This window comes from Podarcis raffonei, chromosome 7 (assembly GCF_027172205.1).
Source record: "Podarcis raffonei isolate rPodRaf1 chromosome 7, rPodRaf1.pri, whole genome shotgun sequence".
NCBI classification, from domain to species: Eukaryota; Metazoa; Chordata; class Lepidosauria; order Squamata; family Lacertidae; genus Podarcis; species Podarcis raffonei.
This window is the reverse complement of record NC_070608.1, coordinates 62703533-62833443: the sequence shown is the minus strand read 5'-3', so window position 1 is coordinate 62833443 and position 129911 is coordinate 62703533. Positions and strand designations below refer to the sequence as shown.

Sequence of the window (129911 nt, the reverse complement as noted above, 5' to 3'; positions counted from 1 at the left end):
TTTAATATTTTAAGTGTTCGGGGTCTTTTCAAACGCTCACTTTTCCATAGTGAACAAGGGGGCTTCCACTATTGTTCCGGAAGGAGCTGGGTCTGCTTATATGTATGAAAGGATATTTTTCACCTAATTACGGCGAGCGAGCAGCAGAGCCAGAGCAGATCACCGCAAGCTGTAGCTTTCGTTTTACCAACTTTCAGAGACTTTCCACAAAATGTTAAACTTCCTCCCACAAAATAATTAAATAACAAATCTTAAGACAAGGTCTAGGAGTTTTCAAAGCCTTCTTTTCCCGAGAGTTAAAAAAAAAAGGGGGGGGAGCCGCATTTCCTGTGGCGCCATTGTGTGCAAGTATCGGACGAGAGATCTGCGCGGAACTGTGCTTGTATCAAGATGAAACTTTGTAGGTGGAAAGGGAAATACGGTAATAAAAAGAGAGTCACGCTCCTTTCTCCTTTTCAGCTCTGGTCTTGATGCGCTGAGCCGGATCTCCGACCAGATGGGCGCCCGCTTTGGCTAGGAAATAAGTTTTACTCTAGAGTAGCTCCGTAAAAAGTTTAGGGTCAGTGGCGTCTGTAGATTCTGCCCTCTCCCTAAATACCTGGAAAGAAGGACGGGAAAGAACCTGCATAGCCGCGAGGTGATTCTCTCTGGGTAGACAGAGAGACTTTGGTCAATTTCAGAATTAGGGGGAACAGTCGCATGGTCCCGTTTTCTGAGTTTCAGCAAGAGTGAGACATCAGGGAGGGAGGGAGGGAGGGAGAGAGAAAGAAAGAAAGAAAGAAAGAAAGAAAGAAAGAAAGAAAGAAAGGCATTAGAGAGAGAGCTAGCCATGTATGTAGGATTTGACTGAAGGCGCGCTTTGATCCTGAACACTCTTCTCGAAAGCAATGCAACCTAGCAGGCGTAAACCTTGCTGCTTCTGTTTAACAGATTTATGGATCTGCCTCCTCCGAGTCAGGGAGACTAAAGTGCCCTCTAGCTTGATCGGGGTCGTAGACCCTCTTTGGATCCTGTTCACCAGTGATGCCTTCAGGTCGCAGGACCTTGGGGCGGAAATCCAGGCCCCACCAAAACCAGCAGAAGGAGCAGGGGAGCTTCCCAAGGGCAACAGGTCCGGCTTCTCACATTGTGAAGCAAAACACCTTACCTGTCTAAAAAGGGAACTCGCGCCCTCCCCTCCTCACGGGACCACGAATCAGAGTCCACAGCGCCCTAACTGTACCATTGCTGCTCAAAACAACCCCAGTTCAAGCAGGGAATAAGAGACCCTTTAAGTCACCAGAACTACATCAGCTGCGTTGGGTTGCGGATCGGGGCCCTAGTTTTTACACAAGTTTTTCTCATGGGGATTCTTTCTTCCCCGAAAGGAGGGAAGTTTTGCACGTGCCCTAAAGTGCGGTTCAGGTAGCTAAACGATTTTTAAATTTTATTTTAAGGGAGCGTCCTTTATTTTTCCGAAGGGCAAAGAGTTCATCCGATTAGCAATTACGAGATTTCTATCCCTGCGGAGGTTGCAGGGCGGGCTGGGAAGTAGAAATCCGGGCCCAGCCAGAGATTTTAAACGAAACAGCCACCTATGACCACCAAACACTACCGTCATCTTCACCACGGTGCTTTGAACGCCAGGAGGGCTCAGAACCAAGCTATGCTCTGAATGAATCCAGCTCACCGATTTCTCCCCTGACCAATTCTCCATTAGGATTGCTGGTTTCAAAAGTCTCCGACCCAAATCCCTTGTGAGTCTCAGTCCTACCAACGCCCACTGGCAAGCCTTTAAAATCAGCCAGCAGGAAAGGAAACGGATTAGATCTCCGATTAGATCCAGTCCCATGTGCGAATCCCTGTGGCATCACATTTTCCCTCTGCACCTGGTCCGTCCTATAAAAAAAGTTATATTAGGTGGCTCTAAACCCTTGGAGGAGAGCGAGAGGACGCCGTTTAATCGGAAAAGAAGCGTCCGGGTCTGCCCGATTTCTCCCCTTGGACAGCAAAAGCGCGAACAGGTTTACCCCGCTGAAGGGTAGGCTGTTCAGGGGGCGCTGCAACAGGTGAGAGTCGTTAGGAACTTCAACGGAGGAAGGCTGACAAGAGTGGCTGGGGAAACCCAGCCAGATGGGCGGGGAATAATGATGATGATGATGATGATGATGATGGTTGTGGGTGCAAGTCGGCTCGGACCCCTGTAGTGTTCTATTTTGGGTATCTGCTAAAAATAATAATAATAATAGCGGGGACTTCAAACCCTTTACTGGGATGCAGTAGGGTCCTCAGTGGGATGTACCTCGTGAATCACCAACCAATTGCTTGGATTACAAATTCCTATTGCACACAATGGAACTTTGATTCCAGAATGTATGAAACTCACCCGATATTCCACTTTTCGAGTTTCTGCTTGTTAGAACATGAAACTGGCAACCTTTCCTTGCTGATTTCCAGCAAAATATACTGCTACTGTTAGTGGAGGTTCCACTGAGATATCATTCCGTTTGGGAAAACCTCGCGATAGACACTCCCCCCCCCCATACACGTTTCTTTTTTTAGCCGTCTAAACCAACGGCTATCGACACATCTAGCGACCCTTTGAGCTCAGCGAGGCTTACTGCCAAATCAGTGGGCATAGGATCGCAGCCTACACACGGACGAGTTTCTGGTGTGCTGCAATCTCATTAGTCTGCAACTGACGGCCAACCAGTTGCATTTGAGTACATGGGACAAGTAGGGAAAAGTTTTCTCTGCATTCTTAGAACGTTATGACCCTCTTATCTTGCTTCTCGTCAGGATGAGCAAAAGGTAGTTTGGGATCTACTGGTAATCTCTGGATGATTTAGATTAGCAAGGGCTTCCAAATCCCAAGAGCAGCAAAATTAGTTTGCTAGGGGAAGGGCGTTTATGGGGGGAGCAGGAGTGGACACTGACATATTTAGTGTCATATGACTTAGGAGCTTGATTCTGGTACTGATCACACACTCTTTAGCTCCTCGTGTTCTTTAGAGGCACATCTTTACTTACTTGTTAACTGAGTCACTATTTTGCACCCTGTTCTGATTGGTGGACCTCACGGTTGCATTTACAAAAATACAACAAAACCCCACAGCCCTGAAGTATGTGGGCTAAGCTAAGGGCAAATCTGCCCCAAGCAAATAAATGTGACTGAGGCGCTAGTCCGTGTGAATCGCGCAGCTACTGTTTAACATACATTTAGAGCCAATAATAGTGCTAGGCGCTGCGGCTTCCCCCAGTTACGTGGGGGACCCCGAGTCTGGGCTAATATTGGACTTTGGGACATACTGGTCCTAGTCTTGCTCCCTATTCTTGCTGAAGCCAGATTCAGTCCTATGCCTATGTATCCCGAAGGAAGTCCCACTGAACCCAAGGGGATTTACTCGGAGGTAAATGCGTATTGCAGCCCTGGATGCAGTGTGCTCCATGGAAAGCGAGCCGTCAATAACTTCACCTAGATCGGCGCCAAGATCAATTCTATAGGATATCATTTCCAAGCTAGTCTTAGGATGGGGTCCGAGGCAGAAAATACCCTTGGGCTGTGTAGATTGAATCCCCAATCTCCCGGGGATTCGCGCGGACCATCGTAGACGGAGGGTCCCGGGAATTTCTCAGCCTAGCCACGCCCATGCAGAAACTATTCGACTTCATCCCGGCCCCAGCGCCTCGGGGAGACCTGCTGCAGTTTGTGGATGCAGTTAGAGTGAACCGGGAAACACGCCATCCGTATTATACGAGGTTAGATACGTTTAGGTCGTCGGACTGTAACAGCCGGCAAGGTAGAGGCGATGCATTAATTTCTCTCCCGCTCTCAAGGGTGGGATTCTACCCTGGGCCAAAAAAAAAAAAAGAGTAGGGCGGGGAAAAGTTAGCAAGGATCTGGGAAAGAACCATAAACGCGCCTCTTTGGCACTGGAAAGGAGGTTGAAGGTGACACCTCAAAGGAACCTACACTTTTGCACCTTGGAGATTGTAAGCCTCGAGGGGAGGGCTTGCCTCGTAGCAAAATTAATTGACCAAAATTAAAGTGCTGCGTTCAGTAGGTTTCTTCCATAGTACTCAGTGCAGACTAGCCAAAATCTACTCTTGATACTTATACAGATATAACTGAAAGGAGAAAGGACACGATCCAGCTAACACTGAACTGTTTTAGATCTCTTTGGTTTCAGCTGGGGGATTCGCTGCCTCTCTTCGAAATCAAGAAGACATAAAAATAGTTGGCTGGCTGGGTCGTCGTGCCTGCCTAAATCTCCTCGGATTTCATTGATGTTTTCCCAGATTGCAGCTCTGAAACCGCTGGTTCCCTCTCATGTAACCTACACGTAAACACAAGGGTGTCAGGGGGTTTTCTGGCCCCAGTACACTGTATGAAGTCTGAGTCCTCCACTTCACCCGCAATATACAGTGGTACCTCGGGTTACATACGCTTCAGGTTACAGACTCCGCTAACCCAGAAATATTGCTTCAGGTTAAGAACTTTGCTTCAGGATGAGAACAGAAATCGTGCTCCAGCGGCGCAGCGGCAGCAGGAGGCCCCATTAGCTAAAGTGCTGCTTCAGGTTAAGAACAGTTTCAGGTTAAGAACAGACCTCCGAAACGAATTAAGTACTTAACTCGAGGTACCACTGTATTGGCAAAAACTACTATATCGCCTACCATACCCTCACTAGCTTCTCCTTTGGTTTATGGTTCTGTTGTTGTTGTTGTTGCGGCTGCTACTTGGGAGTAAGTACCTTTGACTCTACTGGGACTTATTCCAGAGGAAACCTGCATAATAGGAAACCTGCGTAAAAGGCCACAACCTTTTCGGAAAAGCGGTCCAAGCGGCGGCCTATGATCAGGCCCCATATCCTTGGCCCATGTATTGTGCGTTTAATCCAAAAACCCGGTGAGATTATAACGTATAATTTTATTTCTCTCGCACCCTCTCATTTGCTACCTAGAAACTGGCTAAGAACTGCCATCTCCGCAGAAGAGAACGTTGCGCCCGATCCCAAACAGATAACCAGTTGTCCGGAAGTGGAGTCGCTGCAGCCAACAGGCGTGGACTTCGACCTTCCAGGCAGCCTCATCAAACTCCGTTAAACTAAAGCCCAATGGGGGCAAGGGATTAAAACTGGTTTAATCCCCAGTATTTTGGTTTACATCCGCCAACAAACACAACTAACCCAGCACTGGGTCCTCACCCCCTGTCCAGAGATTATTTCTTCCGTGGATCCTTTCAAAGTGCGCGCGCGGAGGGGGGGCGTTTCTTCCCCCTCCCCTGCGGCGCAATTGGAGCCGGAGGATTGTTCTGTAAGCTTTCGCAAGTTGCTGCGGAGGCATGGCCATTATCAGCCTGAGATTTTCCTTCTGTTTACACAGCAATCCCGGCATCAAAGGAGGCGAAATCACCACTTATCCGTCCTGTCAAAAGTTTAATCCGCCCTGGAGGAAAAACCGTATAAATACCGTACTTGTGCAGGGAGAGGGACGGAGGCGAGGAAACCAGAGGACACACTTCAAAACGCAGCTTCATCTGTGACTTAAAACGTATTTGAATATTGGCAAAGGCTGCCCGTGGAGCAAAATGCCCTCCCTCAATAAATCCATTGTCTGCTGAGTAATTTTCTTCTCTCCCCCCAAAATAAGAAAAGACATTAGAAGGAAAGACATTATCTACAATCCTATATCCATTTATCTGGAAGCCGCTTGAACTCCCATTGAGTTTCTTCGGGGTAGAGTTGTATAAGATTGCGCTGACAGGGAAGTGTTTGAGGCAGTTTATAAAAGCGTCCACTACTTAGCCTTTTGTTGCGGAATGATCACCCTCAAAAATCAGAGGGAAGGCAATAATACTTTCCATAAAAAAACTTCCCTGTTCAACAAGGATCCTTATAAATAGACTAGCAGTTCAGCTGGGAATTCCCACTGTTTTCCGTCGTGAAACGTCCACGGGTTGCAGGGGGGAGGCTCAAATACGTCTTCCGTAGAAAGCGAAGGGAATTGAGGTTCTAGGCGAACTCCATTGGACTCAGCGCTGCTTCTGCGCAAAGATTCTCAGAGCAGGGTTTACCTCCGGAGTTGCCTTTTGGCTAGAGATCGTGGCCCTGTCCGTTCACTTCACGTGATGAATTTGGGGGTGGAGGAAAGCGGTTGTTAAAAAAAAATAAGTTCTGGGTCACGAGCAATCCCGACAAGCAACCGGATCTGGATCCCGGAACATGTTAAGGTCTAAACTGAATGAGGTTTGATGTGTAATTTGAGCGATAGATAGAGAGGACGGGTTGTTGCTCACATTACTGCCCTCGTTATAGTGACAAATCCACTTTCCTGGAGGCAATGCGGAGCTGAAGACCAGTGGGTGACGGCTCGATCCTAAACATATTTACTCGGAAGTAAACAAGCCTCGGTTTTTTGCTTATAAGGGAGACTGATACGCCTTCAGGCAGGGCTAATTGTCCCTATATATACGTACGTGTGTGTGTGTATTTATTTATATATGTGTGTATACACACCCCGCCCCTGCCCTCCAGGTTTTCACATTACAGTGGGGAAAACCAACAGGCTTCTATGTATTGTATATGAACCCTCTCTTACCCAGTTTTGTGTTTACTTATCTTTAACATATAATCTGAGCATTAGTTATAAATAATATGTACATTTAGAGTAACCCTCGTGAATTATGCTGTCATCCTCAAGACAACCCCGAGCGGTAGGTCAGTGTTAGTAAACAGACCGAGATTATATACCATGTTAAAATGCAATCCATGTTGTACTTGGGTCTTCCTCTCTTTTACACACTTTCCCAAGCGTTTTGTATGAGTGTTGCTTTTTTCCTCTAAGGAAAATTTTAAAAAACGTTTTAAATACACAATCATAAAAAAAAAAAAAATCCGAAAAGACTTGAGCTATGCAATCAAAGCAAACCCCCTTGAAGTCCCTTTGATTTTAACTGGAATGTGAAGCGTCCATTGAAGTCAATGGGATTTAACGAGAGCTTCGCTTTGTGTCCCGCGCAACCTTCCAGCCCGTGACGTTTATCGGGCACGAATGTTGCCCTGCAAGCCTTTTACTTTCCCTGAAACCCGGCTGTAAGTGCTCTACTAGAGTTACTTCAAAACCATGCTTTGGGGTGGATTACAACCCTAGAAAAAGCCAAACGCTGCACCCACTGACGTGGGAGTCAGGCTCTACTTGTTTGAGGTGCTAACATAAATTATGCAATCTAGGATTCCGATATTTACGCAGGTTTTCTTAGACGTAACTGCCATTGGAAATAACGCAATTATTCCTGGGTAAATAAGAGGGGAGGGACCCTAGAACACGTTCAGTCCTCGGCACCTCCAGTTGCACTGACTAGTAGTTATTCTTAGTCTGTGTTATTCTTATTCTGTGCTATCTCTCTCCCCCCCCCCCAGATTACTGGGCTCCGCAGTCTGCTCCTCACAGAGTAACAAATCCTAGCAACCCTTAACGAATTCTTTGAGGGAAAGAACGTGCTTAGAACAATGCTTTAAATGTACCGTATGAACACAGACTTCGTAAATGTGAAGTGGGTTTGCAACGTTTGCGCGTTCCAGGGCGGAACCTTTATGCAGGCCAGAGTTTTTGGGGTCGGGTTAAGCCTTAGTGCTGAATAATCTGTAGGGTAAGGCACTCACAGAAGAACGAGCCTGATGCCCGCCCCCCACCTGTTATGGGAGGTTCACTGCTTGCTTGAAGCAGAAGAAGTTGACCGACGTTCACCTTATCCACCAGGGGTCGCCAAAGCGGAGAGATTTCCTGACAAGTTAGCGCGCAATCTTATAAAGGTAAAGGGACCCCTGACCATTAGGTCCAGTCGTGGCCGACTCTGGGGTTGCGGCACTCATCTCGCTTTATTGGCCGAGGGAGCTATACGTCTCCCCAAAAGTAAGTCTCACTGAGTTCGGTAGGAAGACTTGCTTGAAGTCAATGGGTAGGATTGCAAATTTAGTCACCCCCTTGGATAATCTGAGGCTCGCAGTCTTGTGGACTCTTACCAGGCGGATGAAACCTCTTAGGACTTACTATTTGTGAGTAAACATGCATAGGGTTGAGGGAGGAGTCAGCCTCAACTAAGACGTTGGCATTTATATGTGAATACACATGCAACTCCCATTCTTCTCAATGGAACTTAAGGACGACTCCTTTCTCTGGGTCGGGCCCAAGGGTGTGTTAAAAAAACAACTCAGTGGGGATTTTGTTTTTGTCTTAGGTGGTCGGGTGACGCCGCTTCTCCTGCACAGCCCTTAAAGGTGCAAGGAACCCTCTTTTGTTGTTCACCTGGACTCTTTAGTCTAGTTGTAGGAAGAGCTTTGCATCCACTCCACAGAAGAACATCCCACTCGGATTTCACCTGCAGACCAAAAGAGCAGAGAGTTTTGAAAGTTTCGCTTTCTGACAACTTCGAAAAACAGCTTTTCCCCATGACTGGGAAAGTAAAGTTTGGGGAAACCTGGATCTTTTTTCTACCGCGTTCAAGCTGATCATCTGCAACCACGAATGAAGAACTTAAAGCCCGCCCCTCTTGTGTGTAGGAGTGGCATTGTAATTCCAGATGAATTACAAACTCGATCCTCAACTCAGTGGCTCTAGAACTGGATTTAGAAGAAATCCCCATTAGGGTAAATGGAACTGGTATTGTAACCAGCCGCGGATTTCGAGCAATTTATCTTGAGAAAAGCGATTGTTTAAATCTGATTGCAACAGACTGAGCATTTTCAAGGACTGCAGTGTAACTTTATTCAGCTCTTCAGGCCGGATGCGCATGCTAAACGCACCTATTGGCCAAAGTAGATTCAATTGATTTGAAATCGGAACTGTTTCCAAGCTTCTACGCATGTTTATTCGCCACTGTTTGATAGGGTTACCCAGGGAAGTTTTCAGATGCTTGCAGCCATGCTTTCCAATCCTATACAACTGTAAGGTAAAAAAGGTAAAGGATCCCTGGACGGTTAAGTCCAGTCAAAGGCGACTATGGGGTGCAGCGCTCGTCTGGCTTTTCAGGCCGAGGGAGCCGGCGTTTGTTCACAGACAGCTTTCGGGGCCATGTGGCCATCATGGCTAAACCGCTACTGGCGCACGGAGGACTGTGACAGAAGCCAGAGAGCGGGGAAACGCCGTTTACCTTCCCACCGCAGCGGTACCTATTTATCTCCTTGCACCGGTGTGCTTCTGAACTGCTAGAAGCTGGAATAGAGCAACGGGAGCTCACCCCGTTGAGGGGATTCGTACCTCCGACGTTCCGATCAGCAAGCCCACGAGGCTCAGTGGTAGACCACAGCACCACCCACTCCCTTTTTCCTATACAAAGATCAACACCTGGCAGCCCGATCCCTATTTAGGTTTACTTGGAAGTAATTCCTACTGTGTTCAATGGGACTCACTCCCTTGAAAGAGCTGCAGTTTACCTCTGTGTGAGCTCCGGCTGTGCAGTTGCACTCCTCCGCACGTTTACCCGAGAGTGCATCTTTGGACTTAGTGTGACTTACTTCAAGTAAGGGCATATTATTGGGGTGCTCTTATCTTACTTTCAAAGATCAGCAAAGATATTGAAATGAGTATTTGGCAGCACAGGCGGCATTCGGCAAGTAGGTTATCAGGGGATCAATTTCTCTCGAGTGAAACGCAACCCTCCCCCGCATCATTTAGAAAGCTACCTCCAACGTTTTTTGGATGTGGAAATATACTCTTGGCAAAAAGACTATCAGCACATAACGTGCTTTCAGTCAGCAGAAGCCTCAATTAAAACCAGTCACAAAATTAATCTACATTTGAATTTCTAAAAAGTAAGACTTCCTCGATGAAGCACGACCAGTGCACTAAGTCTTACTTAAGGCACGCCAGGTGTGTTCAAAGTCAGGTTTCCCTAACCTGGTGCTCTACAGATTTTGGATCCCAGTTCGTATTTTGGCTCTACAGATTTTGGATCCCAGTTCGTATTTGCCCCAGCCAGCGGGATCCAAGTATGATGGTGAGCGGAGTCCAAACTACCCGGAGGGCACCAGATGGGGAAGCGTGGTCGAGACAAAAGCGCATCGCCCAGTAAAAAGTGTTATTGGAGCATAGACCATTTCAGACTGCAGGTGAAAGACTGGCGAATGATATTCTCAGAACACGCAATGCAGGAATATGCAGTTGCAAATCCCCTTGTGCACAGAAAAGTCAGGCAGAAGGATTCCAGGCACGGAGTTTTTAACACCTATACAAAGCGATCCTCGCCTGCATGCAACAATATTGAGATGGATTGCCACATTACAAAACAAAAAAACAAAAAACCCTAAACGTGTGCTTCCGCTCGGTGTCTAAGACAGCGGCTTTAGTTTAAAAGAACGTTTTCTAGGCAAACAAGCGAATCCTCCCCGCGGGTTCCTTCCTGGTATCTGTGTCAGCCAATAGCCGTCAAGCGACTTGACAAACGTTCGCCTTCCAAGCATTTGTTTGCTTTTCACACTTCTTCGCTTCCGATCTCTGGAATCCACCTGCAAAGCAACTCAGGAGGAGTCTCCTGCGGCAGGACTTGTTGGGCGGTTGCCAGCCGGGATTGGACAATCTATCCTTAGGTCAGGTGCCGAATTGCAGCTGAATTAGCCTCCCAAAACCTGGTGCCCTCCAGATATTTTGGATTACAGCACAGTGTATACAATCTCCACGGTGCTGGGTGGGGCTGGTGTGTGTAGTAGTCCAAAATCTCTAGAGGCTGCGAAAGCATCGGCTCCTTTCTTCCTCCAAGAAAGGCAAGATACGCAGGCAACCTCTGGATCCGGGATTCTGGGAAACCCAGGCCTGAGTTTCCCTTCCCCCTTCCAGCAAGGCATCCTTGGAACGCGACAGCGCCACCTTCCGAAGGAGATGGAGACTCGCGCATCCGGTTGTGGCTGGCGACACTTCCGGCAATGTTGGCAGCCACTGTCCCCATCGGTTAAATGGGCATAAGCGTGCCTCCTCCCCACACAGTGTTGCCCTGAGGGTGACCACTGTAAAGATGAGAAAGAACTTTAAGGGGGCGGGGGGAATTGAGGAGAGGCATAAATTGTGGGTTTAGCTTTGCTTCTGGTGCCAGATCTTGTGCGCGCGTTTATAACTGTTATAAAAGGACTCAACCTTTAAAGCTGCGATTCTTCGCGCCCATTGATAGGCATTTTTTAAAAAAACCAAATGGAGCGATTAGACTGCAGTGGGTTCAGTCTCAGTGCTGTTAACAGGAACGAAATCGCTTCCTAGGATTGACTGGGGCGCCAGCTTTGGTGTCTGCTTCACCTCCTGAGCCATCCAGTCCATCTGCCCTTAAAAACGCTGCATTCCTCTAGGTTCCAGCTCTATTTGACGAAATGTAGCTGCTGGCAAGCGCCGAGGCACCTTTGCCTTCCTCTTCTCCTTTGATCAGGACCTGATTTTCCGGGTGGGGCTGTTTGAATTCCTTTGCCCTGAGAACTTTTGTCAGCTTCCTCCCTTAGCGCCTCCGGAACGTGAAGGCGCCGCCCTAAAGACTTTCTCTGCTTGGAGCAGCAGAATTTCAGAAGCCTCCTTTCCATTCGAATGGCTCCCCTCCCCTGCCCCCCAAAGCACAGGGTTAAGAACCTGTAACCCTGCAGGTGTTTCTGGACTACAGAGCCCATCACCTGTGACCACTGGCTATGCTGGCTGGGGTTGATGGGAGTTGGAGTCCAACATTTAGAGACCCATTTGTTCCCTATCCAGAGGCAGATTTAGGGGAGCACAATTAGTTTGGGTGCACTGGGCGCAGAGCCTCTGGGAAGCTGCAGAGGACGCCACAACTGTTATTTAGAATGGAGTGTGCGAGAGGCAGCAGGACACTGAATTTTGGAGTTGCACAGGGTGCCACTGAAATTTGAGTCCTCAAGGTCCACCACTGCCCCATCCTTTTTAAAGAACTTCAGGGAGGAATATTGTGAAAGCAGAGAACATCTCCAATGTATTGTTGGTGGCTGGGGGAAAACACCCTTCTGTCCACCACCCCAAGTTGAGTCAAAATGGGGCCTGGAAGGTCTTTTAAAGCTGCAGGCCTGCCCTCTTTGTCACCCACCAAGTGGAAAGCAGCCGAGCAACCATGATGATCCTTTCGTTTTGCAGTCCCCCCGACAGGTATGAAGATCGGGGTCCATCCAACATAGTTGATGGGTTTGGTTTGGTTTTCAAGCCTGGAATGGATAATTCAGCCCTGTATGTACAGGAAAGCATATCTCCAGAGTGACTGGGGAAACCCAGCCAGATGGGTGGGGTAGAAATAAATTATTATTATTATTATTATTATTATTATTATTATTATTCCAAATCCTTGCTCACCTATGAAGTTCAGTGGGTGACCTTGGGCACCCATAGTGCACAGTATTTATTAGGAAGGCTTACTGTGAAGTTTAAATGAATTCAACAAACACCACGATGAGCTCATCAGAGGATGGGCAGGAGATAAATGTCCTCACTGCCACTTAAGCACATTTGCAAGAGTGTGATATGATTGCTCCATCTGCACCCTGGTCCAGTCTGTTTTTTAGCTGGGAATGAAATAAGTGAATTTAATATCCTTATGCCCAGCATTTCTCTCTTCCTATCTAAATTGCTGGAGTGCTGTTCCTGCAACTGCAATACATTCGGCACATTTTTTGTCTGACATTGTGCTAGCATGCTGGTGGATACATCCTTTAAAAAACTTTTAAAGCTGTCTTAAACATGTTAAACTCTCTGAAGTGGTGCTTCTATTGCAAGCGTAAACCAAGCCTCAATCTGCCTCCAGGATTTTCCATGAGAACCACAGCATAGTTTCCAATCCCAAAGACACCCCCCAACACTTTATTTTGCAAGCTGATTTTTGTTTTGCACCCCGGCAAAGGTTTCTTTAACCACTTTCTTCCAGTGTGAACAGCGGGCTGAACTCTAACAAAGTCTCTCTTGTTGTTCCCATTTGGCAGAAGGGGCTTTTGGTGTGACAGGGCTTGTGCAGGAGCATATCAGTGCTCAGAGCCAAACTGTCTGGTCCTTCCACCCATATTCAATTCAGAAGATGGCCTTAGATTCCCAAGTCATAAAATCATAGAATTGTAGAATTGGAAAGGACCCAGAGGATCATCTACTTCAGGGTTCCCCAAACTTTGGCCCCCATCTGTTTTTGGCCTACAACTCCCATCATCCTTAGCTAGCAGGACCAGTGGTCAGGGATGATGGGGTTGTAGTCCAAAACAGCTGGAGGCCCAAGTTTGGGAAACTCTGATCTAGTCCATCCCCCTGCAATGGAGGAATAAACAGCTGTTCCATATGGGGATCAAGCCTGCAACCTTGGTGTTATCAGCATCATGCTCTAACCAGTTTCCCAGCATGGTCAATATGTGGTCCAAAGTTTCATCACAGGGAGCAGCATTGGTTTCTCTCTATAAGGCTCCAGTTTTCCAGTGCCAACTAAGGCTAACCCCAACTTACATGGGAGTGAGTGCCCATTGACTTCAGCAGGACTTTGGTTAGGCTTGCGCAATGCATGAAACCTCTTGTGACTGAAGCCATGCATATGTCACTGCTGGGATGCCATGGTAGCGCAGACCTACAGGAGAGGAAGAGCTGGCAAAAGGTTTGTATTCAGGGGAAGGAGCTGAGGATGACACACTGCCCAGGCATGTCAGAGCGGCCTCCCTGAAACCCCGCCGTTCAGCAGTTTCAGAGGGCAGGAGTATAGTGGCATGGAGGAGCAAGGTTACTGAGTCCAAGGAGGAGCACCAATTAGCCTGTGATGCAGTGGGTGGAAATGTACAGCTCCATGATTGGAGAAGAGCCTGCCCAGCTGGATTCACTCGGCTTATTTGTGCATCAAATAATAACCTTTGTTTGACTTCTGAGTGGGCAGCAGACACTGCAAGATTCAAATCACTCACTGCTCCCAAGAGATCTTATCTTACTGCCGTGACAGTAAAAAGATTGCCATCACCACAGCCACGAAGCACAAAACATTTCCCCATTTCATCGTTCGGATAAAGTTACCACTATGTGTCCCTTAAATTGCATTGACGAGAGATTGCCATGTCTATACAGGGTGCAAATATACGATGCATTACAGCAATAGTAGGAATTGAGTTTGCTAAGGCTGGAAGAATACCAGCCCCTCCCCCAACAAACGAGACACAATTAGGAAAATTTGGGAACAGCGCCATGTAATCCAACTATCAGCGATGTTATGGAAGAAATATTATTGTGCTGATGTGCTAGACAAAGGCGTTTGATAGCTGAAGGGATGGACTTCAGTCATAAGAGTTACCTATAACTTCAATATTTAATATTCATATTTTGTTAGATTTGTTACACTAGCACAGTGATGACTTAGGATGTATTTACTCTTTTGGGGTAGCTTCCACCCTGCGTAATTTTGTTATTAGAAAGCTGTGTAGCATGAAAATACTGTAGCTGAATAAAACAGTAAAGTTAAGTCACCAGCAAGTATAATGAACTACAGATATATCAAATGGTGTTGATAGAGGTGTGAATTCTAGGAAGCAGCTATGAGTAGAAACAGGAAGTGGAGTGACACTCTCTCTATCCCAAGCCAGGTGAGAAAGTTCAAGTTCAATATTTAGACAAAGAGATATGTTTTTAGGAAGGTTGAGTATTGTTTCAGCAACATTATCAATCCAGGTATCAGCAGAGCTAGAATTTGCCCTGATACCATGAGATCAAAGCTATATGTGTTTACCTGGATGTGAGTCCCATTGATCACAGTGGTACTTACTTCTGAGTAGACAATGCACAGCACTGAACTATATCGGTTCCTAAGTCCATAAACTGAGTAGGGTCCTGTAATTTTACCAGCTGCAGAAATGTAAGAATTCTACCATCAGTAACAGGAAAAACTGCCTCTGGTGGAACTCTGTCCTGTTCCATTCTTAAAGGTAGAAGAAGATTCACCTTGACCTGTCAGCCCTAATCAACTTTCTTCTTACTAAGATTAAAATAAGAGAAGAGGCTAAACAAAAGTGAGAGTCCAGGTCTAAACTTAAGTTCTTACTTTTCCTTGAAGAAAGAGGTGATTTTATAAAGTTATGCAAAATTTCAAACATTGGGTTATCTGCTGGCATGTTTCACAATCATGGCGTACATCAACCCACCAAGAATATATGAATCCTTAAAAGTGGGGTTTATGTGAGTTCATTACACAACAATGGCATCATGAAGCATTGATCACCATGTATATATGAGTCATCACAGATCAAACATTCAGGCAGAGCTTCCTATTACTGCCGCAACCATACCTCAATGGAAGCAAGTTCACATGGAGTCATTGAGCAATTTTATTTGCATGGATTTGTGTCACAGTGATTTATCAGGTTACTGATGAGTGGCATACACGTGACTGCAGTCCAGTCTTTAAGAACATAAGGAAAGCTCTCCTGGATCAGCCCCAAGTCCTATCTAGTTCAGCATCCACAGATGTCCATGGAAAGCCTGGAAGCAAAACCTGAGAACAAAAGTCTTCCATCCACATAGTGTGATTTGTTGATTCCTCACCACCACACACACATTCTTTAGCAGGTAAAATGTTTACCTAACAAGTCTTTATTCCAGTCAGAAGAATGAAACGCACCACAAAGGGGCAAATCTTCATATAATCTTTAGATTATCTCTTGCATTATTGTTGGACGATACTACTGAATGTAAAGTCCTTTTACTTCTCTGAATAAATTGAATAAGGCCAGGAAGAGGGACACTTGCTTCTTCTCACTGACTCTGTGTCTGCGTCAAGCACCATCAGAAATCGCTTTCAGCTAAGCAGTTTTTCTACTCCTTCATAATGTAAAGTAAATACATCTAGCTATCACCAGAAAGCTGCCAAGGGAGAGGCTCTTTTTTTCTTTTTTAAGAGAATGGGAGTCATTTTGTTGTTGCCATCATTAAACAACTGGCAGACAGAAACCCTTGTTGTATAAACACCAGCATAAGATCTATGTGTACATCCAGATTTACTTACTTGCCCTAGAAATAATTTCCAAAGTGGAATGTACTCCACATTCAAGGTAGATTCAGGAGGCAGCATTGAAAATGTCCCATGAAAACTTGTTATAGGCTGCACATCAAAACAGAAAGACATGCCTTCATTTCTAAAACAGAAGGTTCTTTTTACCTGGACTTCTCCATGATTTTTATAATGGAATATTAAAATGAGAAGTTTGGCTGTGGTAAGGCATAAAAAGAACATTGAGGGAATCCCATTGATTCCCTGCATAACAACTGGTCACAAACCAACACAGTCTCAAATGCAATTAAACCCTTTGATGTCAACAGCTTAAGTGTGCTTAACTTTGTGTTGGACCAAGGCCACTCTGGAGACCTTCAAAATGTATTTGTGCCCTAGAATAGGGTTGCCAATTTGGAGCCTTTGCAGTTAACGTACATACACATATTTAACTTATTTTCCTAAGCACGTCTTTATTTTGTCCTGCATCGACAGTTGATGGTAGGTTTCAGGACATACAAAGTGATTATTATCTTAAAGCCGACTGCAAAAATGTGATTCTGGTTTTTTTTGGGGGGGAAGAGATAGACAAATCCCCCATTTAAAGTGTGGAGCCCTTTAGGCATTTCTCTTTGGCTGCTTGTCCTCTCAAATGCTGCGCATTAATGGCTGGATCCTGAAGACATTATTCAGACAAAACCTCCATTGTAGAGTTAGACAATAAGACTCAATCCTGCTAAAATTTACATGTGTGCTTAATTTTACCCAGTGAGTCATTCAGCAGATTTCAGCAAGCCTTTAGATCAGGGTCTGGGATGTAGTAATAAAGTTTTTGTAGATGTTTTGCCTTGGGACAAGGGATCTGAAACTTGGCTGATGTTTCGTACCACAAAGGTCCATATTATGACAGTGATTGTATTGTTCCTTAGGGCTGTTGGGTCACTCCTGAGATTCTCACCTAACACACAGTACTGTAACTCGTCATTTCTTACACCCAAGGTAAGCCGTTCCTTCGCTTGACGCCACTTTGAGGTTTTGGAATCACACAAATTCAGACAGACCATCCTACCTCCTGAGACAGACAAAGAAGTTAAAAGCATTAAACGGGAATTTCCACAGAAATCCATCCCGAGAGTGCCATTCCAAGTGGTTGGATGAATATAAAGTTTTCAGTAGGAGCCTTGGGGCAAAATTTATGGCATGATTCAAAGCTCATTCTGGATTGAATTCCATACAAAATGGGAGAAGAAGACTATGGGTGGATCTACACACAGGAAAAACCAGCTATAAATAAGTCAGAAATTAAATCATTATAAGAAAAGGGGGAGAAAACACTATGGAAAATTGCAGATAACTTTTTTTTTGCTCTCCAGCGCTATCTGGTGTTGCATGTTTATAATGCATTGAAAACACTGGGTGTTGTTGTTTTTTACTAATGTAGCTGACTCCTATATTAAACCATTTGTTGATGATATTTTCTTCTGCATTAAGTTGTATAGCTGTCATCAATGCAGATCAAACAGTCACTGTTTTGCACACTTGGGGGGGGGGGCTTGTGCCCTTGGTATGACTAGGCAAAGGGAGGACTGTTGACTTCCTGCACAAATTGTGGTCTTCTTGGAGGTATCTGGTTGGTTACTGTAGGAAAGAGGATGCCAAAACTTGATGAACCTTTGGCCTGAATCAGCAAGATTCTTGTGTTTCTAAATTGTTCATAACAATAGACTTAATGTCTATAAAATCAGTGGAAGGTTCCACAGAGGTGTCCCCCCCATTCTCTTCAGTCAGGGATGGGGAACCTGTGGCCTTCCAGATATTGTTTGGCTACAGTTCTCATCATCTCTGACAGCTGGTATCTAACAACATCTGGAGGCAATCTTTTCCATAACTGAAACCCTTGATTGACCCCTCTGGACAGTGATTGGCAAGATATGAGGTAGTAGTGAACAACAATTGTGTACCCTTTATGGATCCTAGCTGCTCAGACTGGTGTAATGTTGACAAGGACTTAGCTCAGATGCTGTGATACAACCCACCCCAACCTTCTGTTGTCTTGTCAACAGCAATAGCTGGCCAGAATGACACATCTCCACTCCCTTCTTTCCCAGCTAGTAGGATTCAGCAGTGGAAACATAGAGACAGAAAATGACTAAAGTCACATAGAGACTGGTATTGTATTGAGAGTTGCCATTGACCATGCTTCCCTCTGGATGGATCACTCTGTACTGCCAAAATGAAAAGAAAGCTGAGAGCAGAGGAAGGGAAGGAAACAGGACTGGGTTTCTGTAAGGAAGGACAATGTGCTATTCAGTTCTGGCACTCAAAAACAAATTCCTGGGCTCAGAATTCTGCAGTTTGAGTAAGTGAACCTGTCCGTGCCTGGGAGATTTGGGGGTTCTAGTTAAAAAAAAAAAGGAAAGAAAGTACTATTTATTTTTATTCATTGGATTTGTTTATTGACCATCCAATTATGATGGTTCACAACAAAATAACTGGACAGTTCACAATATATTAATAAAACAATAAAAATACCACCCATAAAACCATCACATGTAGGTAAAACCAGGAATTTACAGCTCCTCATGTCAGTACAGCAAACAATAAGAGCAATTTAGATGACCCAGCCATCTACTCATACCGCCCAAAGGTCTGGATGAATAGGTGTGCCTTGAGGTGTTCCTCAAGGATCAATCGCTGGCATCTCCATGTAGGGCTGGCAAATATTCCTTGCCTGAAACACCAGAAAGCCACTGCTAGATGGCATGGCAGTACTGAGTTAGAGGGTCCACCAGTCTGACTCTGTATAATAAGGCTGAGTTCCTGTGTTCCTTTGTCCCCATACAGATCTGCTGGTCTGCACTGTTGCATGAAACGAGGATGAACCCGCAACATACCTAGGGCTTCCTGGGGGCTGAACGTTGCTTGGGGAAGATTGACAGCTATAAGCAAACCATCTGCCACTGAGGACATCTTGTTTGACTCATTACCGATCATCACATCACAAGAAGCTTCAATAAGCTTCCCAAGAATTCCTTAGAACAAAGCCTGGAATCCATTCTTCTTAGGGGCTGCTGCAGGTTTACAATGCTTTTGATATCATTTACTTTGGGAACATGCAAACTTTGGACATCATTTCAATCTTGTAACCTTGCTTTATATAACTTCTTGGCTCCTCCCCTCATTCCACATACACCAACATCCTCTCCCTCAGCTTTCATTTATTTTCAGACAGGTATACTTCCCAAGGCTTTCTCATCATTCAAGGCAGAAGATACAACTGTTGTCCTCCATGCCCCAGCTTTGTTGCTAAAAATAATTCCTTTTGTTACAGTTGCCAGAAGGAGCATCTCTATCCCAGTTACTCAGTCTGGATACTGAAGCCCAGCTCTGAGGGCCTTCTGGTGGTTCCCTCTCTGTGAGAAGTGAAATTACAGGGAACCAGGCAGAGGGCCTTTTCAGTGGCCACATCCTTTCTGTGGAACACCCTCTTGGTAGATGTCAAAGAGTTGAACAACTGTATACGATTTCGTAGACATCTGAAGGCAGCCCTGTTTTGGGAAGTTTTTAATGTTTGATGGTGTGCTTTTGTTGGAAGCCACCCAGGGTGGCTGAGGCAACCCAGTCAGATAGGTGGGGTATAAGAAATAAATTATTATTATTGCTTTTTAATGGATATTCTAATTAGTATTATTTTGTGCGTGCACACATCGGCTTAGCACCCTGTACAGGTGAACCACCTGCATTGCCCTAAATCCAACACTTCTGTAGAGAAGTTGTACAGCTCCCATAATCCCTGACCATTGGTGATGCTGGCTGGGGCTGATGGGAGTTGGAGTCCAGCAACATCTGGAAAGTGCCAGGATCCTTGTCTCTCTACTCTACTGGCTTATTTTTAGTATGCCAGGGTCTGCTGGAAGATGCAGACTTGCACTAGGACAATGGTTAAGAACTTAATCCTAGAGGTAAAATTAATTGCAGCTGCAGCAATCTGGTGTAGATTAAAGAACACCGCTTTGTAAGTTTCCTGTTAAAATTATCTTTTAAGGCTTTGGGGAAGGAGGGGTAGGGGGAGATTAATATTGTTCAGGACATTGCAATCTTCAATCGTCAGTTTCCAGTCATGTTTTCAAAAGGCTCTGATTTTTTGTAGTTATGAAACCCTTAGCATTGAACATAATCTTTCTGATCATTGCCCAGATATCCAACAAGACAATGGTGGGTAGGTGTATGTTTAAATCACAGACTAATGCCACATATTTCATATAAGCTGCTTACAAGCAATAACATAAAGGTAAAGGTAAAGGTACCCCTGCCCATACGGGCCAGTCGTGTCCGACTCTAGGGTTGTGCGTCCATCTCACTTAAGAGGCTGGGGGCCAGCGCTGTCCAGAGACACTTCCGGGTCACGTGGCCAGCGTGACAAAGCTGCTCTGGCGAGCCGGCACCAGCGCAGCACTCGGAAATGCCGTTTACCTTCCCGCTATAAAGTGGTACCTATTTATCTACTTGCACTTAAGGGTGCTTTCGAACTGCTAGGTGGGCATGTTATTTCGAACAATAACATGCATCAGGAAAAAAACTCCACTTTGGTTTCATTGCTCAAATCTTTAAAGAACTCAGATCAAAACACTTCAACGTTGAGTCCTGAAGCTTAGCAGTCTCTGGGCATGATCTACCAGAGTGCTCATCTGTGCAGACATCGGTGAAATTAAGAGAAACTACACAAGAGGGATGCGGGTGGCGCTGTGGGTTAAACCACAGAGCCTAGAACTTGCCGATCAGAAGGTCGGCGGTTCGAATCCCTGCGATGGGGTGAGCTCCCGTTGCTCAGTCCCTGCTCCTGCCAACCTAGCAGTTCGAAAGCACGTCAAAGTGCAAGTAGATAAATAAGTACCGCTCCGGCGGGAAGGTAAACGGCATTTCCGTGTGCTGCTCTGGTTCACCAGAAGCGGCTTAGTCATGCTGGCCACATGACCCGGAATCTGTACGCCGGCTCCCTCAGCCAATAAAGCTAGATGAACGCCGCAACCCCAGAGTCGGCCACGACTGGACCTAATGGTCAGGGGTCCCTTTACCTTTACACAAGAGCACAACCTGCCAGGAAGTTTTCCTGGGCAAGCTTGATTGACACGAAAGAGCCTCACTATCCTCTCAGGCAGCTCCCATTTAGTTCAATGAGATTCTGAATCAATGCATAGAGCTCAGCTTCTGAAAAATCTGTTTTTATCAGAGCAGAAAGGAGTTGCCTACTGCCATATCCTGAAGGGTCCCTGACTTCAGCTGGTGTTGGACATGAATGCCTTATTTACATTAGAACACAGTGAAGCTAACCCCCATCCCACCTGCATTACAGCTTGGGAGAAAGGTGGGAAATAAATTTATTTACTAATAATAATGGCAAATTTCTTCCTCATTCTCAGGTCTTATTAGAATTTCTTCAGAACTTTTGGAGGGCACAGGGTTTAGTGTACTTTATCATTGCCAAGTGTCCATGGATGGTGTATGTGTTTTTCTTTCCACTAAATATTTCTACAGCATCTTATACGCCTTCTTCCAACAACTCCTGCAGCCAAGCTGGTGCCCACTATATTGCTTTGCCACTTCAGTGAAGCCGAGAGAGGGGTCTTGTTGCCTCAGCAGCCCAAGACCTCCATACACACAGCCCATGCTTGCACCCTGGAAAGGTCACCTTGGTGCTGCTAAAGCAGCAAAAGCAACGCGGGAGGCAGTAGTTATGAGTTACTGGTCTTTGCAGCCACAGCAGGCGCTGTGATTCTCCAGCAGTTTGGCTTCACCCCCAGAGGTGCACTCCATTGTCTCCTGAGACAGACAGATGCCAACAATAACTCTGCAGCCTCCTTGGCTTGCTGCACTTCCTGATACGAAAAGGGCCCACAGGATGACCTGCTTTATAATGTTTCTGGCTTAACTGAAGCATGGGAGCCATGGCTACTGAATACCTAGGATTGGTGTGTCTGCTGATTTTGTTTTAAGGGAAGTACCGTATTTTTTGCACCATAACACTCACTTTTTTCCTCCTAGAAAGTAAGGGGAAATGTCTGTGCGTGTTATGGAGTGAATGCCTGCGGGTGGCGGGGGGGATCTGCTGCAGTCGTGAGCAGAGGATCTATGGTTCCCCTTCCTTCCCTCCTCCGTGGTTACAAAGCATGGATCCACATGGATCCTCAGGATTTTTGCATTGGGCTACTCCAAACTCACTGTCAGATCACATGTCTGTGGCCACAGCATGAACCACAAAAATCATATATCCACTATTTCGTTTAGAATATTTTTTTCTTGTTTTCCTCCTCTAAAAACTACGTGCGTGTTATGGTCTGGTGCGTGTTATAGAGCGAAAAATACGGTATTTCCTTTGACCTTTTAAAAAAAGAAAACCACACTGATGCCTTTAAAGGTTATGTTTAACAAAGTAAGAACAAGCAGCTATCAGTGAAGAGTAGGCAACCTCCCAGTGCTAACAGGAAAGCCCACTGGAGGATGTCATGGGGTTTGCAGGAAAGATGAGCACCCAGGAAGGCTGCAGAGTGCAGACCACCAGAGAAAAGATATGTAAAATGAAAGAGAAGACCCTCACAAATGTTCTTTGGCTCACCTTGAAAGTAAGATAAGCAAAGCAAAACCCTGCACTCCACCCATGAGAATGTTGCTAAAATTTTCACTCATCTTCAATAACTTTCAAATGCAATTTCTATATGATTAATTGATGGGAAATGGTTAAAAATAATGCAGATTTTTGTGTGTGTGCTTGGGCGTGAAACCCTGCACTATTTTGAAAATATACTTTTCAAACAGTGTAATCCATAGCCCAGAACAATATATTTATGGGATCAATAGGAACTAACCAGTTAAAGCACGAATATTTCAACTTAACTGGCCACACAATCCTATGCAATTTTTTAAGGAAGTTAGCTCCATTGAGCTCAGTGGCACCTACTTCTGAATAGAAAGCAGGACTGCACAACTCACTATGGATCAAAATTAAGACTTCATTAAGATTTAGAGTACAATCCTGTTTTCATGAAACATTTTCAACGCTGCCCGTTTTCAGAGCAGACAGTTTTAAAAAGAAAGTCAAGTACAAAAAAGGGAATAGTTTATTTCCATTTTATTGTTTAATTGTTTTATTTCATGTATCATGATAATCATTTTGCATTATGTTTGGTTCCACTGTGAAATGTTTTTCTGTAAACATAAAAATACAAAAAGGAGGACACAAATCACATAATAAAAGAAAAACAAACCAATAACCTGTCCCGCCCCCAAACACATTTAAAAGACCATATAATGATCATCAGCCCAAGGCCTGGTTGTAGAGAGATGTTTTCACCTGGCACTTAAAGATATGTTATGAAGGTGCCAGGTGAGCCTCTCTGGGGAGAGCACTCCACAAACAGGGAGCCACTGCAGAAAAGGCTCGTTCTTGTGTTGCCACCCTCTGAACCTCTTGTGGAAGAGGCTCAAGTGATGATTGCAGGGTCACTACCAAGCAAGTAACAACTATATGAAAAATAATTTATTGTTAATCCCTCCCCGCAAAGTATGGAGACACGTTAAAGTGTCTCATGCAACATGTTTGTCAACATGACTAAGAATCATTTCCACTAATCACAGTTCTTATAAAATTTGGTAAACCATTAAAAGGAAATGCATTGAAATTCAACCAAGGGGAAGTGAGGAAGTCACTTAACAATGTTAAGTGTCATTTTTAATAAGGTTATGATTTATGTTTGTTTGTTATATGAATTTGTTTATAATTTTGTGAAAATCAATAAAAAAAGGGGGGGAGAATCATTTCCACTAATACTGCCTTTTCTTCATTTCTGATACATTCTGTGTGCGCCGTGAATTGATTTTGAGGAGACGCTGCCATAAAAGGAGCATGGAGAAACTCTAAATCTTTTCCTAAGCTTTTGGCGCCCTCATGTGTCTAGTCCTGTTTAAGGCTAGAGAAATTTTTTTTGTCAATCACATCCTTGCAAAACCGGAAGAGCAACTGGCACTGTGTGTGTCAGTTTGTACTTGACGGGCAGGTATCAACTGGCATTCTTTTCACAAGTATGCTGAAATAACAACACAAAGAACATGATTAAAAATAATTGCTTGGTTGCCAGGAAGTAGCATGGCTTAGCTTTTCCTTTACAGCAGTGGCAGGAGGCAGGTAGAGTTAGGCTTACCAGATGTCCCTGGTTCCCAGCTACAGTCCCAGACAGGCCCTTCCCTCACACACTGGGCCACCGCTCTTGCCCTCCAAGCAGCCGCCCCACCCACCTGTCACTCTCCTTGGGCATCCCCAAGTACCAGCAGCAGCCGCAGCCCCAGCAGCAGCCAGAGGCACAGCACGCTCGATGATTGGCACCTCCACTGCTGCACCATTGGGCGGTCTCACTGCTCTTCTGCACAGAGCCCGACCTCTCTGGCTGTGTGGCACACGGGGGGGGGAGAGGGAGAGGGAGAGGGAGAGGGAGAGGGAGACGGAGAGGGAGAGGGAGAGGGAGAGAGAGAGAGAGAGAGAGAGAGAGAGAGAAGAGAGGGAGGGAGGGAGGGAGCCAGAGCAGTACCTATTTATCTACTTGCACTTTGACGTGCTTTCGAACTGCTAGGTTGGCAGGAACTAGGACCGAGCAACGGGAGCTCACCCAGTCACAGGGATTTGAACCGCCAACCTTCTGATCAGCAAGTCCTAGGCTCTGTGGCATGAGTAGTGCCCCCCTAGACACACCCAGGGCGATTGCCCCAGCAGTGCTCCTCATGCTTGGCCCCTGCATACAAGGAATGTAGATCTTAGCACCTCTGCTGGTTGTCGTTATACATTTGCCTATTTCTGCCTAACTTGCCAAAGCAAAGTGAGGAGCATGTTCTGAACTGACTTCCAAGACATGTAAAAAAGAAAGCAAGATAGTAACTGATGGTCAGTTTGCACAATGAATGGAATGAAACGGCACTCACCCAGGGTCTGTGTTCCTTTGGAAAACTGAGACATGGTGGAAGCTGTCGTAGCTTTAAAAAATGGTTTATTCACCTATTTACACCTCCAGTCTGCATGGAGGGGGTCCAGATCTTATAGCATGGTCATTTCAAGAGGGGCTTGTCCCCCCACAGCAGTGCAGCATCAGAACTCCCAACCTGCCTTCAGTCAGCCTGCCCAAGATGGATCCCAGTCATTGCTCTCCTTCATCCCATAACACCTTGCTCAAAAACCCTCTTGGCCTAGCTGCAGGCGGGGTCGTCCTCTTATATACCTGCTGGGATTGACAAGGCATCTGACCCTCACCTGAATCTCATAGCTCTCTTGATTAGTTATCATTTAACTCTTGGGGGAAATTATTAGCATCACACGTCATGTGCATGGAAGTTGCCAAATCAATTAACCAACTAGAAGGGTTACTGTTAATAGCACCAGTTTTCCTATAACTTGATATTGCTGGATAGTTCTGATGAACTGCAAAAGCATTTTAAGTTTGCTTTCTGTTGCTACCCTGGAACTTTTCTTTATTAGTGCTACTTTGTTTTGTACAATTCCTTGCAAATGAAGGAAAACAACTTTTCTGCTTGTATATGTTGATAATATAATTTTGGTTACTAAGGACAAACAAGATTGTACAAAAACAAGATTGGGTGCAGGCCTGGCCAGGACATAGGCATCCTGACTGTGACAAAGGTGACCTGTGTGCTTGCTTGGTTGATTAACAGCTGTTGGGAACTTCAAGGTCCCTGCTCTTCCTTCTTATGCTCTTTGTATTGGACCTGGAGACTCCAATCGAGAGCATTCCATGTCAAGAAGGAGGGCAAGTGGGCACTCTATCAAATGACAGGGCAGGAGTTATACGGAGCAGGGCCATTTCACTGGTGGTGCCCATTGTATGCCTCGCTCTTCCCAGACCTACTCTCTTTTGGCCTGTATTTTGGAACTTTATAATTTAGGAAGACTATGGAAGAACTGGTTGACAAGTTTTATCAGTCGCTGATATATGAGCAGATTTTATTTGCTGCTATTCTGGGCTCACCTAATAGCAACAGTTCTGCTACTCCTCCTTGCCAAAGTTGCGCTTTGTGCGTGGAGGGAAAGCGGCGGGTTTAACCCCTTGCGTGGAAGCCTGCTCTCATTTCTTTTCTTTTTTTAAAAAAATAAATGTTTATTAGGATTTTACAAAACATAAAAATCATAGAATCACATAAATCAAACAATCACATAAATCCAAACAGAAAACAGAAAACAGAAAATACACACTAAGTAAAGAAAAGAAAAAAGAAAAAAGAAAAATCCACTTTTTAGTTTCAAGGTTCTATATCCCTCTTTCCTGACCTCCTCACATCTCCCTTTTTTGTGTTCCTCTTTATTCCGTCAAATTCAGCAAATTCTAACCCTCTTTCAAACCTCATTTATAATTATATGTTCCCACTTATTATGTCTCTGATTTCCCTTATCTTGGTCCTTTACTCCACCTTATATACTTTAACATAATATTATTCAAGTCATACCCCCCTTCTCTTTTTTTAAGATTCTTTTTTCATAGCTCTTTTAACCATATCCCAAATGCCATGTTATCTTCACATCCCACATCATTTTAACATTCAAACATTTTACAATATTTCTGTAGATAGTCCTTGAACTTTTTCCAATCCTCTTCCATCAACTCTTCTCCCAGGTCTCGGATTCTGCCGGTCATTTCTGCCATCTCCATATAGTCAATCACTTGCATCTGCCATTCTTCCATGGTGGGCAAATCTTGTGTCTTCCAGTATTTAGCGAGAAGTATTCTTGCTGCTGTTGTTGCGTACATAAAAAATGTTCTGTCTTTCTTTGGCACCAATTGGCCGACTATGCCCAAAAGGAAGGCCTCTGGTTTCTTAGGAAAGGTAAATTTAAATACCTTCTTCAGTTCATTATAGATCATTTCCCAGTAAGCCTTAACCCTTGGGCACGTCCACCAAAGATGAAAGAATGTTCCCTCAGCTTCTTTACATTTCCAACATTTGTTGTCCGGCAGGTGATAAAAGCACATAAATATATATCAGTCATCCCCACCTCCACACAGTCTCCGCTTTTCTTTTTCCCCCTACCGCGATGGATGACGAGAAGGGCAGATGCCAGGAGCACAAAAAGTGTAGCACAACAAGCAAGCCGGGCGGGAGATGTGATTGGGGGCAGGGGGGGAAGTGTTTCCAAGCCTCAACCCCCACCCCAAAAGCAATCGCGGAGAGCGACGGCCGTGAATGAACTGTCACCGCACCCAAAAAACACAGACACCGAGCAAGCCCTACGGCGTGCCTAGAAGAAAAGAGGAAGAAGAGCCGAGCGGAGGAAGAGAAGGAAGAAGAGGAGACAACAGCTTGCTACCTACCTCCCACCCTTTGCACCCTGCTGCCCGCTCCGGCCCCGCTTGCGCTGCTTGTCTTTTTTTCTTTTTCTTTTTTTAAAATCTATGCAATATTGCACTTGACCTTCCCAGCTCGCCAGAGCCGCCGGTGCAAGACGGGAAGCCGAGGGGAGAGCAGCAGAGCCGGCGTGAGGCCCCAGCCAAGTTGGCGGGGCTCGAGTTGCCCGCAGCCCAGAAACTGGACGGGGGTGGGAGCAGAGAAGAGAGAGACCCTGTCTGGGCAGAGGCGAGGTCATGTGGTGGGGAGCCGCGCTCACCTCTTGCGAAAGAGAGGGGGCGGCGGAGGGTCTCTGTCCGACACATCACACCACCGCCAAGCTCCCGGAGTGCGCATGGGTGCGCCCCCCAACACAGTAGGAGCCTCCCTCCTCCCTGGCCGGCAAGGAGGGAGGGAGAGGAGCTGCTTCTTTTGAAACCCGGGAAATTTAAGGGACTTTATCAATCTGGGACAGCAGCGGGACATGGCGCTGGGATAAGGGACTGTCCCGCCAAATAAGGGACGGTTGACAGCTATGCCTAGAAGAAGGCTGGAGAAGGAAGAGGGTGTGTGTGTGTGTGTGTGTGTGTGTGTGTGTGTGTGTAAACCTCTGGCCTTTTGTACAGCTGGAAATGTCACCTACTGTACATTTTCTCACCTGGCCCCACTTGGCACCGGCATGCTGTCCCCATAACGTTGCCCCAGTGCAGCCCTTGCATTGAAAAGGTTTCCCCACCATTGGGGTAAATGAAAGTCAACGAGCCCGGTATGTATTTGTTTCCCTACAGTTCCTTTTTCTCAAGCGGAAACGCACTTGGGAAGTTACTACATGTTTCTTTGAAGGTTGAGATGCCTCCTTCCTTCCACAGTTAGTGTGTTTTACAGTGCAGCATGACAGCATGATTTTTATTGAAAATTAATTGTACAATTTCTCATTCTTTCTCTAGTAACACTGGCTTACCCTTTCTGAACCAGGCGTGGGGAAAATGAGCCAACACTACCATCTGCTGGTAGTAAATCATATATATTCCTCCTGGATTCACCATGATCTGTTCTCTCACTGTTACAATTGCTTGGTTTATTTTTTTTCATACAGAGAGAGCTTTGAATTATATCCTTGCATTGAAAAGTTCACAAGGTGGTATTCCCTTATTTAAAAAAGAAAAAGTTCAGAAGAAGAGGTGCATCTGAGAAAGTGGACTCCGGTCCATGAAAGCTTATGCCATAAAAATTTTGTTCGTATTCAGGGTCCTACAAGAATTAATTGCTGCTCATTTTGTTGCTTTTAATGAACTGCTCATTTGTATGATATATATTTGATGATGACTGTTCCTTGATTTATGTTTTCTGATGCTCCGAGTACGTTAGAAGGAGAACAGGATATAGAAATAAATAAACTTAGGTTTTCTGAGGTTTTGCTGCAATAGACGAACGTCGCTGGAAATTTTGCCACTGATATCGAGCCCTACAAATCATAGAATCACAGAATTCCCAGTTTCACCCAGACTTGGGAATTGGATTGCAGCTTGTCTGCCTATTTGTCCAATGGCAGGCAGGCTGCAGCCCCAGTCCCAACACTGGGGCAGATCCGACTGAAGCAGCAGGCTTCACTCTGGTTCGCCCCATGGATTTTAAGAAATAATTTTACAATTTCAAGCTTCAAGGTGTCATATTTACAACAACATATTTCTTTACAATGTTGTAGGATGTAGGTAGAAATAAAGATACATAAAAGAATGCAAATTTGTCACGGCATCCTTCTGTTTGTTTGCTTAAAGAAGGTAGATTTCCATGGGGGGGGGGCTGAGTTATTTATTTATTTGTTTTCTGAAAAGGGAGTGGTAGGCCAAATAAGTTTGGAAACCTCTGATGTAAATGTTTCACATTTTATCAAAACTCAAAGCATAGGCTTGGTGTCCAAATGTAACCACTTCTTCCTTAAAGGAAAGCTTTCTCTAGTCCTTCCATAGAAAACAAGACATTCCAAACTGACAACTGATGTAGCTATAGATATAGATGCAGAAAGATAGATATCCAACTTCTGCTAATGTGGGCACATGCAAATGTTTGTAGTACAGTACAGTGGAACCTCGGTTCCCGAACACCCACATTGTCAAACGTTTCAGTTCTCGAACGCCAAAAACCCAGAAGTAAATGCTGTTGGGATACTGCCAGGGAGATAAAATCCATCTGAGCCCCCAAGCTCGGCGCCGGACGATCCATTGACCTCCCGTAGTCACGCAGTATCAGCAATTTAGCGACACGAAGCCTCAGGCTTGTGCACACTCTATCAGCAGAATTCACACAGCAAAAGTTGCACAGCAGGACAGCATATTTACAGTTTATTCAGCGTAGGTCAGAACAAAAGAAGACATGACCGTCTGCTCCGACTGCTCAGGCAAACAGCAGAAAACGAAAGGAACAGACAACATAAACATCCTGTGAGACAGGAAAATACGCAGGCTGTGACACAAACATCCTGCTCCCTTTTAAGGTGGAACGGAAATATCCTAACATCCTCCCCCTTTCCGTGTAACCTGTAGTACCTGTGGTTCAACCCAATTGCAACCTTTGTACGTAAACCTTAAGTTGTTCTCTGTTAACAACCTTAGACAACAGATCAGCAGGAATTTCATTTCCTGGCATGTAGGACACCTGAATGAGTCCTTTCTGAATACACTCTCTTGCACGATGTAGCTTAATCTGCAAGTACTTGGTCCTTTGCTTGCAACTCTCCGAGTTCAGCAAAGCCAAACAAGATCTATTGTCTTGATACACTTGTATAGGACATATCACAGAAACCCCAATGTCCTTAAACAGTTGCATCAACCATTCACAATCCATGAGTGAAAATGACAGAGCATTGAGTTCTGCTTCACAGGAACTTAGGCTAACTGTCGTCTGCTTTTTGCACAACCAGTCAAACAGGCAGTGGTTGTACATGTAGCATACTCCAGAAGTGCTCGTACCATCCGTGGTGTCACTTCCAAAACTTGCATCTGCAAAGATTTCAAGACCTCCAGTCTTCTGACTGGTGAACCTCAGCCTGTAGTGCAAAGTCCCTTTCAAATACCAGGCTATGCGCTTCAGAGCTTTCCAATCCTGAACAGTAGGATTGTTAGCATGTCTGCTAAGCAGGTTAGTGCTTACAGCAATGTCAGGTCTTGAACATCTAGCAATGAAATTCAACTTGCCTAGAATGCATCTGTACAGCGTTGTGTCAGAAAACGCTTCAGCAGTACTATCTACCTGGTAACCTGTCACCATCGGTGTGTCTGCTGGGTTTGCATCAACCAAATTCAACCTCGTTAATACATCAGCAATTTTCTGTGTTTGGTGTACCAGAAAATTACCTGCTTGGTCCCTCTCCACCTGCAGAGAAAGATAGTTGGATACCTCACCAAGATCCTTCATGTCAAAGTGCTCCTTCAGCTGAGCTAGGGTGCTTTGATAGAAAGCCTGATTCTTCCAAAACATCAGAAGATCATCAACAAAACATAAACAATACAGTTTGTTTTGCCCCTCCTCCTTGACAAACACACACGGATCAGCTTTGCCCTGGTGAAAACCTAGAGAAAGCAACGTCTCAGTGAGTTTTGTGTTCCAACACCTGGCACTCTGCTTGAGACCATATAAGGATTTCCGCAGTTTACAGACCATTCCCTTCTGTATCTGCATTCTATCAGGTGGAAGCATGAACAGCTCCTCGTTCAAAATCCCGTACAAAAAAGCTGTATTAATATCATGATGGGAAACATGCAGTTTCTCCTCCGCAGCGATCTTGAGCATCAGCCGAATGCTCTCATATTTGACCGTGGGCGAGTAGGTCTCGTGGTAATCCTGTCCTGGTACCTGTGAAAAACCTCTGGCAACCAATCTGGCTTTGTGTCTGACAACCTTGCCATTCTGGTCTGTCTTGGCCTTGAAGACCCATTTGCTGCCAACCAGTCTCATCCCTGGGACTACCGGTACCAGCTCCCAAGTTTGGTTCCTGTTCAAGGAATCAACTTCAGCCTTCATGGCATTTAGCCAAGGCTCAGCATCTTTAGAGGTTAACTCCTGAACCTCTTTGAAGCTTGAAGGTTCCCACACCTTCTGTGAGCTACTAAGAACAGCAGTTGCCGTCTTAGCAAACTCATCAGCAAATCTCTTCGGAGGTTTGCCTTTGGTCGCCCTTTCAGACCTGCGAACCAGACGCAAGTCTTCTGGACTCATCTCCTCCTTCTTAGGAGAAAAATGACCAATGGTGAACAGTGGTTCTTCCAGTTCATTGTCAGACGCATCAGATGGTCTGAATGAGGCCTTTGCGCTCTTGTAGTCTGCTGTGTCATCACTGTCACTGACAGCAGCAGCAGCAGCGCCGCCCACTGAACTGGAATCCGAACTCTGATCATCATCATCATCATCATCCTCAGTTTCTTCAGCTTTCTCAGCATGATCTGCTTTCTTCACATCACCTTCATCCTCCTCTGGGTAACTCTGGAAAATTCCCACATTTTCCCCCCACTTAGGATTGTACTCAACACTCCTTGTGAACTTTATGGATTTAGAGTTAGTCATCCATACCCTGTATGCACCTTTTTCGTACCCCATGAACAAACCATGTGCCCCACGCTTCCCAAGCTTGTTGCTCTGTGGGGTGTGTACCCACATGTCAGAACCAAAGATTCTCATGTGCTTGACATTAGGTTTGTTACCAAACATCTTCTCGTAGGGAGTGCAACCAATAGGTGATGACAGTCTCCTGTTAAAAGAATAAACAAAATTCGCCAAAGCATCCCCCCAGAACTTCTCAGGGAGGTTGGCATCATGCAACAAGGTTTTTATTCCTTGCAGCAACATCTGATTTGCTCTCTCCGCAAGCCCATTCATCCATGGCGATCTAGGCGTTGACAAGTCATGCTGGATTCCCTTCTCAGTCAGGAAAGCGTCAAACTGCTGAGAAGTGAACTCCCCGCCTCGATCAGTAAACAGACAACCGATACGTTTACCGTGAGCATTCTCCAACCAAGCACAGAATGCCTTGAACCTAGGAAATGCTTGCGATTTCTGCTCGAGCATAAACACATGAATGTACCTGGAAAAAGAATCAATTAGAACCATGAAGTACCTTGCTCCTCCCAAAGAGGGCGCAAGAGGCCCAACCAGGTCTGCATGCACTAGCTGGTAGGGTTTGGATGCCTGCCTGCTAGACTCCTTGCCTTTTGGAGCAACCTTCACCTTGTTCTCTGCACAAGATACACATTTCATGTGAAATTTACAGGGTTTGATGTTCAAACCTTCAACCAACCAAGGCATCTTGGCTAGCGCTTGCCAAGACAAGTGAGCAAATCTTCTATGTGCATCATGAATACATCCTGCATGAAGAACCTTGTTAGTTTGTGCAACACAACAAGAATCAACATCAGATATAACAGCATTGTCATCATAAGTTAGACAGAACAAACCATCCATCAACTTTGCATGCCACATGTCCTCTTTGCCTTTTCTGATGACACAGACAGTCCTCTTGAAGGAAACCTCAAAACCACGCCCAGTCAGCTGTGGGACACTAATCAAATTGTCTGCAGCTCCTGGAACAAAAAGTACATCTCTGATGGTAGTATGCAGACTTGCAAGTTTCACAGTCCCAACTCCTGCAATTTGCAAAGTCCTTCCATCAGCCAGGTGGATCTCTCCATCTTGAGGTGTGAAGGAGATAAACAGATGGCGGTCCTTTGAAAGATGGCGGGTGCACCCTGAATCCACAACAAACCTGGCCTTAGCTTTTAGAGCAGGTGTGCTGGCAAACATAACCTTGTTTTCCACCAGCGTGGGCTTTTGCAGCTTGCCCCCCTGCTCCTGGCCATCAGACGTGCCTTTAGCCTTTGGTGGAGCTGTGCCAGCAAACATAGCCTTGTTTTTCCCTGGCTTTCCACTCCCCTTCTGCTTCGGGCCATCTGCAGGCTTTTTCCTTTGTTTACATCTGGCCTTCCGGCCTCTGCAAAGGCTCTGACCTTGGTTCTCACGAGAAACAGAGCTCTCAGCTGCCGACTCCTTGGCTCCCCCTGGAGGCTGGAATGCTGCCTGGGATGACGTGGCAGTCTGCTCCCCCTGCAACTTGCAATCGGTGCCCTCAGCATCCCTGCATTCACTCGCATTCTGGGAAACAGCCAGGACCTCCGATGCATTCAAACACTGGGCTGGGATTATTGGCAGGTGGGCCTTTTTCAAAGCATCCCACATGTCACGTGCCGTGAGATTTCCAGCAAGCGTCTTTATTTCCTCCAGAGAGACGGATAAGACTATTATATCAATGGCCCTCGAATGCTGGGCCTCCCATTTCTCTGTCCAAGGAACTGGAGTGGCTTCAGACACAGTATGCCAGACTCCAAACTGACGCAGCAAACTCTCACACCATTTTGCCCAGGTCTGATAATTGTGCCGATTTAACTTTGGGCACTCAGTGGCCTCCGAAGCATGGAAATCCTCCATTCCAGCTTTTTGCTTGAGCCGTGCGTCTTTATGCCTTCAAAGACGGCTTATCTCGGCAGCTCATAAATCATGATGCCTCTGGCACGGCTCCCAGGCCAATTAGTCTTGCCAGACTTCAAAGACTCCTGCCGGCATTCAGAAAAGCCTCTGCTTCCGCTTTTCCTACACATACCTCAGCAGTCTGTTGCTGTCTTACTCTCCTGTAAGTGCCGTGAATCTGGGCCCGAAACCTGTTGTTGGGATACTGCCAGGGAGATAAAATCCATCTGAGCCCCCAAGCTCGGCGCCGGACGATCCATCGACCTCCCGTAGTCACGCAGTATCAGCAATTTAGCGACACGAAGCCTCAGGCTTGTGCACACTCTATCAGCAGAATTCACACAGCAAAAGTTGCACAGCAGGACAGCATATTTACAGTTTATTCAGCGTAGGTCAGAACAAAAGAAGACATGACCGTCTGCTCCGACTGCTCAGGCAAACAGCAGAAAACGAAAGGAACAGACAACATAAACATCCTGTGAGACAGGAAAATACGCAGGCTGTGACACAAACATCCTGCTCCCTTTTAAGGTGGAACGGAAATATCCTAACAAATGCTTCCATTTTTGAACATTCCTTGGAACTTGAACGTCTAACACAGCTTCCGCTGAGTGCAAGAAGCTCTTGCAACCAAACAGAAGCCACACCTCGGTTGTTAAATGTTTCAGAAGTTGAACGGTCTTCCAGAATGGATTACATTTGACTACTGAGCTATCCCTGTACATGAAATTCTTTTCTGTATGTATGTATGTATGACAAAGAACTCCGTGCAACGCAAAACTTGGCATGTTCTGAATTTATCCCACACAATTTCTCCCTTTTCTTATTCAAGATCTTCTATGCCCTGGGGACTAAACAGTCTACTTCAAGCCTCCTATGGTCACCTGATACACTGGGTGCCTTTGACTCCCATGGTTCTGCTCACATTGCTGACCGTCAGTGGAAGGAAACAGCCAGAGAACAAGCTTAGAGAGTGCTAGGCAACGTAATAGCAGGTGCTACAGCAGATCTCAACCTATAATTTGGAAAGCTCCAAAAGCAACTGCTGCAGTTCTTTAACACAAATGCAAGCCATAACTAGCAGAGTTCTTAAGATATTGTGTTCCCCCAATTTATACCTTGCCCATGAGAAGATTTGTTACTTGATGCTAACAAGTTCGGGAGAGTTATTTTCCTTTGTTTGCTTTTAATAAGATGATCCCAGTTTAGTTGACTTCAATGGAATTACAGGAAGGTCTGCCCATCAAATGATTAATCCATTTCTTGAACAGATTTAGCCCCCCAAAAGCCTGCAAGGATCAAGAGATTGAAAACACCCTTCTTTTGATCACAGGGTTTGATGGTTCAATGGGGAAGAGATTTTTGCTATGTTTGCAATAGACTAGCTTTCTTTCTCATGTTAACTGCTACTCATTCTTTCTTGCAGGAGAGTGTTTTCTTCACACCCCTCCGAAATGAGGACAAGCTAGAGCCTAGCATATGCTGCAGAGTCTTCTATGACTCCTGTCTGCCAAGCAGGGAGGCATTATTCAAAAGTAGAAAAATCAAAGAAGACGAAGAAACCACCTAGAGTAGGGAACTAAAGTGCAATTCTTTGATTTCCATGTGATATTATGTTGTTTTGCAAAGAATAATTTAGCACCTTCACTACCCCTTTGTGTGGTCTGGCTGTACTGAAGCTCTAACACAGCTGGAGCTTTCTGACACGGAAAATTTATTTGCCCTAGCAAGCAGTTCCCATAACGTACCATGCTTGGACTCACAGCATTTCTGACAAGAGACAAGTCCAAAATGGAAGCTGAGCAGAAAAACCTGTGAGGTGCAGGAGGAAACAGCAACATGGGCACCTGATGGCCTAATTGCAGTATAATTGTTTTAATTATACTGCATTTCCCCTGTTGCCTTGAAAACTGCAATTGATGTGTATGTATATATGATGGATGATTCAGTCTGCTTAGCACAGTTGCATCAGATGGCGCTTGTTTATACAAATGCTTTTTTACTTTTTATTTCGTTTTTTGCTTAGCTCACATCTCTGTTGCAACAAAGCCAGCTGCATTCAAACAGAGGGAGAGGGAGAGGGAGAGGGAGAGAATGCAGTTCAGCAAACTGGCAGGGCAGGAGAAGAGTGGAATTATGGAGCTTGTTCGAAACCTGAATTGGCTTTAAGAATCTCCAAGCAAAAATGCTGGATGGCTGATGTAAGTTTATGGGAGATTTGATATTCTGCCACTTGCTAGATAATGAACTGGCTGGGCCATCTGCCTTTGGAGAGGTGTAAGATGGCAGTGAACCCATCATTTGCTTCTGATCGGCAAGTCCTAGGCTCTGTGGTTTAACCCACAGCACCACCTGCATCCCTCCCATCAATGGCGTTAGGGATAAATAAATAATTCTTTGTAACGTTTTCTGTTGCTTTGAACTTCCATGCAAATAAGGAACTATCTCATGCTGCATCAGCTATGTTCCTTTTCCTCTCCCCGTGTGCCCCCAAAATCTGCTCTGGAGGGTCCCACCAACCCTGCAGAAGTGATCTGAGAGGATGCAAGGGGGGGCTGGAGAGGGAGCTCCTTTGAGCACACAGAAGTCTGTTGCGCCAGCAAAGCTGTAGCATTGGATATGGCCCAAGGAACAACTTCATCGTCATAGCATCTACAAGCGTAGCTTGGTCACCAAAAGAGCTCAGATGCAAATAATAATGTTCAGGCAGAACCTGCACAACCAAAGAAACCATTTTTTAAAAACTCCTTTTCAAATGGATATAGCCAGGAGGGAGGGTAAATAGGGAGAGTATTTCTGAGTTTTGTCAGAGGAAGAGAATGTGGGGCACTGTTTTAGAAGGGGAGGGGAGGAAACAAGCAACCAATAAAGCTGAAGAGAACTGCCCTTCTTTTGGGAAATATGATTTCTCTATTCTCCATGGGAGTGTGGGAAAAACTGGTTTCACAATATGTAATCAGATATTAGATAGGCAGTCAAAAACCTGGGAATCTTACACAGCTCATGTACACAACCTAAGAATATACCAGTAAGTGGTATACTAACACTCTGTAGTTGCTGCAGTGTAGTATTTTTATCAACATGCTACAGTAACACTAATGGGATGATAACAAAATGAAAAAATAATGATAGTACATTAATTGTCATTGATGCGACTTAAGGGAATGAAATGTTGTCAGCATGGTGGGAAAAAGGAGACAGGGCAGGTGCACACTTACCGTAATTCCAGGAGCTGTAAGTTTTTATACGTGTATTTGCATGTCTGAAGCTCCCGTAATGGCATAATGCTGTGTGTGCTTACTCACTGTGTTCAGTTGGCTTTACTTCCAAGTCAGCCTGCACAGGACTGCAGCATGGCAGGGCAATCCCACACTTCCTTTCCTGTGAACATCTTGTATATAAATATTTTTTTACAAATAAAGATGAAGTGAAGCAAGTTGCAAACAAGTGGCTTTGGAAATAGCAACTTCTGCTCAAGGCATTTGGGCTCTGCAATGCATTTTGCCACCTCAAAAAGGTAAAGGGACCCCTGACCATTCACCTCATACTTGCCAGATAAAATCTCCATTCTAAGGCACTTCTTCGTTTTGGTGTCCCACCCAGGCTTCCTGGCCACCTCTTCTACTGCTGAGTAATTTGTACTCTGATAAGATTGCTCCTATCCGTTGCTAGCATTCTCCTGGGTTTGGGAGATTCCACTTAGGTAAGAATGCCTCTGCTCTGCTTCCAGACATTCAAGTTCTATCCATTTGCATATCTCCTTTCTCACATAAATTCATTTTAATTTACAACCTGTGCATACTGGAGCCTTTGGTTTAAGGGCATGTGAAAGAAACAGAGATCTTGAATGGGTGTGGGTGAGTGGGCAGGTTGGAGGCCATCTCTTCAGGTTGGTTAGAACCATACTAACCACCAAGAGGGTGCCTGAGGGGAAGAGAGCAGGCAAAGATTCCAGTTCTGTCCCATTAGCTGGTTCTTCCAGCTCCTCTAGCTTGATCTCCTGTTTTTCTGTCCACCGTGCTCTTCTGCGCTCCCTCCCTCCCTCTTGCTTTCTGTTCCACTTTGGGATGCAGCATTCCTACCACCACTACTCTGTTGACAAATAACTGACTCTCCCCTCACCAAATTCCTGAAAGGGGCTAGGCCTGCTCAAGGGTCCTTTTCTGCTGGTCACTCTGCTCCATGACTGGCTCTCTGGATGGTAAGTGCTTACTTCTGACCATCTTTTCCAATTCCACAGGCTCACTTTCATACAAACAAACAAACAAACAAACAACAAGTGCTGACAGGCTGGTCCTAGACCAGGAGTCAGCAAACTTTTTCAGCAGGGGGCCAGTCCACTGTCCCTCAGACCTTGTAGGGGGCTGGACTATTTTGGGGGGTGGGATGAACGAATTCCTATGCCCCACAAATAACGCAGAGATGCATTTTAAATAAAAGGACACATTCTACTCATGTAAAAACATGCTGATTCCCTGGACTGTCTGTGGGCCGGATTTAGAAGGCGATTTCAACTTTTGTAGAGCTTCTTTTTTACAAATGTATTTGCTTTCCAGTTCATGACTGGGATGCATGATTTGCAGACATGATTTATTATTATTTTTTAAAAATTCAGGCCAGGATCAGATTAACTGTTTGTATTATTTGTTTCAACTGTTGACTAGATATTTAAGTAGATAGCCTACACAGCATGTGTGTGTGTGCGCGCGCCCACGCAAGCCTGGCACCCCAGGGAAATTTAGGGTCAATTGGTCCTAAAACCAGCCCTGCATGCATGCCACCCATTCACTCAAATACAACAGCATGGACCCATGAGAATCTCCCCCCACCCCCGCCTTCATGTGCCCTTGTCCTGTGCTGCAGCTTTGGATTCTTGGTGTAAGAAGTGACTTACTCAGCTATGTATGGCTCTTTTGGTGACTCAGTGGGGAATCAGTGACAAGTCTCAGTGGAATGTTTGTAAAAAGCAGGTTGAAATATACGCTCTGTGCTCAGGTTTGCAGCTAAACAAGCAAGTGTGCAAACTGCTGGATCAGCTACTCTGTTTGTTGATGGTGGGGGTCAGTACAAAGAACTGAGGGCAAATAGAGAGGACTGTATCAGGGCTTGATTTCCCAGAACAAACTGTATATCTTGTTACGTATATCTGTATATCTCCCCTTTGGGAGAGGGGCAGACTCGCCATAATCTCTAGAGTCGGTAAAGAGCTAGAATTTGAGCAAACTCATAAATTCACGAAGTAAGGAAAGTCTGGTTTGTTAAAACTAAGCCAAGTGCTGTTGCATTCAGTTTAGGAGCAGGTAGCTAGCCAGGGATAAGCCAAGCCGATGACAAAAGGCGTTGATAGCCCATCTAAGTAACCACCCAGGTGGCATTTGTGGTTTCTTTAGCTGTTGAGGCTGTCTCACCTTGCCTGGGAGAAGCCCCACTGAATTCAGTGGGACTTACATCTGAGAACACAGGTTAGGATTGCACTGTAAGTCCATACATTTCAAGCACATGACTCCCCCCCAAAAAAATAAATAAATAATGGGAACTGTAGTTTATTGAGGGTGATGGGAATTATAGCTATGTGAGGGGTAAACTACAATTCCCATTATTGTTTTCTCTCTGTGTGTGATTTACATCCTTTAACTATGCGTTAAATGTATGGTATCAGTAATATTTAATCTTTTACTGCACCTTTAGACCAAACATTAATTTGGGGACCCATTTCTCCTTTTTTCCTATTTTTAAAACCACCAACTTTAATGCTATGTATCTTCTTTGTTTTACCCAGCATTTTCAGCAGCGGCCATGAATTCACAAATGCGCCCCATTCTGACTCTTTTCATCTTTGCGGTTTTCCTCTCCATCCTATTCTACACCTCAAGACTATCGAATGAAAACATTCCAAGGAGATTCAACCAGTCGGCCACCTCGTTCTTAGCAGAAACTTGCAAAGCTATTACTGAAGGAAAAAAGCACTTCTCACCCCGAAAGATGCTGAAGACATCCTTTGGGGAACCCAACTGCAGTGATTACGTGACCCAAAGCCACTACATTACCAGACCCCTCTCTGCAGAAGAAGCTGCCTTTCCTTTAGCCTACGTGATAACCCTGCACAAAGAGTTTGATACTTTTGAGAGGCTCTTTAGGGCCATATATATGCCCCAAAATGTCTACTGTGTCCACGTGGACAAGAAGGCCACCCGTGCATTTCAGAGAAAGGTGGAGCAATTGCTAGGCTGTTTCCCCAATGCTTTCCTTGCATCAAAATTGGAGCTGGTGGTTTATGCTGGGGTATCGAGGCTCCAGGCTGATCTGAACTGCATGAAGGATCTTGTAAAATCCAAAGTGCCCTGGAAATACCTTCTCAACGCTTGTGGGCAAGATTTCCCCTTGAGAACCAACAAGGAGATAGTTCGGTACCTGAAAAGGTTCAAAGGGCAGAACATCACTCCTGGGGTGTTGCCTCCACATCATATTCTTACGAGGACAAAATACATCTACCGAGAACAGGTTTACAGCATCTTTTCCTTCATGCTGGGGACTTTTCTGAGGAAATCACCAGCTCCGCACAACCTGACCATCTATTTTGGCTCTGCTTACATTGCACTTTCAAGGGAATTTGCAGACTTCATCCTCAACGACCGGAGGTCTCTTGATCTCCTTGAATGGTCTAAAGATACCTACAGTCCAGATGAACATTTCTGGGTGACACTAAACAGGCTGACAGGTATGCTCCTTTTCCTTCAAAAAGTTGTTCTGTTGTTGATAATAATGGTGGTAATAATAATAGTGTTACAAAAGTCAGGTGCCCATCCCCTCTGCCAAGCGGTGGCAAGAGTTCATGGGGTTCCAGGCACTCACCCAGGGTCTGTGGTCCTTTGGAGAACTGAGACATGACGGAGACTGTCATAGCTTTAAGATTTACACCTTCAGTCTGCATGGAGGGAGTCCCAGTCTTACTGCATGGTCATTTCAAGAGGGATTTGTTCCCTACAGCAGGGCAACCAGCCTTCAGCCAGCCTGCCCAAAATGGATGCAAGTCCATTTTTCTCCAGCAACCCTTGCTCAAAACTCTCTTTTCCTATCATGCCCAGTTACCCTGGCAACTTTCCAAACCCCTGTCTCTGTTCACACCTCAGGGCATGGGGCGGGGGAGGACAGTTCTCTTGCGTTGCCAATGGCCCTCAGTGGCTCTGTATTGTTTCTTAATAGCCCTAGCTTGGCCAGGTCGTTTGCATAGGCTAGCCTAGGAATTCCTCTGCAGTTTGCATTTCTCCCTTCACATCTGAAATCATCAAAATCCTACAATTCATAAATTCCTATGGTCCCACACCCAATCTATAACAATATTAACCAACTTTTTCAAGCCAATCTTCCAGTGATGGAAAGGAGGGATGGGGAACCTATGGCCATCCACACTACAGCTCCCATCAGTGGGTTGAGGGGCTTGGCTCTTCAGAGAGGTGGGCTGCCTTTGCCATCCTGGCTCCTTCCATAGGCTTTGAACTTCAGTTCCCATCAGCCCCAGTCAACCCGCCTTAGATCGGAAATGTTGTGTAGAGCCTTCCAGATGTCACTGGGATACAGCTCCCATAATCCTTGACCTTAGGCCATACTGGCTGAGGCTGATGGGAGTTGGAGTTGGGGTTCAACAGCATCTAGGAGGTTTCTCAACTCAAGCTTAGATGTAAAAAGATGACTGGTGGCTCTTTTTCTCTTTTAAACTTTTCAACTTTTAAAAGGAAAGGCTCACAGTGGCACTAGCGCTCCTATGCCCAATCTTTCCATTGGCATTTCCTAAAAGGGCTTCAGCACAATGCAACACAACATGCCATTGTTTTTGTTCTGGTTGCACTCCAGATGAGTATGGCAAGAGGGGGAGCCACAAGCTAGACTTCCAGGACTGGGTCTGGAGTGCCTTTATGCAAAGACTCAGATCCCTTCTGTGGACCCCTGTTGGCCCAGAGAGCGGGCAGTTTCTGATCTACCTTGCTGCCCTCTGGAACACTTCAAGGTGGGCATGGAGAGGCATGAATCCTCAATTAAGAGCTTGGACAGAGATATGGACTGTGAACACACCATACATTTAAAGCAGATTTAAAGCCCTTGACTTCCCCTCCCCCATTAATCCTGGGAACTGTAGTTGACTCCTCACAGAGCTACAATTCCCAGATCCCTTTCCAAACTACAGTTCCCAAGATTCCTGGGAGCAGTCATGAGCTTTAAATGTACGGTGTGTACACTGCCAAAGATCCACAGCAGTTAACACTCCAGTAGTCGATGTTTGATGTGATGGTGTTACGAAAAAGGAGCAATGCAGAAGCGAGCTCCAGGTGGCTGGAATGGTAAACAGGAAGCTGATGTTATGGGACTGTACCGTGGGAACCAGGGACGGTCTATTCAGTGCACTGAGCACCGGATGTTAGCTCAGAGTGGCACATGACCCTGTACTGGAAGTACATGGGTGGAGTTATTCTCTCTCTGCAGTTGGGATGAGAGAGTACAGACATGATTTCTCTGTCCTGCTGGAAAGACAGGAATAAAAGTATGTAAATATATTTCTGTCTGTCTCTCCCCCCCCCCCGGCGATGGGAGGGGGAGGAATGGTGTGTTCTTCTTCACGTTGGGAAGAATCGCCGATAAAGACCTCGCCTTGATCTTGCCGGGAGTCGCAGGCAGGGAGGTCAACAAGGATTCAAGCCGGGCACCTGGAGGGTGGCCAATTTCCTCTGGACTTCGCTGGCTCTGCTGGCTTGAATCAACAGATGGTCCTGGGGCAGGGTGGGAATTGAAACTGCCATTATTTTTAGTGGGTCTGATATTGTATCCAGTCACTCCATCCTCCAATATGGAAGAGCCTAAGTGGCTTACAGAGCACATAGTTCTACATAAATACCTAATGCCTCCCCCCCAATTTTTTTTTGTAAGATCTGTGCATTTTATTTCTCAAGCAAAGTTTCAAAAAGGGATGTGTCCTTGACACACATACTGTGAAACTATTCTATAATCAAACCTCGCTGGAAAACTATGTAGATTTCAACTTTAGTTTGTTCTACTTCATTTAACCATGCGATATGAAGTCCTTTCTCCACTGCATGGTCCTCCAGAACCAAATGCAAATCAAATACAAGCACCTGGAAAGATGACTGCAGTACTTCTGCTATCTGAGAGAGGGCGGTCTAGAATAACATTTGAAAACTGGTTTGCCTTCAAAGGGAAGAATGTGAGATGAATTTGATTAGGCAGAGCTGGCAGAAAAAGAGCAACCGTTCCACGCATCTGCGCAAAGTATCCTTCTCTCTCCCCATAGTGGAAACACATTACGTAACATTGTGTTGTGTGTTCCCACCCCTGTGCCACGTTATTACCTGCTGCAGAGTTCTGTGATTCTATGAAAGGAGGACCTGAATGTGGAGCTAAACATCTGGCAGCAGTGGAGATACCATAGGACCCACTGTGCTTGCAGAAGCTCCTAGCTAGAGCCCTTAGCATCACCAATTAAAGGTACCATGTATCCGATGATAGTAAAGGTGTCTGTCTGAGACCTTGGTGAGCCAATGTTAGTCAAGAATTAATGCAAGTTAGTCATGGAGGATAGGGTGCTCAATGGCCACTTGCCATGGTGGCATTGCTCTACCTTCAGGAATGGAGGCAGTATGCCTTTGAGCATCAGTTGCAAGGAATCACAAGTGGAGGAAGCGGGACACAGGTGGTGATGTGGGTTAAACCACAGAGCCAAGGGCTTGCCGATAAGAAGGTTTGGCGGTTCGAATCCCCGCGACGGGGTGAGCTCCCATTGCTCAGTCCCAGCTCCTGCCAACCTAGCAGTTCAAAAGCACATCAAAGTGCAACTAGATAAATAGGTACCGGCAGGAAGGTAAACGGCGTTTCCGTGCACTGCTCTGGTTCGCCAGAAGCGGCTTAGTCATGCCGGCCACATGACCCAGAAGCGGTACGCCAGCTCCCTCGGCCAGTAAAGCGAGATGAGCGCCGCAACCCCAGAGTCATCCGCGACTGGACCTAATGGTCAGTGGCCCCTTTACCCTTTACCTTTTTACACACTGAGGTAGGGAAGGTTGCGGAGGAATCACTGAAGTCCTTGGGAAATGTGTGTGTGATGTTTGCCTGAAACTTCAGGAAATCTGGCTGCGTCTGCACCTTCTATTAATAGAGAGAGAACTAGAAATGCCCAAAGGAGGAACAAGGAAGAAGAACCAGGAGCCAACAACTTCACTCTCTTTGCTGGTAAGAGAGGAGGTGGTTTTCATTCAGGGGACAGGAATGAGGATGAAACTTATCAAAAGAGACTGGAACCATAGTATTACAATGCATTACAGTCATCGTCATCACAGCAGTTTTCCCTGCAGCCTGTATTGTGCTTAACTTCTTCAGTCTAGGGAAATGCAATAGATGGGGACGAGATCAGGATAGTAATAGGGAAGGGCTTGTGTTGTTGTTTATGGAGCATTCAGTCTGATTTGTTTGTGCAAAGTTTGCAGGGAGGTCACATAACATCAGCTGTTTATTGAGGATTCAGTCTGATTTGTTTGCAAGGAGGTTAATGGATGCCACTTCAAGAAATTGTTATCCCACACCAGGGTTCAGCAACCTTTTTCAGCCATGGGCCAGTCCACCGTCTCTCAGACCATGTGGTGGGCTAGACTATATTTTTGGGGGGGGGGATGAACGAATTCCTATGCCCCACAAATAACCCAGAGATGCATTTTAAATAAAAGGACACATTCTACTCATGTAAAAACATGCTGATTCCCAGACTGTCCGCGGGCCGGATTTAGAAGGCGATTGGGCCACATCCGGCCCCCGGGCCTTAGTTTGCCTACCCCTGTCCCACACTTTCCACCAGGGCATTTTCCTGTCACTTTCTTAACCACAAACAGTCCACGGAGCAGGAGGAGAGAGAAAGAGGGTTTGCTGTTCAGGAGCACCTAATCTACTTTAACTGGGCAACCTGAATTCACAGGTATGCATTTTCATCCCACCCACAAAACAGTGACAGTCTGGAAGTGACCATAGAGAAGAAATTGTGGGCTCAGGCTGTTAAGCGGTGTGGAATAGAAGAAAAGGAGGCATGTGAATTAAAAGATTGTGTAAAGTTGTGAGGAAACAGGGATGGGGCTGTGAGAATGTGCAGCAACTCACTCACTCCAATGTAGCTATTAGAGATACAGCCTGGAGCTGTACTAAATTGAAAACCGAAGCAACAATTTTGAAACAACAATTGATTAGATAGGAATGAAAAGCAAACGGGAAATTGGGAAATGTTTATTGATTATGCATCCTGATGTGTTTGCAGAGAGATTAGATGAAGCTGGCTATTTAATAAGCATTCACCCTTATTTGTGTTGCATCAAAGCACACTTTCCAGTGCATTCTCCTGTGTGTGTGTGTGTGTGTGTGTGTGTGTGTGTGTGTGTGTGTAGTCCAATCTTTTCAGGAACTGGGTTGTTACACAACTGTAATGGTGCAACCTGGATTTCTAACTATGTGATTGATTCCCACCTGAAAGCAGTGATATCTGGAAGCGCCCTTGGTAAAGTAAGAGGGATAGCCATGAAAGGTGTTGTCTGGTTGAACACCTGGCATAGACAAGTAGAAGTTTCATGGAATAGACAAGTAGAAGTATAAAGGTCACATATGCCTTTTGGGGAAATTTTTAGCTGGAGTAAACCTAGTGGTTGAATTCAATGTCATTTCTGCTTGCCTGATGGAACCATCTCCCCTCTCTTCCTCCCTGTTCTATGGGCTCTCCCAGCCCCCCTAGAGCCAATCTGTGGAGCTCAGGGGTACTGGGGAGAAGAGGGGAAACCCTGTTGCACTAGCAGGACTTGTTGCATTGGCTCCCAGTACCTCAACTATTTAGTTGGATCCAACTCAACAACTTGATCTGGAGCTGTGTTGGTGGTAACAGCCCATTCCTGATTTGATAACATATTGCAACATGGTGGCATCCTCAGCTGAAGGTACAGCACCACCACTCTTATCGTTGTTATGTGACTCTTTGTACAACCTTTGGACATTACAGATACCATCTTCGTCATGCTTCCTTACATTTGCAAAATCCAAAATGCCACCCATAGCTTCTTCCCTATTGCACTCGGTAATCGACATTTCCTCTTTGATTTGGAGAGGGTGTTTTCATGTCTTTCATAATCTACCTCCAGATAACGTATAGGGGTGTACCATTAAAACAGGACTCGCTGCATTTTTCTCCTCATATGGAGCAAGCACAGCTTCTGTCCCCCAGGGCCCCGGCCTCCAAATGCATTGGACAGAAGAAGCATGTCAGTAGAAGTGTCTGTCTTGCCATGTGGAGTCACTAATGTCTTTGGACCTGTTTGGAAATTTGAGAAAGTATTGTGGGCACCACCCCTCCCCACCTTGTCATTCTGCACATGCAGAGAAAGCACACACACACTTTTTGCTTTTCCATGGCCCTGGGTAAAAGTCGAACCTAGCAGAATAAAAAATGGATCCTCTTGGTTTTACATACGGTACCTCCTCCAAACTACCATCAGATTAAAATTTACATTGGTAGGTAAAGGTAAAGGTACCCCTGCCCGTACGGGCCAGTTGTGTCCAACTCTGGGGTTGCGCGCCCATCTCGCTTAAGAGGCTGGGGGCCAGCGCTGTCCGAAGACACTTCTGGGTCACGTGGCCAGCGTGACAAGCTGCATCTGACGAGCCAGCGCAGCACACGGAAAAGCTGTTTACCGTCCCGCTAGTAAGCGGTCCCTATTTATCTACTTGTACCCGGGGGTGCTTTCGAACTGCTAGGTTGGCAGGCGCTGGGACCGAGCAACGGGAGCGCACCCCGCCGTGGGGATTCGAACCGCCAACCTGATGATCGGCAAGTCCTAGGCGCTGAGGTTTTACCCACAGCGCCACCCACTTCCATTTACATTTTACCAATACAATACAATACAATACAAATTACCAATTTACATTGGTAGACTGCAGAGTAAAAAGAGAAACAGATCCCGTGCCTGCCAGCACCACAACACCACTGAGCCAAGGCACAGATCCTCATGGATCTCCTTGATTCTCACCTAGCATAACAATAATGTCACCGACAAATAACAGAATACAACTGGGAGGGGTGGCTAACACCCCAGAGGACAGGATCACACTTCAAAACGACCTTGACAGATTAGAGAACTGGGCCAAAACAAACAAGATGAATTTTAACAGGGAGAAATGTAAAGTATTGCACTTGGGCAAAAAAAATGAGAGGCACAAATACAAGATGGGTGACACCTGGCTTGAGAGCAGTACATGTGAAAAGGATCTAGGAGTCTTGGTTGACCACAAACTTGACATGAGCCAACAGTGTGACGCGGCAGCTAAAAAAGCCAATGCAATTCTGGGCTGCATCAATAGGAGTATAGCATCTAGATCAAGGGAAATAATAGTGCCACTGTATTCTGCTCTGGTCAGACCTCACCTGGAGTACTGTGTCCAGTTCTGGGCACCACAGTTCAAGAAGGACACTGACAAACTGGAACGTGTCCAGAGGAGGGCAACCAAAATGGTCAAAGGCCTGGAAACGATGCCTTATGAGGAACGGCTAAGGGAGCTGGGCATGTTTAGCCTGGAGAAGAGGAGGTTAAGGGGTGATATGATAGCCATGTTCAAATATATAAAAGGATGTCACATAGAGGAGGGAGAAAGGTTGTTTTCTGCTGCTCCAGAGAAGCAGACACGGAGCAATGGATCCAAACTACAAGAAAGAAGATTCCACCTAAACATTAGGAAGAACTTCCTGACAGTAAGAGCTGTTCGACAGTGGAATTTGCTGCCAAGGACTTCCTCTCGCCTCCCTTTTTGTATTCCACTTCTATTAATTGTTTCAGCAAATCCTTTCCATCTTTCTCTATTTTCTATCATATTATAAATATCTTAACATATTTTTTAACCTTATTTTTCATTAAAATACTTATATATGCTTAACTCCTTATAACATTTCTGCTAAGGCCATAAAATTTCTTTCCACCATTTTTCTATCACTCATTAATTTTACAGTATTTCTATATATAAACTTTAAATTCTCCAATCTTCTTCCACCATCTCCTCTCCCTGGTTTCGGATTCTGCCAGTCCTTTCCATCAATTCCATATAGTCCATCAACCTGGAGATCTTATGTCCGAGGCTCTTAACTCTTTTCCAGGTCCCTTCTGCAGGTCTTCTTCATATTCTTTAATGCTAAAGAACAGATCTCGGGAAGACTCCGACCTAACAATGCTTTTATTCCTTCTGGACAGGTCAGCCAAATTTCCATAGTTGAAACTAAGGTCTATAAGGTGTTTCATGACATGTTTCAAAATTCCTCCAAATCCAAAGGCCCCCAGAACTCCAATCTCCTCCAGACCCAAGTCCATGTCCCAGAAGTCAGTTAATCCCTGCATAGAGGGATCTTTCCAACTTTCCTTCTTCCGTCCAAGCCGGGATCCAAACCTCAAAATCTGGCTTTTTCTAGATTCAATCATAGAAGGCCTCAACTTGTAATCCTCAATTTGCTTCTGTAAGACTAAGGATCCCGCTTGTATTACTTTAGGCTCAACAACCACAGCTTTCTCTTTCTCCTCCACAATTTGTCCTGCCAAAGTAGATTCTTGTACCAAGTCCTGAATTATTTCTGTATTGGTGCTCACTTTTTGTCTCCAATTAGTCACTTTTTGTTCCAAGTTGTCAATTTTAAAAGACATGTCATCCGTCTTCTTATGAAGCTGTTCCAGCGAATAGCTTATCTTACATAATACCGTCACAATGGCTTCTGTCAACATTTTAAATGGTCCAAGGTCAATCTCTGGTTCTCACAATTTCTTATCTTGCAGCTGGTGATTCCCCAGTTACACTCCTGTAACAGTTTCAAAGGCTCCCTCTAAAGGGAAACAGTCTCCACTTGTATCAATCCTTTCAAACACAACTCAAGCCATAAAGATAGTTTCAATTTTCAGTTACTTTTCCTCCTTTTTAAATGCAGAAGAGGACAATGGAAACAGTATCTTTCTCTTATTTAACTAGCTGTCAAAAATACTCTGTTCGCAGTCAATGAACTCTCCCAAAACTTCACTCTTTCTGGCAGCCCTTTTCCAGGTTCAGAGCAGTGGTAATTTGGTTTTTCACTCTCTCCTGCAGGCTCGCTAAGTCCAAAATTTCCCCCCTCTTCTCCTGCTTCCAAGGGGGGTTTTGTAGTTTTAACCAATGGAAATTTAATCCTTTGCCAAAAGCTTTCAAAGACTTTAGCTTATAACGTCTTTGCTTCAATCTATTTACAAAAAAGGAAGGCGGACTTCCTGTTTAAGACCTTCCCCGTTTCGGTGCCAAATTAAGGTATTTAAAGATCCAATTTTCCGTTCTACTCACGGGTAGTTGTTTAAAACCCAATTGTCCACAGGAAAAAGTCAGCGCTCTCCGGCAACAGCAATGCGACTTCACTCCGTGAAAGAAGCAGTCAATTTGAAGCACCGTGCCACTCACCCCAAGTCGCTCCGGATCCCCAAAACAGGGTTTCCCCGCGAGTAGGGGAGGCGCAGAAGGTGCTAGCCGAATCCCAAGTTCACAAGCTTCTCCCGCTTGTGATTTCAGAGGGTCTCCGCCTTCACCATGGCAGTCAGACCCTGCTTTCCACGGAGCAAGTTCCTCCCGATCAGAGGAGCTCCGCGAAAAGAGCTCCTGAAGCCAGCCAGAGTAAAAGGCTGCCTGTCCGATTCCCGGGCTCCCAAGACTGCTGCCGCCAACACCGCCAGCAGAGAGGAATCGGGGGTGCCCGGGAGTCTATCAAAGGAGCCAAAACACCTCCCCCAGGACTGAGATTGAGCCGGAAAGGCACCCGACCCCCCCCAACAGCCCAGAGGAGCTCCAAAACCAGGAGAACAGTGGAGCTAAAGCAAAGAGGGAGAAAGAAAGGGGGAGAGAGGAAGAAAAAGACAGAAAAAGGAGCCCCAACTTTACCGCTGCTGCCCCCATCTCTGCCGACGGGAAAAAAGAGGAGAGTCTACTCATCTTCTTACCTGCCCCCCCCCCCCCGCTTTGGCGGCACCGCTGAGGCAACTACAGAAGCCCTACAGAAGTTCTTAAAACACAGGCTAGAAGTGACACAAATGACCACCTAATCCAAACGCTCTGCACAAGCCATCAGCCAACAAAGCCTGATCAGCTCAGCAACCCAACAATACTCAGGAATCACCACTGCCACAACTCCTAACCACCACACGCCCTACCCCAAGTGGACGCCAAGCCAACCTCAAACCAAAACTATCAGGGAGACTGAGATGACACCAACCAGGGAGATGGCAAACAATGCTAAGATGGTAACTCCCCTTCAAGATGATGACCGCCCAGTAACGAAACGAGACCTGAGGGAAATGGAAGCAAGATTAAAAGCACGATTAGAAGAAACACTGAAGGCCACAATGGCTCCCATGCAGGTACTAATCAACAATCTAACCTCCAAAGTGGAAGCTCTAGAGAACAAGAACCAAATGCAAGAAAGAATAATAGAGCAATACCGGGAGGAGAATGCACGTGTGAACAAGAAACTGGACGAACTGGTAAACCAAATGGAAGCAGAACACAGAGAGATGAAAATTAAGCAAGCCGACCTTGAAGACCGCAATAGACGTTGTAACATCCGCTTCCGCAACTTTCCTGAAAAAACAGAGGAGAAAAGCCCAGCAGACCTAATTATACACTGGCTGAAAAACATAATCCCAAGCCTGAAACTTGAGGCAGATGACTTGGAGAGGGCTCACAGAGCCCTAAAACCTATGCCAAAACCCAGCGCCCCCCCAAGAGACATCATTGTATGCTTCACACGCTACAAAAAGAAGGAAGAGGTATGGAACAGCATCAGAAACTTAACCAACCTTCGATATGGAGAAACCCCCATCCTGGCCTTACAGGACTTATCCCAGGATACCCTAAACCGGAGGAAAAGCCTGCGCCCATTCACCCAGCGTCTCCAACAAGCAGGGATCAAATACCGATGGGGCTTCCCTTTCCGCCTCATTGTAACAACTAATACAACACAACACACGGCCACCAACATATCTGAGGCCCTGCAACTACTAAAGAACCTTGAACTCGACCTCCCACCGGAATGGCAACCGACAAACCCACCAAGGGACAGCCCCAACCACGAGGAAACAACAGCAAACAACTGGACGACGGTACAGAAGAAAAAGAAACAACAGAAGCGGCACAACAACGCAAACCAATACAGGCAAGCATCATGCTCAGAACCGTCCCGCCGGCCATACGACACAAGAAACCAGACCAAGATTAACCAAACCAATTCATCGCAGATGGACAACCCTACAACAACAACCCCAGCTGAATGAAGCAACCAGGAAAAAACCACAAACTGAAGGACTGGTGATTCCCCCCCCCTTTCCCCCTCTTCCCCCCCCAAAACATAGATTTAGTTAACACCATCAACATCCCCCCCAGCCCCGCACCCCCACAGAAATCCTCACCCCAACACCAGTCCAGACGACCTCAACCACACTCCCCATCACCCACACCTTCAACATCCCCATACTCCATACTAAGAAAAACAACTCCAACCTCAATAACACAACCCACAATCAGGCTAAAATCTGATACCCAACCAGCACCATGGTGGCACCAGAGCGTACCAGCACCCACATCCCCACCCCAACACACCAACAATGTTGCTCAAAACATTGGCAACATTGCTTATGAACCTTATACTTGACAGCGACGTTACAAAGTCAATTCACACTGTCTCGCTGATCACCCCCTATCGCAGACAACAGGGGGGATGGCCTGTCCTTGAACACGGCCCTCCACACCAGCTGAGACCTAGGACCAACCGGCTAAATGCCAGATGGCCCAAAATACCCCAAACAAACACCTATATGACTACATATAGGAAACTCTCCACAACTTACCCCCTACTCTTTAACCCAAATCTTACTCTAATCCCACTAGCCCCCCACCCACCACACCCTAGGTCAGCGCAACCCCACTGGTTCTTTAAACAACACGAAGAGAGAGACACAAGACAACCCGAACGGGTTGGCAGGGAATCACCCCACATAATAGATAAGCAAGATGGCTAACCTTAAAGCAATTACATTAAATGTGAGGGGGCTGGGAAACCCCATCAAAAGAAAGCGCATCACCTCATACATAAACACCATGAAACCACACATCACCTTCCTACAAGAAATACACAACCCACCCAAAGGCAGCAAACTCCTGAGCGACCCCCGCTTCAGTCAACAGTGGGTCGCACGAGGCTCAGGGAAAGCACGTGGTGTAGCCATAATACTTAGTAGAGACCTGAACTTCACTGCCACAACAGTCCTCAAGGACAAAAAAGGCAGATTCATTTTCGCTAAAGGGACACTAGACGGCAAAATCAAACTGACAATCGGCTCCATATATGCCCCAAACGCGAAACAATTAGAATTCTTCCAGAAGACACTAAACAAATTCCTCTCCTTCTCTGAAGGGGAAGCAATCCTAGGAGGGGACCTCAATCTAAATATGAAAGGCATATCCCTGAAAGATATCCACCCTACAACCCCATGGGCAACCTTCCTCCGAAGGAAACCTCCAACAACTAGGAACTCTTACAAATTACTAAAATTGCTAAAAAACAGGGGTCTCTATGACATCTGGGGTGAGCAAAACCCGGGAGACATCAGCCATACATTCCAATCGGGACGCCATGATACAGTGTCCAGACTGGACAGCATTCTACTCACACAGGGTCTGATCCCCTCAGTGGAATCAACAAACATAGGTAACATTAAAATCACAGATCACGCCCCAGTAGAAGTCATCGTTAAAATAGGAGAAGGAACACAAACCACCCCATCATGGTCCTTCAGCCCCATCCTAACTACAAACAAACAAATTAGAGAGAATCTCACAAAAACCCTCCAAAACTACTTCGAGGAAAACTATGTAGACAATATAACAACCCCCCTCCTATGGGACGCAATGAAAGCGGTCACCAGAGGAGCTTGCATAAAAGAGAAAACATTCCTTAAAAAACAAACCACCTCAAAAATTAGCAAAATAGAACAAGACATCACAGTCCTCTCATCACGCTACAAACAAACAGGATCTAAAAAACTCCTCAAACTTATAGAACAAAAAAGGAGAGAACTAGACTCCTTAGAAATCAACAAAACAATGATCAACATTCTATACTCTAAACAACGTTTCTATGAATATGGAGGGAAAACCTCCAGATTACTAGCAAATAGATGTAGGAAAAAAGCACTCAAAACAAGAATACACTGCATCACCAAAAAAGACGGCAACATAACATTCTCCCCCAAAGAAATAATGTCAGAATTTGCAGAATTCTACTCCAACCTATACACCTCCCATAACCCACCAGAGAGGGAAATCAAAAAATTTCTAGCAGGACTGACCATGCCTACCCTAACTGATGAGGAACAGGAATTCATGGACAGCCCTATCACCCCAGAGGAAATAGATGCAGTCCTCAAAAATCTGAAACCACACAAAGCCCCAGGCCTAGACGGCTTCACAGCAGAATTCTATAGGAAATTCAAAGAACCCTTGATGCCTTACATGACCCGCCTATTCAACGACATCATAAAAGGGGGTCCCATCCCCAAAACCTGGACCCACTCCAAAATAGTCTCCATCCCAAAACCACTAAAAGATAGCCTCAAAGTAGAATCATACCGCCCAATCTCATTAATAAACCAAGACTACAAGATATTCACATCAATCTTGGCCAACCGCCTAAAAATCTTCCTACACAAGTTAATAGCCCCAGACCAGACTGGCTTTGTCCCTGGCCGCAATATAACAGACCCCATCAGGAAACTACTGAACCTGATCGAACACAGCAAGGCAACCAAACTCCCATTGACAATTATGTCCTTAGACATCCTCAAAGCCTTTGATTGCTTAGAGTGGAAATACATATTAGCAGTACTAACTAACATGAAATTTGGCCCCAACTTCCTACAAATCCTCAAACAAATATACTCCCAAGCCTCAGCAAGATGCAGAACTAATAATATGGATTCTAATACTATAGCTATCCAAAGAGGCATGAAACAAGGATGCCCACTGTCTCCCTTCTTATTTATCCTGGCTCTGGAACCCTTAGCAATCCGCATCCGAGCAGCCACAGACATCAAGGGAGTGGAAATAAAAGGCAGAACCTATAAATTAGGGCTCTTTGCAGATGACCTAATGGTCACAACACCAGACCCCATAAGCACAGCAACCTCCCTAATCAGAGAACTCAACACATTTGCAATGGTGTCGGGCCTACAGGTAAATTTCACAAAGTCAGAAGCTATGTGCTTCAACACCCCTCCTCACACCCAAAAAGAACTCACGAAGGTCACCAAAATAAAACTCTGCCACACCAAGTTCAGATACCTAGGGGTACAAATAACCAGAAACCTCAATAAACTGCACCTCCACAACTACAAGGCCCTGTGGCTACAAATTAACAAGGACCTAAAGAGATGGAATAACATGAATTTCACTCTCTCAGACAAAATAGCCATGATCAAAATGATCACACTCCCAAAACTAACCTACCTATTCCAAACCCTCCCAATCTGGATCCCCCCAACCCAACTCCACAGTTGGCAGAGGAAACTACACTCTTTTATCTTCTCACATAAAAAACCAAGAATAAGCCCCAAATGCCTGCACCTCCCCACCTCAGAAGGAGGATGGGGAATCCCCAACATAGAAGCATATTACATTGCCAACCAAATACGACATATAATCCCATATATACTCAAAGATGAGACAAAACAATGGGTACACCTAGAGAGGGACACAATTGAAAATACCTGCACCACAGCATACCCATTCCTCCCAAACAAACTAAAGAAAATTCCCACAACACTCAACAGGTACACACAGACCATGCTCAAAGCATGGAAAACACAAATAGGCAAACTATCCCCAACCCCATCCCCACTAATCCCCCTGGCGTACCACCCATTATTCCACCATGCAGCACAAAACCTCCAGATAAAATCCTGGCGAACCAAAGGCTTATATCGCCTAATAGACTTTTATAAAAATAACAAACCTTTGTCAACACAAGAAATACAAGACAAACTAGAAGACACCCAAATGCCCTGGTTAACACAACACCAACTACATGCCCTCTTAAACAACCCAACAGTAAAATTAGCAGCAACTAGGCCCCTGACAACCTTCGAAAACCTCCTCCTAACAACAAAGGGAAACAGTAAAGGGACGGTATCCGCAATATACAAAATACTACTCCAAAACCCCACAAACCCCCTAGACGCAATCAAAAAACAATGGGAGAATGACATAGGCTATGAGATTAACCCCACGCAATGGACCAGAATGTGGTCTAAACCTCCCTTTAAATCCATATCAACGAAAAGAAAAGAACTCACACTGAAACTCACCTACAGGTGGTACCTAACACCAAGGAAACTAGCGCTAATACGCCCAGGAACCTCACCAAAATGCTGGAGAGGGTGCACCTCCACAGGCACATACCTCCACATGTGGTGGGAATGTCCCAAAATCCAACTATTCTGGGCAACAGCCATACGAGAAATATGTAAAATAACTAAACAAGTATTAGATATCACCCCAGAATTGGCCCTACTAAACATCTTCCAAGACAACAATGCCCATTTACACCACAAAGAACTCATAACCCACCTACTTTCAGCAGCCAGAAACACCATAACCAGACACTGGAGAGACCTGTCAGGAGTAAGCATGGACCAATGGTACCAAATAGTATGGGAAACAGCCCTACTGGAAAAATTAACTAATAAACTGAAACTGACACGGGGACAAACAGAAGAAGACACCTTCACCCCGGTATGGCTCCCCTTTATCACATACACAGCCCAACAAGACAATGACAATAATCCACCAACAGCATACAAATCAATATGGCTAACCTGATCCAAAACACCCACCCACCTCACTCACACACGAAAACAAAGATCACCACAGCCAATCACAAACAAACAATCACACCCTACGCCAACCCCAAACTCTCTCACTACCAAGGGAACACAAGTGAACAACACAAACAACGCTGACACCAAACTCTACATACACTAAGCATAATAGAAACACTGCCACCCGACCCCACCCCCATCCATCTTCCCTCTCTCCACCCCCCCCCTTTCTCTTTTCTTTCTTTTCTCTTCTCCCCCTAATGCCTCAACAAATGAAACGGATTTGTAAAAATGTTACATGGGAAAAAAATACGAGGCATTACACTTCTGTAAGACAAGAAAATCCTAAATAAAATATTTAAAAAAAAATCAGAGGAGCTCCGCCATTGCCAGAGGCGCCAACCCGGAAGTCCTTTCCTGCCCATGGGGGCAAAATAGCAGGGTTCTGGAGATGAATTGTTGCTGCCGGTATGAACATTTCAATGAGTACTTTCATGCCAAAACTCTCAAATCTTGTTTCACTTTTTTTTTTAAGTGACTTCCTGACTATTGATGATAACATTGCAGATGGATATGTTACTTCCTTTTTAAAACAATTTAAATCTTGAATTCGTCCAAGCATGGGCATCTGAACAACTTTGCTATAAATCTTATTTGCGTTTGAACCACTTCCACATCTGGTCTCGCACTGAATGTTGCATTGTCAACCCAAGATCAGTTGATGAAAGGCCTACAGTAATATAAATGCTTTGCAATGTATAAAACTTGAGTCTTTTGTGTGGTTTACGGTTGCCTGGTAGAATCCATCAGAGGCGGGTAGCTACCTTGGTCAGTAGATAGAAAAGAGTGCATGGGCATAGCCAGGATTTTTGTTGCGGGGGGGCAGGTCTTGCGGGGGGCAGAACCTCAGTCAGCCATGTATTTTTATTGATTTTTGTTGATTACGAGGGAGCAGCTGCCCCTTCCTGCCCCTCCCCCCAGCTATGCCCACGGTAGAGTGTTTGGTATTCACCAGCAAAGATCCCTGTGTTCTCCAAAGTCCTGCTTGGTGCATGGCTGGGCTGATCTGCACTTAGGGATTGGTCAATGTGGGATTCTTTTTCGGCAACAGAATGTTCAGGATTATTATTATTATTATTAATCTAAGTGGACCAATAATCTAATTATGCATGTATTATAATTATAGTTTTCCTATGCATCAGTGTTAGTTTTCAGTGCTCCTCCTGACTCAAGTGTGTTCAGAATAAGATTGAAAGCTTCTTTTATTGTATCACATGCCTGCATGTGATGTATGGTGAGCTTCTGCTTACCAATTTGCAAGGTGCTACCTATGGCTAGGGGACATGGGTGGCACTGTGGTCTAAACCACAGAGCCTAGGGCTTGCTGATTGGAAGGTCGGTGGTTCGAATCCCTGCAACAGGGTGAGCTCCTGTTGCTTCGTCCCAGCTCTTGCCAACCTAGCAGTTCAAAAGTACGTCAAGTGCAAGTAGATAAATAGGTAGCACTCTGGCGGGAAGGTAAACAGCGTTTCTGTGCGCTGCTCTGGTTCGCCAGAAGCGGCTTAGTCATGCTGGCCACATGACCCGGAAACGGTATGCTGGCTCCTTCGGCCAGTAAAGCGAGATGAGTGCCGCAACCCCAGAGTCGTCTGTGACTGGATTTAATGGTCAGGGGTCCCTTTACCTATGTCCAAGCCAGTAAAGGGTGAGAAAGTTCAACCAAATTAATGTGTGGGCTCGGGCAACCAGTTTATTCAGTGGTGTACAGACACGCACACAGTCAGAAGTCACATCAGCTTATTTATAGCAACCTCCTCCTTCCTGAACTCAATTAATATTATATGTCATAAAAAAAAATTAAAGTGGCTGCTGTATAAGATAAACTAGGAAGGCTATATTTCTATACCTGTGAATAAGAAATAAATAAATGGTCAAAAAGGTCAAAATAACACTGTGTTCTCTCTGTGCCAACATTTTCTCGTATTTGACAGCACAGTATTTTAAATGGCTAGCAGCCATGAGGCATAACATGACCTCAAACTGAGCATTAAGGAAGGTAGTACGGTAGTTAGTTATGCCTTCCTTATCCTTAGCATTAGGATTAAATATTATTTATTCAGCTTTTGGGGTAGATTTAAGAAGTTTAATATTTAAGTTAAACATAATGCAGAGCAATACAATCAACCCTCCTTTAAGTTACTGTCACCTCCTTTATAAATCATATGTTTTATAGATTGCTTTTTCTTTCTTTCTTATTTATGATTTTATTGTCTAAATTATGCCAATGAAGGCTGAATGAATGAATTGATGAATCATATGGGTGTGAATGTTAAGAATGTTTGGACAAATCAAATCAATCTTGGTTATATATTTGGCTTTGAAAGAAAACGATGACTGAAAGGTTGACTTGTCACAGACTTATGGGCTTGCCAGACAAGCAATATTGCTGCCAGAGTCCTTTTATTTTACACAAAGGTCAACTTCCAGATTCAGTACAAGGGTTGGGTAGCCAAAAGGGTAATTTCGGATAGGAGATGCAAGATACCATAATTCTCTGCCTTAAAAATTGCGCTGTAACAGCATTAGGCTGTGCCCATGCCACAGATTTACAATAACTTCAGTTCTCTACAGTAATCGTGATTCTAGGCTTGAAACTGTGAATTGCAATTGTATGAAAATGATGGGGGGTTTGGGGGGTGGGACACAGAATCAACAACTTTGATATTTCATCCCCTCCTGGAAATGCTTCTGTTTCACTAGATGTTTTTTGAGAGTGAATTTGCTTCAGTGTTAGTAATTTGTTCCGCATTTTATTTTATAATTTTGTGACATTTTAATGATTTTAGTGCATACCACCGTTATAGCTCTTTGAACGAGTTCATGGTTTATAAACACACTTATCAAGCAATATAAGTCATTATCAGAACCCACTAATTCACTTTCAGACCAGTTTAAATTTGCAATGTAGATATGCCAAATATTAACACAAATTTTAATGGCATTTAAAACAATAAACTTTCAGATGAAGTAGTGCCATATCAGCAAATATTTCTATCACCTTAAGGCTTTCTCCAAAAGAAGTGTCATTGGTCCCCATTCTACTACATTAAGTTCTGAAGTTGTTGAGGGGATGCCAAGGATGCTTTCTTAGGGAGGAAAGTGAGCCCCATTGTATTCAATGGGACATACGTATACTCCCTGGAGCGTGCAGGACTGCAGTTGTGTTTATGTTGAAATATTGTGCATTTTGTTTTCACCAGTGGCATCCCTGCTGAGCAATAATCTCCCCAGAGAGGCTTGTATGGAGCATCATTATTTGGTTCAGGTTTTTAAAATTCTCAGGTTTTTTAAATCTCAGTTTTTATTATACTGGTCAAATGGATATTGGTATATTGTGATTGCTGTTATAATAATTTAATATTGCATCTTATGAATTTTTCTTCTCTTTCTGAGCTGCCAATAAGGATATTGTGAGCTGCCTTGAATACTGCTTTGATTTGTGTGTGTGCTTTTTCAAGAGTGGAAAACCAGGATATATACATATAAATAAATTCTTGCATTGTGGGAGACCTCTGCCATCTGCTACCTGGTTTCCCCCTTCCCAAATATAAGGCTTTGCTTCTTCAGCTCTAGGGTCACATTCTCTCACAGGGAACATGGGGTGGGCTTGGAGGGAATGCCAGGGGTGAGCAGAGCCAGAGAGAAAACTGCATGGAGCCAGAAGCAAAAAGTGGGCAGAGCAATAGGTGTGACTCTTACCTTTGTACAATAGATTAAATTCCAGCCACATAAAAGTCAGAGGTTCCCACACATGTACACACCTATAAAAGCTAGCAAGAGGCACTATCACAATTCAAACTAGGCAAAGAGGACTGGGGAGCAGTGCGGCTTGGGGAGCAGACATGTGTGCCCCAGGGAGAGCATTTCAAGGCTGGATAGAAAGGGCATGGAGTGCATCATACCCTTGTTTCAAACATGGCGGCAGTGACAGAGCTTTATGCTCCAGCACCGGGTGGGGGGGGTGGAGATCAGGCAGGGATGGGACGTGTCCCAGGGGCGTGCTACGCCACCACAGGGGTGTGAAGTGCGTCCTGGAGGCATGGAGCGCCGCCCACAGGGCCGTGGCATGTGCCCTCAGGGAGTGGCGCCAAGCGCAGGTGGGGGACGCAAATGTGATGGCACCCCACCGGGATCGCGCTGCCAGGGATGGTGCGCTCCCCCCCGTACTCCTCTTCTTCTGCCAGTGCATGGCAGTTTTTTCTTTGCATGAATCTACTCAACTACAGTGGTACCTTGGGTTACATACGCTTCAGGTTACATACGCTTCAGATTACAGACTCCGCTAACCCAGCAATATTACCTCAGGTTAAGAACTTTGCTTCAGGATGAGAACAGAAATCGTGCTCCGGCGGCGTGGCAGCAGCGAGAGGCCCCATTAGCTAAAGTGGTGCTTCAGGTTAAGAACAGTTTCAGGTTAAGAACGGACCTCCAGAACGAATTAAGTACTTAACCCGAGGTACCACTGTACTCTGCATGCATGGTTCCATTCTGTGGTGCCAAACCAGCGTTTTTGTGTGTGAGAGAGACAAAGAGTCCACAGCAGCATACTAGCACTTCTTACTTTGCTGCCCATGGCAGCCAGTTTGTGCTGGCACCTGTGGCACTTTTATCAATATTGTGGTACCTCAGGTTACAGATACTTCAGGTTACAGACTCCGCTAACGCAGAAATAGTACCTCGGGTTATGAACTTTGCTTCAGGATGAGAACAGAAATCGTGCTCCGGCGGCACAGCAGCAGCGGGAGGCCCCATTAGCTAAAGTGGTGCTTCAGGTTAAGAACACTTTCAGGTTAAGAACGGACCTCCGGAACGAATTAAGTATGTAACCAGAGGTACCACTGTATATGCATACCAGAACAATTTTTATTTCATTTTTTAGTGCAGAACCAATGGAAACTCCCTCCGGATGGTGTGTGAGAATGCTGTTGTGATTTGAGATAGCAGGGATTTTATAAACCCTCACCATAGATTGGACTAAAGGGGGCAGGCGGGGCAATTGTCCCGTACCCCTCCACCCACCGCTGCCAAAGGAGCTCATCTCCTCACTTGCCTCTCCATTTCTGAACTCCTGTCATTAACATCTACTGTTATTTTTCTTTCGTACCCACCGAGAAATATAACCTGCTCCTCCTGCAAAAAAATTTTTTCTGGTGCTGCTACTTTCACACCACTGTGTGTGTGTGTGTGTGTGTGTGTGTGTGTGTGTGTGTGTCTTCTCTCTCCCTCCACCTCCTTCCCCTCTCCTCCTATTTACACAATTTTTCAATTGTTGCAAAATTTTGAAATTGCCACTAGCTTCTAGTGCTTGGCCAGCTCATTCCTTCACCATTCAAAAGCCTGTGCAAACATGTAAATAAGTAAGCAAAAACCTCTCCTCAGAGCACAGCCAAATTCTGCCTTTTAACACAAAGGTGTACAATCAATAAGAATTAAGACTGCAGCACACCCAGAAACTGGTTTGCTTCCCCAAAAGATGTTGAAAAAAAACACCAAGGCTGACCTGTCAGGTTCATGAAAAGCAGGAAGAGGAAACCTGAACCAAGCTAATAGTTACACAATCCAGTACTTGGAGCCATCTGTTACTGTCCACTGCTGGGTTAAAGGCTACAGGAGTCTAGGGCCACACACACCGACTTTGGGCCTCGTATCAGATCCTTACAGTCTCCTGCTTCACAAGGAGAATGAGAATGCAGGTTCACAGTCTTGAGCACTCTATCATATTGTAAAACACCACCCCAATCTCTGGAGCTGGATCTAGACGCAGCAAAGAAGCATTTCAGTTTAAAGAGTTGTAAACTTAAACAGGGAAAACAGGTAGAGGAAAAGTGGGATTCCACGTTGCCATCTGTGGGCACAATGTTATACTGCACATACAAAGCATAAAGGTAAAGGTAAAGGTACCCCTGCCCGTACGGGCCAGTCTTGCCAGACTCTAGGGTTGTGCGCCCATCTCACTCAAGAGCCGGGGGCCAGCGCTGTCCGGGTCACGTGGCCAGCGTGACATCGCTGCTCTGGCGATCCAGAGCCGCACACGGAAACGCCGTTTACCTTCCAGCTTGTAAGCGGTCCCTATTTATCTACTTGCACCCGGGGGTGCTTTCTAACTGCTAGGTTGGCAGGCGCTGGGACCGAACGACGGGAGCACACCCCGCCGCAGGGATTCGAACCACCGACCTTTCGATTGGCAAGCCCTAGGCGCTGAGGCTTTTACCCACAGCGCCACCTGCGTCCCGGCATACAAAGCATATGAATCGCTTTTCTTTACCAGTCTAGCTGAGTCCTGGGCAAATGAGATATTCCAGCGTTTCCAGGTGCTCACCCGGGGTTCAGTTTCCTTGGCAGGGCAGCAGATGCCATGGCGTCTTAATTATATAAGGATTATTTACACATATATACAACCTGGGGCTAATTTGGGGGGACCCACAGCGTTAACACCTCAGGAGGTCTTGCTTCTCCCATAGTCACAGCCTTGGATTCAAGCAGAAATCAAGCATGGCTCTAATTCTCTCACTTCTGCCTGTTTATAACCCATCTCTCTCTCTCTCTCTCTCTCACACACACACACACACACACACACCCCTACCTCTGACTTTTGTCTTTCTCACTACCAGCCAGGTGATGGAGGGACCCACCTGCCCTCTGGCACAGAGCCACTTCCTCTGTTATGCTAAAAACACTATTTAAGCCATTATCTTACTAAGAAGCTTACCTGGCTAGTTCAACAATGGAATCCTCTATTAGATTTAACCCTCGCTGGATTTTACCCCAGGAACTAGAAAGGCCTCAGGCATCATGCAGACTAGACTAACCACACACCCCACCCCCAGCTCACAACATTATTTTTGAGGTCTGGCAACCAGAACTGAACACATCATTCCAGGTGTAGCCACACCCCAGATTTGTACCAACAGTTTTATTGTCAAATCATTTCCTCTTCATTCCTAACACACAGAATACAACTCCCCCCCCCCCAAAAAAGTTACCCCATACTTTAATTCAGCTGTCCATCTCTTTCTTAGCTGGTCAATGCCTGTTGAAGCCCCATAGGCATAAATGTGAAGTTTGGATTTCTTTTGCTATAAAGTTCCATCAACCCCAGTCAATACGGTCAATGATCAGGGAAGATGCAAGTTGTATTGCCGCAACATCTAATGGACACCACATTAGATACCTCTGACCTAGAAGGAGTCATTGTTAACGCTGGAAATTTTCCTCTGTTCACGTTTCCCTACATTTTATTATATACATTATATACTAACGTTCAAATAGTAACATAAATAAAAACACACCTGTATTTAAGAAAAATCATTTTGCAAGCTGAGTACAACATGTCACACACTGGTTTTATTAGTTTTCTTCCCCACCTTAGGTAAACTTGGACTTTGGATAACTAGGTTCTGTCCTAACCAGGAAGTATGTATAGCTCATGTTAACAGTAAATCCATTAAAAAATAGTTCTAGTCTTTCACAATCCTCAAAGACTGTACATGGGGTGTTAATTTCCTATGCTGGCTATTCATATCTGTAAGATTTCAGCCTTAAGACCTGTGTTTTATACTAGTGTGTACTGGAAGGACAACACTAAAAAAATCACTTTAGAATTCTGATTATGCATTTGAGGCACAAGTCAAAGTGAAGATATGTCCTTCTTATTACTAAGCTATCTTATTTAACCTATCTTTTCAATAGGTTATTGATAGATATTGACATTTCTTACAAAATACAGTGGGATATGATGGGAAACCCATTATTATCAAAAACTGGGAAAGTGCCTTGATCATCCTCTAGTCCAGGGTTTCCCAAACTTGGGTCTCCAGCTGTTTTGGACTGCAATTCCCACCAAACCTGACCACTGGTCTTGCTAGCTAGGGATGATGGGAGTTGTAGTCCAAAAACAGTTGGAGACCCCAGTTTGGAAAACCCTGTTCCAATATCCTGTTGATACAAGAAATGCATAATAGGGGACCATCTAGGCTCTGCTTTAAAAACTCCAATGAAGGAGAGTCCATCAGGCCTGACCTGGGAGCAGGATAGGAGGAGAGGTGGTGGCAGCACCACTGGGCTGCCCAGTCTACCAGGGGAGCACCACACTTGCCCCGCCCCGGGGCGCCAGCAGCCACTGCTACGCCACTGGTCCCTCATGTCCCTAAACTCTTGATTCATGCTGCTTGTGTCTGTGTGTCCATGTGAGCTGAGTTTGATGGGGGGACGGGACGGGACACAAGCTGTCTTAGTCTCTGGGGAGATCTTCACTCCCCTCCCATTCTGTTATACCAGAACCACCCTTGTTGCTCAGGGTGACAAAGCCCTCAACAGTTCATATACCCATTCAACCCATTGCAGAGAAGTAGCCAGTCTCAGTGCATTTCTGCAGAAGACTGAGGGATGTCCAATGCCGTATGGCAATATTTGGTGTCTTCCATGGTACATAGGCCTACCAACTGAAGATAAAACACCTGATGCATCTCACGACTGGTCCATGACTGTCATCTGTTAGTCTTCAAGGTGCCACAAGCCTCTTTTGAGGTATTCGTTTATATTCGTGTAAACGTGGATATGAAGAACAGAGGTTATGGTGACTGAAGTATAAAAGACGTGCGGCGTAAACGGTGGAAGTCTTTTAAAACATTTTAATTAAGGCTGATATCTTGTAAGATGGAAATATATAGCCGTATGCAGGTATAGATCTGAAACTGCTGTTTATGGTGAACACTTTTCTATTTTCTAAATTTTCATCTTTAATTTTTTTTTCTTCTTTTATTCCTTTTTTCTTTCTTCGTTTATTCTTTTTTCCCCTCCCCCTTTCTTTCTGAATATTGCTTTATAGATGTATAAATAACTATGTTTATGTGTATATGTATGAAACTTGTTTCGTATTTCTTTTCTTATTTGAAATTCTTTTTTTGTATTCAATAAAATTTACAATAATTTAAAAAAATTAAAAAATTTTAAAAAATGTATTCGTGTAAACTAGGCTTGCTCAATGGAATGAAGACCCTGGGTTGCTGTTCAGCTCTTTGTTTCCCAATATGTTCGCCTTGGCTTGCAGGCCTTCTTCTCCCTCCTTCACCCTGAGGGTTTCCCTTTCACATGCTAAGCGGGTCGGGCGCCCCAAACCTGCTCCACGCGCGCCCGGAGGATTCGGGCCCAAAACCGACAGGTGGGCGGGGAAGCCGCGGCGCCAGCAGCCAATCACACGGCCGGGAGCAAAGAAGAAGCCCGTTCCCCGAAGGCGGGGCCGAGCCGCTGAACCAAAGGGCTACCAAAGAAGAGCCGGCCAGGAGTCCGGCGAGGAGCGCGCGCAAAGGAGAGGCGGCACAGGCGAGGCTCTCGCGCCTCTGCGCTCTTGAGGGAACGCTCAGCCTGCTTCCATTGCGGCCGCTAGGAAGAGGCAGCCCGGCGTCTTGCTTAGCAACAGGCTGAGCTAACACAAAAGCCCTGCCTTGGCGACCTCGCTAGCCGTGGGCATGTGGGAAGAAGCCCCATGCAGCGCGGCGGCGCCCAGCTGAGGAGCCGCATGCCTCGCGCGCAGCAGGGCTGCAGCCGGCGGGAGCTCCTTCCTGAGGCGGTCGGCGGGGGGAAAGGCGCGCTGCGCCTGGCGGCTTTGGCGTCGCGCGCCACAATGCTGCCTCGCAGGCTCTCCTACCTTCTGGTAGCCCTCGCCCTCAGCAGCCTGACGGCGTTGCTGGTTTTCCTCCGCGGCCGGCCCGACCCTCCGGGTCCCAAGGAGGAGGCCCGGCGCCCGCGGGGTCAACAGCCCCGGCAGCAGCCCCAGCCTGGGAGAGAAGGCGACTTCCTCCGCGGGGCTTGCGGCGCCCTGGCCGCTGAGGAGAAGGCGTTCGTGTGGGGCAACCACCTGCGCACGCCCTTCGGGCAGTCGCCCGGCTGCGCCGAGTACGTGGAGGGCAGCCACTACGTCACGCGAGCTCTCTCGGAGGAAGAGGTTGCCTTCCCGCTCGCCTACGTCATCACCCTCCACAAAGAGTTCGCCACGTTCGAAAGAGTCTTCCGCGCACTTTACGCGCCCCAGAACGTGTACTGCGTCCACGTGGACGAGAAGGTGTCGGGCGACTACAAGCAGAGCGTAGAGAGGCTGGTGGGCTGCTTCCCCAACGCCTTCCTCGTGTCCAAAGCCGAGCCGGTCATTTACGCGGGGATCTCGCGTCTCCAGGCCGACCTGAACTGCATGAAGGACTTGCTGCGCTCCGAGGTCCGCTGGAAGTATGTGCTCAACATGTGCGGCCAAGACTTCCCGTTGAAAACCAATAGGGAAGTCGTCCGCCACCTGAAAAACTTCAAAGGGAAGAACATCACCCCCGGCATCCTCCCTCCTGAGCCGATCACCGTAAGGACCAAGTACGTTTACAAGGAGCACATAGACAGAGAGTCCTCTTACATGAAAAGGACTGGTACCCTCAAATCACCTGCGCCCCACAATCTGACAATTTACTTTGGCTCTGCCTACATTGCCCTCACCAGACCGTTTGTGGAGTTCCTTTTCCAGGACAAACGGGCCCTCGATTTGCTGGAATGGTCCAAGGACACCTATAGTCCGGATGAACATTACTGGGTGACGCTCAATAGGATACCAGGTACGTTAATGGCATCTGGCAGTTTCTGATTTGGGTGGTTTCTGGTCTTCCAAGGCGTGTTTCCAGATGGAGCCTCTTTAGCGTGGGAAATAATTCACTGCATCTCTCAAAACTCCAACTGTGAGCTGTCCAAACCACAGAGCAAAACCCTGGACAGCTTTCCACCTTGCTTTTATTTTTCAAGGACACATTTCCCACCTTTTCCAGTTCAACAATAAATCACATTGTTCCCAGTGGTGCAGGGAATAATTGCCTGGATACAGGCTCCGCTGTTAAGGGTTGATCACACAGGGCACAAGTTATTGAGCTCTGTAATAATAACAGCGTATACCCAGCAGACTTTAGTGGAACTTAGTTCAAAGTCCTGCCCAGCTTGGCAGAAGCAGGATGAGAGGACAATGCCTCTTTCTTATAGATGGACAGATATATCAGAAAGAAGGAAGTAGTGAAGTTTCCCAATAATCTTGTACTGGGACTATTTAATGTAATTTATTTGTGCGTGATCTGAAATTGAGGGTAAGCAGTGAGGTAGCCAGGATGAAAATTCAAGGAGGTAAAGCGCTCCAAAAGAATCTCACCAAATCTATGGCTGCAGGTGAGAAAAGGGAAAATGAAAGTGAATGTAAGTAGGTGTAAAATGATGCATATCTGGGGCAACCACACACACAGCTTTCCATATGCACTTATGGGATCTGAGCTGGCTGTGATTAACAGCACCACAGGTATGTCTGGAATGCCTGCCAGTGGCTGTTAACATGAAAACTAACAGTGCAGCGATATGCCTATCTATTTAGAAGTAAGCTTCATTGAGTTAGGTATTGCCACCTAAATGTTAGAGCCTCCATGCCTCTCAAAACCAGTTGCTGGGTAACTTACAATGGCAATGAGCTGATGCCTCCACATTTTACATTTTTGGGCTTCCCTGATGTATCTCCTTCAGAGGAAAGGTTAAACTTAGCAAGAGAAAACCATGAGTAAGGAGAGGGTGGCATGATAGAGATGTGTAAAATTATGCGGAATGTGGAGAAAGCAGATAAACTTATTTTCTCCATCTTTCATAATGCAATAACTTGGGTTGCATCAAATGAAGCTAAGAGTTGGAAGATTCAGGGTAGACAAAAAGAAACACTTTTCCCACACCAAACCAAGTTAAAATATGTGATTTTACAATTGAAAAAGTGAATCTGTTCCTTTTGGCAATTGAAAACCTTAATTCCATGACAAGTTTGTAGCAAATGAATTGGCTGTGATGTTCCTAGCAACTGACAAAGCTCTATGAAACATTGCGTTAAGAGATGAAACCGAGAAATGATATAATGGTATATGTGCTTGATGGCAGGACCTCGGGCTCAGAACAGGCATGCAAACTTGGGACTCCAAGCATGTTGATTATGGAAAAGATAAACAAATAAACCCAATATTGTGTTAGGCTTAACGTATTTTAACAACGTCAGAATATTTTCAATGTTGTCTCCCTTGGTTACCTCATGTGGTCAGAAGAATGTGTGCAGTATACATTCATTATGGTCTTATGGTTTGTGATGCATTTCATTGCAGCAGCTGCAGTGATTTGGGGTGTCACACAGAATGTGAGGCACTCTCCCAAATCTTGCTTCAAAGGGAAACTCCACTCAGAGGCTTCCTAGCTTCATTTGCAGTGCCTGCCATGCCTCTATGCTGGCTTCATGCTACATTCTCAGTAGAGTGTTATCTTTGGGTACTGAACCAGATAGTAAATTGCACTTTCATTTGACTTATAGAATTGTAGAGTTGGAAGGGATCACGAGGGTCCTCTAGTCCAAACCCCAGTAATATATACACTCCCCCCTCCCCACTTGTAGGTTATATAGTGAGTAAGCTTTAGACATAAAATGTGTCGTGAGATGCAACATGAAGATGCAAATGTGGCTTGGTCATTCCACCATTTTCTACAGACCCTCATTCGCCCCCCCCCATTCCCCCCCCCTTTTCTTATTTATTGAGTCAGTCTTATTGTAGCCCACTCCCCCCCCCCCAGTTTTCGCTTTTCCTCTAAGAAAGATGTTTTCTTCCTCTGACAGCCTGCCACCTTTGCTCTTTTGGTTGGGCGCTACACAGTGGCCATACCAGCTCCCTGAAGGTATGGTAATAGCTAGTTAGTTGCCTCCTCTAACAAGCCCAGGCAGGTGAATTGGGCCTGTGGAGCAGGGTGGTTGCTATTATTGTCCATGCATCCTAGACACAGGAACATTTGGCACAGAGGTAATTCTCAGTGCCCTTGCCTTTTCTTCCTTTCAGATCTCTGGTTTCTCTTATTAATGTTGCTTCCCAAAAGAAAGCAGAAGCTTTGTTCACCTGTGTGTGTGTGTGTGTGTGTGTGTGTGTGTGTGTGTGTGTGTGTGCAATTTGAATTCGCAAACTATTTTCCAAAGAAATATAATAGAATTTGAAAGAGGGGGACCCACCTCCAGTACATAAAGAACGTTATTAGACGGCAGTGTCTTAATGCATTTCTGATAACTCAAAGGGATATATCTGACTCGCCCACACTCATAGCTGACCTAATGAAATCTTAAGTAAATTGCATGTGATTTAAATCCATTCATTTTAGTGGGTCTACTCTGTGTATGTCTTGGATATAACTTAGTACAGGAGATTCCTGCAAAAGAAATACTGTATTTTGCCAAGAAACTTCTGTAGGTGCTCTGGCCAGCTGATGATCTTGGAACATAAGAACATAAGAACCTCTACTGGATCAGGACAATGGCCGAACTGGTTCTGTTCTTGTAGTGGTCAACTAAATGCTTGTGGGAAGCACATAAGCAGAGCCTGAGCACAAGACTTACCCTCCTTGCCCTCAGCCCCCAGCAACTGATATTCAGTGGTATAGTGCTTCTGATAGTGGAGGTGCAACGTGATCATCATAGCTAGTAGCCACTGATAGTCTTATCCTCCATGAATTTGTCTGATTTTCTAAGTCAACCAAGTTGGTGGCCTTCACTGCCCGCTGTGGGAGTGAGTTCCACCATTTAACAGTGTGCATTGCTGAAGAATATCAACAATGGCCTTCATGGTGGAACTGGATGATTACTGTACTGGGTGCTGAAGCTTTAGAAAGGCGTAGATTGCAGAATTATCCCATAAATCTGTTGGTTGGACTAGAAGGTCTGCTATAAACGTTCTGTAAACCTTGGGACCTCACAAATCAGGTTGTTCCGTGGTTTCGTGGCATGGAACATGTTGCTTTTCTGATGTTATTAAATTCCTTCTCCCATGAGACCCAGCTAGCATGGCCAATGGCCAAGGGCTATAGGAGCTTTAGTCCAGCAACACTTGACAAACTGGACTCTGGCACACAAAGGCTTGTGCCATTACAAATTTGTCATTTTTTGCTGCAGTGGAGCAACACCACTATCCCTTTGGAAACACGACTGTGGAGAGGCAGAGAAGCTGAGCATCAGCACAAAGCAGAGATGGGGAAGCTGTAGCCCTTCAGTGCAGCCAGTGCTCAAAGATGATGGGAGTAGGGGGCCCAGGAGGCATCCGGGGGACCATCAGTCCCCATCCCTGGCAGTCTGCAGAACATGAGACTCCTAATCTCCTAATCTCAGGGTCATGGGTTTGAGCCCTATCTTGGGCAAAAAAAAATCCTGCATTGCAGGGGGTTGGACAAGATGACCCACGTGGTCCCTTCCAACTCCGCAGCTCTATGATTCTATGATCAGCCAACCAATCCTTCTAGGAATGCCCATGATGAGCAGCCTGGTAAAGTAGCACAACCACCCTGGCTAAAGCACACAAGAGCTTTGATGTATCGCAACAGTACTTGCTACTTGTTGTGTAATTCATTTTCTAAGAGCCCAGCCCTTTTCTTCCAGAGCTACTTTTCCTGACCTTTAAACCTCCCCTGAGGGCACTCCTTTGTTAGGAGCGTTGCAAAGTGCTCATGCTTGTCACCTGGGGTAAAGTAATGTTTCAACTATCTTTCAAATTATACCCTTTGGCAAAAAAAGAAAAGAAAACCCACCTCCTTGGATCTTGTGAAAGCTACACTGGCTGGAAAGACAGGTCAGCCCTCTTGAGAGCTTCTGTTTCGCCCTTTCCATTGCTCCCAGCTATTTCACAATCTTCAGGAGTGAAACCTGAACAACAACGAAATGTCCAGATATTTACATGCCCTTTCATCCATTTCCTGGGGGGCAAATGAGCCAAAGAAAAGGAAGAAAGGATCTTAGGCATAACCTTGGGGTGGGGGGATCAAAGTGTTTGGATGCCAGAAGTGCATAAAAGATAGCATAAAATTGGTTTCACCATCATGAGATTTCCAAAGAAGCTGGCCTAAGGATTATAGAGGGGGGGGCGTGTCCCAAGTAGTACTCACCTGAAACCCCCCCCAAAGAAAAATTCAATTGGACTGCTGCTATTATTAGTTTATCTGCAGTGACTTTGATCCAAGATAAGGTTCCCATATTTTTCTTGGCCTCCAGCAGTTTCCTATACACAAACTCCAGAAAAAGCCTCATGAACAATAAATATACATACATACGCACATCATTTTTTGGGATGCATTTCCATAGTTAAAACCATGCTCAAGGCAGCTTACAACATGAAAAAGAAACCAGAATTACAAAAGTTGAGAGAAACAATAAATAAAACACATCAAAAAGCACACAACCAAATTGAACAGTTCCAAGATAAATCATAGTAAGATAGCCAAGAAGATGGTCTCTGGCCTCTTCAGCAGCCTTAGCGTTTGTAGCTGGAGTCAGTCAGGGCCCCTCCCTCCCAGACCAGGTGGGAAAAGGCCTGCAAGGCAGGGAGGCAAGGTCTTCCAGGACTCACAGCCAATGTGGAATCATCCAAAACAAGGCTTTGATCCTAAGCTAAGTTGACTGAAGGAAGTACGCAGAAGGAACATTTCTGTCCTTTCCTTCTGCCACTCTTTGCACCCACATTTGCCAAGGCTGTGCCAAAGTGACTGCTGCTTCCAGGCGACCTTCCATCAGCAAAGCAGACTTGAGGAATCTGTGGCCTTCCAGATCTTGGTTGCTGGACTCCAAACTTCCATCAGCTGCAGCACCCTGCAGGGCCAGTGATTGGGGATGATGAGAGTTGCAACCCAGCGACATCTGGGAGGCCACAGGCTCCCCAGCCTAGCATTAAACCCAGTGCGGTGGGGTGACTTGCTGGAGACACTCTGCTCAGGGGCCCTTCATGCAGCTTTGCATGCAACTATCAACCTAGCAGGTTGATAGACCAGCTAATAACCTGGGATTCTTCTTTTTTATCCCTCTTGCTTGAAAACTGGCCCCACAATGCCAGTCTTCCAAACTCAGTAGGCTATTCCTCTTCCATTGACTGTGGCGATTAATGCTACAAACACCATAATGCCACCAGTTAAGGTTTGCTCTAGGGATTTGTTGCCCCCAAGAACCTTGGAGTTACTTACCATTTTTAATGAGATTCAGTTTCATTGGGTGATTCAGAATATCATCTAAGAATCAGTTCAATATATATATATATATATATATATATATATATATATATATATATATATATATATATATATGGGGGGGGGTATTTGGAAGCTTAGCTGCTAAGCAGTGTCCTTGCAATACGCTGGGAATTGTTATTGTGATCAGCCGACACTGAGAATCAGGAAAGAAGCCCATCTGCTTCTACCATAGGAAGGAAGTGGAAATACGGAGTTGAGAGTAAGTGACATTTATTGAACATAGTTTGCTGTTGCAGAATGTTGTGCGTTGATGCTACTGTTGCGTTGTAAATAATCTTATGCATGCCGAGTCTACTGTTACATTAGTGCTTTCCCTCTACCCCAGAGATGGACAAACAAGCAGATCAGAATCTGCTGGTAGATGTTTGTGTGATCTGTAGTAGATAGCTATGGCTTTCTGACTCCCAGTTGCTTAACAACAGGAAGTAAAATGTGCAAGTTAAAAAGCAAAACTCTCTGGGAGGAATTCAACATCATTATATGGCTAGCAGTGCATTTAGGGCAGAGTGACTGGTTCCCCTGCACTCAGTGGCGTAGCGTGGGGGGTGCAGGGGGTGCCGGCCGCACCGGGCGCAACATCTGGGGGTTAGGGTTAGGGGGCGCAAATCCACGGGTTAGGGGGCGCAATTTACTTGCCTTGCCCCGGGTGCTGACAACCCACGCTACGCCACTGCCTGCACTGGGCGCCAAGCCTAGGGGGTGCTGCAGGACATTGCAACTATAACATAGCGAATTGAGCAGAACAGAAGATGAGAAGTGGGGGGTGCTGGATTTTGGGCCCACACAGAGCACTGCTGAAATTTGAAAGATCAAAATCTGCCCCTGCTATGGCCATTGTTCCACCAGTGCAAACATTTCAGTTTGCCAGGTGGAAGGGTCCCCCATCTCTTGTCTCCCCCTTGCACTGTTTTTTTTAGGGTGGTTCTCCCACCAACCTACTGAACCAATTTTGGGGGCACAAGGACAGGGGTAAGCAGCTCTGCGTTACTAGGAGTCCTTGTGTGGGTTTCTGTTAGCAAGACTCATTTGCTGAATCTTTCCCTCTGTGTTGTTCACCTATAACAGGCTTCCTCAACCTCCAGGCCCTCCAGATGTTTTGAGACTACAATTCCCATCATCCCTGACCACTGGTCCTGCTAGCTAGGGATCATGGGAGTTGTAGGCCAAAACCATCTGGAGGGCCAAAGTTGAGGAAGCCTGACCTATAACATATTCATATTCATTGGTTCCCTTTTACCATATCTTAGTGCAACCCTGTGGGGTAGTTTTAGAGGTTTGTGCTTAGAATCCTTAATCTGCAGTAACTCAATACATATATACACCTGGAGAATTTGGGCTACAGTAGGTAAGGCTCCCATGCTCTAAAAGCACTGTTTTGCATTGTTCTGCAGCTGCTATTTTGCACCGGCTCTGATTGGTGGACCTTTGGGCCATAGTAAAAATGAAGTAGATGCCAGAAATTTCACCTTTGCTGTACTCCATTCATGCCTGTGTGCAGTGCAGCCAGTTCTGTTGACTCTCAGCATTTCTTCCAAAAGTTGGTATTGGGTCCAGAAACACAAACATTCCTCATGGCATTTGCAGGACGTATCATAAGCAGCACATGCAGACTGACCGGAGATAGTATTTCCTCCAGGCTCGTTCTTGTGCATGGACATTTGACTTTGTTTTACTGCAGGGTCCCCAGGTCGACAGGAAAACCACACCTCCCTTTGTGATGCAGAAACTATTTGTACAGCTGGAGATTTTGGAAATAACTTTTAGAGATCAGGATATGTGTGTTGTTTTTAACACAAGCTGGCTGGGGCAAAAGCCAGAGGCTTCCAAATAGAAACCTTTTCCTTTGAGGAAACTGAGATGAATGAGGATCTCCAACAGGGTGGCACAACAGTGTTCACTTCTTCAAGAGCGAATCACCTCATTTTAAGAATAAGACTTATCTTTCTCTTGTGTCCTCTCTTCAACAAACAGGTGTCCCCGGCTCCATGCCAGATGGTAGATGGGAAGGTGACCTGAGAGCTGTCAAGTGGAGCAATGATGAAACTAAACATGGAGGATGTCACGGTAAAGAGCACGTGGTTTTGGCGTTTTGTTTCAGTCAACCGCGGGAAGCTTGATTCTCCCCACTGATTTTTTCCAAAACCATTGTTAACACCCATAAAGTTGGAAAGATAAAGATCCAGTTAGTAAGGTGATAGGGTAAAATGGGACTTTGTTTTTAGTAGACCTACATAAGACCGCTCGGCTGTCTCACGTACACAAGCACACCCTTGCTCAGTTGACTATATCTGGGAACAAATCCGTGGGAGTTGGGACTGCGAAGAAAAAGAAAAGGAGAAGCAAAATCAGATGCACAGAGGTGGAGGAAAGGGAAGAGTAGGAGGCAGAAAGAGTGGCATATTGAGAGGAAGGAAGGAGTAAAGAACAGGAGCAAGAAACAGGAGGAAAACAAAGATGTAATGAGCAGAAAACTATTGACAAAATAGAAAAGAAAAGAGGAGGAGCTAGGAAAAAATAGAAGGGAAGGCACACAAAACAATGGTTTTGAACTGCAGCCATAGTGAACAAGCTTAGAGGAAATGACAAGGTGGGTGCAGCAGCCAGAATTTTCCTGGAAAGGGAACTGCCTGCTACTCCCTTCCCTCAGTAGTAGTGCATTGTCATTTTGCGCAGCCGCTAGAGATGGAGCCACCAGCCAGCGTGGAGGGAAGGGGGCTGCTTGGGGACAGGGATCCAGGGTGTGGTCCTTCCACCCCTCCTGAAGGTCACACCTGAAGCAAACTGCCTTCCTTTGATTCCAGACAGGGCAGTCTCCTATTTCTGCTTCCTTTCTTTATTGCTCTTTTGTTTATTTCTCTGTAGCTTTGTGTACTTTGCTTATCCAGCCATGTAGCACACATCTCCTTGAATCTGAAAGGAAAACAAAGACGGGAATGTGGTTTTGCTACACAGCAGAGATTTCCCTCTTGCAACACAGCTCTCGTTACTATGTGGTCACATTAAATGTTTCCATTGGTGATACACTGAGAATGCTCCACTAGCGCCCCCCCTTTTTTAGTAATATGTTAAAATGCCTGGAAATTACATAAAATATATACACACATAGAATCATACAATAACAGAATTACAATTACACACACAGAATCATAGAACTGTAGAGTTGGAAAGGACCCCGAGGGTCATCTATCTCAACCCCCTACAATGCAGGAATCTCAACTAAATCATACATGGCTGATGACCACCCAGCCTCTGCTTAAAAACATTAAAGGAAGGAGAGTCCACCACCTGGGATTCTGTTTCACTGTCAAACAACTCTTACTGTCAGAAAGTTCTTCCTGATACAGTGGTACCTCAGGTTAAGAACTTAATTCATTCCAGAGGTCTGTTCTTAACCTGAAACTGTTCTTAACCTGAAGCACCACTTTAGCTAATGGGGCTTCCCGCTGCTGCCGCATCGCCGGAGCACGATTTTTGTTCTCATCCTGAAGCAAAGTTCATAACCCAAGGTACTATTTCTGGGTTAGCGGAGTCTGTAACCTGAAGCGTATGTAACCCGAGGTACCACTGTATTTAGTTGGAATTTCCTTCCTTGTAACTTGAAGTCATTGGTTCGGGTCCTAGCCTCCAGACAATGAGAAAGCAAGCTTGCTCCATCTTTCATGTGACAGCCCTTTAGATACTGAAGATGGCTATCATATCTCCTTTCAGTCTCCTCTTTTCCAGGCTAAACAAATCCAACTCCCTCAACCTTTCCTCATAAGGCTTGGTTTCCACACCCTTAATCATCTTGGTTGCCCTCCTCTGCACACATTCCAGCCTCCTTAAATTGTGGCAGCCAGAACTGGACACAGGAGTGGTCTGACCAACTTAAGGTCTTGGGCACAGGCATGCATTCTAGGCCCTTCCTGTCTTGTCCACAAAAAAAAAGAAGAAAAGTTTTTGTGTGTGATTATTTTTTCCTCCCCCTATTCCTTGGCAGGTCGTTATGTCAGAGCCATTTGTATCTATGGAACTGGTGATCTGAAGTGGTTGCTGAAATCCAAAAGCCTTTTTGCTAACAAGTTTGAACTGGAAACATACCCACCAACCGTGGAATGCCTGGAGTTGAGTGTTCGGGAGAGAACACTCAATCAGAGTGAGATACCGGTGGAACCAAGTTGGTACCTATAGGAAAAGATACCTTTTAAGTTGATGAACAGAAACAATCATGTAAAGCCAGCATTTTGGATGGACCATTCATCGCACCTTGAAGCTGTGCTTCTTCAGGATGCTCAATATGAGCCGTTTTTATAACACTTTAAATACCTTTGCACTAAGGCTGAAACAAGATTTCAGGGCAATCAATATATTAGCTGAACTTCCTTGATATTTTAAAGATTTTGGAACAGGGTTATTCGCCCTGTCCAGAAAAAAACACTCAGGTATTATTTATTAATACTTTGGGAACGGTTTATATTAACCAAGAGAAAGACAGTGACTTCAGATTTCAAGCTGGTCATGTTAGAGCTTGCCCTTTGTTACAGTCAGGTCTCGCTAAGTGATGGTTCAGGTCAGTGGATTAAAATTGACTACATCTCTTCAGCTTCAGCTTTCAACTCGTTAGCTGGGCAACTTGTGCCAGCTTCTGCTGTCCTACATACAAGCATTGTACTTGATACTGAATTGACCTCTGCCAGCAATTTAGAAACCTGGTTCCTGGACCTCCAGGGTTCTCTCAGTAGAAGGAGAACCCCACACCCAACCCCACAAATGTTAACTGAGTTTTATCTCCCCTCTTTAGCCCAGGAAGTATTGCATGTATGGCAGGGATAGTGTGGGAAGTCTGAATCACAGCCCCAGAGGGTTAAGTAGGAGAGTGAAATAGAAACTGGGAGATGGGAGGGGAAATGTTTCTATTGGACCAGTTGCCTGTTTACACTTGCTACGTTTGGCTTGACAGAAATAAAAAAGAAAGGGGCTATCAGTGGTGTCCAGGACCTAGTTCATTAGGCCCAACTCTCTTTGTGGCAAGGAACTATTGCTTGGGAGAAACGAGACTGCTTTATTCAGAGGAAATGAGCCTAAGCACTATTGCACACATTCTGATAAAGTTAAACCAGAGCTGTATCTAGCCAGGTTTTTTTTGTCCCAGGTGAAGCCTCCAGGGGGCACCATTGAGAATCGCAGCCTGTGTATGTGTGTACACAAATGCGCATGGTGGGGGGTTGCAAACTGGGTCTTTGACTCGGGTGAAATAAAGTCTAGTTTCACCTCTGGTTAAGCAGGAGTCATTTCCACTTCTGAAAACATACCTGCCCACAGTCTAAATCTCCCAACTTCTGGGATTTAGAGAGAAGACAGAAAAGGTGATTAAGAAGTGCTTAAAAGCATTGAGGAGAAAGCTACATAGCCCAGAGACATTTCTCTCTCCAAATGTTAAGATTACAAAGTGATTATATATATATATACACACACACACACACACACTTTTTTGTGCAAGATTCCAACCTTCTCCCCATATATATGCAGAATGGGGTGGAGGTTGGAATCTTTCACAAAAGGTTTTATCCAGTCCAATGTCCACCAGCTCTTCTGAATGCATGAAAACGGTGTGTTAAAATTTGGGGTTGATGGATTCGTTAATAAAATACCCACTTTGAAAACAGCCCTTCAACTTGTGATACAATTTTAGTTAAGCTCTTTCTGTGAAACACATTGTTGTTGTTGTTTAGTCATTTAGTCGTGTCCGACTCTTCGTGACCCCATGGACCAGAGCACACCAGGCACTCCTGTCTTCCACTGCCTCCCGCAGTTTGGTCAAACTCATGCTGGTAGCTTCGAGAACACTACCCAGCCATCTCGTCCTCTGTCGTCCCCTTCTCCTTGTGCCCTCAATCTTTCCCAACATCAGGGTCTTTTCCAGGGAGTCTTCTCTTCTCATGAGGTGGCCAAAGTATTGGAGCCTCAGCTTCACACATAACCTGTCTCAAATATTGTTCATTTACTGCTGCATTTTTAACTGAATCGTATGTTTTCCTACTAAGGAAGCACACTTGCACATACCAAGCATTGGAGGCTACTCACTGTAAAAAAATAATAATAATAAAGTTGATTGGTTTCTTGTTAATTTTTAAAAGCAACCCTCACCAAACCGACCACAAGTTGCAGGTATTACTCAGTATCTCCATGCTATGAAAAGTTTCACCTGCTAATTTCTACCAAATTGCTTTAAATTGCAAAGACCACTGTATGAATTGGTGACAGAAGCTTGGGCCAGCTGTAGTAACAACTTTCAAGACAAGGAATTCATCATTTGGATGGTATCGACCATGCCATAGGTTACAAACAGAAAGTGTGTGGATGCTAGAAAATCCAAAGGTTCTAATCTTCTGATTATTTTGAATATTTTAGAAACAGAACACGAGGTAGGATGGGTTGTCAACACTTTGGGGACAATGGGCATATTTGGAATGCTGAGAGAGTGCTGCTGTGGGCGCCAGTCACAAAATGGCTACCATGGAGGTTACGATCCTCAGAGGAAGGGCCGTATAAAAATTTAACAAACATAATAATAATAATAATTTATTATTTATACCCTGCCCATCTGGCTGAGTTTCCCCAGTCACTCTGGGCTGCTCCCAATCGAGTGTTAAAAACAATACAGCATTAAATATTAAAAACTTCCCTAAACAGGGCTGCCTTCAGATGTCTTCTAAACGTCAGATAGTTGTTTATTTCCTTGACATCTGAAGGGAGGGCGTTCCACAGGGCAGGCGCCACTACCGAGAAGGCCCTCGGCCTGGTTCCCTGTAACTTGGCTTCTCGCAATGAGGGAACCGCAGAAGGCCCTCGGCACTGGATCAAACAAACAAATAGCAGACCGGGCTGTTTGCTAAGTGCTGCATATCAGGAATGTTGGGTGTATACATTGTGGAATCTCAGTCATAGAAAACAGCCATTTAGCAGAGTTGTCTTTACTAGGTTATCACCAACATACACACAAGTTTACCAGTGCATAGACAAACAGTAGTTAGGCAATCTGTCAAGACAGGGATGCAGCTGGGCCACTAGATGAAGCTGGTGGCCACTGAGGCCACCTGAGCCTCAAGCAAAGGTTCCAGAAGTAGTCCCAAGCTATGTACCTGCTCCTTCAGAGAGAGCATAACCCCATCAGGAGCAGTTGTTACAAGTAGTCATCTCTTTCTGAGCCCAGAGAGGGTTCTTTGCTTCAAAGTCCTTGCTCTGTTAGTCCACAGCCAAGTCCTTAGTTCATTGGCTTGCAAAGCTCTGCAACAGATAAGAGGTTTCGAATTCTGAAGTCTGGCAATATCCCAACTTCTTCCTCAGATGATCTCTTCGAAAAATCCGAACTTGAATCCACAACCCCAACAGAAAGCCTTCAACAATTCATGCAATCTCCTCCCACAACCCACAAAGTATGTTGCCCTTGTATACATGAAGTTACTTGCCAAATCTGCCCAATAACACATATAGAGTCGCAAGGTGCCTGCAGGTGCATTATGGGTGATTGAGTTGTGTCTGCTGACTTACGAAGAATTAACCCATTAACTGCATTACAAGGGACGCTAAGCAGTGTTGCTAATCTATAGAATGAAGGCTGAAATGCACATCATACAAATGAGATACTCCCAGGTGTTCCTGTCATCCTTTTAAATAAATAAAATGTACAGAGAAACATATGAACTAGAACTGACCTTTGACCACTACCCCCCATTCTTGAGGATGTGCGCATTGCAGCTATTTTTGACCTTTCTCAAGGTCAGAAATGTAGAGGCAAATCTTTTCATAGCATGCTTAAAATAAAATTAAAAGTAGTGGAAACAGATTCTGCTGCCTAATTTGTGTGCATCAAGCTGTTGTTAAAAGGCACAGCAGACCCATTAAAAATCAAAGCTGCAACTGGAAGTCAAGCAGTTGTTCACCATAAAAAAAAAGGATTATCAACTGCGTATTTTCCACACTGGCTTGTTTACTCCTATAAGTTCTGTCTAGGCAAAAACGATATCTGATAACAAGGAAGTGTAAAATAGAGACACCGATATTGTTTTGCATCATTTGCCTTTTGAACAGCGCAAAGTTCATGAGTTTCCATCAACAGTTTTAAAACTGAGGGCATGTCTTATCATTGGCATTTCTAAGCTGCTCTATGAGCCTTTTGGGTGAGTGAGCAGGAAATTAAATGAAAAAATAACAATGCACGGCTAAATCATAAAACCTGTTTAGTTAGAATTACAAACCCTCTCAGTTCAGCAAAGCTTTCTTCCTAGTGAGCAAGGTTAGGATTGCAGCTTGAGTCTGTGCAGGTTACTCAAGAGCCAGCCACACTTTGCTCAATGGAAATTACTTCAAAGTTGGTGTGTTCAGGATTGCAGCTTTGGAGTCCCGTTGACTTCTGCAAGGCTGATCTTCTATCTGCAAAGGCTACAGGTGCCTTTCCTTAGGATCACAACCTAAACAGGCAATGAGAATTCATGGGGTGGGGGAATTACATGGTCAGTTCAGAACTGTTAAAACTGTCAGGATCAAGCCTTATCAGAGGAATTGGCCATTCTCCAGGCACCCGGCTTGAGTTCCTTGTTGACCTCCCCGTCTGCGACTCCCGGCAAGATCAGGAAAGATCTCAATCGGCGATCCTCCTCTAACGTGAGAAGAACACACCACTCCTCCCCTCTTATCCCCAGGGAGGGGAAAGAGACAGACAGAAATGTATTTACATGCCTTTATTTCTGTCTTTCCAGCAGCACAGAGAAACGTGCATGCACTCTCTTAACACCAACAGCAGAGAGAGAATACCTCCTCCCCTGTACTTCCAGTACAGGTCATGTGACACTCTGAGCTAACATCCGGTGCTCAGTGGTGTGAATAGACTGTTCCTTTGTTCCCACGGTACAGCCCCATACATCAACATCCTGTTTGGCTTTCCAGCCACCTGGAGCTCGCTGCTGCATTGCTCCTTTTTCGTAACAAAAACGACCTCTTTCCTCACACATATCACTATAATCGGTACAAATACATACAGGCAGAGTGGGTAGGCGTCATTCTCCAACCAATCTTTCCCCTGTTTTGTATACTTCATTCTAGGGACCTGTGTGTGTGTGTGTGTGTGCAATGGAAATTAATAAAACAAGTTATTCAGATGCATTCCATGATAACGGATTACTAGAAGAAACATGAACTTCCTTCCCCGCACTCTTTTAAATCCGTTAATTACATGTTCGTTCAGTTGCATTTATTGTATTTTAATGTTCTGCTGGAAGCCGCCCAGAGTGGTTGAGGAAACCAAGCCAGATGGGCGGGGTATAAATAATAAATTATTGTTGTTGTCATTTATATTTATAGAGTTGCATTTATATAGTTATATTGTTCCCTGACCTTTTCCTGACACAGTTCTGATCTTTGTGAAGAGTTCATATGTAATAATATTAACAACAGCTTCATACAACACCCTCCCTTTAATATAATACACTGATCAAATCAGCTCCGTACATTTAAAATACAAGGCTATCTACAAAGAATCCAGGGACCTGTAGTTTACCCCTCACAGAGCTACCATCCCTAGCACCCTTAACAAACTACATTTCCCAGGATTCTTTGGGGGAAACATTGTGTTTTCAATGCATGGTCTAGATGTGACCAGGGTTAATTTCATGCCACCACTTAAGTATCTGTTGGAAAGCCACTTCAGATTATTGTGTGCCCTGTTGTCCCAGAGTGTGCTGGTGAGTAAAATCACACCATTCAATGTTGGACTAAACTCTTAACAAAAACATGATCTCCACAGACTTGGCTGAAGGTAAGGTATAATGAGCACAGCAGTTCATTCCCTGTGGATCTTACTCTATGAAATCAGTTGCTGAGACTAAGGTCCCTGCCTCCCCACAGCTGTCTATGTTACCTCCTCTCCAGGGTGTTTTCCAAACAATCGGAGACTGTGCCTGCGTGCCGCCAATCTCTTCGTCCTTTTCATGCCTCTCCTGATTCTGGGAGATGGGCAGGAGGAGCTTGTCACAGTCAGGAAGCGGAGACACCTGTGACTCTCCACCAGCCTGACTCATCTCTGTCTCTTGACCTTCCTCATCCCAGTTGCCAGCTTCAGCTTCTGATTCTTGACTTTCTGCCACAGACTCTGCCAGCTCACCAAGCCCTTCCGCTTCCAACACCTACTCTTTCCAGTCTTCTCCCTCTGACCACTCATCGTTGTCTCACCCCACTCCCCAAACTCTAAGCCTTCTTCCCTTGGTTGGTTTCCCAACCTGGTTCCTCCCACCATGCCTTTGCATCCAACCAGCCCGTGACAGTTGTCCACACGTAGTATACACAACACGCATTTTCACACATATGTGATTAGGGCGTGCCACAGTGTGGTTCACAGTAGGGCTGCTACTAATTCTACCTCAGTAGCTGTGCCTAACTAGCTCCATCTGGTACGCAGGCTGAGACCCTATCTGCCCGCGGACTGTCTCGCCAGAGTGGTGCATGCTCTGGTTATCTGTTGCTTGGATTACTGAAATGCGCTCTATGTGGGGCTACCTTTGAAGGTGACCCGGAAACTACAACTAATCCAAAATGCAGCACCTAGACTGGTGACTGGGAGCGGCTGCCGAGACCACATAACATCGATCTTCAAAGACCTACATTGGCTCCCAGTATGTTTCCAAGCACAATTCAAAGTGCTGACCTTTAAAGCCCTAAACAACCTTGGTCCAGTAGACCTGAAGGAGCGTCTCCACCCCCATTGTTCTGCCCGGACACTGAGATCCGAGGGCCTTCTGGCGGTTCCCTTGCTGCGAGAAGCCAAGATACAAGGAACCAGGCAGAGGGCCTTCTCGGTAGTGGCACCCGCCTTGTGGAATGCCCTCCCACCAGTTGTCAAAGAGAACAACAACTACCAGACTTTTAGAAGACATCTGAAGGCAGCCCTCTTTAGGGAAGCTTTTAAGGTCTAACAGACCACTATATTTTTTTTATTTATTTTTTTAGACCACTGCATTTTAATACTTTGTTGGAAGCCGCCCAGAGTGGCTGGGGAAACCCAGCCAGATGGGTGGGGTATAAATAATAAATTCTATTCTAACAACAGCTTGATCTACAGAAATAAGCAAAGGAGGCATTTCATCTCTCATGACAATGTGGTAGTGAAAGGATTGGTTGGGGAGATCCCCACTGAGCCACAAACTGGACTGACTCAAGACATTTTGCTGACTGAGACAGAGCAAGACAGGGCACTCTGCCCCCCCCCCCCGTGCTATGGTCCACAGTACTTAAGACTAGTCAAGTTACTTTGGAACTTGAAGGCAGAAAATCACACAAATGCCTCTTTCCAGCAGTAAAAGTAGTCATAAATCAAAACTATCCATTTGCTGCCTTTCTACTCTTTCTCCTGCCTCGCTCTGCCTAGTGGTAGGTCTATCCCTATCCACAAAGGCTTACGGGGCAACCTCGAGGCAGTCACTGTTCCTCAACCTAATCCACCTCACAGTGTTGTTGTGAATATAAAGGTGATGTATCCCTTTACAGCAGCCTGGAATCTTGGAGGAAGTATGGGGACACAGAGCTGACAGGCGGGGTATGACATTTATCTTGTGAAATCTGATAACTGCTGCAAAACAACCCACTGTGACAAAAGCCAGTTGAAAAGGTGCTGAGCATTGTAACCTCCACCGACCTTAATGGTATTTCATGCAGCTTGCACCCAATTTTTTCTGCAAAGAGGCACAACAAGTAAAGTAGATGCTGACTGCAAGCAAAACGCCCGTGCACTATTACAAGCTGCGGTCGTATGGCTACGATACTTTGCTTGAAAAGCTAGGGTTGCCCTTTTTCAAAAAGCAAAAACCTTTGTGAAACTTTCCTGTGAGCAATGTTTCAAAATATGCTGGCAGAGCTGCCGTATCTTTTCAACACCTGCAGAATACGTTGCCCCTTTGTTTATTCTCCATCTAACACCATGAAGCCCCAAAGGATTCCTCAGAGCACAAAAGATCCTGGGTGTGTTTCTGTGATAGCTGCCACCGATAATGCCTTCTGCCAGGCTGCTGCCACCAGCACCCTGAGCCTCTGAGGATGGAGGAACTACCAAGAGGGCCTCCTCTGCCTGTCTCAGCATCCTAGAGGGATGCTGTAGAGAAGGAGGCAGTCTTCCATATATTTGAGGCCCGATTCATTTAGGGCTTGAAACACCAACTTAAGCACCTTGAACTGGGCCCAGGAGCAAACCAACAACCAATGCAGCTGCTTTAAAACAGTGGTGATATGAGATCTAAATGGAACCCTAGCTGTTAATTTGGCTGCTGCATTTCTGAACCAACTGATGTCTCCAAGTCGTCTTCAAGGGCAGTCCCCTTTACAGCGTGTTGTAGTAATAATCCAACCTGGAAGTAACTGGAGCATGGAGTACAGTGGCCAGATCATCTCCGTCCAAAAGGGATCTGCATCTAATCCATCACTGCCTCCATGCATGCATCTAACACCTCAACCACCTCTCCTGATTCAGATGGAACAGAGAAAGAGCAGGGTGCCATCAGCTCCTGGAGGCTTTGTATAGATCAGTGGTTCCCAATTAGGGGTCCACGGCCCCAGCCCTTGCCTCCCCCCCCCATTTTTTTGTCATTTTTGCATGGCAATATCAAAATTTTATGGTCTTTTTGTTCGTTTTCAGCATACTTAAAATCCTTTGCTTATTAGGGGCTACCCCACATTTTGTTCAAAAAATTGCTTTGTAGAGGTAATTGCCATAGAGTTATCAAAATTTTCAAAAGTAAGGGGTCCGTGGCTTGGCTTTTGAAAAATAGGGGGTCCTCAGTAATTAGCTAATTGGGAACCACTGATATAGATGAGAAATGACACAGGAGGATAAGATTGAACCCTGTGAGACACCCCAAGACAACTCCCATGTTGCCTTCCATGATGACTACATTCTGGAATTGAGATACTTTCCCAACCAAGTATGTGTGCACATTGAACTGTTTTTTTCTTTGACTTCTAAGTATTGTAGCTACAAGTTTTAGGCATTGTTTCTGTAACAGTGGGTGTGCCTTTATTTTGATTGTGTTGTAGAACATACATGAGTAATAAGTGCCCTGTATAATATTTCACAAGATAATAAATAACTCATGCTCAAGCTACACCCACCTGAAGGCAAATATGTCAGTTAAGGTTCTATGGAATGCCTTTAGACATTGTACACTTAGGTAAAAAGGTAAAAGGAAAAGGACCCCTGGATGGTTAAGTCCAGTCAAAGGTGACTATAGGGTTGCAGCGCTCATCTCACTTTCAGGCCGAGGGAGCCGGCATTTGTCCACAGGCAGCTTTCCGGGTCATGTGGCCAGCAGGACTAAACTGCTTCTGGTGCAATGGAACACCGTGATGGACACCAGAGTGCACGGAAACGACGTTTACCTTCCCGCTGGAGCGGTACCTATTTATCTACTTGCACTGGTGTGCTTTTGAACTGCTAGGTTGGCAGGAGCTGAGACAAAGCAACGGGAGCTCACCCCGTCACGGGAATTCGAACCACCAACCTTCCAATTGGCAAGCCCAAGAGGCTTGGTGGTTTAGACCACAGCACCACCTGCGTTTCTGGGATTGTACATTCAATGATGTGCCATAATGTCAATCCCTCATTGACATCTGCTTCCACCTACATTGATTTTTCAGAAAACAACAAAACCAGAGGTTTTTTCCCCATTTTTTTATTTTTAAAATCTGTCCCCCAGGCCTTCACATCTCTAAGCTAAACCATGGCGTACTACTGCATAGCAGGGCAACAGAAGGATCTCTGGAGGAGTGCTGTGATCTCTCTGGGAGTGCACACATTTGCTGATTCATGCTAAGTCATGGTTTGGCCAAGTGATATGTGCCAACCAGGTCTTAGGAGGCAATTCTATACAGTTACTTAGGCCCAAGTCCCATGGAACACATTGGGGGCTTACTTCTAAAAAGGCATGTTTAGGACAGTGCTCTCAATAACCCCAAATATTCTAGCTTGCTCTACTCAAATAATTATTTGATATTAAGGAGTTAAAGGCAGAGGAGCTTATTCTGGCACTGAAAAGCAATTTCCTCCTATTCTTTTATAATCTGCAAACAAAGGATTGTTTTTTCATGGCTCCAAGTTTATGAGGAGAGTTTGAGATTCCCACGCATGCATATCTAGTTGCATTTGTTAAAAGTCCTCAGTTTGCAGTTGTAATTTGTTTTGTGGAAACAAGATAAGTGGGGCGAGGCTGAAATTGCTTTTGAATTGAGAAGCTTCATCCCTTGGCCTTCCAATGCCATTAAAACCCAAGAAGATAAACGCCAGTTCATTAGAGGTGGCTGTGGTGAAAAGCATGCTCTCTGCATATGATCTGAAACACTCTTAACATTTCAATGAAATTTATAGAGAACTGAACCGTGGTATTCAAAGCAGTCTCTGCAGATGGTGTGTGCAAAGGTAAAGAAAGAATGAAACCCAGCTTCAAAAGCCCTTCCTATTGGCCGATGAGTTGCAAATGACTGTGCGCAGTGGGGGTGTTCGCTAAAATGATTTCAAACTTTGCCATAAAGTATCCTGGACCAAGTCTCTCTCTCTCTCAGAGAATTAGACAAACACATTTTGATGGCCTGAACAAACCCCCAAACAAGTGCTGTCATATATTATTAGTGGTTGTTTCACAAGATCAGTCCTCAGATATAACATTTTTCCTGGTAATAGGAATTGTAATTGATTGCATGTTTGCTTCCTATATTCTAAATTAATAAAATATATATATATAAAAGAACCATCACCTCCCATCCTCAAGCACATCTGCTTGGACATAGTTGGTGCCATCCCTATGAGAAAGGGCCATAGCTCAGTAGTAGGTAATCTGCCTTGCATGCAGAACATCCCAGGACTAGGTATAGGGCTGCCATAACTTAAAAGACGCCCTCTCCTTGGGAGAAAGGCAATGACAAACCTAGGCAGCATCCTAAAAAGCAGAGACATCACCTTGCCTTCAAAGGTCCGTATAGTTAAAGCCATGGTTTTCCCAGTAGTGATGTATGGAAGTGAGAGCTGGACCATCAAGAAGGCTGATCGCCGAAGAATTGATGCTTTTGAATTATGGTCTGGAGGAGACTCTTGAGAGTCCCATGGACTGCAAGAAGATCAAATGTATCCATTCTTAAGGAAATCAGCCCTGAGTGCTCACTGGAAGGACAGATCGTGAAGCTGAGGCTCCAATACTTTGGCCACCTCATGAGAAGAGAAGACTCCCTGGAAAAGACCCTGATGTTGGGAAAGATGGAGGGCACAAGGAGAAGGGATTGACAGAGAATGAGATGGTTGGACAGTGTTCTCAAAGCTATCAGCATGAGTCTGACCAAACTGCGGGAGGCAGTGGAAGACAGGAGTGCCTGGCGTGCTCTGGTCCATGGGGTCACGAAGAGTCGGACACGACTAAACGACTAAACAAAACTGGGATTTGGCCATCACAAACAGTGTCTGGGCAGAAATCACTTTAAAAACAAACAAACAGAAAAGTATGGGAAAATCTGGAAGCATTGCAACCCATGTCGGAAGTGTAGATTTTGCAGAATTTATTTAAGAATAGCTAAAAAAACTTCAATTTTATTTTATTTTTGGAGAAAATTTTTGGGAAAAACTAAAAAAAACCCCTCAATAACTTTGCCCCCCCCCCCAAATAAAACACACCTGGAGAGCCATTGCCGCTCAGTGTAGACAATACTGAACGAGGTGGCCTGATTCATAGAATTGTAGAGCTGGAAGGGAGCCCGAGGGTCATCTAGTCCAACCCCCTGCAATGCAGGAATCAAATCTGAACCAGGATTCAGTATAAAACCGCATCTTACGCACGCACCTCTCCAAAAAAACAACAAGGGACGGCAGCTAAGCAAGAGAATCACCGCACTGACAGCGCTTGGCTCGTGAACTCCGGGCATAGCCGCTCGTCCCTCGCTCTCGAGCACGGAAACTTCGGGCGTGCTGCTGGTTGTCCACGCTTGCGCGCTCCCGCAGCGGAGGGAACTCTGGGAGACCGAGTAGCTCGGCGTCAGTGGGGGAGGGGGAGCGTCCCGGGCAATCCTCACGCTGTTCGCCCTTGGAGGAAGAAGGTCAGTCTGGGGCGCTGCGCTGGGCGCTCCGTTGCAGCAGGGGGGGAATCCTTTGCCTTTGCTGCATCTTCCCTCTGAGTTACAATTTGGCGTTGGAGGAGTAGGAACTATGGATTCCGCCCACATTCCGCCCCATTGCAATGGTCTATAGCTGCCTGGTTGGTGCAAAGATGGGGCGATCAAGCCCAAGTGCTGGATTTGCTTCCTATATGGGGGAAAGAGATTCCCTACTTTTCAGGTGCATCGGGGCACCTTGCTGCATTGGGCACGCTGCCCTCGCTTGCAGGAAGCACCCGATCATCGCGGAGGTTGTGCGGCCGGCTAGACTCAGCCGGTCTCCGCCCATTGCCCGGCCTGTTTATTATTAGCCCATCTAAAGGCCGCGAGTTACAGTTCTGCCGCCGCCGCGATACAGTTGCTCTCTGTTTCCTTACTGGGTGCTACATTGTTTTAGACTCCAGATCAGGCATAGGCAAACTCGGCCCTTCAGATGTTTTGAGACTACAATTCCCATCATCTCTGACCACTGGTCCCGTTAGCTAGGGATGATGGGAGTTGTAGTCCTAAAACATCTGGAGGGCCGAGTTTGCCTATGCCTGTTCTAGATGCTGGTGGAGGCTCAGAGCCCCTGAACAGCAGCACGGCAGGTGGATGTTCAACAGGCGCAGCAGGGTGTGGAAGGGGTTAGCTTCCCCCCTGCCACACAACTTATTTCAAGGCGCTTTCTGGTGGTTCACCTAATGCCAGCTGTTTTGCTGAGGTCCTTGCACCTGTTTGCTGGTTCTGACCCAGAAAAATGCTTAGAATCATAGAATTGTAGCGTTGGAAGGGACCCCAAGGGTGATCTAGTCCAACCCCCGGCAATGCAGGATTCTCAGCTAAAGCATCCATGACAAGATGACCATCCAACCTCTGCTTAAAAACCTCCAAGAAAGAAGAGTTCACAACCTCCCGAGGGTGTCCCTTCCACTGTCAAACAGCTCTTGTTATCAGAAAGTTTTTCCTGATGTTTAGTCAGAATCTCCTTTCTTGTAAACTTGAAGCCACTGGTTCTTTTTGCATTCTGAAGCAAGAGTGCCTTTTTCTGGATTACTTAACACAGAATAGTCATGCTTGTCACCTTCGTATATTTTAAATGTGACTGCAGGGATTCTAGACTGCAACAGGAAGAATGGTCAACCCACCCAGAATGAATTTAGGAGATAGCTCAGTCTGTAGAGCATGAAATCTCAAGGATCGTGGGTTCGAGTCCCACATTGGGCAAAAGGTTCATGCACTGCAGGGGGTTAGATTAGATGACCCTCGGGGTCTCTTCCAACTCTGATTATTAGCTCCTCTCTCGCTGTGTGGTGGTCCCCTCTGGCGCCTTTCCCCTGACATAAAATTTTAATTTAAAATACAGTGGTACCTCGGGTTAAGTACTTAATTCGTTCCGGAGGTCTGTTCTTAACCTGAAACTGTTCTTAACCTGAAGCACCACTTTAGCTAATGGGGACTCCCGCTGCTGCTGCACCGCTGGAGCACGATTTCTGTTCCCATCCGGAAGCAAAGTTCTTAACCTGAAGCACTATTTCTGGGTTAGCTGAGTCTGTAACCTGAAGCATATGTAACCTGAAGCGTATGTAACCCGAGGTACCACTGTAGATGGATGTGTGCTTTTTTAGACTCGGATTTCCCCTGCAGATTTATGAACTGTAGTCAGGGGTAAATAAGCTACTGTTGTTTCATGACCTTCACTTCCCCTGTGGTGGGACTCATTCATTGGTACCGTTTCATTCCCACCCACCTTCTTCCAAGGACATTGAAGCAGAGCTCTCGCCTCAACAAATCTGCGTTCTGCTGTGTCAAAGTGTTGTGTTGGGAAGGTCACTTTCCCTAACATGGTAAGATCTGTCTTACAATGGAACTGACTGCAAAGAGGTAATGGTGGAGTCTCCCTTCCTGGAGGTCTTGAAGCAGAGGCTAGGAAGCCCTCTGAATTGAACTAAGCAGGCCACCAGGCACCCTCCAATTCTCTGATTTAGGCATCATCACCAGTAGGGGATGGCATGGTAGGGATGCTACCATGGTAGGACACTCACCTGACCTCTCTCTGGCTGCATCACGGCTGCATACCTGGACAGAAAGGGGGAGAGGAGAGGAGCAGCGATGGTGGCGAGATCAGTGCAGTGCAAATGCGCCGGTGGAGCCAAGCCAATACTCCTGCTGCCATGTTTGCACTGCACTGGCCTTGTTGACATGCCTTGTTGACATGTCATGGTGATACTTGGTAGTTCTTAAATTTGCAAGTGAAATCCAAATGTAAAACAGGTATATGCAAACATTTCAGGGCATGGAATGTGTACCTTTTTATCCTGTTGCCCTTGCCTCCCCCTTCAGCCTCCTCTGCACAACATCACCTCCAATAGAGGAGAAGCATTAAGATAAGGACGTATTGCTGTAAAAGAACCACGAGACCTTGGGAAGTGGAACTGCGTGCCCCTAGTAAACAAACAGGTGAGATGAAAGCCAGAGGAAGGAGAGAGGTAATTTTTGTTCTGAGTTACCTTCTGCTGCCCCTTGCAAGAAGACGGGTCTGTAGCCCCAAAGCTTGCCTCTTGTGCGACTGTGCATGCAATACCCCAATGCATGCTAAATAAGGGTATGTTTACAGTGCATTTAGACCTGGGAAATCTTGCGTTGGTTTTCCTGATTATAAGGCTAGCACTTCTGTCCCATTTGCTAATATATCATTAATGGTACCTGTCGCATTCTGGAACTGTGGCTTTTGGATCAACATACTGGCAGGTCACATTAAATTTCATTCGCAAATAGGCGTGGCATGACACAACAACAAATGTCATTGGACAGCGTAATTACTCCCCCACTCTTTCCGCACATACATGTTTCTGTTCTGCTATGGTTCCCCCATGAAAACAGTGGGGGAGAAATGCATGCTGGTATTCTGCCCCACATTTCATCACTTTACGCCTGAGATTTTCTGGGCTAATGGGGGTTGCAAACATCTTTTTTTCCTGGAAGCAATTAACACAGAAATGGGTGCTAACATTCCATTATGTTCCACTCCAAAAGCGTTTTTTCACTTTGTGCGAAAGCTCAGATATAATGTCTTTAATAAGTTTTGATGAATGAATTAGGCATTGCAGCCTCCATTTTTAATAGCCATGAAATCCTTCACCATCAGCTCAGCTGAAAATATTTGAACATTGCATTTTCATCTTTATGTTCCAGAATGAGTACGGACTGGCTTGGCTACGGTTACGCAGCACTGGTTGCTTCAGGAGGAGTAATTGGCTATGCAAAAGCAGGTATAGTATTAAGAAGTCAGACCCTTTTTCTGTTTTCTCCATCCTTCATTCAGTATTATGACATGGATATTTGTGCTTCGTAGCCTTTGCTGGTACAATAATTTTTAGTACGCACTTAGTATATGGCAATAAAGGCATGTGGTCCTCATTGTGCCAAACATTCAGGGATAGCTATCAGCAATATAACAATGCCTGCATTTTGGAATATAACATGCTGCAGTTTGCTTTCTTCCATGATTCGTAGTCCACATTGATTTGTTGCGGGAGCAAATAAATAAATCACAAAACTCAGAACTCACTTCATCCCCATTATCACCAAATGTTGAGAGATTCAGGGCAGACAAAATCATTTATTCACACAGCACATTAAAATCATTATTTCAATTATTATTTTAAAAGCAGCATGAGCATGTCATGTGTTTTTTAATTGTACTTTAAAAAATTAAGCATGTGTTTTCTTCCCTGGGACCATCTGGTTAACGGTTCGTTAGAGTTTTTCCAAATAAGGTTAACTATGGACTCGGCACCCACAAGATGTAATGTCCTTTCATTGTCTTTTCTCAAAAAGAAATACTGGTTTGTAGATTTAATAATGGAACTCGCTTCCCAGAGGACCTCATTAGGCCGCCTCTGTTCTTCCTTGTCGACAAATTATTTTTCTGATCCAGGAGCCTTTCAGGGGCTAGATGAGTTTTAATTGCTGTTGGCTAGCTTGCCTTGAAAAGGGGCCTGATGCTAGTAATTTGAGCCACTTTAAATTAATTTATTATGTGCTGTTTTTATTCTCTTTTAGGATTCCAGTTTTAACGGTAGTATTATTTTGTCTTGTGACATGCAGTGAAGTAAAAAAGTCAGACAGAAACTGAATGGCCAGCCCCTGTTCATTTGCATTTGTGTCCTCCCTCACTTTAGTAAGCCTTTCAATGCTGAAGAAATCCAAGGGAGTTTTGCTGCTGGGGCCCATACTACTCATTGGCCTTCCACAACCCTCTTGTACTTTTACTCTAGGTAGCGTTCCTTCTCTCGCTGCTGGTCTCTTGTTTGGTGGTTTAGCAGGCGTGGGTGCTTACCAGCAGTCTCAGGATCCAAAGAATGTTTGGCTTTCTCTGAGTAAGTATTTTATTTAGATTTATTTGACCAAAACAACAACCAAAGCCCACCCAATGTGATTCCTTCTTCTGCAATCTCTTCCTTCCCAAATCACAAACTCACGGTCAGCCATTGTTGCTTGCCAAGTTCCCATTTGCTGCAAAGGAAATGGGATATGGCATGGCCAGCCAGCCTCCCCCCGTACCACTGCTGCTTGATGTCCTTTTCCCATTTTTATAATAGTGGCAGCCTACATTCAAATTCTAAGGGACGCGGGTGGCGCTGTGGGTTAAACCTAGGACTTGCCAATCAGAAGGTCGGCGGTTCGAATCCCCGCGACAGGGTGAGCTCCCGTTGCTCGGTCCCTGCTCCTGCCAACCTAGCAGTTCGAAAGCACAAAGTGCAAGTAGGTAAATAGGTACCGCTCTGGCGGGAAGGTAAACGGCGTTTCCGTGCGCTGCTCTGGTTCGCCAGAAGCAGCTTAGTCATGCTGGCCACATGACCTGGAAGCTGTACACTGGCTCCCTCGGCCATAAAGCGAGATGAGCGCCGCAACCCCAGTGTCGGCCACGACTGGACCTAATGGTCAGGGGTCCCTTTACCTTTACATTCAAATTCTAGCAATGAAACACAACGTGGAACCAGAAATTGCAGAATTTGGGGGTTTGATGTAAGGAATTATGCAGGCTCGGGCTGTGGTCTAAACGTGACCTCATGTCTTATGGTATGGGTAGGCAAACTAAGGCCCAGCGGCCAAATCCGGTCCAATCGCCTTCTCAATCCAGCCTGCGGACAGTCCGGTAATCAGAGTGTTTTTACATGAGTAGAATGTGTGCTTTTATTTTAAATGCATCTTTAGGTTATTTGTGGGACATAGGAATTCGTTCTTTAAAAAAAAATAGTTCAGCACCCCACAAGGTCTGAGGGACAGTGGACTGGCCCCCTGCTGAAAAAGTTTGCTGACCCATCTTATGGTTTCAGGTGATTCCTAGGTTGGCAGTCCCAACCTCTTTTAAAGTGTCCTGCAGAGGACTGGATACCGCTGGATCCAGGCAGAAGTCCAAGGGGCGGACAGTGGAAAGGGGATTTGTCAGGTTCTGTGTCACCCATGAAGCAGAGTTGGGAGAAGAGGAGGAGTCCAGGTGGTCAGAGAGAGAAGGAAAGCAGGCAGAGAAAGAGTTGTTCTATCTCCAAGGACAAGGAGGGGCTTAAAGTGGCGGCGGCAGCTGGAGCTGCCGTGCAGAAGTCACCAGTTGCTTATGTGCACTACATCAGATAAGGGGGATTAACTAAGCTGGAAGGGGCGTCGTTGTGCTGTTGCTTCAACGGTCCAGGTTGCAGCACAAGTCTGAAGAGGGAGGTGCCCAGCTAGCTATTTAGCAGGAGCAGTGCATATAATTACTGCACTTTAGGAGCTGATGTAATAGTTGCCACTAAAGAACTAAACTTCCCAACGCTTGTCTTCACTGGAGCTGGGTGTGCTCAGAGGACACCCCTTGTCTTAAGGCACAGGACATAACAATTTGGCAGAGGCTAGAAAGGTCTAGGTCTGCATGGGGGAAGCACCTGGGAACCTTATGCATCCAACCTTCAGCTCCACTGAACAAAATGCAGGATGTAAATGTAACACTTGAATGAAGCTTTGGCTTGCATTAAGCTTTACATGTAATGTGGACTAATGTACCTTCCTCAATTCTTGTGATTTTCCCCCATTAGTTGCTTCTGGAACCTTAACCGGTGTGATGGGAATGAGGTTCTATAACTCCAGGAAATTCATGCCTGCAGGGTTAATTGCTGGTGCCAGGTACAAAATTCCATTTTCCTTCTCTATCTTTCCTGCCATGAACTATTATTTCGTTTATTTAATGGAATGTGGGTACCTGTAAGATATAGTTACCACAGTCATAACATGGACTTGTCATTATCGTAAACTACAGTGAAACATTTAGATTATGGTACTGTGCTGTTTACTGAAATGTTGGTTTGTGTTTGAATTTAAACAGTCTGTTGATGGTGGGAAAACTTGGACTACAGCTGATGGAAAAACCCCTCCAGCCATAAGCGTGCAACAGATAAAAAGCAAATAAAGTACCTGAAGACAGCTTTCAAGCCACATAAAAACAGCTGAAGTTTTTGACTTTAAAAAATATTGCTAGCATCTGAGAAGATACTTAACTACAGAAGCAGACCAGCATATTATCTCTATTGGCTCCTTTGGCACAATTCTAAAGTGTCATAGCTACAAAATTACAGCTTCCACATCACACTTTTTTAATTAAAAAATGTACACATTTCTTCCCATAGCCCTGTGCACTTGAAGATTGTGAATGGGGGGAAAGTGGCAGTGATAACCACTGCTGCTACTGTGTTATCTATCATAAATATTTCCTTAACTTGTATCATATTTCACTTCTCTGTCTTGAAAAACTGAAATTTTCGATGCTGCATAGAGGGACTTCTTAGTATAAATTTGTATCTGTACTTACATGGCTACTATCAAGGTGACTAATTTTGTTTAAGTGTCTACAAATAATATATATATTAAAAATCAGGTGAAAGTTTGCTAAATCTGTTGTTTTGTTTTTTTTAAAGATAGTAGTAAATAAACCATTTATCCAATAATAAAAAACAATTAGTTCTAAGTACCTTTCAGGCTGGAAGGCAGATTTTGTTTTTTGCGTCTCTGTGTGTATGGGTGTGTTTTACTTGCTGGCTGCCCTTGGTCAGCAGTACCTGAAAATATACTATTCAGGTAAAGATACTAAATGCTTACACAGATATTTGTTGATGGTTAATTGCCTTTAAAGAGATTCTGGTACTGATCCAGTGATTACCGTATTTTTCGTCCCATAGGACGCTCCGTTTCATAGGACGCACCTAGTTTTTTGGGGGGGAAATAAAGGAAACAGCGGTATGGCGGCGCTCTGCCTCCCCGCTGTCCCTCGAGCTTGTGGGGCTGGCCGATATCTGCCCGGCGCGCTGGGCACTCTGCTTCAGGGCGCCCTGCGTGCCGGGCGGCAGGCTACTATCCGCAGCGTGGGGAGCCCTGCGGGAACTCGTGCAGAGCTCCCCACGCTGCGGATGTCTGCCTGGCGCGAGGGATGCTCTGCTTCAGGGCGCCCCGCGCACCGGGCGGCAAGCTGCTATCCGCAGCGTGGGGAGCCCTGCGGGAGTTCCTGCGGCTCCCCAGGTTTGCGGATAGCTTCCTGAAGCCTGGAGAGCGAGAGGTCTTGGTGCGCACCGACCCCTCTCGCTCTCCAAGCTTCAGCGAAAGCCTGTATTCGCCCCATAGGACGCACACAGATTCATTTTTCCCTTCATTTTTGGAGGGGAAAAAGTGTGTCCTATAGGGCGAAAAATACGGTATGTGGGTGCTGTGATATATCCATAGCAGTTGAATGGAATGAATACATTCCCCCAATATTGCATGAGGATAGCACTGCATTGCAGCCACTGAAGCAGAGCCGGGCAGGGCATTGTTTTTATAATGGTCCAGAAAGACCCTAAAAGCAGATAAAGTACAGTCCTAAATGGCTTCATGAATACATAACCCCTTGCTGCTGAAGTAGCAAGAGAGCTGCTTCTTCCTTTGTCTGATTCAGGCAATTTTAATCACACCATAAACACAAGCAGTCCAGACATTACGTTATCACAATGACACTTTCTAGGTTTTCAAAATTTCCTGCCACAACCAACATCTCAACTTTGAAGTCATGCACCCCTGTTACCATAGGAGCAAACTCCTAGGGGCTGTGGGGGCTTTGGCCCCCACAAAAAAATATTTGAGGGGGACATTCCCCAAAGCTGATGGGCTTTGCCATTCACATGGTGTGTGTGCATTGTGTCATGTGATCAATTATGTGGGGCTTACCTGGGCCCCCACAATATTTTATTCAAGTTGACACCCCTGCTGTACCATTTCCCAGAAACTAAGCATGAAATCACATGTTCTAAAGGACACTGCCACAATGCCCCCTCTCTCCATAACATCATTTACTCTGTGGATTGAGGTCAATTTCATGTTTCCATCCTAGCCCTACCTAGGGGGAAAACATACATAAGAATTATGTCTAGGTACAAAACAGAACAGTTCATTACAGGGATGGAACAGGTTCTCTGTAAATGTATAGCTTCGGCCTAAAGTTAAGACTCTCGTGTGTGTGTGTTCTAATGGAAGACTATTATAGTCTTGTGTATCTGAGAAGTTAACTTTATTATAAAAGAAAATGATTTTCATCTGAAAACACCCCAGTCAGAAAGGCAAGTTCCTTGCTTTTTACTAACATACAAACCTGTAGATGGATACCTACAATATAGCATTTCAGTGAAACTGCGTAAACCTGGAGACTGAAACCCCACTTAACACGAGGGAACTAGTACAGTATTAGTCTGATGTTCCTGCAACTCTGCATAGGAACATAATATTGCCTGCATAGCAGCAGCTTAGGTAAACTACTGAATTAATATAATCACTTGCCCCTTTTTGCTACTAGTTAATTCAAGGTTTTCATGTTAAAACACACTTAACACATCAGTAAACTATTCAACTTATGAAAATGTGTTCAAGTGAGTTATAGCTTAAATCCTAATTCAAGCCTCAAATCAACCAATAAATACTCTACAACAGAACTGTACATTAAAAAACACATAAAATACATGTTAGCCTGCAAATAACTAACATTTTACAAGTTAAAAATATACAATACATGCTATTTTTTAAACTTTGGATTGTCAGGTTTAATACAACATTACATATCATAACATTTAGCAATTAAAGCAGCAGACCTTATATATCTCTCCACAGTTTGTATCTCTGTTGTCTAGTATATTAGCAAATCTACTAAAAACAGAAATATACTGAAATAGCACATAGGTTTGGGGCCACTGTGTACTTTATGGCATCCAAAAGGGGAAAAGGAGGTTATAAATGTGTCCCTGGCCAGATAATGCAGCTAACTCTATGCTATAAGTATGAGATTCCAACAATAAATACACTTTAGGAACCGGTAGGAAATTCTATAGTTGTTCAGCTTTGGTTACCAGGCGAAGGCACTACAGTAAGTAGGACTAACTAAAATTTCTGATTCAACAAAATTAGTGAAGAGTAAAAAAAAAAAAACCCCCACAAAAAACCCCAGTGGCCTACACTTCCTGTAGACAATTTGTGACACTCTGGTTCCATAAAGGTGGGGATAAAAGTTGCCTGCAGAGCACGAAGATTAAAGGTCTTCAGTCAGTAATTACAATTAAAATACCCATCTATCTCCTGGCTTGGCAATTATGCTAAACCTACTGGGTAGGAAGCCAGGCTTCCTCAACACCATTCACAGGGTGTATTTCTCAATCACAGGATTAAACTTGCAAATGATCTCCAAGAAAACTTTCACCTCAATCCAGGGGCTCCTTAGGGTTCCAGTGCTCCTGTTCACACATCCTTTGTGCAATGAAAGGCTTCTTTCATTGCAGTGTCATGCAAAGGTAACAACCACCACATACTTGTATCCAGTACACATTTGCACATAACTGTCTGGGGATTAGGGCAAAAATGCTGTACAGATGAATCTCTTCCCTACTCACTTGTAAGTCAGACCCAGAGACAAGCTGTATACATTGGTCACTAGTTAAATAGTTTACAAGGTTTACAGCCTTCACAATACTTCTGCAGGATCCACATGCAAGGAGGGGTCCCATGCCTGCGTAATACAACATGAAATGGGCTCTTGGGGATGTGTCACCTTTGCAAAACACTTATTTTAGTGGGCTTGCTGACTACGGATGGCCGAGGTGGGAAATCTGTGGCCCTCTAGATGTTGTTGGCCAGGATGATGGAAGTTGCAAGTCCAGCAACATCTCAAAGGCTGCAGCTTCCTCACCCCTGACGTATGGATTCACTCTCTGCAAACAAAAAGGTAGTTAAGGACATAGAGCAACCCAAAACAAAGTCAAATGGCTATGGTTTAGTTCTGGACCCTTTGATGCTAGCTAGACAATGCAATAGAAGATTCTTCTCCAGCAACCATTATGACTTTCATTGTTCAAATCTGATTTTATCTGTAAATGTTCTGGAAGCAACATCTGTTTGAAAGTCACCCTACATTTTGCACATCTGCTGTTCTCCGCATAGAAATGACTCACAGTTGCTCAATGGCAAGCATGTGCATTTGCTATTTTATGTCATTTAAAAACATTTTTAAAAGGAAACATCAAAGGGATCCAATAAAAACTTACCTAGAAAGAGTTGAAATACTCATTAGTTTTGGCAATATACTTTATAGAATACTTTGTAATGTAAACAAAATTAAACAACAACCCTACCTTAGAGACACTATTTTGAAGAACGCATTCTAAGTAAAATGTATTTATTTTATTTTTTCCCCCCTAGAGGTAATAAAATACAGGCTCTCGGTTCTTTCCAGAGTTGATATTCTATTAGTAGAAACGTGCTTTAAAGCGTCCCGGAAGTAAATGAAGGGAAGTGTATAACAGTCACAGTAAAGCATACATAGTGGGAGCAAGCCCTCCTATCGATGCCCGCCATATTTGGCCACCCAGTCGGTCCTTCCATGGATGGGTTGCACTGGAGGTGGGCGAGTTAAAATGTTCATGCCTTTCGCTGCTGGGTTGTATGTCGGCCCTGGTAACTGAGAACGAGCAGCTTTCGTTTTCCAAGCATATTCTGCATATTCTGAATAAAAAAACACAAAAGTCAATATAAGCCAGAATCTAGTGGGTAAAACTTTACTTCTCTCTCTGTTAAACAGAGTAATTGGTTTTTTATTTTAATAAGTTTATAGTACATGATACTGAATATTACTATTCACACAAAAGGGGGGAAATATACTCTAGCTGTAATAGCACACATTGGTAACGAGCAGAGAAGGGAAAGAAAGGTGTTTATTTTCACTTTTTGCTGATGTAATGGCATATATGTCGCTACCAAAGCCACACAACTAATCACCTATGCCAAAACCACAGAGTTCTACAGCAGTACAAGGACAGACAACAAAGCAGCCTCAAGCTAAGCTATTTCATCCTTGGATAGTTTGGCTGGCTGTATCAGTGTTAGAAACTCAGGTATATATAAGCTAGGTGCCAAATGGCTCCTTAAACCAGGGTTACAGTTGCCAAAACAGAATGCCTAGTTGCCCTTTTGGAGGCAGACAGCTTGAAAGTCACATTTTTCAATACAACTTTTGGGTTCCTGAAATTCATTTTGATTGTGCAGATAAAATATAATGGATAGAATTCTATAGGATGTGTTGCTAGTGTGTGAAAACAGTCAAGATCCAAGGATCCCCAGGCATGTACCTCCAGATGGCGGAGACATAAGGCGCCATCCTGGCACCCAGGCATCTTCACTTGGTTGCAAGTGGCCAATAGCCAGGTGCAAAATGCACCTGGCACCTGGCAAATTTCAAACACTGGCCTGTATCGTAACTGCTACCAATGGGAATGTCTCTGGACCTTGTCATCCAGCAATACCTTAAATTATAGAACATATTTACTTTTTGCTATCACTCACAAGCACCTAAATACCTGTGAACCTACAAAACACATCTCTATAAAGAGCATGAATAAACATACACAACTCATTCAAATGCTATGGAAACAAACCTTTAATAGCATCAACTTACTAAATATTGCCATATACAAGTTTTTAAACTGTCATATTACCCCACCCGCCTTATTAAACAAGCATATACCTGTCCACACAACCAAAACATATAAATGCAGATATAGGATTCATTTCTAAGCTAACTTTAAATCATGCTTCAAACATACCAACTGGACTAACAAAAACACTTCTCAAAATCTTAATGAGTGTTTTCTTCACCGTGGCTATTAAACTTGTTTTCCTTAGCTTCTCCATTCTTTACTCTTTCCAAGAAGTTTGATCTATTCAAGTCCAACTGCATTCAATTGAGATTACTTCCCAGTAAGTGTGTATGGGAATGATGCCTAACCTTTCCTGCCTAAAGAAGTTCAGCACTGCATGAAATAAAAAAAACTAGATGCACAGCCCTAGGCAACCCTCATTTATATCAGACAGGAGAGGTGATATTGCTGAGAATGGTACCCAACCATGGAGCAAGGTAAACAATCTCTGGACCTCCCTAAACCAAAGCCTCCCAGAAGATAGAGAACTCCAGACTGAATTCACTTGCACTGAAGAACTGCCACCCTGTTCTTCTGAATATCACCCACACAGACCAGCATAATAATGATAATAATAATTTATTATTTATACCCCGCCCATCTGGCTGGGTTTCCCCAGCTACTCTGGGCAGCTTCCAACAAAATATTAAAATACAATGGTCCTTAGATATTAAAAGCTTTCCTAAACAGGGCTGCCTTCAGATGTCTTTCAGCTTGAGGTAGGTAAGCATTGCTTTGTTTGCTTATTCATTAAGAAGTGCAAACATTGGCACTCAACTCCAAAAGATTAGAAAAGTCTCAGTTTGTCATTCTCTGACATTTCCAATCCATCATCCCACATACTATTGGCAGGGACTCCAGGGATAGGAGAGAAAAGCGATGTTGCCAGAGATATGCTCAGATTCAGCAAGTGCATTTGAGGTTTTATTATAATCAGTGCTTCCCCCCCAGGGGGGAACTCGCAGTACCGGCACCTCTTTTTGTTGTTAAATAGTGTGGCACTTACTGTAACAACTTCATGGTGCAGACCGACACCTATCTTTCTAGAAAAAAGCACTGATTATAATCAAGTGGTATACAAATCTTGTGAAAGAATAAAGTAAGTTCTGTGGCAATTTGCACTCATCACTTGTGGCACTGAAAGACAACTGCACATAGGAGCCATGAGGGGATGTCCCTTTGCCCCCCTAAAATATTTGCGGGGCCCAGGCCCCCCAAGTTGATGGGCATTGCCATTCAAATGGTGTGTGTTGAATCTTTTGTCTTTTGTCAATTATGCAGGGAGGGCCTTACCCAGGCCCTTCAATATCATTTTCAAGTTGGCACCCGTGCAACTGAATATAATGAAGGTGATCCACTTTGCACATTTCAGCCAGCATTTGCCTAGATGTGCTTTCCATGAGCCAGGAGATTCAAACCCATAAACTTTTATCAATAGGGTATGCTGGATACACTGCTTTATTCATGCTCCTCATTACATCACCATCAGTTCAAAACAATTTATTTATCACACAGCTTCCTAATTTTACCTTTCTTTGTGTCACAGATAGTAGGAAGCTCTAACAGGCAAAATAAATGAAGTGAGAAAAAGGTGAGAACATGACAAGAAAAATAAACATGTTTGCTGTACAAAGTGGGAGGAGAAAGCTAGAATACAATAGAATAGTTAAGTCTTTCCCTCTGGGTGTTACAGAAAAAGATATCCAGCTTTTTCCTGACAGAGTTTCTGTTCAATTAATAGCTGCACGATGGGCAGAAATTCAGGGCGCCATGTTTTCCATACCATGATGATTTAATGGGGAAACTGTAGCTGTTGGTATTTCTGAACACCAGGGAGCCATTATAGAACTGATCTCTCTTTCAGGAAAAAAAAAGCTGGTGGGCAGGAGGGAAACCAGCAACCCTAGTTATGGGGCAAGGATTCCCACTGGTAACTGCATTCCTAAAGGTTGCAGAGTCAAGGAATACAGTATTTTTTGCACCATAACACTCACTTTTTCCCTCCTAGAAAGTAAGGGGAAATGTATGTGCGTGTTATGGAGGGAATGCCTACGGGTGGCATGCCTACGGATTTTCCTCCTCTAAAAACTACGTGCGTGTTATGGTTGGGTGCGTGTTATAGAGCGAAAAATACGGTAGTTTTCTCCAACAAGCAACCAACAACTTCTAGTCCATGTATGTAAATGACTAGAGACAAATCCATTATGTGGAGACAGTTAAAAGGTGACTAGATATGGCACTAGCCAGACAGCACGTTTTGTGGAATAAGGGCTACAGAAATTGATGTGCCTTACACACTAGATCTGTAGTGAGTTGGGATACCCATCTCTCACTCTACCTTTGATGTTTGTGGTTTTAAATGGTGTTTTTTTCCTTGTTGCAACTATCAAGGCCCAAGCAGAATAAGGAAGTGGGACCTTTTCACCCACTATGGCAGTACCTAAGTTTCCTACCTCAAGACTGCTCTGCCCACACCCTGGGTCCGCTCTCTCTCTCTAAAAAGCCACTTCCACAGCCCTTATATCCAGGTGGAGATAACGAGCCACCTGCAAATAGCGAGTCAGTAAAACACACACAGTTCTAGATCACCTTCCGAAACATGGGAGCGCCAAGTATTCCCAGCTTACTCCTTTGTAAACTTTAGCCCTTGTCAAAATAAAAATACACCGGCATCATGAATGTAATTCTGAAGAGTATAACATATAATGTGTGTCCGGTATCTATAGAATATTCATTACTTTAAATCAGTATAGTGGCCAAGTGGTCCTGGAAGGTGAAGTAACAGGTTGCCAACTGTTCAATTCACCTCTATAGGTTGTGATTTGATCAACGGCAATTGGCAAAGGATGCATTTTATCTCCACACCATGAAAAGTTTCACCTGCCAATTCCCTGCATATCACCCTGCTTTTAAAAATCAACAGCTACAGGGTCCGGCTGAAGACTTGGCAACCCCAGGGTGAAGTTTCATTTAGTCTTAAGTGCTGTAGTCTGCACATCTATTACTGGGCACTTAATCAAGGGAATTCGTGAACTTCCGATTCTTGCTTTTATGGTGCTTTAAAAAATACTCTCCAATTAATTGATGGTTCTTTGGCAAAGGGGTTTCAGGTGTGTATGACTCATCACAGACCATAAAGTAATACATTATTAGCCACACTTTAATATGGAGCCAAATCTTTAACTGCTGTACAAAAAAAACAAACACCCTATAACGTTTTTAAACAGATGCCAATGTTAATGCTCAGTGGCAGTTGCGGAATTTACTGTTAACAAGATAAATGTCATTTGTGGTGCAATACCTTATAACCTTATAATAACAACTAGAAAGCTTTTTTTTTTTTTTTGCCAGCTCCTACATAATGAGATAGATGTGAACTTTAAATAATTGCCAATAGGAATCAAAATTAAATATGCCAAGCTAAAGTGAAGTTTTAATATGAAAATGGGCAAACTTACGCTTGAGAACAGTTTTATCTCTGTAGATCAGTTCAGTTAGTTATGGGTGGTGTTTACGCTACTCAGTAACAAAGTTATATTTGTGTCTTACAACAAAGAAAACAATTTAGATACAAAATAAGATATAAAATTATAAAATCAAGACAACTAAAAAACAAAAACACACCTCATCACACACTCAAAATTAAAACCTTTGCATGACCAGTCTAATGTTTCAGACGTGATACATTAAGGGTGGTATTTAATTAAGTGTTATTCAGAATAGACCTACTGAAATTAATGGAGCATAGTTGTGTTCATTAATTTCAGTGGGTCTAGTCTTGAGAAAAACCTTAAGCACAGCCATAGTGATCTGGCCCAAATCCTTACAGAAAGCCCAAGAGACAGAGACTTCAGAAACACATGATGGTTTGTTTCACTATAGATAAGACAATAATGCAATCTTACCAGTCGCTGATGGACCAAGAGGTGCTAGTTGTATCCTTTGACCAGCTGAACCAACCTCCTTTTTGTGAAAGGAAGGGATATATCCAGTGGTATTGTAAGCAGCTCCTACAAAGCCAGGATTTCCTGTGGAAAGGAACAAAGATCTGAAGGATCATTTTAGGACTGTACTAGTCATTCAGAGGTATTCAAAGATGTGTTCACTGTTCGTAATTTTATACAAGTTAGTATATTCTTCTTGCCTAGAAACTTGGATGCAAGGGATCAGGTTCCTGTGTGTCATAAGCGTCCCCAGATAGACTGGTACATACAAAACTGGTACAAAGAATTATCAGCGGAATTAGATGCAAGCATTATGTCTTACATAAAGTGCAGGCAAACCACAAGACAGTAGAAATGCTGTGACAGAAAGTTGTTCAACACAAAACCCCCAATGATCAGGGAGTGCACCAAGTCCAGCTTTCTTCTCTCCAGGTCTTACTGGTTCATTCTTCAGTGGCAGTGTGCGTACAACTAAAAATGCAATCATACTGACAAGAAATAGTAATATCTATAGTTTTGAGGCAAGCAGCACTGCATCGGACGACCAGCTTCCGAAAAACGTTCCAAAACTGGCACACTTATGGTACTTCCGGGTTTTTGGCATTTGGGAGCCGATTTGTTCGTGAACTAAGCTGTTTGAGAACTAAGGTTCCACTGTACAGTCTTGGTTCTAAGAAATTCAGTCTCCAATGAAGCCCACTGGAGTCCTAATGCCAGCATCACACTTCTAGTGGTGCATCTTGCCCAAACACTATACTCTTGATCAGAGACGTTTTCAGGGAGATTAATGCACATGGTTGGTTTTACTGTCATTCTCTAGCCCCATGTATGCATCCAAGACCTCTCTGGAACAACAGTATCTGCACCAGAGGAACCGATTTATCTATGCAGTCTCAGAATGAATCATCATTAACCCTCCGCTGATAGAAAAGTTGAATTTTCCAATCCAGTATTAGGGGTCAAATGCACCTGAAGAAAGCCAGAGAAATAAAATACTGGGTGGAAGTCGTTAAGCACAACACTATTGGCTAATATCATGGAAATGTAGCTTGTCCTAGGTAGGACTTTAGTTATCTTAAATAAACAGGCAAGAACAATGATAACCAGCAAGGCGTCCATTTATTTATTTAATTCTGCTACAGCAGGTCTTTACCCCAGGTCAAAACCCAAAGGCACAGCCCAAACAAAGAAATTGTCAAGCATTTTATACATTTTTTTAAAAAAATCCAAATGATTTTTATTGGTTTTCATGTAAATACAAGAACCACATATAAATACAGTAACTTATACATTCTTATTCAGTTTCATATGCAGTACACAGTGCACAAGCAATACATTTACTTGGGCACTTTCAATTCAAGTATCCTCTCCACAGAGATTCTTGTCTTGTGGGTGGAATAAAAGTATATTTTGTCTCATTTATAAAGGAAAAGAATGGAAGCCAAGTCTCACCAAAAGTGTCTATCTTTGAAGTGCCTTTAATTACCCTTCTATGGCGAGTAAGGTGTCCCGATAGAGCTACATTCCAAATATTATTTACCCAGATTTCTATGGGTTGTTTCCAGTATTGGGCATTTTTTTGTAACTAGAAAATAATGAGCAAATATTGACAGAATGTATCAAAGCAATGAAAATATGGGTGTTCATCGGCTTTATCTAAATTTATATCAATATTCTTTATTGCTGCTTATATCTGTCAGATGGCCAACCAACCACTGCTTAAAAACCTCAAAGGAAGGAGAGTCCACCACCTTGTGGGGGTCCGTTCCGCTGTCAAACAGCTCTGTCTGAAAGTTCTTCCTGACCTTTAGTTGGAATCTCCTTTCTTGTAACTTGAAGCCACTGGTTCAGGTCCTACCCTCCAGAGCAGAAGAAAACAAGCTCTGCTCTGTGTATTCCTGGCTGAGTTGGGGTGAGGGAGTTATAATCAAAGGCATAAGTTTTCAACAGAACATTGAATGCATGCAGATTTGCATTCTTAAACATATGCGCTTCATTAGGTATAATTGAAAGTGGGGACATGTGGACAGCCTGCTGGGTTACTCTGCAGATCTAAGTGTTGGGAAGGGGGGAAAGAGAAGAGGATGGCTAATTAACCAAAACCCAAGAAAAATTGTTTTACCAGTTTTATTTAGGAAACTTTTTTTTAAGGTAACCTCAATTGTGTTCCCCATCACAATCAGCTCCTTTGAATCCTTACTGCAGAAGGCAAAGCGGAGAGTTCAAAAGAAAGCAGCTGAACCTTTTGCAAGCCATGTGGAAATGCATGAAACATGGAAAACCTCCATCTCTGAAATCTAGTTAGAAATACAAAAGAGAAACAGACTGTCAGTGTGGGTAAGAGGAAAAGCTGCAACAGTAAGAAGAAAATTAGAAAATATTGAATCCAAGCCTACAAATACGGAAAGATTAGGAAATGGGAATCCTTACCTCTCCCAAGAACTGTCATTCACAGGTGATTGTGTTCATCCTCATGCTTATATGGCCTCCCAGGCCTATAGATGGTTTGGAAGTGGATACAGAGGGAACTGTGTACTCTCTGCAATGGTATCAGCCAGAGTGGGATGCAAGCCGTCCTACTGTAAATTATGCAATATTCTTAGAATCATAGAATTGTAGAGTCGGAAGGGACCCTGAGGGTCATCTCAGTCAAAGCATCCATGACAGATGGCCATCCAACCTCTGCTTAAAATCCTCCCTCATGAAAAAAGAGCAATCATCATTTGAAGCAGCAGTTGGAACATTTCAGATGTTTGGAAAGATACACGGTATGCCAGAGAAACCCACCAGCTGATTACACACTAAAGTGAAGGAACTGGAAACCTGATGGGAACCAGAATGGGGTATGCTACACTTTGTAATTATTACGTTTGTATGCGCATACAAATCTCTCTCATCAAAGTAAGTGCTTCAGTACCTCAGCCCCAACCTTCTGGCATGGGAAAACCTACAGAAAGAAACATAGCATGCCACTGTAAGCATGATTCAGACAGCTCTGCCACATTACAGTGGTACCTTAGGTTACAGATGCTTCAGGTTACAGACTCCGCTAACCCAGAAATAGTACCTCGGGTTAAGAACTTTGCTTCAGGATGAGAACAGAAATCGTGCTCCGGTGGCGTGAGGCCCCATTAGCTAAAGTGGTACCCCAGGTTAAGAACAGTTTCAGGTTAAGAACAGACCTCCAAAATGAATTAAGTTTTTAACCCGAGGTACCACTGTATTAAAATGAATGGCATAAAGTTACGCACCCATTTGTGCCTAGCAAATTTAAACAAACCAAAAGGTAATTAGAGGACTCCTTAAAGCCTCTCATACTTAAGCGACTCTGTTTACACAATCAGGAAACTTTTGCACATTTCCCATGCATTTGTAATGGATTGCGCCCTTTGCAAATTCAACAGAAGAATCACCATCTTAGTCACAAATATTCACTGGAGTGCAGCCCTAGTCAAAGGAAATTATTGGCATTTTCTTTTGCATATTTTCATCTTGTTTATACAACAAAACACAATAGGATACAGAAAGAAACGCAATAAAAAGAGACATAAACAATATCAACATCATTATTCCTAGTTTTCAAAACACCAAGTCCATTGTAAATAACAAACAAATAAGGAGAAAGCAAGTAGAAGTAAATTAAAACTTTTTCAAAGAACTCCAGAGACCCTTGCTCAAATGTGTTGGAGAGTCACACAGGATATGTACGGTTTCTTAGGTCTTTAAAAACCTAATCCCAACAGTTATAGTTTGTACTTGATCTATAACGCTTGATGCAAAGTAAAAGGGGACAAAGTTCACTTTGGAACATATTGTTTATGCTCCATGAATACCATCTCTAATTCTATACACATTTACCAGGGGTAAGCTACATTTACTTCTAAATATACATGTATATGATTTCACTGCAAGGCAGCAATTCTGTGTGTATGTACCTGACTGTATGCCCTATTGCTCCGTAAAGATTTTTCTAAGTATAACTCGCTTTTCAGCTGAGGGAAAAGACACACCCTTCATGACAGTGAACAAATCCTAATTCTACTCAGTGTTCAAAAGGTCCTACTTCTGTCTTCCATATCCTTGGAATAATCTAAATATGTGCAAGTATCTCCTATTGCTGCCCAGCAAGTCTGGCTTAGATTGCTTCCCTGAATTATCTGGACCTAGTTAGCCTTGAAGCATCTTCTCCTGTGCCTGGTCCACACAGTGATCCAGAGACTGGATGGATTGGTGGTGGTTGATTTTTCATTTTTTGGCAAACATGTTTGACCAGATGGCCCTGTGGAATCTTCCAAATCCAAGAGCCTCTTGCGATCTCTTTGATCATAAAAGTGAACAAGGAAGCTTCTGCACACACAAGATTCTCTGTGCACATTGGAGATGCTGAGCTAAAGCCATGACATATGTCAAACTAAAATACTACGGCTCAAATGATACAATTAATGCCTTTTCAAAAGCAAATAAATAAATACGATTTGAATATGAAAAAAACCCAAAACCTGTAAAAGATTAAGCACTGCCAAATGTAATTGCCAGGAATTACCTTTTGGGTCCTCTAATTTTTCATTCACTCTTTCTTTGCATGACAGTTTTTCAATTGGTTTAATTAAGTTTTCTTCTTCAGAGGAGGCAGTAAAACAGATGGAGGAAAAGAAAAGGATGAAAATAAATACCTTAGGCAAACAGAATGAATGGATGAAACTAATGGAAGACACACACAAAAATAAATAAAAAAGCAATCTGGAATATAGCATGTGTGAGTGAGCCTCTAGGATGCCGTATCAGTTCCGTAAATGTTGAAAGATTCATCTCTAAAACAGGAGCTAGACCAGTGAATACTTATTACCAAGAATCAAACAAGCAAAGCAAAAGGTAATTGAGATTGGTTATGATCATAAGCATAATGAAGGAATAGGATACTGAAATACCAAATTACCTTTATTAATCCTAGAAAGAGAATATTACAGAATTCTAACAAATCTGTATTTAAATGCATAGTGTATTTTTCTTGTACGAAAAGGTTACAGGACAATCCTATACATGTCTCCTCAGAATTAAGCCCCGTAGACCAATTCTCATATAAGCGTGCATAGGACTGCAGCCTTCGTATGTACAGTCAGCTAATAATCATCAATACAGTAAAAGTAATTACTATTATTTGCTAACAGAAGAGTACTTCAAATAGGTTAAAGAAGACACTGAGTAAAGCTGATTTACCTGCCTCTAAAGCCCAGACAGTATATTTTCATATATATTTTTGTCTGCCCTGTATGATCATGCAAAGGTTTAATGCAAACCCAGAAAAATAAAGCAAATCTAGCCCCACGTAGGGCCATAGCAATACGAGCTTTATTCCATGTGCTGCAAATGGATAAAGTGAGTGGTCTGAAGGAAAGAAAAGAACATGACTTACCAGAAAACCCAGACCCTCCAATTTCACGATATACAGTGTCATTGTAACACAAAAGAAGCAGTCATATTTATTTGAGATTTCTGATTATCTTGATATTTAGGGTATTATGCAAGGGTTTGAAATAAAATGCCATGGAACTGTAATCATAGCTGTTTAAAAAAAAGCTCAACCTGAAAAACGTTGTCTACATAGAAATAGACTAGAACTTAGGTTATGCTGCTTTCAATAACTTTAAATGTTTTGAGATTAATCAGATCTACAGTTTTAATTTTGAAGTAATTTGCTTTCTTTTGATAAGCTCTTTAATATTGTTTGAAACCAACAGAGAAATGATGGAGGTCAATTTACTTGTAAATTAACACAGGATAAATATGAAAACTTCCCAGGCTGTGTTTCAGCATTATACTTAGCATATACTTGCCCCATACATGTCCCAATTCTCTTCCTCGACTGAGAACCCCTCATACACAGACATGCATCTGGACGCTTATGAATACCACAAAACACATTCCGACAAGAGGCATTTGACACAGCCATGTTCAGCACTATGTAGTGCAACGCTGATACAAATGGACAATGACCGTCTCAGGCTGCATACTTGCTGCTGTGCACATTGATAGCAGAATTACAAATAGAACACTGAAGACACACGCTGCTCGAAAATCATCACAAAAATAACATAGTAAACATTTTTTTACAAAATCTATCAAATATATCAGACAGGGGGGTACACAGAGATTTTTAACTATCCATTACAGTAATTACCTGCACTGACTCTGCTGAAAGACAGTCCTCCAATTGGTGCCATCGGCTTTGAAAACAGGGAATTATTCCAGTTACCGTGGGATCCTTCTTTACCGGCTGCTCCTGAGGAGACATTCTTAGGGTTTACACCTTAGAAAAATAATAATGATAACAGTTAATATATGGTTGCCAATTCAGGGCATAACCCATCAAGAGTGCTGAAGTCACAATGTGCTTTGCAACACCTTTCACTGAAAACTGTGCCTCTTGAAATAAAGTTTGTTCTAGCTCCTGGATTCCCCCCTCTTTTTGCCCACTTATTCCTCTGACCTATGTATACTAACAGAAGAAAAGGCACAAAAAACCCCCACCACCCAACCAATGTAATCAAAAGCATTAAAGAACTGCCTCCTTACCAGGTAGGTATCTTGACTGTTTTAAGTAGTACTGTTTTGCTGAAGTCGTTGATATTCCAGAGTCATTTCTCTTCAGAACTTTGTTTTCTCCTGATTGGCCAGATCTGGGGGACATACACCCAGGAACACTGAAAGTGAAGATAACCCATGACACAAATTAACTCTTGATCCAAAACAACAGTGTTTTCCAGCATCTTAGGGATGCTGCATTTTCACATTCAGTGCAGAGTTGAAGCAGACCTAGAATGCAGATTCCATGCAGAGCCTATACAGTGGTACCTCAGGTTACATACACTTCAGGTTATAGACTCCACTAACTCAGAAATAGTACCTCAGGTTAAGAACTTTGCTTCAGGTTGAGAACAGAAATCGTGCTGCAGTGGTGCGGCAGCATCAGGAGGCCCCATTAGCGAAAGTGGTGTTTCAGGTTAAGAACAGTTTCAGGTTAAGAAGAGACCTCCGGAACGAATTAAGTACGTAACCAGAGGTACCACTGTACTGAAAAAGTTTAGGCAAGAATGTCAGGAAGCTGTGTGGGAACAGTTAAAAATGAAGCACTTCTGGGGAAAAACAACCCTCATTGTGATGCAAAGAGATACACTGACCATAATTCCACACTAACCCCACAGGCAATGATTGCAATGTGTGTGGATAGGTCCAGCCTGCCTTTGTGTATTTTGCTGCTTTTGTATAGGAGACTCTCCAACCCAGGTTCGGTGCACCTTGGTTTGATTCCAAATGTAAGCAAGCTAGACTCTCTCTCTGTTGTATCTACAACAGATATAAATCTTCTGGAGCTGAAACTCTTCCCCCAGAGTACTTCCAGGCCAAAATTGCTTACAAACAGGCACAGAAGTCAGCCAAGCATGAATGGCAGCTAAGACGTTGGCAAGCGCTGATTGCTGCCTCTAAGCTTCGCAGCTCTCGTGGTTTTTGGAATTTAATCAACAAAAGATCGAGGAAATACCCATTGACGGTTATACCAGCCCCGATATGGGAACAATTTCTAAGAAAATATTTCTCCCAGACAGTTATCTCTAACATTCATTCTGATACTCTTTCATGTCACTTGCCCATATGGCCAGATACTGACCCGGAGGAAATAGCTGATTTAATTGCTAAACTGAAAACTGATAAAGCCCCAGGGCCCGATCTGATCCCGGCGGAAGCTATTAAACAACACCCAGCATGGTGGGCCAAAATTCTTGCAAAAATCTTTGATGCAATTAATGCCACGGGCCAGATACCTAGATCATGGAAGGAGTCCATCATAATTCCTATATATAAAAAAGGACCACCAGAGGACCCAGGAAACTATCGTAATATCAGTTTATTATCAATCATCGGAAAAATCTATACTCGCTTCCTGCTAACCAGACTAACCCAATGGGCCGAAGATTCCAATCTGATAGGCCATGAACAGGCCGGGTTTAGACCTAATCGTGCTTCTATTGACCATGCAATAATTCTACATCATTTGGCGCGGAAGTATTCTTCCCCCACTCATGGTCTTTTATGTGCCGCTTTTATAGACCTGAAGGCGGCTTTCGACAGTATCTCTAGAGAGCTGCTATGGGAAAAATTGGCAAAGTGGGGTATAGATAAAAGGCTGTTGTGGCTAATGATTAAATTACATGAAGGGACGGCCGCTAGGGTGAGGTTAACACCTGAGGGCGATCTCACAAACTCTGTTCCAATAAATAAGGGGGTCCGACAAGGGTGCATCCTTGCCCCCTATCTCTTTAACCTCTATATTAGTGACATGAGAACTCCCCTAGTTGAGGCCCAAACCACCATTCATGCACCCAGGCTTGCAGACTATCGCTGCCCCTTACTATTGTACGCTGACGATGCGGTGATCCTCTCATATTCAAGAATCGGTTTGAGGAGGGCCTTTAAGATCTTCGCGTTATATTGCCAAACAAATTTACTTACTATTAACCATTCCAAATCTAAAGTCCTAATTTTTTCCAGGAGTCGTAAATTGTATAGGTGGGAACTCGAGGGGAAGCCAATTGAACAAGTCTACAAATTTCAATATCTAGGAATTTACTTTCAGTATAATATGGGATGGAAAGCGCATATCACATACTTACAAAATAAGGGCAAAGCCCTTATCTACGCTCTATTACGCTTTTTCTTTACAGAGGGGGCTATGCATGTTCCATCTGCCTTAAAAGTTTATAGTGCAAAAGTGGTTGCAACTATGGCCTATGCGGTCCCTTTATGGGGCGCTTTTGTAAACTTCATGCCTCTGGTGACATTGCAAAATCTTTTTCTCAGACGCCTTTTGAAACTACCCTCCTGTGTAAGCAACTCTGCTATTCGCTTAGAACTCAAGACCCCCTCCTTAGAGATCCTGATGTGGAGACATGCCTTTAATTACTGGCTGTCCCTTTGGCATAAATTGCCCAATTACCATCTTATTCAGTGCCTTTGGAGAGATGAATTTACCAGCCCATGGGCAACAAAAATCCATTCCAAACTGTTGTCTTATGGAATCTCTCCTTCCGATATACTAAATTTAGATCTAATTACAGCAAAAAAGGTCATCAAACAAAGATTGGAGGAGGTTGATTTGCAACAAAATCTTACTACAGGTGGAGGTACATGTTCCCCGATAAATCAGGGCATTACATTTATGTCCCAGATACCTCGATATCTGTCTACCTTATCGGTTGCGTCGCATAGATTCGCTTTTGTTAGAGCCAGATTTAATGTGTTCCCCTCAAATGTGCTGAGTAATAGATTTTCTAACGGTAAAACCTCTGTTTTATGCGCATGTGACAGCAAATCAATAGAATCCCTTTATCATATCTTGTTTAATTGTCCTTTATATATTGTTCCCCGATCAAGGATTCTGAGTTCAATCATCTTGGAAACTGTTACTAAACCACCTGAATTACATCTAGCCTATTTACTCCAGGATATTGACGCTTATAGAACATTACAGGTTGCCAGATTCCTGAATTCAGTTCTTTCATATAAAAGACTTCATGGAATGCTGCATGACTATTAAAAATCTAGTAAACTTTATCCACCATCTTTATATTCAAGGCCACAATATGGTACATCTATGTGATTGTATGTAACGTGAAGGAGATTATGCGTTGAAATATTTTAGTTGATATTTTAGAATGTAAAATGCTATTTTATTTATTGATTGGTTTTACCTTGTGGGCTTATAGCCGAATAAAGTATTATCTATCTATAGGAGACTCTCCAGACTTGGGGTGGTAAAGCTCTGGGGGGTGGGGGTGGTCTCAAGTTAGCCCAATATTCCCCAAGCTACAACCACCTGTCCACCAGCTGGGGTGACGTCAGCTAAGGGGTAGAGGGTTCAAGCATGCTGGGTGCTGCCTCGCCCACCCTGTGGGTCAACATTGAAAGGTGGATGGGACTGCCCACCTATGAGTTACCTGATGTCAACATGACATCAGATGATTAACAAGTTAAGTGGTCCTGCCCATCTGTCAATGTTGGCCTGTGGGGGTGGGGAATAAGTATCAGGCCCACTGGGCCAAAAGCTCTAGAGCAGCGGTTCTCAACCTGTGGGTCCCCAGATGTTGTTGGACTACAACTCCCATCATCCCTGAGCTCTGGCCTTGCTAGCTAGGGGTGATGGGAGTTGTAGCTCAACCACATCTGGGGACCCACAGGTTGAGAAAGGCTGCTCTAGAGAAACAACTCATCCTGTTTTTGGTCTTCAGACTGCAAGTATTGCAGATTGCTTCCCTGCTCCCACACATACCAATTATAAACTAGGAGGGAAAACAGGACAAAATATAATGCCTTACCTAAAAAGAGATTCCTTTGTTTTCTTTTCACTTAACATGGTGATGCTAGGCTTCTTAGAATACGAAATCCCAAATTCGGAGTCATCCAAATTGTCCCAGCTATCCATCGCCTGTAACATAGTCTGCCCCCATCGGCGCCGACAGTTTTTTAGGCCTACTGCGCCATTTGACGGTCCTATGGCTATCTGCTTCTGTTTCAATTACACAAACACAAAAGGCTATATTATTTCTGAAACATCTTGCTACCTGTACATTACTATCCTAAACTGGAAAGTGGTATTTCTTGGTTTGTAGGAGTTCTGACCGCAAAACTAGAATAAATCTGGTGTGCAGAGAGTGTACATGCTACAGGGTAAGGAAAGACATAAGCACCATGGAGAGAAAAACAAGAGATATCAGAGAACTCTATAGTAGTTTGCTTGAGGGAAAGGAGTGGTATGGGTACAAGTGGAAAGTGGCTTTGTAAAGAATGGATTTCAGAATAAAACACCAAGTCAAAATTTACACAGAATGCTGCAGATTATGCAACCCTATTGAATTAATACGAATGTAAAACAGGACTTCAGAGTAATTACTTAGTACTTTTGACTTGTTCATAGGTAAATAGCCACTTGACAGCAACTTACTGGTGTTGAATTTTTATTGATGGCTGGAAGGAATGATTGCTGCTGCTGCTTTGATGGTTGATGATTGGCTGCATTCTGTGGCAATTGAATTGCCTGGAGGGGCTGCTGGCTATTCTTTGATACACACTGCAGCTGAAACTTATCAAGCGCATCTGGTGAAGACTGAGATTCTGGCTTAGATACGGGTTCTAATTTTGATACAGGGTCCAGCTTGGATAGAGACGGCTTTGGATCTGCTGCTTGAATTGATTTGGGATGAGACTGTTTCTGATCCAAATATTGTGGAGGTGGTCCTAAAACTTGGCCCACTTGAAAGTAAGGATACTTCAATGCCTGAAGAAAGAGAGAATGCTGATAACTAGAATGCAGATAAAATGTCTACAATCATTCTAGCGTACGGCTGATAAAACAGTTCTCCTTAAGCAAAATCTTATAGAAGCAAGTTTTGTGGCATGGACAATATCATGCACAGGACAGAACAGCCAAGGAGGAATTTTAACTGCATGTAAAACGGAGAAACTGGTGTAGCAGTCAGGCAGGACATTCCCAATTCAAATGTCATATTAACCTTAAGTTCAACAGGCCCTGGGAAAGCAACAATTTCTCAATTCCTTTACAACATGGGAATAGCATTACTGGTATACCTCACAGGGGTGGTATTATTAAGGTAACATATGAGATGTGCTTTGTACGCTTGAAAGAACCTTTTATGGATTTTATCAACTTTGTTTTATTCCCACTTTTACTGTTCACAATGCCATAAAAATAGGAAGCAAAACCAACCCAATACTGAATAAAACACCAAAGTCAGGTATAGCACTGAGCAACCACCTGAGGTCAATTGCTCCCCCTCTTTCCTTTTGATCTACAGGTTAAATCTTACTTGAAGGCCAGCAAGGAAGGATATGAAGATGCCTCTTGGACGGTATCAGTCCAGAAAGATGGAGCCACCACTAAGAATGACCTGCTCCTTACTGGTGACTATCTGATTTCCATAGAAGGAAAGAGTTTGTAACATGACTTTCAAAAATGAATTTAGAAGCCCCAAACTTTCTATTGGAGTGCTACTTTCTTTAAACTGCGATAGGGAATTAGATGTTGCTGACTTTATTTCCCACAGTCCCTAACTACTGGCCATGCCAGCTGGTGCTGATAGGAGCAGTGGTCCAACTACTCATGATAATTTTTTAAAACTATTTTGTATATGACATACCTGACTTGCTGTAGGTCGTTTCTTTGGATCCCAGTTCAGCATATCACACATAAGCTGTATTGCCTCATTACTGGCATTTGGAATGAGAGTCTTTAAGTTTAGGGAGACACATTGAGGGAAGCGAAAATTCATTGCAGTGGCAAGTTGGTATCCTTCTGGCCAATCATTCTGAGAAAAAGGCATACAACAGCAGTCATGAAACATCAGATAAGAAGAGGTTTCATTTTTTAAAAAAAGCTGGGGGGGGGAATGAACTCTTCTAGACCAGGAGTGGGCAGATTTCAGGCTTGCAGAATCTACTTTCTTTTTTATTAGAAATCTGAGATCCACCAATGGGAGCCTAGTGTAAAAGACACACAGGCAACTCCCCATTTACGCAGGGTGGGTGGGTGTTCCGAGGCACAGTTTGTGTCTCCTTGCGGTGCCAAAAACAGCACATATGTCAGTGGTCACATGCGTGCTGATCACACACAAATGGGGAGTTGCCTGCACATTTAAAATTAGAGAATTATGAACCCAGAAATTTGTTTTCAGTACAAAATTAAATGGAGTTCACATTCCATCTACACAAAAACACTCCTGGTTACCCGGCTTTCTGCCTTTCAGCAGTGTACCACTGTTAAACCATAGGAATAATAAATCATCGCCCCTATTTCACATTGCTCAGGAGCCTCCTCATAACCCACTGCAGAGGTGTGGGGGTAGAGAAGAGATGACAAACTTTCCATTTGTGAACTTGCTTAATTTAACTTAGCATCCAAGCCATCACATATTCTCAAAGTAGGTTACCTTCTTTGGAGTGCCTAACACCTGGCAAATTTTGAAGATTTCATCAACTTCACTTGTTCCTGGAAAAAGTGGTCTTAGTGTGTATAGTTCAGCCATTATGCTACCAACAGCCCATATGTCAATAGGAGAACTATAAACAGAGGATCGCAGTAAAACCTCAGGTGCACGGTACCTGTGATGGTGAAGAGAAATAATTGAATACATTCATGCAGAGATGCAAAAGGTAAGTGAAGGTCATGCTGAATAACAACACAGTCCTAAGCATGTCTATTCAGAAGCAAGTTATGCTGAATTCAGTGGGCTTTACTCCCAGATAAAGTGGGGTTACAAATGCAGCCATACTTACCATCTGGTAGAAACATAATCAGTATATGGAGGCTGAGATCTAAGTTCTCTAGCCAGTCCAAAGTCAGCTATTTTAACAAGTTCAGGGCCCATACAGAGAAGGTTTTCAGGTTTCATATCCCGGTGGAAAAAACCTGTAAATGTGAATACGGACAAAGAAATAATAAACAAACAAACAAACAAACAAACCACAGTATCAACAACTACCTGAAATATGGAACTTAGGCATGGAATTCAAGTGGAAAATAAAAGTAACCTCTCTTGAATTAATTCTAAACTAGTTTACCCTTTTTTAAAAAAAAAATCTGTTCATCAAATTAAATACAGAGAACATTCTGACCTGTAGCAGCTGGCATTCAGTAATTATGGCAACTAATTAAAGAATTTTAATTAAAGAATGATGAACCATCTGCTTTTAAACTAGGGCAAAATCCTGCTGTCCCAAAAATGGTGGTGGTGGGGTGTTAAAAGGTCTGCCTGTGGCACCTGCATTTTAACTGCCAGAGCAAATCTATCTGTGATACTTGCACTTTAGTGCTTCCTACTATTTTAAGGTACTGAATCATATTTTTACCTACTCATATGTACTACTTAGTGCTAACATTGTCCTGGATCATACATTGGTATAAAGTTTTTAATGGTTCGGATTGCTTCAACGCAGGGATGGGAAACCTGTTGCCTGTCAGATGTTGCTAGACTACAACACCCATCATCCCTGACCAATGTCCATGGGTAGCTGAAGCTGATAGAGTTCAGCAGCATCCTAAGGACCATAGATTCCCCAGCCCTGCTTTTTATATACATGCACTTTGCTACTGGGTCAAGCTTATCCAAAGACCATGCAGAACCCAAATATAAAGTCAACTTGAATTATGTGCTTAGGAGAATGTGCTTTGGGGGCATGGTCAGAGCACCTCAATAACCAGGGTCATCGTTTGGAGCATGGTCAGGCCAGCTGAGAAGTGGCTGCATCTGGACCATCTCTCAACCATCACAGTTTGAATGACTATGCCAATTTACCTCCTACTGCTCCCCAAGTGGTGCTGCCAATGAACACATCAGCCCATAATAAAATTACCACTATCCATGATTTCATTTTGGATGAAGGGGTTAACTTGCAATGTATTAAGAAAACCTGGGTGGATCTACCTTGAACCAGCTCTGTCCACCTGGGCGTTTTGTACAGAACCAGCACAGGCTGGTGGGTTGGAAGGGGGCATCAGCCAAAAAAATTGCAATCTTTCTTTCAGGGAAGCCAGTGCACCTGGGCACCTGATTTGATACTTTCTTCCCTGTGACAGAACAGGGATCTTATTAGTGTACCATCGATCCCACTACTAAACAGCTTCACTGTGGCCATGAAGTCCTGGGGCTGGCTTGGAGCTTCATAGTCACCATGCCAACCATGCGTCCGTCTCAGTACATCACTGGCCTAACACATGGAGCAAGCCTAGATATTTATTTTTATTGCTACAGGGCCTTCTGCTTGAGGTCCAATGGTTGGATGGATTCAACTTGAGGTAAAATTAATATTGCCTTGAAAACTGAAGATAGAGCAAAGGATTTAAACCTAACACTCTTTGGGTGGGTGGGTGGGGAATTGCCAGCTATTGTGTAGTGACAAATACACAGCTGTAGCTTTGTTTCAGAGGACCGGCTGAATTATGTATCAATCACAAGGTTCCTTCTCCATTTGATCCACTGACACTGCATAACAGTAATAATATACATCAATCTTTAACAAATCATGAAGCATTTCCCCCCAAGTTACAAATGCTTATCACTGTACATTTACTTTACTCAGATAAAGCAAGAATAGTGAAGTGTCTTACCGTGTTTATGGATGAAAGCTAACCCTTGTAATATCTGGTACATAATGTTCCTGATGACAGACTCAGGGAACAACTTATTTCTGAAAGGAAACAAATTGACAATGTCAGCAGATTTTTGCAACATTAAAGTTTTTTGTGTTTATGAAGCAGAAAATCTCATTTTAAAATGTGGCAGTCTTATATAAATGCAGTAAATCAACCCATACAGCCTTGATTTAACCATCCAGAATGGTATTTAGTTTTCATTTACTTCTTCCAGTGAATTCACACCGCAACTTTTCTAAGGATGCCCAACAATATAAATATAAAATCACAATGATTGATGTCCACAATTATTCTAAACTTTTCTGCAACTCTTCCTACATGTAAACAATTCTGAACTCTAGCAATCTTTTCACTGATCTTCTCTAGGGGCGATATGAGAGCAAGCTTACATCCCCCCTCCCAGGTATGTTCAGGTATACCAGTTCTGCCAGACATCCACAAATATGCACTAACATCTGAATAGAGCATATGTGCATAAAAAGCAGTAGGTGTAGGCTTGAACAGTGCAGTCAATATCCATGAACAATTTGGAAATCATGCAATTTGTACCTATGCGCACTGTGTTTTATGCACTCTTCAAACACATGGATGGATGTCTGGCAGTATTGGAGACTGGCAGATGGGTCTGATGAGCAGGGCAGAAAGCTGCAACCTTGCCGCTCTGCTGGTCCTCCCAAGTGATCCTATGGCTTTGATGACCACTTCATTTGAAAGCTGCTGGGTTAAAAATTCAATTTCATTTAATTTAATATTGACTACAGAGGACAACTGAATACAAATAAATAAATATTAAATAGTATAACAGAATCTATATTACACCAGCTAAAGCAATAAAAAAGCGAAATGATTAATCTGTACTTCTTGATGGCAATTATGACATGCAACTCAACAAAAGCAACACAACGTTTAGATAATCCCCAACATGTTGCTGACTAACAACAGGATACAATTAAATATGTGCACTAGTGCATGGATTAGTGCTATGGGACTTCCCCCCTCCCCATGCATACCCCCCTCTGTTCCAAAATCTTCTCTGGAGGGTTCAGGAACTCCCAGAACAGATTTAAGGGGCGCACAAGAGGAGGAGAGGGGCAGAACATTCCATTGTTCAAGGAGAAATCCTTGGGCTGAAAAAACGTTCTCTTACTGCAGTGTTGAGTACAACTCTTAAATAACAGTCTGACACTTTCTGGCTAACAAAATAAATCTTCTGAAGAGTTCATTAGTTTTCTTTGTCCATCAGAAATTGCAAGAGAAACTTGTTTCAGACTGACATACAGATAGGATGCCAAGGATGTCAAAAAAGTACCGTATTTTTCGCACCATAGGACGCACTTTTCCCCTCCTAAAAAGCAAGGGAAAATGTGTGTGCATCCTATGGAGCGAATGCAGGGGGGAGGCAGGCGGGAAAAGCCCCCAAGAGCTGCACACAAGCTCCGTGCACTCTTGCGAGCTTTTCCACAGGAGGGAGAAGGGACTGACTGGCCGCATCAGTCCCTTCTCCTACCTCCCAGAAAAGCCAGGAGAAGCCGCGATCTCTTTAAAGGAGTTGTGCGGCTTCTGCCGGTTTTGCGGGAGGTGGGTGAATCCCCCCACCTCCCAGTAAAGCCAGGAAAGCCCTGCGCAGCGTCTCCTGGCAAGGAGAGGCTGCACGGGGCTAAAGGGGAAGCCAAAACAGCGAGCGGGATCCATCCGCTTGCTGCTTTGGCTTGCTCCATAGCTGCGCACAACCCCTCCAGCAAGGAGAGGCTGCACGGGGCTATGGAGTCTTTAGCCCCACGCAGCCTCTCCTGGCAAGGAGAGGCTGCACGGGGCTAAAGGGGAAGCCAAAACAGTGAGCGGGATCCATCCTGCTCGCTGCCTTGGCTTGTGCCATAGCCGCGCGCAACCCCTCCGGCAGGGAGAGGTTGTGCGCAGCCTGTACACTGCTCTTTGGGGCTGGGGGGGATTTTTTTTCTTGATTTCCCCCCCGAAAAACTGGGTGCGCCCTATGGTCCGGTGCGCCCTATGGTGCGAAAAATACGGTAATATACAAGGTTCTCAGTTTCTGTTGTGCCACATAAACAAGGCTCCCTTCCAAGACAAATCAAAAAGCATCCAATTAAAATTGAGTAACAAAAACGCTCTTCTCAGAGGAAAATAATTGGCCTGCTTAAGATACCTGAGCTTGCAATAATATTCACATGTTCAATAGATCTGCTGTAAACCAACTAGGTCAGGTTCTTAGATATGTGAAACGTGAACATTTTCCCTTTGATATTGTAATAATCACCTTTCTGTGCTGTACTGAGAATTGTGAACAGAGTTCTAGGGAAAAAAGCAAACAGGATGTTGTACCCACTGACCAGTGGGTACCAGATCTAAGCAAAGTTTTAAAAGTGAACATACCTGTCTTTCATTAGCTGATAGAGATTTTCCTTCATATATTCAAACACGAAATAAAGATGGTCATTTTCTCGAATAACTTCTTTCAGCTTTATCACATTGGCATGATTAAGTTTTTTCAGAGACTGCAATACATCAGAGAGATTAATTATGATCATGTCATTGGTTCCAACACAGGCCTAAACAGTTATTTAGTAAATATGAGCATTACCTTGACTTCTCTAAGATTCATACACTCATCCCAAGAGTAGAACTTTCTTTTCATTCTGAAACAAAAGTCACAAGGAACCCATGCTCATTAGGTAAAAAGTGAAACACGCAAAGAAGATAGAAAGTAGATTATACAGAGGACTGAAATATTATTTCCTGATTCAGAAGTTACAACCTGCTCTACTTAATATCAGAACAAATTAAAAAGTCTTGGAAGCAATTTCAATGCAAGCTACTGAACAGAATTTGAAAAAGGTAAGAAATGAATGGGCAGGGTACATTCCATTAACGGCTTATTCCAATCAGCATAACTTAAAGCAGCGCAGAAAGGGTCCCAATGCTGCAGTTCAGCTAGCCAGAAGCAGCAGCCCAGCAAAAGGTAAAAGGCCATCTCAGAAGGCAAAATGGGAGAAAAATGAGGTGGCTCACAGAGCACAAGCCAACGGGGGGGGGGGAATTACATGTGATTTCTACTACTGCTTAAAGAGCATCCAGAATGAGGATTCAATCATTTACATATTTGTTGTTATTTATATTTTCTTAAGGGACGCGGGTGGCGCTGTGGGTTAAACCACAGAGCCTAGGACTTGCCGATCTGAAGGTCGGCGGTTCAAATCCCCGTGATGGGGTGAGCTCCCATTGCTCGGTCCCTGCTCCTGCCCACCTAGCAGTTTGAAAGCACATCAAAGTGCAAGTAGATAAATAGCGGGAAGGTAAACAGCGTTTCCGTGCACTGCTCTGGTTCGCCAGAAGTGGCTTAGTCATGCTGGCCACATGACCTGGAAGCTGTACGCCGGCTCCCTCAGCCAGTAAAGCGAGATGAACACCGCAACCCCAGAGTCGGCCACAACCGGACCTAATGGTCAGGGGTCCCTTTACCTTATATTTTCTTAATGTTTCACTAACAGCAACCAACATCATATGCCGACTCCTTCCTACTTGTAACTAATTCCCACTGACCTCAATGGGGCCTACTTCTGAGTAGACATGTGTAACATTGCACTGTCATGCATGAAGATTTAATGGCACGTACCTTTTGATGGCCACAAGCTCCCCTGATTCATTGCTCTTCCCCATCAGTACACTGCCGTATGTTCCATCCCCAAGTTGCTTCATGGTTGTGTAGCGATTCATTTTGTAAAAACAGGTTAGCCAAATCCTTTAAAATGCTAAAGCTGCTTCTTTTTCAAGCAGGGACTTTTGAGAATGTTGCTGTTACATGGGCGAGTAATCTGTCATAGTACTTGCTTAAGTCATCAGTCTTCTTTTCCAGTATTATAACCACACTATCCGGAAATAACGTCGTAGTGAAGGGAATAATGCTGCCATTCTTACAAGAGTCCTTAATAGAAACAGATATTTTGTTTAAGTATTCTGTGTAAAAAGCATGTTACTATCATGCAACAAGCAAACTAAAACATTTTATATTTAAAAAGTAAACATGCAAAGTAGATTTGAGCTAAATCCAAGCAGAATGCCAAACTAGCTTTCCTGCAAAGTGGGAAAATTCCCTCTAGGATAAAAAAAGAGAGCAAGAAGGGCTAATACTACAGTAGAATCAAGTGAAATGACACTGCAGGTTCTGACTATTAATAATCATGATGGCTAATTAATTATACAACATATTATTTCAAGCCAACATATAGGTTGAGATATTAGAAGTGTAATCCTATTCATGTTTACTCACAACTAAGTCCTCTAAGTCCTACTGAGTTTAATGGAACTTACTCCCAGGTAAGTGTGTAGAGGATTGCTGCTTTAGACCATACCTAAACCCACTTACGGTACTAGAAAGTAAACACTACTTAATTTTGTGGGACTTACTATCATCATTTACTTAATTAGTGGGATTTAATTATGCCATAGGATTGTGCAGGATATCACCAAAGTGATCAAAGTTTTCATTTCTAGACTGCCACAACACCAGCTACAATTCTAATACTCTACAGTTTAATTATTAAATACAGGTTTCTAGCTGTCATGGAGGTAAAGAAAGCTCCATAACATGATTCTATTAGGCATGTCAGAGTAGTTCCCAAACTGCGATGCTATAGCAGCACATATGCTACAGTGAATGCTTTTACAGGACATGCTCCAAACAATGCAGTGAAGAAAAATTCCTAAATCATACAAGAGGATCTTCAGTGACCAGGCTACTGCTTGTATGAAAAGAGTGTCTCTGGTGCTGCTGAAACAGATGAAGCAAATATAGAACCCCCCAAAAGGATACTTTATGTGTTGTCTGATAATAATAATATAGTGAAAAACCGGAAGCCTGTGAAGCTGTCATCTAGCTATATTTGAAGGCTACAAATGAGACAATTGTGTCAAAATGGAATTAACTGGGTAGCCAAGTTTTAGAGGATGGAACTGAAGGACAAAAATATATATGAAGTAAATTAAATGGTTTTGCAGCATTTCACAGCTGTTGGTATGATTTAATTGCATAACAGCTTTCAGAGGAAGTATGTAAGGAGAGAATAGGATGGCGGTGCAGGGATAAGCAAATGAAGTCCTTCTGTTTATTGCACATTCCACCCACCTCTTAATACGATTTTTAAAATAATTATTCTTAAGGACAATTCGAACAGGCACACAGAGCATTATATGCAGGCCCCACAGCGTACTTCTGACTCTTACGCAGAACTTGGAGACAAGTGTATATCACATTCCCCTGGGAGTTTCCCAAGGGAGATGAAGAAAAAATGCTATTGTAAACAACAGATTGTTCCTCATTGTTCAAGACATGCTGCCAATAATCTCCTCAAGGAGGATCAAGGGAGGATTAAAGCAGAGGACAGATAAAGGTCAAGTTGCCATAATGTAAATGCGCCTAGCAGGATCAGAAAAATTGCAGAGAGCGATAGCTAGCCATGTATGAATCAAAGTAACACTGAACTGAATAATTGCCATCCTTTCAAGACAAATTTCAGTAAAAAGATAGTTACCAGAAATATCATCTTTATGTTAAGGCGTAACCTTATAGAGAAAGCATCACAACTGAAAGAGAGCCTGCAGAAACTCTGATGCACATACTTTTGTTTCCTAGAGATGGATAACTATAAACTTTTCAAAAACAGAAGCCATACTTAGTGGGCAAAAAGCACATCAAAGTTGATGACACTGCCTGTAAAAATGCTATTCTGAAAATAAAATAGTACAACTGGCAGAACTAAGTAATCAGTGTTGACTAACCACAGTCACTGCCAGTAAAACACACACATTCTAAAAAACCATCTGTGGAAATGTGCCATCCTTCAGGTAATTAAAGTCATTAGCAGCAACAACAGAAGATGCCTATATCACCTTTCCAGTTACTTGCTGAAGTGATTATTCTGAACCAAGAGAACTACTATGGGACATTGGTTTGTCAGTCTGCTACTGCAATCCTATACTTGTCTACGTAAGAAATAAACCCCACTAAGTTCAATGCGGCTCACCCTCAGGTCAGGGAATATAGGACTATGTAACATACTAGCTCACAACAAAATGCCATTATTTTCAATAACATTCACTGTTTAAAATCAGGGCACGACAGCCAGATCCAAAAGCCTATTGTCATTTTAGGGCTTTGTGAAAACATCATATATAGGAAAGCTTAGAAAAGAACAGAAGCATTGGCAAAATGGGAGAATGAGAGAGGATGTGAATTTTGCCCAAATATTTGGAACTTCAGGATCTTTAGACTTCATTTGCTTGACTGAGCAAATGAAGAGGCACTAATTGGGACAATGACAGCGTACTCTCCATCAACACTTGCAGAGGGCATGAACTGGTTCCTTGCAGAAGGCCCATGAAATTAGGTTGAGGGTCACAAGTTGCCTACCCCAGGAGCCAAGCATGGCAAAGCCATTCAACTCTACCATACTTTTAATGAAAACCACAGGTGTGCTACTGTGCGGGATTACATAAACAACCTTAGATCTTGTGCTGTGGGAAGGAAAATCCCTTCTGTGCCCAAAGCAAGCATGTTGCACTGAACAGCAGCGTCACAAAGGGGCTAGGGGAAAGCAGAAGCATAGTAGTGATGATAGCTAACAGTTGCACCATTGGGTCCCTGCACTGGAAATAAAGAAACAAGAAAATATCAGTTGATATTAGTGTCTTGTTCAGAATATTGCTTGGCATTTTTTTATCGAAAAGCAGGTCACACTGATCACCTTCCAGGAAACTTCTCACAGATAAAGATAAAAGATAAACCTCATGAATGCTAAGCAATAAAAGCCCAGATCAGGCTCACCTTGCAAACAATTTTGTCACTGGCTTCATGAGAACTAGCAATGACTGTACAGTTCATTATTATTTTGTTTAAAAATGCAATAACAAAAATTGACAGAAAATTCTGAAAACGTTCAGAAAGGTAGCTACTACAGGCAAAACTCTTGCTCCTTTGGCAATAGGAAACAGATGGTGTTTAAATGCATGGCAGGGGGAATTAATGCATACTCATATATTTGAAACATATGAAGTAAACACGAAGAGTCGGACACGACTAAACGACTAAACAACAACAACAACATATATTTGAAGAGGTTTCATTTTGCTTTAGTTTCCTTTCCGTGTTTACTTTTACAGGACAAACTGCTGCTGTTGCTAAACAGTGACAAGTGGTAGTCAAGGCAGTAAACAAGGTAGTTTCACATATTTTTATTCAAGTGGAAACTGCACCCTTCATTCTGTGAATAAAGAACTCTTCTCTTTGAACTCTTCTCTTCTTGGCATTTGTACACCTGTCATCATCCCCATAGTTAAGAGAAGATGCTGTCCCTACCCTTCTACGTTTCATTCACCACACCTAGAAAAAATATGCATTCAATAATTTCACCCACTTTATTATAATCTGCTCTTAATTGTATTTACTTGAAAATGTTTATAAGTGATTTCAGTGGAGGGAACATTAAAAAATACAGTACTATCAAGTGCAGCATTAAGCCTACCTATTGGAATCAATGTAGAATTTCTCTGCTTCAGATTGACAAGCTCAACATATATTTAGGGTTGCAGCCATTATCTTAGGCTAATTGAAAATTTTAGATTTCTGAATCTCCAGCTCATAGCAATTTCTTTTCCCATATGAAAAAGCTTATAAATGATGTTTGGCAGATTGTGGTTTATCTTTGTTTTGATCAGCTTCTTGAAGGCAAAACCAATCCTCCCACCATGGAATCTGTCAATTTCAGCCCACAGCCTCCCACCAATAGTTCTATCTAACTCTGCAACAATCCTGTTATCACAAGTGAATAGAAAATATCTAATTTTGTATGAGGAAGGTGACAGCTGTGATTGGTCAAGTAAAACCTGCACAGGTGCTTCTCCCCCCCTTTTTTTGGAGGGGGTGGGGGTTGATGACATACTGTAGATCAGTGTTTCCCAACCTTTTCCCGACCCTGGTCCCCTTCTGACCTTGTTTCCTTCTTGTGGCCCTCCAGTCTTACCAGTAGATAGGGTAGCCAGAGATTTTAAAGAAATACATAGTTGAGTTGGGATAGCTCAGTCTATAGAGCATGAGACTCTTAATCTCAGGGCTGTGAGTTCAAGCCCCATGTTGGGAGAAAGATTCCTGCATTGCAGGGGGTTGCTCATGCTCTCTTCCAACTCTACAATACTATTATTCTACCATCTTACAACTCCCCATTACATCCATCAGATCTCCTTCTGGGTAGTACACGTTTCCGACTGTCATTCTTGGAAATATCAACCCACGTCTCATTAAGTACCCAAATTAAGTACTGTTAAGAGCCACTGTAACACAGTGGAAGAAAGTAATATTAGATCCTGGAAGGAGACCCAGATTCAAACCCGCATACAGCTATGAAACTCAGTGGGTTGCCCACCTCCTTTCAGGCTTACCCACGCCTCCCTGCGTGGATAAAATAAGTGACGCGAGCCACTCGGAGGGGAAAGTGAGATACATAAACGAAAAACGCAATGTCGCTCCTATGCTTGAGGTCCCATTTTAATCTGCTTCCCACTGAAATCGTCGCGATTCTAAAGGCCCTTATAGCTATGGCTAGATCGCGCCTGAACTCTGAAGTCCCGCCCAAAGTTAACGGGAGCCTGAGAAGTAAAATCCCAAGTCACAAGAATCATGGAATCGTAGAGTTGGAAGGGGTCCCTGGGGTCATCTAGACCAACCCCCCTGCAATGCTTCAAACGGGGCTGCTTCAGAATAAGAGCGTGGGGGGGGTTAAGTTTTTTTTATTTGCCTGCCCGCCTCGTCACTCTCCTTAATCCGCCCTCCCTGCCGCCACCGCCTTTCGCCTCACTCACCGCTGAGCTGCTGGCCGCCTGCGGAGGCTCCGGGGCCGCCCCCTCCGGGTCCTCCTCCTTCCTCCCTTGGCCGCCTCATCCCAACCTCCGAACCACCAGCACCTCCCTCGACTCTAAACCCGGCCAGGGGTCTAGAGTCGGCGGCAGCGTCAAGCAGCAAGCGGCGGCGACCCGTTTCCTAGGCAACACGAATCGCCGGCGCCAGCTCTCGAGGCACGCAGGCGGAGCGGGCGGGCCTAAGAGCAGTTGAGGAGGAGGAGGGCCGTAGGAACGATAGGCGGGTGGCGGGGTGGCGCTCGAGCCTCGCGTCGTTGATCCTGATTGGCTGGGCGCTGACATGAGTGACGGTTCGAGAACGGCCGGCCCAGCAACTCGGGAGGGCGGGGCGGGGCGGACGCAAGCTGCGCGCGCGCGTGGCGATGGCGGCGGCGGCGGTGACGTTTCCCTCTTAAGCCTCCGAGCCGTAGAAAGGCTAGAAGAAGGTCGCGCGCGCGTTCGGAACGTGCGACTTGTTGATTATGCGCGCACGCGCCGGCGATTTTTTTTTTTAAAGTGGCCTCTTCCAGAAGCGAGAAAGTGCGCGCGCACCTTCTTGTAGAATCGAGGCGGCGGTCCTTTGCGCGCTTGCGTAGGAGCATCGTGTTGAATATTTCAGCTTTGAAACTCAAAAAAATGAGGGGTGTTAAAAAGTTGTAATATGAACTTGGGAATTCAGAATACGTTTGGACTAAGTTAATACGATCTAGTTTTGCTTGCTAAGTAAAATGTGTGTAACATTGCATAGAAATGATTGCCAAGTACTTGTAGTTTTATTATATATTGATTTTATTGTTATTTTTGATTATTAGTTAGCATTACCTGACATTTTCAGAAAATGAAATTAAAATTCTTTGGTTTTCCAAGAGCAGTTTATGTGCTTTTTAAAAAAAATCAAACGTAGATTTACCAAGCAAAATGTTGTCCCGTTGCTAAAGTAATATCGTAGCAGATTTGAATTCCTCACATCCAGAAACCCCTCGCTAAAGAAACGTGCAAAAAATAAGTTTCACCCCTAAAATGACACCCCCTACGCCCTACACTGTTCAGTGTCCCCTTCCGATAGCCACGGTGGCTGTTGTCTGGACCCTCACCCTGGGAGGCAGCAATACTTCTGAATGCCAGTTGTTGGAAAAGCATACCCTCCAACATTTTTCTGATGAAAATAGGGACGTCCTATTCCATAATACAGTCAAACCTCGGTTCCCAAACGCCTCCATTTTGGAATGTTTTAGCTCCTGAATGCTGAAAACATGGAAGTAACTGCTCGGGTTTTCAAACGATTTTGGGAAGCCAAACGTGCTATGCAGCTTCTGTATTGAGGCTTCCGCTTTCAGTTTTCGGTTGTCGAACGTTTTGGAAGTCAGTCTTCCAGAACAGATTACGTTCGACAACCAAGGTTTGACTGTAATAATAAGAATAATAAAACCCCGTCTATTTGACTAGATTGCCCCTGCCACTCTGGATAGCTTCCAACATATATAAAAACATAAAACAAAAAACTTTTTTTTTTAAAAAAGACTTCCTTATACAGTACAGAGCTGCCTTCAGATGGCTTGAGGGGTCGGTTAACTCATTTCTCCAGTGAAAATAAGGATGTCCTACCATGACCTGCAACAATTCTCCGATGAAAATAGGGACATCTTAAGGAAAAACAGGACATTCTGAGATCAAATCAGAAACCTGGGCAGCTTCTGTAAATCCGGGTCTGCCCCTGGAAAATAGGGACACTTGGAGGGTCTGGAAACCACAGGTGGGGAG

The 129911-nt window shown here is 44.3% G+C and overlaps 3 protein-coding genes and 1 long non-coding RNA gene across 12 annotated transcripts; 2 read left to right on the top strand and 2 right to left on the bottom strand.

Moving 5' to 3' along the window:
- The first annotated feature begins 35901 nt into the window (after positions 1-35901).
- Positions 35902-76518, top strand: GCNT2 (glucosaminyl (N-acetyl) transferase 2 (I blood group)). 3 transcript variants are annotated; one of them, XM_053396925.1, is made up of 4 exons: positions 35902-36042; positions 39621-40559; positions 73909-74001; positions 75917-76518. In XM_053396925.1, exons 2-4 carry the CDS (start codon positions 39638-39640, stop codon positions 76105-76107), a joined length of 1206 nt encoding a protein of 401 aa, XP_053252900.1. In that variant the 5' UTR covers positions 35902-36042; positions 39621-39637; the 3' UTR covers positions 76108-76518. The 3 variants fall into 3 exon arrangements, with proteins under 3 accessions (XP_053252900.1, XP_053252899.1, XP_053252898.1); XM_053396924.1 differs by lacking the exon at positions 35902-36042 and adding an exon at positions 37910-38042; XM_053396923.1 differs by lacking the exons at positions 35902-36042; positions 39621-40559 and adding an exon at positions 65251-66443.
- Positions 76519-87921: 11403 nt separating this feature from the next.
- LOC128417783 (transmembrane protein 14C-like) lies at positions 87922-95074 on the top strand. Its single transcript, XM_053396922.1, has 6 exons — positions 87922-88032; positions 90412-90528; positions 91264-91340; positions 92349-92450; positions 94146-94233; positions 94433-95074. Exons 3-6 carry the CDS (start codon positions 91265-91267, stop codon positions 94488-94490), a joined length of 324 nt encoding a protein of 107 aa, XP_053252897.1. The 5' UTR covers positions 87922-88032; positions 90412-90528; position 91264; the 3' UTR covers positions 94491-95074.
- A 3697-nt stretch (positions 95075-98771) lies between these two features.
- On the bottom strand, positions 98772-128459 carry MAK (male germ cell associated kinase). 7 transcript variants are annotated; one of them, XM_053396916.1, is made up of 16 exons: positions 128115-128459; positions 122878-123186; positions 121846-121900; positions 121638-121759; positions 119205-119284; positions 117374-117506; positions 117028-117199; positions 116239-116406; positions 115026-115358; positions 114400-114590; positions 110603-110730; positions 110208-110336; positions 108573-108647; positions 103991-104113; positions 102539-102631; positions 98965-99114 (listed from the first exon to the last, which is right to left on the bottom strand). In XM_053396916.1, the coding sequence occupies exons 2-15, from the start codon at positions 122976-122978 to the stop codon at positions 102540-102542; spliced, it is 1902 nt and encodes a 633-aa protein (XP_053252891.1). In that variant the 5' UTR covers positions 122979-123186; positions 128115-128459; the 3' UTR covers positions 98965-99114; position 102539. The 7 variants fall into 7 exon arrangements, with proteins under 7 accessions (XP_053252889.1, XP_053252890.1, XP_053252892.1 ...); XM_053396914.1 differs by lacking the exon at positions 102539-102631 and having other exon boundaries at positions 98772-99114; positions 128115-128456; XM_053396915.1 differs by lacking the exon at positions 102539-102631 and having other exon boundaries at positions 98772-99114; positions 108573-108644; positions 128115-128456.
- LOC128417782 (uncharacterized) lies at positions 106143-106659 on the bottom strand. The gene is made up of 2 exons (XR_008331552.1): positions 106460-106659; positions 106143-106326 (listed from the first exon to the last, which is right to left on the bottom strand). It is a non-coding gene; the product is annotated as an uncharacterized LOC128417782 (long non-coding RNA).
- Positions 128460-129911: the final 1452 nt, after the last annotated feature.

Bases quoted from the DNA above. Each gene is read 5' to 3' on its own strand.
- LOC128417783 (XM_053396922.1), top strand. From the start codon at position 91,265: ATGAGTACGGACTGGCTTGGCTACGGTTACGCAGCACTGGTTGCTTCA. The intron at 91,341-92,348 runs GTATAGTATTAA...CTTTTACTCTAG, and splicing joins AATTGGCTATGCAAAAGCAG to GTAGCGTTCCTTCTCTCGCT. The intron at 94,234-94,432 runs GTACAAAATTCC...GAATTTAAACAG, and splicing joins GGGTTAATTGCTGGTGCCAG to TCTGTTGATGGTGGGAAAAC.
- GCNT2 (XM_053396923.1), top strand. From the start codon at position 65,336: ATGCAGCGCGGCGGCGCCCAGCTGAGGAGCCGCATGCCTCGCGCGCAG. The intron at 66,444-73,908 runs GTACGTTAATGG...TTCAACAAACAG, and splicing joins GACGCTCAATAGGATACCAG to GTGTCCCCGGCTCCATGCCA. The intron at 74,002-75,916 runs GTAAAGAGCACG...ATTCCTTGGCAG, and splicing joins TAAACATGGAGGATGTCACG to GTCGTTATGTCAGAGCCATT.
- MAK (XM_053396914.1), bottom strand. From the start codon at position 122,978: ATGAATCGCTACACAACCATGAAGCAACTTGGGGATGGAACATACGGC. The intron at 114,591-115,025 runs GTAAGTTGCTGT...TAATTGAAACAG, and splicing joins TCAATAAAAATTCAACACCA to AAGCAGATAGCCATAGGACC. The intron at 104,114-108,572 runs GTAATTCCTGGC...TCCTTTCCACAG, and splicing joins AAAATTAGAGGACCCAAAAG to GAAATCCTGGCTTTGTAGGA.